The following is a 131,309-nucleotide window of genomic DNA, read 5'->3' on the forward strand; positions in this document are numbered from 1 at the left end:
ACATCCTCCGCACACCGTCATTAACAAAATTTTATAGGTTCGTTTTGGCTGTGGGGAATTTTATGCAAGGATTTCTTTTGGTACTCGAGCCTTTCAGCTCAGCCTTCTATTTATTAAGAATAAACTAACTGCATGCATGAAAATAAAACGTGAACAGTATTTCCCGGTCAGATTATAACAGAGTAGGGAGCATATGCTCGGCCCAAACAGTACGAGCTTTTTCTAAAAGAGGCTTAAAGAGGTTCCTTCTATATGTGACCTCCACAACTGCGAAGTGGTGGGGCCAGGACACTAAAAAATGGCGTATGCTTTTCCTACAAACGTGCATCTGTGTCTACACTTGTGTAAAATATGTGTGGTGATCCAAAAGTGCCACTGGCACTCAAATATGAGGCCTCAGTGCTTGGTGGAGGGTCTTCTTGAGAGACCAAGGACACTTGACCTCCAGTAGGCCCACACCATGGCAACTGCAGTGCCACAGACCATCAGGGGTTGCACCAAGGAAGGGAGCCTGAGGAAAAATATAGCGGAGGTAAATTCATGCACCACATAAAATGAATTAAGTTCCTTACAAAGCCACCAACTGAATGTGAAGTGAACAGCAACATACATCTGGATCAATCACAAAGCCGATTTCATGGAGCTCGAAGTTGTGATGACGGGCTTTCATGAACTCCGCGTACTGCTCGTCGGCCACCTTCTCTTTATCTGCACTCCATCTGACAGCCTCAATGTTGAGGGGGGGCCGACGCTGCAGGACGCTCTCCAAAAGGCCCTGGACATTTTTGCCTGCCTTCAGTGTCGGGATCTGAAAAAAAAAGACGCAGCCCTTTTGCTTCACTCGCTCGTATGCTGGCACAATAAGCAAGTAGTTACAAGTACAAAAATGAATTCTCACCCAGTGCATGGTAGTGGCAGTGAACCTTCCATACCTGGCTTCATACCACAACGGAGACTCGGTCGTTAGCCTCGTGGCTTTCTCTATTCTTTCAATTTCACTCAATGGAAGAAACATGTCTTAAAAGAATTATTCCTTTGTGCACCGTGTGTTTTAGCATTCCTGGGTGAAAAGTCAGTTAAGCATAATTTTTTGCCACTCAAAACATGCTGACTATATTCTAAAGTTGGACATTTCATTTTGACTCAAAGAAATATTGTGCAAAATATATCACAGTTGCAGCGCTCATTGCCCATGTTGATGGAATGTTCAGTGACATATATGCCAACTAGCTTTCATGCGCCAGCTGATTAACTCAGAGCTAGACGTGCAGGCCTAAAAAAGTGCCTACTCTGCCTTGGCAAGAAAATGGCAGCGCCCTTTTTTTCACTATTTTCTTTTAAGTGCATATGCACACATTTCACTTGTTTGAGCTATCCGCCTTATAGCATTTCAGTGAGTTCTGCTATTATTACTGCTTCTATTGATAACCCTATTCATTTTTGCTTCTTTTTTACATCTTGCGCTGCAATTGAATTCGCTTTAGTTTGAGATCCAGGGTCATGTACTCACTTTTCGCAATGACCACAAAAGACACTTGAAATTATAGGATACACTGTTTTTCCGAAAGAGTAGGTACAGGGTCTTCCATTGCTAGCTTGAACTTGCAAGGGGTGCGGCAGCACTCTTTGGACGGCCAGTGCGTCCGGCATGGCCATGCATCAAAGCAAAGTGGCACAGATGTAAAAGGACCTTGAGCTGGTGCTTCTTGTCGCATGCCACTTTGCTTTTATGCACATGTGAAATGGACTTACTGGCGCTCTTAAGAGCGGAGCCATGCCGTTCGCATGCTCAATATAGAAGTGGACGCCCCAGTACGTTGATTTAAAACTTAGCCGCTAGTAGTAGCTACCCTATGCAGTATAGAAACTCGCATATCAAGAAAGAAATGTATAAACGCAAGCAATAGCAGAACATGTACTATCGCGCTCAATATGAGTTGCAACGCGTGGTCATCGACCGGGGCTCGTTCCGTGGTGTGCCTCCTCCAAACAGTCGCTGGGAATTCTGGGAGAAACTGCTGTTCCAGGAAACAACAGCACCCCCGCTCTGGAAAAAGTTTCTCCCAGAATTCCGAGCGACTGTTTGGAGGAGGCACACCACGGAACGAGCCCCGGTCGATGACCGCGCGTTGCAACTCATATTGAGCAAGATAGTACATCCTGGGTTGATCCTGTACTGTTACTGAAGTATGCATGACAGTGGCAACAAGAATTTTCCATTCAGCAAACACGTAACAAAACATACTAATGCATGCAAACTCCGGATTTGTGCAAATGTGCTCTCATGAAGACAGATCATGGCACTCAAACATGAGAAATGTATGAAGATGGCTGTTCATTTACCTTAAAAACGTGTACATTTCTTCATCCGCTGAAGCTGAGTGTGTGTCCTCTGAATTTACCTTCGGAATGTTTCTCAGAACTACAGCGCTTGAGCTTGCCTTCCTCAGGCGCTGAAATATTTGAATGTCCTTTGTGTCCTAGGTCCGAGAGGTGTGTCTGGCTTCCGACGCTAGCTTTTGAGCCTTCTTGCTTGGCTTGCTCAAGTTGAGCTGGTCAACTGGGACTATGGTGGCCTAAAATATAACACAATTATGCACAATAATAATTTAGTGCAGGTGTTACGTGCTCCAAGAAACCTTTCTCATGCAAGCATTAAATTTACCTTTTTGGACACAGCTGCACCCCAAGCACATGGCTGCGAGGTGCACGCCACATCGGCATTGCCACGATCCGCTGCCTCTAGTACAAACACTAGTGCAGCAACGTGGCTTCACACCTCACCTAGCCTGCATGACAATGCACTTGATGATCACTCTGACATAAGAAGGATTTAGAGGAAGACGTCAGCTTACCCAGGCCTGCCAGTATTGGTCATGATGTGTCGTTCACACACACCCAAGTATCATGGCCTTTCGCAGCAACGGTTTGCGAAGGCATGACCCTGGCGCGCACAAAACTGATTTTCACATCAGCTGGCCTCCACAGCCGACACTTTCGGACCAGTTCTGCACACGAAGGATAGTGAATAACACCAGAAAATTCACAAATATGCTTTTAATCTCAATGTTCTCATCCAAAGGCACAGCGAGGGCAAAAAATGAAATACGTGAAATATCCATCGTTTAAGGCGAACGGTACTTTTTGACCTAAACCGTTATATCAACATGAGATATGAACTTCTCTGATAACAGCCTGGTCTCCGGAGTTTAGCGTGTAGAATGTGACCTGCAGTGCGAAAGCTACCAAGGAAGGTTCCAGATTAAATTAGAACACGCGCAATTTTCAACGTGTCCACGTACAGCGCAGCACGCGATGCGTGCGTTGCCACCGCTGCTCTGAGGCTGAAGACATGCCGCTACTGCGCTACCGCAGCGATTCAACTAGAAGAAATTGTTGAAAGGTACCATTGCGGGAATACGGAAGTGTTCTTTTTATTTTATGATATGCGGCAGTTAAAACCGACAGCGATGCACAAAGGTACAGAATGGATACAAACGCCAGACAACGTGGCGATTTAAACCGTCTAAAACAAGGGACTACACAGCCATGCTGTCGCTACGGCAAGTTGGCGTTGCTACCTTTGCCGTGCTAACCTACACTTATTTGCCGTGCGGACTTAAGTACCATGCGATGGTGCTATTAAAGTACTGTGCGGAATGCTTCGTGCGCGGCATGTTGGGCGGTCTGCGCGCTCTGTTAGTTTACGCGCGGCGCGAGAAGACACATGGGCCACTTACCTGACTCAAAGTAGTTGTAAGCTTCCAGGGCTTTGTAATTTTGAACGCTTTCTGCAGTGAATTTGCTTGGTGGAAGAACCTAAGGTTATCTATATTAATAGGAAGCGCACTACTGCACCGCCTATTTCTCTATTAGTGGTTGAACAATAAAAACGCGAAAAAAAAACTCTGCGTTAAATTTCTCCCTTGCTACTTTCACTCCCTCTTTCAACCTTTCTCTCAAAACGGGATTCTATGTGTACCTTGAGCTACAGTTAATTGGCCTTTGATTCGCTCTTAAGTAACTAATTTTCATAATGCCTGTCTGGAAGTCTACAGCGCCGCTTGGTCTGTCACCTGCTCGCCTTCTCCTTGTATGTGTCTGCTGTGTGAAACGCTGTCCACTTGTTATTCATATCTCGGGCTCGTTGTGCGCAGAAGTCCAAAGAAATCCTGATCCACAAGACCCTAGATCACAAGCCTATCGTAGGGTTCTACTGGTACTTGGAGGATGAAAACAACGTATGCATCGTCCTTGACATGTGCTGCAAGCGGGTATGAAGAGCTTCATTTGTTCGGCGTTCAGTCCACTATTGTCGAGAGTGTTTAGACCTTTCGGCTGGGTGGGTTTCTATCTTAAATGTAGTGGCGCAAGTACACATGCCGAAAGAAAAATTGGAAGTGGCAGTTAAGCTCTGCCTTAAATATAAGATGCGATAGCGTTAATGGGTACTTCCCATATAAGCATAATGGGTCATTCTCGACTTACATTCACGAATCACTGGGAGTCTTCAGACCACTCCTGGCACTGGGGTGCAGCGGTTAAGCGGCGCGCCACTGCTCTGCGATGACAGGTGCTGCTGCGTGTGGGCCTTGTGCGAACTAGGTTACTCTTCTCGAGTAACCTCTCGAGAGCAGTCAGAAATTAAGTCACCGTCTACGGTGGTCACTTTGCTCACTGTCTAGCAGGCAGGTTGTAATGGCGTTACCGGGTCAAATGACCTAGGTGGCCCACCTAAGCTCCATCTCCGGAGATTTCTCGCTCACAATTCCGACAGTGACAACGCGGGATCTTCTGCAGAAGGGGGCCTTATGGCTCTGGCGTTAGAAAGTACACACGCACGTGTGTGTTGTTGCTGCAATTTAGTGGAGCAAATAATTGATTGCAGCGAAAAAATTCTATTGCTTACTTCAGTACCATGTGCTAACTCGTTAACTTGGTTGTTGCAGTAAGCAGTCATTCATAGCCGAATGTCTCCACTGCAGGGCTTCGCGGGTCTAGTTAGGCTGCTTTGCGTGATTCTTTTTCCAGTCACTCATGGAAATGCTTAGGCGCCGGAACAAGCTCACAGAGGCCGAAGCGCGATACGTCCTGCGTCAGATTCTGCTCGCCTGCCGATACCTCGAGGAGCCGCAGATCATCCACAGGGACCTCAGCTGGGAAACGTGCTGCTCAACAAACGGGTGGAGCTCAAGGTAGCAGACTTCCGTCTAGCCGTCGGCATAAACTTTGAGGGCGAGGCCAAGAAGACCCTTTGCGGAACGCCCAACTACATCGCTCCGGAGGTCCTCTCGAAAAAGCGGCACAATTTCAAGGTCGCCATCTAGTCGTTCGGGTGCATCCTGTATGTTTTCTACATCACCGCGCCTGCCCAGTGCTTCATAAATACTGCGTAGTACCAGTGAAGCAATTTCCAGACGAAAATTTTAAAACTAGATGCACTTCTAGCGGATAATTTTTTAGTTGACCCTATGCGCAAGTTGTATTGCATTGTAAATGCCTTAGCATATGTCTTAAGTACTTTCGTACTATGCTGAGCATAGACTATTTATTTATTTATTTGAGAATACTGCAGGCCACTGCTTGGCCCAAGCAGGAGTGAACCTACATTGTTACATAACCAAAAGAATGAAATTATACAATATTAGCAGCACACGGATACCAAAAGAATACACTTATACAATATTAGCAGCACACGGGAGCATTTTCATGACATATATTTGAACAGTTGTTTTGGGTTCTCACAGGCACTACCACACGAAATTTCGGGAGCCAACTTAACCATTTGACGGAATTTTCTCATAATACTCTTTCATATTTTCAGCCGGTTTACACAAGGGAAAATTCTACTTTAGCAGAAGAAATGCTTCAAGTACACAAGGACCTATGAAGGCTTACATGTGGGCGTGAAGTATAAGGAGCTTAGCTAAAGCGGATATCTTTCGAAGACTAGAAATATGTCACGGATATCTAAACTGCGCCGACTACGAAAGGAAAAAGAAGTCTAGTGTAGACTTCGTAGGATAATGAGCGGTGATAGAGTGCGTTATCCACATAACGCGGATTCTATATCCAAAGCAAGCTGAACACATCGCTAGAGTTCACTGCACAAAGCCTTAAATACAGAAAGCATGGACGCGGCGGCACCGTCGTGACTATGTCACCCAACGTACTGTTGTATGTGCAGGTGTTCTTCGCGAGCATCAACGTCGTTTTCTGAGGAACAACCGCTATATGGGACGATGGTCGCTCTCAGCTTCGCAGCAGCGGCAACGCTTCTCCGGGCTTCCGCACGGACAGCGATTACACCGGCCATTCATGGAAAACCGCACCACGCTGCCGCCGCCGCCGCCGCCACACGTGGATACCGCCTACTGCGCGCACATCTCGAGCACGATGAAAACGGGAACCGCCCACAGCAGGGCTCGGCTGCTGCCTATAAATGAGAGCTCGACGACGACCTGCTTCAGTGGACACGGCGGCACCGTGGTGACTATGTCACCCAACGTACCGTTGTATGTGCAGGTTAGTCATTCGAAATATGGCTTCTATAGCGACGATCTCTGTCTGATAGCCACACCTTGTGCTACGCTGCTTCTTGGAGTGTTTCTCGTTGGTGGGCTAGTTACTGAAATTATCCGGCGATGTAGAGAAAAATCCCGGTCCAGTGACAGAAGAATTGTTCACAGAACTAATCCAGAATCAAAAGGAGATCCTGTCAAAACTCACTGAGGTCCAGGTTAATCAGGCTTTCTCTGAAACAAGAACGCTTGAAATGCAAGGTCGCCTTCTTGCAATTGAAAGGAAACTAGAAACCTTGGATGGTACTCAGAGCAGGCTCGCAAACATTGAAACGGTTGTTGACAAGTGGAATGATGGTATGTCCCGCCTTGCTAAACAGGTTGATGAACTAGATAATCGTTCTCGAAGAAATAATTTGATTATTAGAGGTGTAATTGAAGACGAAAATGAAAACGAAGTGACATTGATGAAGAAAGTGACAGAAGAAATTTGTAGCGATATCCTTAAGGTGAGTGTATGTTCCATTGAAAGAATCCACAGGCTTGGCAGGTATTCACCCGAAGGAAATCGCCCGATTATCTTGAGTTGGGGACAATAGGGACAAAGTAAAAATTTTGAGTAATTGTTCTAAACTTAAAGATTCAGGAATATGCATTAGTGAAGATTACTTCAAACGAGTAGTGGAAATTAGGAAAAAGCTTTGGGATTCAAGTGCAGAAGAAAAAAAAAGATAGCCGTAAGGGCAAACTTGTTTTCGATAAACTAAAACTGAACAACGTGCTTTATGGCTGGAACGAAGTTAAGAATGAGATATACAGAATTGCCAGCACCACCGGAAGTGGCAACAAGTGACACGAACAAAGCAAGAAGAATGAGTTTAAGATAGTGAATATAAATGCACGGAGCATATTAAACAAATCCGACTCACTGGAAGTAATAGCTATGGAACATGAACCTGACGTTATTGTTATAACGGAGACATGACTGCAAAAGAATATAAAGGACGCCGAGTTCGTGCCAGCTGGATATAAAGCATTCAGAAAGGACCGAGAAGGAAGAGGTGGTTGCGTAGCCATACTGGTCAAGCAAAATGTTTTGTGTACAGTCCTGCATCAATCGGGCGATAATGAAGCGGTATGGATCAAAACTGAGCTTACCGATCGAACCGCTTATATTGGAGGGGTATATAGACCACCAAATTCCTCACTTGACGTATTTACCAATATAAGGGAATTTATGGAAATAAATATTAGAAGAGGGGACGGAGTAATTCTCCTAGGCGATTTTAATTTACCGGGAATTAATTGGAGCTCCTACCCACCCGGGGAGATGGATGTGGCAAGCTCTGAACAACTTTTGGACTTGGTATTATGTTATGATTTAGTGCAAATAGTAACCGAATTCACAAGACTGCGTGATACAACATCATCTATTCTTGATTTAATTTTTGTGTCTCATGGCTTAATAAGGTTCTTGACAGATTGTCATGTTGACGGATTACCAGATCATAAAATGGCAATAGCTTGATTTAATGTCACCATCTATCTCATCATCTGAACCAATAAGAGAGGTTTTGAATTTTCAGTTCGCAGATGATGTCAGTGTGCTAGATTATCTAGAATAATCTATTTTGATGAATTCACGTACCTCTATCGCTCAGAACTGGGCACTGATGCTTTGTGGAGTTTCTTTTCCAAGGCCGTAACCCATTGTATCGAGCACTTTATACCAAAGAATAAAAAGAAGAGGAGGCACAGCCATCCATGGAGTAACAGAGATTATCCATTCGAAAAGGAAAATTCAGCGGAAACGAAAAGCATGTTCCCAAAATTGCAATGTGGGCGACACAGCTTGTATTCACCGCATGAGAAATGACTTGAAACGCCAAATTAGAGAGTCAAAAAACCGTTTTTTTTTAATGTTGAACTGAGGAAGTTTCTTTGCGAGGCACCGGCGAAATTTTGGAGGTATGTTAATCCATCAACCAAGCAACACTGTTCAAATGCTGAGGTTAACACTCAAGAAAGCACTGAACAATTCAACCTTCAGTTTTTCTCTGTTTTTACGAAGGATGATGGCACGTTGCTAGGCCATTATGACTTCTCTACCCGTCCTCCCATTTCAGATACTGTGATAACCAAAGAAGGTGTTCTGAACCTGTTACTCAATATTAACACAAAAAAAGCTCCGGACCAGATGGTATACCTAATGAATTTTTAGTCAGGTATGCTGAGTGGGTGTCCAAGTTCCTTACGAAAGCATTTATTTCCTCTGTTAGCAATGGTTACTTCCCTTCCGCATGGAAACTAGCCAGATTAGTGCCAATCCATAAAACCGGCAACACTCAGACTTTAGCAGTTACAGACCAATTTCTCTCACGAGTACGTGTTCTAAGCTACTAGAACACATCATGACCAAACACTTATCGAACTATTTAGAAACGTATAACTTATCACCACTACAGCATGGTTTCCGTAAAGGTTTGTCTACGATTACAGAGTTAGTTGAGCTAGTTCATGATATTTCACAAACGATTAATTCCCGCGGACAGATGGACTTAATTTACCTAGATTTCGCCAAAGCTTTTGATAGTTTCCCACCCTAAACTTCTGCTTAAAATCAATACTATGTTTAAAAATCCCAAACTAACGACAGGGTTTACTTCGTATTTAGAGTGCCGCCACCAGTACGTTGAAATAGAGGGACATACGTCCAGCTTATTACCGGTTTTATCTGGTGTACCACAGGGCAGTGTACTTGGACCGCTTTTATTTCTTATTTTTATTAATGACTTGCCAAGCCTTCTTTCTGCCCCTGTAAGATTATTCGCCGACGACTGTGTCATTTACAACAGAATAAATTCTCCCAGTGATCAAATTAACATACAACACAGCCTAGATAACATTACTAAATGGTGCGATGACTGGCAAATGATCATTAACCCCTCGAAATCTGTTTGCATGTCTACCACTATGAAGAAAACTACCTTAGAGTTTCGTTACCGTATTCTTGATAATGTGCTCGGAAGGGTAGGTGAACAGAAGTATTTGGGACTAATATTTACAAGCGACTTTAGATGGAATAGGGACGTAGAGGAAACATGCAATAAGGCTAATAAAGTGCTGTGGAGTCTGAGGCGCAACTTACATAGTACAACTCCTGAAATTAAAAACTTGGTTTATAGAACAGTAGTTAGACCTATAATTGAATACCCTGAAATTGTCTGGCATCCTCACACGCAAAAAAACTAACAAACTAGAAAGGATTTAGAGGTTAGCCGCTCGATTCATATTTAATAAATATCGCCGAGTTCACTCCGCCTCAGTGCTGTGCCACCTTGCAGACCTTCCCAAGTTAGAATTAAGGACCAAATTCGACAGGCTCAAGTTTCTGTTCCTTATTATAAGTAACGGAATTAAAATCAATAGGACCGATTATTTCGACATTCGTTGTAATGAATCATCTAGACATCGCCATAGCATGTATATTCCCCCGCCAGTAACTCGTAACGATGAATTTAAATATAGTTTCTTCCCCAGAGCAATAAAAGAATGGAACATGCTTCCCGATTCCGTAGTTCAGTCTTCTTCGCTCAGTGCATTTTTGGTTAATTTAGACTTTCATTTATTCCGGGAGCGCGGTGTGCTAACATGACTGGGTTAAGTCCGTGTATTGTGTTTCGTGTCTTTATATAGTGTTTTACTGTGTAGCTGCTCTTGAGTGTGCGTGATTATGTTTTTTGTTGCTCTCTTCTACAATGTAATAGGGCGCTGTGTACACTTCTCTCGTCCTCTTTAATGACTTGTTACGTGTACAATGTGCTTTATGACAGATTTGTTGGTATTTTCGCTTTCTTTTTTTTCCCACTACTCCTGTAATAACCCTTCAGTAGGGTTAACAGTGTCAATAAATAAACAAACAAACAAGAAAAAACCCAACACACTAGTGATATCATTATCTAGTGTCTAAGAAAGCTGCTTCTTTGATTAATAAGTGAAGAGACGGTTCGCTCAAGCATCCACCTCCTATGCGGTTGATGATAAAAGGTTCATACATCTGTCTTCCTTTGTATCTGGCTGCTATACGTGCGCAGCACTCTGCACTGCCCGAAATGATGAATGCAACCACATGCAGTCACGTGTTTGGGACTAGCAACAGCTTTGCTATTCTTCAAGTCATTTGCATGCTCTCTTCATCTATCGTTAATCCAACGACCGGTCTGCCCGACGTAACTGGCAGCGCACGAAGAGGGATTTCATAGATCAGTTTTCTTTTCCATTCCACATGATGTGTCACGGGCTTTGTGTTACATTCAACCCGTTTTTTTTCTGACGGCCGTTTAGTTTTTTACACAACGAGCTCAGTTTGCTGGGAGCTGAGAAGACGAGACGTACTCCGCCACGACCCACTATCTTTTTTAGCCGATGGCTAGCACCATGCGGATATGAAATGCAAGCTATATTTACGCAACTATGTTCGAAAGGTTTGGAGGGATCTCGTCGACGCTTCTCTTTGGAAGGCTGGTAGCACCCGCTGCTGATGGTGTCCGTAGGGTAGCCCACAGCACTAAGCCTTTTAGCTTGCGTCTGAACACTTTCAAAAATGTGGTGGTGGCACGACCTCTCGAGCGCATTCCTGAAGGTACTAACAGCTTCTCCTCATTTTACCACCTTGTAGTGGGCAGAGGAAATGGCAAAAACCCTTCGGTGATCGTGGGGTATATAACCAGCATCGGTACGACTCCTCGAAGGAGAGCTTAGTGTTTAGTAGCTGAAGTTCGTTTTCGTCGGGCACTTCTCTGGTGACCTCAGACTCTTCCAAAGTGCCTGAAAACAGGGACTAAAGGGCCTCGACGTGTTGTAAGAAGCCAGCGATTGACACCTTGCAAACTATCAAATAGTCACCAGCATAGCGATGAACTCGCACAACATAGCTCACTTGAAGGGCATATTCAAGTCTTCTGTCAGCTCCTGCTAACACCAGGTCACTCAGCACAGGCGCAATGCAGGATCCAATACATACACCTTTTTGCTGCACGTACAGGCGCGGAGAAAAGTAAACGGAGCACGCAACTGTCTTGGAATATTTTTCACGCGTCACCTAATTGAAATTTACAGCAGTGGTACGAGCATGCTGGTAGCGGAGGTTGGTGGGCTTTGTTGTAAACCAACAACGCTTCTTCATTACCAATGGAGAAAGCGTGATTGCACTTCGAACGGAATAGCGTGCTCCGTTTACTTATGGCCGCGCCTGTACAACTCTCCCTCAAACTCAACGAAGGTGGAGCGCAACTAAAAGGGTAACAGCTCCAAAAAGGTCCCTGTGTTGACGCTGCATGCTTTCTGGAACCGAATAGCTCTTTGTTCGTCAGTGCATTCTCTGACGATGTCACACAAGGTGTCATGCGGCAAGGAATAATACATGCCCTTAAGGTCTATTGGAAAGGCGCTTACTCCTTCTGGAGCATTTCTTCCGAGAAAATCTGTGACCTCACGTGCACTATGAACTAGAAAAGGATCGTCCACCTTAAGTCAGCTAATGATCGTTGCAAAATTAGGTCGACAGAATGCTTGCAGGTGCCGCGCTCGGCAACTATTACCCTGATGGGGCAGAGTGTTTTGTGTGTTTTAGCGGAGCAGAAAGCCGCCAAGCTTATCGCATCAGAATTTTTCACAGATCCAGCCAGCGTGTATAACTGAAGTGCGCCGCATCGCTTCTTGGCCTCGCTCTTGACCTTTTTAACGTTCAAATTTTTCAAAACACGAAAGTTTCCCACAATAGCATCACGTGCTTTTTGATTTTAGGTGTCAGGCTCCATCACAACAAAACCGACTTCCTTGTCCGACAAAACTGGCCTGAGATCCAGTTGAACTAACTTGAGGCTTCATTTCCGTGCCGCGTTCAGACATGAAGCGTTTATCATCCGCTGCAGAGGAGGTGGATGCTTGAGCGAACTGTCTGTTCACTTAAGAATGAAAGCAGTTTTCTTAGATACTAGCAAATGATATCACTAGTGTGTTGCGTATTTTATTGTACATGCTTTCTTTATTTAATGTTTCTAGAAACGAAACGCACACAGTTGCAAGTCAGCGCTGTGTCTGTGTTCTCACTTTCTGTAGTCCCGTGTTTTCGCGCTGTTTCGTTCCAGCATCATTGGTCACTGCGGTACTGTCCTATGCAGGTACACAATGCTTTTAGGAAACCCTCCGTTCGCGGCTTGCATTGTGGAGGAAACTTGCGCCTGCATGAAAAAAAAAAAACAGATACAGCGCATCCCCACGATGAGCTCCGAAGCACGTGCCCTCATCCGGAGCATCCTCCAAACAGAGCCAAAAAGAGACCTAGCTTCAAGGTGATCCTGAGGGATGGTTCCATTACATCCCGTAGGTATTTCAATGTGCATTGTGATTGCAGGGATAGTTTCCGCTGGACTGAGCATCACTTCGGCCATAAATGTAGAACTACTAAATATTAGGGCGCTTTAGTGCTTAATAGGTGGTAGGTGCATTCTGGCAGCCCGGTTCCCAATATTAAGTCAACCGAGAATTAGTTCTTGAAGGGGTATAGAGAACTTTTACTGCCAATGGAAGAGAGCAATGTCAGTATATTAGGAGCATCTGGAGGAGCATAGAAATATACTAAAACACTTCGATTAAGCATACGCCACACCGTATGAGGAACGATATACAGCAAACTATAACGAATGAGTGGGAGAAGTCGAAAAAGTCAAGGTTGTATAAGTACAAACGCCGGATGATGCCCGCAGCCTATTCCATGCTACGGGCGTGGGCAGTTTGGAGCATCGTTGATCGTATTGTTGTCTGGCCCCGACGCGTCGATTGCCACAATAACACCAGAGCGGAAATCGGAAGGCGACTTTGTGCTGTACCTTCATACAATGTATTAGTTTATGACTTCATCTGTCTGAAAGATATTACCTCTAACATGAAGCTCTGTGTTCAAGAAAGAAGATTACACGCAGGAGTTCATAATCGAGCTTGTACTGCGTGTTATTACGTAAGAGCCAGGTTCGAACAGACTGAAGAAAAAACCCAATTCTAAAAATTCAGCACAGGGCGGCTAACGAAACTGAGGGTGCCGCTCCCATCAGAACTGAATGGCTCGATATTATGGCCATGACTATGTCAACAGTGAAAGTAGAAAAACTATGACGGGCCCGTATCCGGGGAAAGAGGGCAGCGTTAGCAACGTGACGAAAACGAGAGGCGTCTTTTTGTCCGATAGTGAAGATACATGGTAGCAATAGCTAAGTAATCTCGGCACACAGGTTATTTCGGCAGAGAGACAGACTCTGTTTTCTTGTTAGCGAAGGCAGAGTCTTAGTCCTCCACCAAAGCCTGAATTTCGACGTCCGCGCTAGGAAGATGGAGCTCATCGTTGCATTGTTCTTATTATTTACAGGGCTTCCTACCTCCCAACTTCCTGCCTGGTGACACCACCATGTTTTGACGCCTTTGATGCCACCAGGACCATTAACGGCCGTCGCACTCTTTCTTCTCTTTGCTCGTTCGTCGATTTTACGCCCGTATGGTATAGCAATGTCTGTCCTGCATAGGCCAGTATGCTGGCTTGCAGTGTTACTAAACAGATATCTCTATTTGGTTTAGATTTTCCGAAGATCCTTTAATATCCTTCGCAGTCGATGAAATGGTAGCCCTGGGGAAGCTTACATAGCAGGCTCTTACGAGCGCATTTGGCTTATTGTTTTCCGTGCATGAGGAATATCTGCCTGATTTCTATAGTGACACGAGCTCCCTGACACTATCGCTTTGAGGCACTAAGGAGCAGAAAGGTATTTTATGGACACCTGCCCACTTATGGACCCCTGCAACATTTCCAGACGACGACGAAGACTGCGGAAGCTTTCGAGACACCAGCCACGTATGAGCAGTCCATAAGCTTGTGGAAGCTGAAACGCAGAGTTTACGGACCCCCACACAAAGAACACAGCCGACAGCTAGGCACCAGATTTAGGCTTACAAACCAATACATACCCAAACAAAGTGCTGTACACTAAAATACGGCCCTCACAATAAAATAACAAACGTGCGCTGGGCGTAGCCATAGCTTCCCTATACCACTCAACCTGGGAGAGCTCTTTAATGACTATCACTCTCATCCATTTTATTACAATAGTGGGAGGTCGTCTCAACAAGCCCAGACCTGTTAGCATAACATCGTCAGTTGGAACGGGTTAGGGTTGCAGCGGAGGCCAACAGACTCCAGAACCAAGGAACGCAGCCAACGTGCTGAAGAGCCTCATTTCACTAACCAATCCTTTTGATATAAACAAAGTTATTAATTCATAAACTTGCAAGCTAAAAAAAACTCCACAGCCGAATGACACATCTATGCAGCCGTTTTGGATGCCAGTGCTAAACAGCTACTTCAATAGGAAGGCAGGAGTAGCTGAGCTTACCACTAATCGAAAGTGGCATTTCTTCTGCAGCAATGCTGAATCTCCGGTAGCGAAATGCAGTCCTGGGTTCAAATCAGTACCGTATTAAAGGAAGAAGCGTGATTTGGGAACAACTGCGTCTGTGCACCATCTCTTACCAAGAAAAGAGCTTGTGTTCCTTAGTACGTCCTACTAATCTGTGGCTTCTTGCTGATGCTGCCATTCTGGTATTGAGGACGTGCATGAAAGATGTGCAGGCTTCACTGAATAGAAGAGTTGGAATCGGTGCTCGTCCCTTCCTGTCTCCTTGTGTTCGTGTCATATTGCAGCGCCTCTGAAAGGACTTATATACCACAACTAGACCTATCCGCCACCGTACAGAAAGTGGCTTCAGTAAAAGCAAACAAGAGGAGGAGGTTCACTGATTTGCTTCAAGGAATTTGAAGCACACGCTGCGGCGAAAGTACGTGAAAACATGGTGGCAAATGCTCGCGGGCCATGTTTACTAAGGAAGACGAAGAAAAAGAACGCTTGGATAATCCCCCCGCGTGGGTATGTGCCATGTTTACTGAGGAGAAGAAGGCGAATGCGCCATGTTTTAAGAGGAACGCAAAGAAGAAGGCGGTGAAACAGTGTTCCAAAAGCGTTGGGCGGAGGTAACTTTTGTCGATGTCGAACCCCTTTGCTTTACGGAGTCAGCCTGAGACAGCTGGTGCTTCGAACAGCTAGAAGCGGTTCACTTGCGCACGGTCGATCCGCCGTCCTGGAAAGGTCTTCTGGCGCCAACAAGGGTGTCCCGGAAGCAATCATGGACACCCGAGCAAAGGAAGAATATCTCCGCGGCAAATTCCTGGGCACGGTAAGCATTCTGACCATCCGCAGAAAATCGATCGCGGCACCCCAGAATGAAAGCGTCCAACTTCCAGTGCCATGCCGCGTTTGTAGGTGTAACTCGGTTGTGTGATGTCATAGTGCTTCCTGGTGTCTTTTTCTAGTAAGCCGATTTTCTTGGCTGATTTCTCTGGTTGAGGGCTCGGCGGTATACTTCCTCGCACTGCACTGCACCACATCCCGTTTTGCTTCGGTGCTACTATGATCCAGCGGAAGGATTACCACTTGATTTTATTTCTTTCGACGCGTGTTGCCTGAGCGCTTCAGCAAAGTTTTAATATTTTCCCCTTGTGCAGCTTGCTGTTGGTACAAAGCGACAACAGTTTCTTTTATACCGGTTTCCAAACAATTTGTCGGAGCTCAATAGCCGTGGAATTGTCCGGTTTAGCCCAACTTTGTTTTCTAGGTTAAGAGGTGCCGAATGGTATGGTGTTACAACAGAGATAGGATGCATATTATGTACGGTACACTTACATCCACCATGATTACTATTCAAATGGTCTACTCATGATTGTCTCTGTTCGGACATGGAAATACTTACCTAAACGTGATTGCAAGCGCAACCTTCAACTTTTTCTTGCCTTCGATGTTCCCGCTAAATGTAAGCATTCCAGGATATCCTTCAGAAGTCGGTTTTTATTTCTAGCGAGGCGCTGGAAAATGCTACGAGTTCCTGGGCAAAGAGACCAATGAAGTTCTCGCAGGCAAGGTAGTTTCCAAGGCCCTACTCGTGAAACCTGGGTATAAAGCGCAGGTACGTATTTTATGTACGTGTATTTTCTGCCGCTGCGGTCATTTCGATGAAGGCAAAATGAGGTCCGTGCACTAGTTGATGTAAGTGCGACCCCAAGTGGTCGAAACTATCCGAGCCGCCGCGGTGGCTCAGTTGCTATAGTGCTCGGCTGCTGGTCCGAAAGACGCGGGTTCGATCCCGGTCGCGGCGGCTGAATTTCTTTGGAGGAGAAATTCGAGGCCCGTGTACTGTGCGATGTCAGTGCACGTTAAAGAACCCCAGGTGGTCGAAATTTCCGGAGCCCTCCACTACGGCGTCTCTCATAGCCTCAGTCGCTTTGGGACGTTAAATCCCATAAACCAAACCAAACCGAAACTATCCGGAGGTCTCCTCTAAGACGTCCCTCACAGCTGAGTCGCTTAAACACGATAATTAAACCGAACCAACCAAGCGTTACATTGCTTCTTTACAATCCTTTAATTGAAGTGTCATATGACCCACATAACAAGGATCACGTAGAGCTAAGGGACCGAAACTATCCGGAGGTCTCCTCTAAGACGTCCCTCACAGCTGAGTCGCTTAAACACGATAATTAAACCGAACCAACCAAGCGTTACATTGCTTCTTTACAATCCTTTAATTGAAGTGTCATATGACCCACATAACAAGGATCACGTAGAGCTAAGGGATATATGCCCATAGCAGTAAAGAGCTGTAAATGCTGCATTTTGGAGCAGATTGCTGACAGCCACATCGATGTGCTTTGCTTAGTACATACTGACTGTAGCACATCAGTCACTACCCCTGCGTAGCTCAAGGCGCGAATGAGGTGTCTGACCCAGTGAATCAGTTATGCGCGCTTCCTTTCCTCTCTCGACATTTGCTCACAGATGGAAAATGAGACAGGGATAAAACTTCGGTACTGGAAGCGATGAGCCCTCAGTCGGTGCCGAAGGCGGCCTTTTGGGCTCATGCTGTGACCCGGACGTGTACTTCCGGATTAAAGCCGGCCAACAGGGCCTCCAAGTTTTGCAAGCCTACAGGGTTCTGGAGTGTTCGGGTGGCTGGTCTGCGGGGCTGTCCCAAAATATGTGTTTAGATCGTGGCTCTCTGGCCAGATTTTGTGCAGTCGAGAATGAATTCGTCTAAGTTGATGTGGTTCATTCTTGCCTGATTTGGAAGAGTTGCTGTGGTTTGCAGTTGTCTCCATTTAAACTCGAGCTTTTTTGAGACCTTTTTTTGAACTCTTGTATCCCCTGGTGGGGCTCGACGAGCTCGTCCAAGGTGTGTTGTGAATTTCTCGGTGGACGCGTTGATGTGAAGCCCTTAGTCTACTTTATACGCTTGCCTGATGAGGCCATCAATCTTTTCTGTTTACCTCTTCGTTAATGGAAGATATGGGACAGCATATGGAGACAACGGTCTGCAATGCACAGCGTGAGAGTGCGTTTCAGTTTAACACAATGCTTGAACGGCTATGGCGATAGCCTAGGCCTCTCTTGGAGCGGCCAGCGAAGCTAATGTTTTCGCGCTGCTGCGGGTTCGAAAGGAAGTCACGGCATTATTTATTTCTGCAGGTATCTTATATGATTTAGATTTCGGCTTTTCAGGATTGATAGTGTAGTTGTGTTCTTGCACTAAAATCGTCTTTCCGCAGGTCGAATGGGCTGACCAATATAATACGCTAATCTTGAGGTAGTTATCTGGATTGTTTTACTTTTCTTCGCTAGACCACACCAGAGACACCTTTTTGGAGCGAGAGCTCTATCTACTATTCGGGGTAAAACTTCTAATACCGATGCGTAAGAGACGATGACCTTCTATTCCTTAACAATGTAAAGTCGAACTTAACTGCGTGCTGGTATATCCAAAGCTATGGTAGCATGACCATGAGAACATAAGACTATGGTCATTGGTGACCTGACCTTTGGCTTGACATTGACCTTGACATTTGATTTCAGATTGTGGAGACCACGCTTAAGAGAGCTTTCGCTTGAATAACTTAATTCATGCCACTTTGAAGCCCAGCCATTTTTTTCTTCTTCGGATGGCGGTTTAGTGCCCGTCGTAACGGCTTGCTTTCCTTGTGCCTTAGATAGCACCCCCGTGCACGCACACACGAACCATACACACATTTATTCGCCGCGGTTCCTCAGCGGTTACGCCGCTCGGTTGTGGAGCGCTCAGACGAGAGATTAATAGTCGACTGCAGTGGCGGCGTTTAGATGGGGGGCGAACCTCGTCTCCCGTGTGCTCAGTGATATCAGCGCACAATAAAGAACCTAAGGTTATCGCAATTAATACGAAGCGCACTACTACACCGCCTCGTTCTCTTTTAGTGGTTGAGTAAAACAAACACGAAAATAATTCTAAGTTTAATTTCTCTCTTCCTACTTTCACTCCCTCCGTCAACCCTTCTCTCATAATGGGATTCTAATTGTCCACCTTGAGCTACAGTTAGCTGGCCTTTGATTCGCTCTCAAGTAATTAATTTTCATGATGCCCGTCTGCAAGTCTTCAGTGCCGCTTAGTGTATCGCCTGCTTGCCTTTGCGCTGAACTTCTGTAATGTGTAAAACCGTGTCCACTTGTTATTCATATTTTGGGCTCGTTGTGCGCAGATATCCAAAGAAATCCTGGTCCACAAGAACCTAGATCACAAGCCTATAGAAGGGTTCTACTTCTACTTCGAGGATGAAAACAACGTATGCATCGTCCTTGACGTGTGCTGCAGGCGGGTGTGAAGAGCTTCATTTGTTTGGCATTCAGTCCATTATTGTCTAGTGTTTAGACCTTTCGGCTGGGTGGGTTTCTATCTTAAATGTAGTGGCGCAAGTACACAGGCCATACGAAGAATTGTAGGCCTCATTTTAGCTCTGCCGTACCCACAAAATGCGATAGCCTTAATGGGTAATGCCCATATATACGGAATTGGTCATTCTCCACTTATATTTACGTATCATTTGTAGTCTTCAGACCACTCCTGGCGCTGGGGTGCAGCGGTTAAGCGGCGCGCCACTGCTCTGCGATGGAAGGTGCTGCCACGTGTAGGGCTTGTACAAACTAGGTTACTCTTCCTGAGGAGCCTGTCTCGACCAGTCATTAATTTACAGCCAGCATCCACGGTGGTCAGTTTGCTCACTATCTGGCGGGCAGGTTGTAATGACGTCACCGGGTCACATGACCTAGGTGGCCCACTGAGGCTGCATCTCTGGAGATTTCTCGCTCACAATGCCGACAGTGATGATGCCGCCGAAACTTATGCAGAACGGGACCTTAAGGCTCTCGCGTTAAAAAGAACACATGCACGTGTGTGTTGTCACTGCAATGCAGTGCAGCAAATAATTGACACTAGCGAGAAAATTCCATTGCTTATTTCAGTTTCATGGGTTAACTCGTTTGCTTGGGTGTTGCAGTGAGCAGTCATTTAGAGCCAAATGTTTAAACTGCAGGGCTTCGCGGGACAAGTTACTGTTTTACTGGATTCTTTTTCCAGTCGCTCATGGAAACTTATATATTTCTGCGCAAGAAGACTCTTTGCGGAACGCCCAATTACATCGTCCGAGAAGTTCTGACGATAAAGAGACCATTTCGAGGTGAACATCTGGTCGTTCGGATGCATCCTGTAAATTTTCTACGCCACCGGGCCACTCCACTGCTTTATATTTACTGCTCAGTACTGCTCAGACGCAAATTTTCATACTAGATCTACTCTGCATAGATAATTTTAGTTGACCGTTTTGCTCAACTTATATTGGATTGTAAACGCAGCTGGAGGTGTCTCGCGTACTTTTAGAATATGTCGAGCATAGAGACTGTTGGAGCATTATCATGACATATTTTTTAACAGTTGTTCTGGGTTGTCAAGGGCACTCCCTATTGAAAAAACTCTGCGTGAGTTTGCACGAGAACAGTGATTTTTGTACGATCACGTTCATTTTGCACACGAATGCGCAGAAATTGTGCGTTACCTGTACGCATTCTGTGCGTCCTGTGTGTACATGATCGCGTACTGTGTGCTGAAAGACGTACACGCACACTCTTTGTGTGTAAAAAATCGTGGACTCTCGTGGACAACTCTCTGTGCGTGGACATCTGCGTGCTGAGAGGGGGCTTGCCGAAGCTGTGCGTGCTTATGTGCACACTGAGCAAGCTCAGTGAGGCTGCGTGTGGCCATGTGTGCGTTTGCTTGCTTAGTAGCAACTTGTCGAGACTGTAAAGGCCCATTTAGGGTGAAAGCAAACAAAGTTCGAGCATTCAGTTAATGATTACTTCTCAATAATGAGCAATAAGCTCACGTTTTGCTGTTTTATAATTTTCGTCTTGGCGTAAGTACCCATTAATCATTTTCAACTTCAGCAAACAAATAACCAAAAAATTATCTTTTAGTGCAAAATGGTTCCCTTCGAAACTGCAGGGACCTGTACATGACAACATGCACACTGAGCAAGAACTTGTCAACATTGCAAGTTCATTATAAAATAATGTAAAAAACAAGCTTCTAACGACTCTTACAGCATCCTTCAGTTCTTCCTTTAACCAATTCTGAAAGTTACAGATATCTTATAGATGCATGATGAAAGCCATCCAGAGCATTTATGTTGTCGCCCGTCATGCAGACAGCCATATTTCGAAATCAGAAGCAACACAACCATTTGTTGCTTGCACTCGAAAGGAGTCAATCAATGGAATAACTCTGAAAGGGCAACAGTGTCTGTTAGGTGCAACAAACAAGCTTGGGGATATAATCAGGTTCAATCAAACATGACGTGCAGAAAGCGAATTGTGAGCTGTAACAGGAATGTTACGAGGCAATTTCTAAAACCATTTCCAAAGTCATTAGCATAAATTTACATACACGTAAAAAAGCCATGTAAGCCTACATGAAAAGACAGTTTTGAATTCACAGTTGGTGTCAAAAGTTCAGAAATTAGTGCCCTCTCTCAATTTCAGTGACAAATCACAGATCGATTAATTAATTCCCAGTATGGCTCCAGAACAAATCCAATGAATCTCAAATGTGCGAAGTATATATACCACACATGTTGCCTGATTAGCACCAGCATTGCATGATGCATGACGAAGTATCACACTCTTCATTCTTCTTCAATCTGTTTTGAAATTTGCACTACCACAAAGACCATCTGGATGGACTATGATTCCATCATATTGCTGAGAGTCACATTTGGAGACCAAGAGCAACACAACAGTGTGCTGCACATGAGTGGATATAATGCACTGGGACAACTGTGCACAGTAAGGAACGCTTGTAAGGCGTCAGGTATTTGCTTGGGGAATGTAATCAAGTTCAGTCATGTTTCATGTGTAGAAAGGAAGATAAAAGTTGTAGCAGAACTATGAAATCCAACATCCAATACTGAACTTCCCCACGTGATCTACACACACATAAAAAGCACGAAAGGATAAGCTCAGCGGTACTGTTAAGTTTGATGCCCTTTGAGGTTTGACTTGCGCGTCTGTATGCAGCCATCAAATACCATCTTGAAGTTACCAGAATGCCCAAAACAACTTTGTTGAACTGTTCTACTCTAAACTGAAATACTTTTCCTGAAAACATTTTTTTTGCAACATGCTGTGTAGCTAATTATAAAATAAAGAAAAGAAGCTGATAAAATTTTCTCATCTCAAACGTACTGATAAGTACACAAATCTGAGTGCTTTCAAGAGAGGTGACGCACCCGGTATTCAGTGTCCAGAAGCATACATAATGCTGCAGAATCCTATAGCAAGAAAATTTCTTTTAGTTGACAAATGGCTATGTCTGGTCACAAAGTCAATACCAAGTAAGGCGCATATCCTAACCTGCAGTTACATGAAGCTGCACGTGCTTCATAGGCTGTAACTCCGCCAATAACTGCTACATATTTCCCACCTCTAGCACGAGTGCGGAATCAATATACAGCATGGAAACAGCAGTTTTGTTGCTTTAGCTTCTTTACTATGCTGTTTAGGCAAGAGACGAGTTGAAATATTTGCATGGGCAGTTCTAGATTGAAGTAACGTAAAAAACATCCGCACTCCTTTCTGCTGAAGCGACTGGTGGACCACTTTTGCATGTCGCATCTCGTATGACTTGCTAAGGGTCCAGACTGACACACGCACTTCGTCAAACCTTCACAGAAAACACTCTTCGCTTTTGCTATAAGCTCCGGCCACAGGCAGTAAGTGTCCCGTCACCGTTCACATCGCAAAAGAAGGCAGCGCTCGCAGGCGGTCAGTTTGAGCTGACAGCGACAGGCGTTGCAGGCACACCGCCGACTAAGTTTCCAAGGAAGCCACACTGTAGAAGGGCGCCGTCTTGTAATCGAAACACACCACAGAAACAATGGCCACTGTCGCTGCTTATGAGCCAGGCATTTTTGCAACGAAGTTAGCAGAGCAATAGGCCGAAAGGTTCGACTCATCAAACGACACACCGCACTGCTGACCTCATTATCGTTGTCGACCAGACAACCATAACACATATGCCCCGACGGATCGCTTAATTGGGAGCTGCTACTACTCTTGGATGAGAGCGCGCCCACCGGCAGCACACACCGGTAATCCTTCTTCTTTTGCGATTCCAGCACAGTAACAGCGGCGCACAAGACCGCCCAGCAGCAGCACGAGAAAACAAGCGAAGCTCACGGCGGTGATCTCAGAAACCATGCAGCATGTCGGATAGGCTTTGGATTTGACGCGCTAGACCATGCCCACTCACGCACGCACGCACGCACGCACGCACGCATGTACCGACACGCATATTCATGCGTCCACGCGTCACAAATTTCTCAAGTTTTTAATGCTAATATGTGCACAAGAACTTAATTATTTTTGTAACGAAAGTTTCATTTGGTTTTAATCCTTTGCTATCGCACTGCCCAAAAGCATAGAGCCCGAAAGAGACGACCTGGAGGAATGCCTGGAGGCGATGCCTTTCTAAACGGGCCGAAGGAAGCCGGAACTGGCCGAAGCGCTAGCCAACGAACGCAGCGTCTGGGAAGGGACAGCATGGCGGACAGCGTTGCTACGTTTGTCGTGGTCGGTCGTGGTCCTCCTTTGTGGTGCCGAGGACGTGAACCATCGCTGGAATGAGCATTTGTCACTCTTCCGATATGTGATGTGCCGACAGCAGTGAAATTCGCTAAACCTGTGTTTATAGCGTGCGTCAGCGGGCTCGACGGATAGCGCGTCGTCCTTTGCGCGCCTTCACTGGAAACGCTATGCTGACGGCGGGGCTCATTTCCTCCATGGCGGAGCAGCTGGTGGGAGACCACTACCCGGGTGACATCTCGCATCTTGGGGGTAAGTTAATTTTCTTCGAACCTGTTCATTATTTCAAAGCCTTTGCGCACAACTGGCCACGTCAACACAGCTAGTACAGAGACGCGAAGACGCAGTGCCTATCGCGGCAGCACGCAGCGCTGAAAGGTTGTTTGCTGGCGGCACACGGGCATGAATGCGCGTGTAGTGTCAGTGGTCACACGGTCATGGTCAGTATGCCATGCAAATATGCACAGCTGATCCGATCGCGGGGTGCACGATATCGGCGCCGTACTGCCGCCGTACTGCCATTCATCTCTCGCCGAGAATGGAATATGTGCCCGCGAATAGATCTTCGGCCCGGGCTTTGCATTCTCGCCGCATGTTACGCTGTAATTGAAGTAACAGCGCTCGAGCAGTATAACTACGTAGACTGCGATTCAGCTGTATGCCTTAGGATTGAGCTTCCTCCTCTTTCACTTGTATTTCACTTGTACTTTTATAAATTGTGTATTTAAGGTACGAAGCTCCGTATGATCCAGCTGCGATCGTACTTATAGCCGAGCCAGTGTAGTCGAGCCTTGAATAGCAGAACGGTGAGATAAAAACAAATTGCTCTGAAGTTTCTCGCCTCTATTTTGGCATTCGCTTTTTCATACTTTGGCTCGGAGCTGAAATGGTACAAACAACTGCAAAATGCACACAGGTGCCCTAGCTCCATTTGGCCTAAATCCCGAAGTTGCAGTGAAATTTAAGGGTAATTGAGCCTTTAATATGTACGAAGAATAAACTTAATTGTTTCATGATTATAACCAATGGCGCAAATAAATCTGACTTTGACTTAAATATGCTGAGGTACCTCTCCAATACCTTATTTGATGTTAAAGGAAAAAGTGTGGTTTTTCTGCAATTGGCACTATTAATTCATCATACCTGTGAGAATGTGAAATCAGTGCTAATCATGCCAGATTTCAAATTGAGGGACGCATGCAGAATTTGAAGCAAACCAGCCTTCTACTGAAAATATTGTTCTGCTGTGGTCTGTTCTTTTGAATGGTGGCATGTATTGTAGAAACGATGCTGGATATCGATATGCAAGTGATGTCTCGTCTGAGGCTAGCTTGTGAATGACTGCCGTGGTTATGAATTTCTTGTTGCCTGGCCCACTTCGAAATGTGGTTAAACAGTCGTGTTCCATTCTGCGACCGGCTCCTTTTTGTGCCTTGCATTTTGCCTTACATGCTTGATTCTAGTCCATTTTTTGCACTGTGCTGCTGTTAAATGTGTCTTTTTACCTTGCAGCAAGCTCCACATAGCTTTACCAGCAATGCCTCTTCCAAGCTCTCCAGTATAGCTGTGCCAGCCTTTCACTTGGTGCTAGGATGCCCAGCAAGCAAGCAGGCTTTTGAGGTAAGCACTGAAGACATCTTCCGACACAAGTAGCTTTTATTTTCCTAGTCCACTGCTACTTGTGTGACCCCTCGTTATGTTGATTTTTGCAAGTTAGGTTGCCTATTAAGGGCTCTCTTTTGTTTTTCACCTGCTGCTGTGGCCTACTGCATTGGTGTTCGGCTACTGAGCCCAAAGACGCGGGATTGAATTGTGGTGGCTTCGTTGCGACAAGGCGAAATGCATATTTGCTCGTGTGTTATGCAATGTCAGTGCATGTTAAAGAATCTTTGGTGGTCGAAATTTATGCACAGCCCTCCTCTATGAATGGAGCTATTGTTCAACTTTGAGGCATTAAAAGGACACTGATGGCAAGCTGAAGTTGACCTGTGATGATGAAGTTCCGCATCCTAACCACAAAGACGACACTTTTTCTGAAAGTGGAGCTTTATAAGCCAGAGAAAGCAAAATATACAATTGTCATCAGCACTGGCTGATATCGGAAATAAATTGCGATGCGCTGACTCCGTTTTTTTTGGCACAGATTCCAGAGGCTAGGCTGAACTGCCATTCACCTCAGAACGGTTATCATGGAGTCCTTTGTGTAGACTTCATGAGTTCAAATCGAGTGTCGGGAAAATTTTTAAATGTAATTTTTGCGCCAATCATTGTGTTGATGGCCTTTGCGCTGCTGTTAAAACCCGGGATAGCAGTATGGTATCCCATAAAACTAGGTTCAGGACTTGCAGGAAGTGGTTTATCACATTCCGCTAGCTTGTGCAAGAAACTACTTCAGGGATATGTGCAGGTGTCTTTAATGTGTTCCTGAGTGAGCACTAACTCGTTAGGGGGAAGGCAGCTTCTAATCTGGCACTACAGTGCCAATGTCGTGAGTGTAAATCATAAGATGACCCATCAGTGTGTACGCCTGATTTCTGTGACACTTCAGTGGTGTATAGAAGTGGTAAACAAATCTGTAAGGTATTTGATGCATATCTCCAAGGCAATGGCTGTATGAGTAGCGAAGCCATTAGTCAATCTTCAACGGAAAGAATTTTCTCTTTTAGATGACGTGCTTGTATATCAGTGACAGTTATTTGTTGTCCTGCCTTTCGCTGGTGTGGGTCATGTGTGGCGCATCTTCATGCGAGCCTTCTTTTCCTTCACAAAAAATTCAATTGATAGTACAACCTGTTTTCTTCTCTTTTCCTGTGTTGCATCTTTTGGCTGGTTTTAAATCTGTAACTGAGCTCAGACCGTGATAATTACAGCCGGAAAACAGGGCTACTGAATGTGAGCTTGGCATACATGCGTACTGTATGTGTGAAAGTGCAGTTTACAATATTCAGAAATGCTTGATAGCCTTACAAGAATCTAAAATTTTGTTGGTATTCCTATTTGTTCTCTGTTCAAGTGTCGAGAGTTTTTCCGCTTCATCGTGTGATTAGAGCCACTTTGGTACTTAAGCTGAAATCTTTTCTTTAGCCTGCATGTTTCTCACTTTTGGGACAGAAATGTGGAGGCTAATTAAAAGAGTTCAGCTTAAAAGAGTATAGACACCTAATCTTGGTGGCATGTTTTCTTCTCTATAATGCTGCGGAAGACACTACTATGCATGAATCACCATCTGGTATTCGCGTGAGACCGCTGAATAATTTATAATCAACTTTTTCTGCCATCCTGTTTCGGTGAACAATTTGACTATGGCTATGACATCAAAGAGAGGTTATAGGTCACGTGAGGCGTGGTAAAACTGCACTTATAATCGCTGCTTCATCATTTTAATTCGCTACAGCGCTGACACCAGCATTCCTTAAGAGCCAGAAGTACCAAATGTATTGCAGTTTTTCATGCCTCACGTGACCAATAACCTCGCTTTGACGTCACAGCCATCATTCAGCTGTCGAAACCAAAACAAATACAGCAGGAGAAAGAAATTTGATTATAAATTATTTAGCGGTCATAGGAGGATGCCATGTGGTAATTCATGTATAATACTTTATGCCTTATTACAAAGAAAAAAACACGTGCCAAACAATAAGGACAGCAAAGTGTGCTATGGAAAGAAAAATGATAAGTCTAACATTACGAGACCAAAAGGGGGCGGAGTGGGTGAGGGAACAAACGCGGGTTAATGACATGCTACTTGAAATTAAGAGGAAGAAATGGGCCTGGGCGGGGCTTGTAATGGGAAGACAACATAACCGCTGGTCCTTAAGGGTAATGGAGTGGATTCCAAAAGAATGCAAGCATAGCAGGGGGCGGCAGAAACTTAGATGGGCGGATGAGGTTAAGAAGTGTACGGGGATATGGTGGCCACACCTAGCAAAGGACAGGGTTAATGTGGAGACATGGGTGAGTCCTTTGCCCTGCAGTGGGCCTAGTCAGGCTGACGATGATGGTATGTGTCGCACCTGCTGCTTTGTGCTATCAGCTGGCCCATGCTTGGCCGACCAGACTAGCCAAATTTGTGATGTGGGTTTTCTATTGCACCTGCATTTGTGTACACAGGACTTGAATGGTAGCAGGCGATCCTGTGCATGTGTTCACGCCACAGCACACATGACCCACACTGAAAGCTTCTCTGCCTTTAGTAAGACAGCTGCATCAGTCTGGGGCATAACGTATCCCAGTGCTAGAGTATGAGTAAATTGCTCTCGAATCTTAATCTGGTATCAGGTAGCATAGCGCAAAAGAAGGCTAGCGCGGCTGCCTAATATTCTCTTGGGCAGCTGTGTTGGATTTTCAGTGCCTGTTAGTGTAATCCGTGAAAGTTCACTGTAAACCATTCGTTTCGATGTAAATTAGGAAGTCCTTAGAGCCCTGTACTTTTTAATGATAACAAGGTAATGCAGTAATTCAATTGTACCTGTTCTCTTTCAACACAGTAAAGTGCTGCTGGGTCGAGTTCACAGTTTTACTTTGTAGGTGTGCTCAGGCTGTCATCATCATCATCATGAGCAGCAGCAGCAGCCTGACTACACGCACTGCAGGGCAAAACCTCTCCCATGTCTCTCCAATTAACCCTGTCCTCTGCCAATTGTGGCCACCGTATCCCCGCAAACTTCTTAATCTCATCCGCCCACCTAATTTTCTGCCGCCCCCTGCTACATTTACCTTCTCATGGAATCCACTCTGTTACCCTCAAGGACCAGCGGTTGTCTTGCCTTCGCCTTACATTCCCTGCCCGAGCCCATTTCTTCCTTTTGATTTCAAATAGGATTTCATTAACCCGCGTTTTTTCCCTCACCCACTCCGCCCGCTTCCGATCTCTTAACGTTACACCTATCATTTTTCTTTCCATAGCTCGCTGCGTTGTCCTTGAAATAAGCTGAACCCTCATTGTTAGCCTCCACATTTCTGCCCCATAGGTGAGTACCAGTAAGATACAGCTGTGTTAGACTTTTCTCTTGGGGGATATTGGCAACTGGCTTTCACGATCTGAGAGAACCTGCCATATGCGCTCCACCCCGTTCTTATTCTTCTAGTTATTTCCCTCTCATGATCCGGATCAGCGGTCACTACCTGCACTAAGTATACATATCCTCTTACTACTTCTAGCACCTCGCTACCAATTGTGAACTGCTGTTCCCTTGCTAGGCTGTTGAGCATTACTTTGGTTTTCTATGTGTTCATTTCTAGCCCCACAATTCTGCTCTGCCTGTCTAACTCATTCATCATGCTTTGCAGTTCATATCCTGAGTGGCTTAGCCAGGCAATGCCATCAGGGAATCTCAAATTACTTAGGTATTCTCCAGTAACTCTTCTCCCCAACTGTTCCCATTTCAGGCCCCGGAATACCTCCTGTAAACAGGCAGTGAATAGCATTGGTGAAATCGTGTCTCCCTGCCTGACACCTTGCCTTATTGGAATTTTATTGCTGACCTTATGGAGAACTATGGTAGCTGTGCAGTCGTTATAAATAGCTTCCAATATTTTCACATAACACTCTTCTACACCCTGATTCCACAATGCCTGCATGACAGCTGTGGTTCCACCGAGTCAATTGCTGTCTGGTAGTCAATGAAGGCTATATATTGGGGTTGGTTGTATTCTGCCCATTTCTCTATCACCTGATTGATTGCATGAATGTGGTCTCTTGTTGAGTATCCTTTATGAAAGCCTGCCTGATCATTTGATTGATTGAATTCGAAGGTTGTCCTGAGTCTATTAGTGATTACCTTAGTAAATACCTTGTAGACAATGGATAGTAAGCTGATCGGTCTGTAAATCTTCAAGTCCTTGACATCTTCTTTCTTATGAATTAAAATAATGTTCGCATTCTTTCAAGCTCCTGATACGCTCGTGGTCACGAGGCAAGCGTATGCAGGGTGGCTAGTTTCTCTAGCATAATCTCTCCTCCATCCTTCAACAAATCTGCTGTTACCTGATCCTCACCAGCTGCTTTACCCCTTTGCATTGCTCCTGAGGCTTTCTTTACTTCCTCCCTCGTTACTGGCTGGTGTCTCATTGCTGTGCTCTACTGCCTCTCTCTGTAACCTTCTGATTACATTCACTACTGTAGAGATTTGTGTAGAACTCTTCGGCTACTTTAACTATCTTATCCATATTGCTTATGACATTGCCCTCTTTGTCTTTCAGCGCATACATCTGGTTTTTACCAGTGATTAGTTTTCTCTTCACTGATTTTAGGCTACCTCCATGCTTTAGAGCATGCTAGGTTTTCTCCATGTTAAACTTTCTTATGTTGGCTACCTTGCACTTATAATTAACTTCGATAGCTCTCCTAGTCCTATTCTATCTCTGAAGTTAGACGTCCTGATGCTTTGGCGTTTCTTCATCAGATCTTTCGTCTCCTGAGATAGCTTGCAGGTATCCTCTCGAATGATCTGACCACATACTTCTGCAGCATGCTGCAATGAATTTAAATATGTATTTAAAGATAACAGTTAAGGTGGGAGATTGAGCTTTGAGATTTGCACTTCAACTCGGGAGTTATGCCGCTGCTACACAGAATACTTGATCGCCGTAGAGATATTTCATCATCTCGCACCAAACTGCTGTGGAGCCACTGTCACAGTTGATAATTTTGCTGGGAAGCTGTTGTAGCACTCACGCAGTTTTGAAAAGGTGGTATTCATTGTTTTTGTGCTATTGGCAACAGTGATAATACGCTTGCTGCAGTGTTTTGTGGCCAGCCTTCTTTTTTTTCAGTGAAATAAGTTGTACATTTCATGTTGAGTATTCTTTCAGCGATTAAATTGCTTTGATTTTATTCCTTAGTGTACGTTGTGAGTGCTCCATGTCTGAGTGCAAATTTCTACCACTGAAAAGCCTTCAAAATCTTGATATATGTCCACACTGTTCTAGGGACTCTGTGGCTATTGGAAATGCCCATTTAGCTGCATTCAAGTGCCACTGAGTTGATGGCCATTTGAAAGCCTTCAAAATGCCTGTGTGACACGGTTATTAGATTTTGTGCAGGTTTGATGCTGAGCAGCCTGCGTGCTTGAGTCGGGTTTTTCAATGTCTGTATTTCAAACCTGATACTTTTCGAAATCATCATTAGTTCATTAATGGAAGAACTACTTGTGCCCTTTTCTGGAATTTCGAGAAAACAAATTAACTGAATTTTTTTGCATATACTGCTACCTTTTTGCAGGTGCTGCATAGTGAGAACCTGGATCAAGACGCCAACCTGCTGGACTTGGAGAAGCTGAAGAAATTGTTTAGCCACTGTGTGGCACCCGTCATGAGGGATGTGGCATTAATAAAGCCAGTTAAGGTGACCTTATCTATGTCCTTTTGCAAGCATGCTACACACATGAGAGTCATCCCACGAAGCACCATTGCTGCAAAGCTTGTTATCTCACAACATGCATGCTGAATGAGGCAGTGACAGACAGGTGAGGAGGCCTTTAGGTAGGGCATTGGCGTAACGTGTTGAGCAGTGATGTAGGAGCCTTGCAGCCATGCAAGGTATTATCGGTATCATGATGGTAACTCCATTTGACACTGTCTAGTGCTCTGTGAGCCAGACAAGGCTCTTGAACATTCTGGGACTCACCCTTGGCTCTCGGACATTCTGGAAGCCCCACCCGGCTTGCGCATATCACGCGAGGATGTCTCCTGCTGTACGAGCCTTACGCGGCTTGCGCACTTTATGTGACAGATGTGTCGCATTTGCGAGCTTGCTCGGCTTGCGCAAATTGTGTGAAATATGTCTCGCGTTCTGCGACCTCGCTCAATCGTCACAATGTGCGTGGCAATAAACACGCAAAGATAGGCACGCAGAATCCACGTTCAGTATTTTCAATAGGGCTGTCACACGAAATTTCGGGAGGTTTGGTTTGGTTTATGGGGTTTAACGTCCCAAAGCGACTAAGGCTATGAGAGACGCCGTAGTGGAGGGCTCCGGAAATTTCGACCACCTGGGGTTCTTTAACGTGCACTGACATCGCACAGTACACGGGCCTCTAGAATTTCTCCTCCAAAGAAATTCCAGCCGCCGCGGCCGGGATCGAACCCGCGTCTTTCGGGCCAGCAGCCGAGCACCATAGCCACTGAGCCACCGCGGCGGCGAAATTTCGGGAGGAGACTTGAACATTCGACTTAAGTTTCTTATAATACTCTCACATTTTCAGGACGTTCACAAAAGCAAAAGACTAATGGAGTCTTTTGGAGCATTATGCAGCGTTATGGTTAGAACATTAATGGTAGTCTGCTTAGATTACAGCTTCGCGCAGCTACTACAAAGGTCAAGAAAAATGCTGAACAGTGTTAAATGTTTGAAAATTATAGTTGATGCACACAATGAGTTTGGTAAAAGCGTAAAGTCTGCGCACGACTAAGCATTTTATTCCATGTGCAGAGGTTTGCCACATTACCGATCTGGCGTAGTGCATCCCCAGCACAAGTCAACAATCCGGCAACTGAACTGGTTGTGAATTCTCCCCGAGGCTAACACTTTCTATTGAATTATCGGATTTCCATGTAAATTTGCGCGGCAACAATTATCTTTTCGATTGTATGTATTTTATAGGTCTGATTCAGTGAAAGCCGCTTCAGACAAATACGCATAATCTAGGAAATGAAACTTGTCTCTTCCTGCGCACAGTGTTTTGTCCATACAATCACGCGAAACTTTCTCCTGTCTTCTCATGGATTTATTTCTGCTTTTAATTTTCATGGAAACGGGTCAGGACAGCACAAGCATCAGAGTTCGATTCGGTAACAAGATGCGAAAGGGTGCAATCTATGGCACCTCACAGCTCGTTCGGTTAAATTTGTATTACTGAGTGCAAAGTGTTTATTCTTTTTATTACTGTGTCTTAGAGATAACAACCTGTGAATGTTTGGGGCTACTTTATGTCTCACAAATATCTCTTTCAAAGATAGTTTTTATGCTCTAAAGCAGAACATCCGTTTCACACTGAATTGTTTCTTTCCAGGTATTTTTTCCAGGACCATACAAAGCTCATTCTGTGCCCTCGCATGGCCGCGGCAACACACGTCAGACCCGCCGGCACGTTTCACACTTACAGGCTCAAAGCACTTCAGCATGGCTGCCCACCGAAACTGCTCTCGCGCCTTCAGTACGCCCGCACTATCCGCGACAAAATGGGCACCCAGTCATGCTAGCTGAAACGGGCCCGTCTTTTGCGCTACTGACGGGATGCAATGGGCCGACATTAGGCTTGGTTTCACGCTTTATAATTATTTACCGTGAGGATGTGTTCTCAGCTAGATTTACGAACACTCAGAATAGCTTAACTTCTGTGCCCTTTTACAAGTTTTGCTAAGCAAAGCTTGTCAGAGCTACCAGGTCGCATTCGGAGTGTACGTTGTGGTGCAAATCAGCATAAAATTAAAAGCTTAGATTTTTACCGTATTTGTTACAGGTGGTCCCCAGGTGGTCGAAATTTCCGGAGCCCTTCACTACGGCGTCTCTCATAGCCTCAGTCGCTTTGGGACGTTAAACCCCATAAACCAAACCGTATTTGTTACAATTCGTTTAACATTTCCTTTTCATTCACCGGGCTTTTTTTCACGTGCTGTCGTATATACATTTAAAATATGCAGATTTTAATTTAAGCGTATCAATTTTGAGTTTCATTAGCGTTATATTTAGCGGATTCTACGAGTATTTCCTTTTTATATACGTCTAAGCACTGTTCTGTTTGAGGATACTTTTGGTTATTATGAAAATAAATGTGAAAATATTGTCATTTTGTGGGTTTTGTATCTGCTTTTGCGACGGTATTTTGATCGCGCTATGGGAGATTTCTTCGCCGCCGAGATTTACAGCATCGCTGTGTGCAGCATAGTCTGCAGGGCGTAGCTGTTGAACCATTACAAATGAAATGAAATAACTAAAAGCAACGAAAGTTGCAGAAGTTCGGAAGAGGCCTTTGGCCTGCAGTAGGCGTAGTCAGGCTGGTGATGCTGATGATGCCGAAAGAGGGAGTAAATACTGGTTAGCATTCACTCAAGTGCAGCGATGCGGCTATAAAGTTAAGCTATAAAGCTTCCATAGAAACTTCGCTGCTCAAGAAAAATTCGTCTTATCCCGGGGTATAGCTGTACAGCTTTCCTGTGTAGCCGTACGGCTTCTGTTGAATGGATACTAATCACTAAATAACCCTTATTACAAAGAAACTTGCGGATTCCTGTAAACGTTGGGCAAATAAAGCAACAATAAGTTTCATTTTTTTCTCTGACCGCATTAGATATTTTGTTTGATGGGATGCACGCAAAATCAATGCGTAATTCGAACTTGAGTGTGAATTACGCTGTTTACAGTGAAAACAATCATCCGAATGAAATAACTTTATTACAGCCGTTTGTCTTCCACTTTATGCTTAAACTTACTATCGCTCCCTCTTCATAAAAGACAACATGGTTTTCGAGGAAATGAAATGGGGAGTAATAAATAGTCTCTAATCTCGGTTGCCACCCGAACCACCCGTTAAGGGAAGGGAGGATGTTGGAGTGAAAGAAAACAAAGAGGTGCCGTAGCGGAGGGCTCTGGAATAATTTCGTGCACCTGGTAATTTTAAACGTGCACTGACATCGCACAGTGCACGGGCGCCTTTTGCTTTTGGCTTTCATCGAAGCGCCACGGTGGCTCAGCGGTTAAGGCGCTCCGCTTCTGAGCCGAGAGACGCGGTTTCGATCCCGGTCGCGGCGGTAGAGTTGCTAGAGGCTCGTTTACTGCGCTGTGTCAGCGCACGTTAAAGAACCCCAGGTGGTCGAACTTTCCGGAGCTCTTCACTGCGGCGTCCTTCATAGCCTGAGTCGCTTTGAGACGTTAAATGCTCATAAACCCGAAGACCCGAAACGCGGTAATTCATATAAGAATCGTATATAACTGTCATTTCTGGTGGCATCTCTCTCACAAACAGCGTGACGAGTGCGGCACCGAGCACTCTAACGAATATTGAACTGTTATGTAACCGGATAGTATTCGTTTTGTGTTTCAGCAAGAGTAACTTCTGTTGCACGCAACTTAGCTAACATTAACTTCAGAGGGTATGCCTTGAATGTGTCATGGGTGAGCGAAGCGGTGTCGAGATGCAGTGAACCTCTGCGCTGTCGCGCCCTTGCATTTACTCTTCTTTGAAAGTGGTGCAGGCCCGGCTCGCAGAGGCCCAAGTTTTTCAGTCACTGAAATTATCTGGGCCGTCAAAGGAGGCCGGAAGGGTTGAATCAGTATAAAGTTGAGCAAAGAAGCAATTAAAGTTAATTTCAACGCGAACTACACCACTGGCGAGCCCATAGACAGCACCGATAACCCTACAGATAGACAAGTGTGGCGAAGGGAAGGATATGCTTTGTCCTTCAGTCGCCTGCATTTGCTTCCTGCTGCACGGCTCTGTGATAATATTCGTGAACAGCGATATGAAATGTCGTTACACCTCGTAAGGTTAGGTGCTGGAAAAACCATTTCCTCCTTATGCAATACACGCTGGGAAGCCGGGGGCCGAATTAATAAAGCTGAGAATCTGAAAAAGTTAAAACCCCTCTCAAGCCCGCACTTCTATTAATAGCTCCTGGTCATGGTCAGGGGCTGTCAATACTAGCGCGGGTTTGAGACTGTTTTGAGACTATCTGCAGTCTGACACCGTTCCTTTAATCGCCGCCTGGCGTAACGCTCATTTGGCAGACGAAGTTTCTCACGTAACAAACGTAGAAAGAAGAATGCTCGAACTATACATGTAATGCTTCAAAGTCGGAACTTGGACACTTTCTTAGCGCTTCAGTCTTTTCTTATTTTATGCTAGGGTGTAAACTGCATAGGGTGATTTTTAGTATTAGCCGCTGGTCAGGTACCTTGTGAAATGCCTTCGCTAAATCTGAAAATACAGCACCGTTCTGCAGGATACGGTCAAGGTTAGCATGCAAGTCGTCAGTGTAGACTGCCAGTTGGGTTTCGCAGGAGATACCCCTACGAAACCCGTGTTTATGATATGGGAAAAGATGACAGGTTCCATGATTTTCCGAGGCACGCTGGTTAAGTAGATGGGACGGTAATTTAGCGGAGAATTCTCACAAAGGTGCTCACGATGACTCAGTGGTTATGGCGCTCGGCTGCTGGCCCGGCCCGACAGACTCGCGTTGGATCCCAGCCGCGGCGGTCCCATTTCATGGAGCCAAATTGCTAGCGGTTCATGCACTGTGCGATGTCAGTGCACGTTAAAGAACCTCAGATGGTCTAAATTTCCAGAGCCCTTCACTACGGCGCTCCTCGTAGCCCGAGTCGGTTTTGCAACTCGAGTCCATGCGTGCAGAGTGTTTCCGAAGAGTGCCGATATTTTCCAGCCGAATTCAATCCTGCAGAAAAAAAAGTGGTAGGTTAACCGAATAGGCGTGCGATGGCATGTTTTAATTCTTGACCTCTTATTTTTGGCATGCGCATGTGCTCGCAACCACGCTTCACACCCTTCATCTTCACACCACGCGGCAAATGCGGGACGCCCTCCTCCCTTTGGCTACAGCTCGCGCGACGATCCTCAGAACTTACCGTAGCTTCCTCCCGTTGCCTAGAGCTTGCGCTACGCTCCTCCAAACTAACCCGAGTTACTTCGAGGCCTCACGCAGGGTGCTTGGCTGGGTTCGACCCCGTTAAGTAGCATTTTCGCACCTAAGCTTCAACCCCTCACCCGTCGCCTCATGCCGCACACGATGATCGGATTTAGGCCGCACCTTTCCACGCAGGACGTGATGTTGTAACTCACTCGAGAAACTCACTCGGGGCCGCAACATAGAGACTTTGGAGGAAGTTGCTATAGCCCTTGCCTGCAAAATTCCTCGTAAATGACGGTAAGACTGCCTTTCAAAACTTTGGAAGAGGCAGCGTCCCGCCGGAAGCGGCCGATATCCTTGACCAGCAGCCGCTGGATAGGAAAATTCAGATAAATTGGACACCAGCACACGCCGCCGTCCCTCGTAACGAGGCGGCTTACAAGGTAGTCCGAGTTCGCTACTTTTATGTAGCCGTAAAGCCCCACGAACACTGGGGGAAAGACGAGTGTTTGCAAAATTACGGGCAAATTATGGACGATTACAAATTAGGATGTAGGCTGGTACTCCCACCAGACCAAAAAATAAATAATTGAAAGCTGTGGCGTGTAGGTGGCTACAAACAAACCAAATTATGAATCCCATCTGGGCCTACCACGTGTACCCAGAGCTGAGGTCGCATGAAAGATGCACACACTGTGGAGCGAGAAGGACCCTCGACTCCACAATTTGGGACTGCCCAAATTCTCCCGGGGCGGGCAAAACTATTGACGGTAGAGAAGCCTTGGAGACCCTGTTAAGAAGCCCGGACCCTGAGCTCCAGCGCACCACCATCCATCTAGCGGATGAGGCCGCTACCAGGCAAGGACCGACAGCCAGCCTCCAATAGCGGACGCTTAACTCCCGTTCTACCAGGTCTGCGTGCAGGGGGTGGGGAGCAAATTTTTTCCGATGAAAATAAAAGTTGCTCAACCAATTAATAAATCAATTATACAATCAATCAATCAATCAATCAATTGCGGGATGCACTTGAAGTGCCCACCAAGAAGTGACAGAGGTACTGCGTCATTCCTTTCCTTAGAAACCACTAAGCACCCTGCCGCTGTAAAAGGCGCCAGTAGGAAAGCAGCTACGAAATACACCTGATAGGTTAGCCCCAATACAGAAGGACGATTAAAAAATTGGAAGGCAATGCATGTTGACGAACTCGAAAGTGCATGAAATGGGAAGCAATCTGCCACACATCAAGAGACTAAACGAAGCCTACCAGCACCGACAGGATTGAAACCACTCTGTAAAAGCGCTTTATCAGGGGCGATAAAACACTCGTTGCCACAGTAGTTAGGCTAATTAACGAAATACAAGAATTAAGCAGAGAGAGAGAAGGAGAGAGGGTTTATCGACAAGATAGGCAGAAAAGTTGGCCTCAAAAATTAGGCAGTGGCTTAGCTCTGGCTAAGCCTGGATATACGAGCGAAAAGCTGAAATTGTGCTCGGTTCGACGTCATGGCTGTCGCAGTTGGCGCACAATGCACTCGGAGCACCACGATAACGGTGTAGGCGTTCGACCGTCCACACACTGCCTGTACGGAGGCGGAAGAGGAGACGCCCGTGTAGTAAATACAGTGCTGTCTTAGAAGGTTGCTTTAGAGACATGTACTGTGGGGTCCCTTCCGTTCGTGTGTACACCAAGATATGAGAAACAGGCATTTCCTTTCCTTAAAACCAATTTTCATTTCATTTCATTTTCCTTAAGGCCCTTACGGCGCGGTTAGGGTGTCCACCGAGATATGAGAGAGACAGGCGTCGTTTCCTTTCCTTAAAACCAATTTTCTCTTCATTTTACTTCCCTTACGGCGCGGTTCGGGTGTCCGCCGAGATATGAGAGTTTCCTGGCGCACTGTTCGTGTTTATTTATTTTTTTTTATTTGTGCCGCGTGTGACGTCACTCGGTTTCGCGCATGCGCAGCTGTGGCAATATTTGCTCCGACGGCTCACTCGAAGCGCGGCTGGGGTGCGGGTAGTGAAGCTTTTCGCTTCAAAAATGTATATCTGTCCTGCTACTCTGCACTGGGGAACGGGAAGGGGAAAAAAAAAGAGAGCCACGATGGAGGATGATGATGATGGGAGAAGGCAGATGAAAAAAAGCAAGGAATACTTGTTAACATTACAAACGGTAGTCAAGGCCCGTATCGTTTAAGAAGCGTGTGGGCGCTCGCGTTGCCTGTAGACTTTTCGAACTACCTGGCCAAGCGCCGAAAAACTAGTCCTCCGAGAGAGGCCTGGCGTCAAAAGACTGCAAAATAGATGTCGGCATGGGTCTTTGTCGTGCATATGCTGGGTAAGTCACTAAAACATGCTCTACAATCTCTAACACGCCACTTGTGGAACAGTCCGGGGAGTCTGCTTGTCCAATTAAATGCATGTACTTGCGCGTGAAGGCGACGTTTAAACGCAACCTATGTATCAGGCATGCAATAGGGCGTGGTATTCTGCGAGGAACAGGATATGCCGTAACCGGATCTAGCTGTTTAAGGGGGATGTGTCGAGTGTCTTGCAGGGCCCAGTATCTATCCATCGCACTCCTCATAGGTCCAGAAAGGAGGCGAGTGGTTTTCGGTCTAAAGAACGGCATAGCTGTCCGCAGACCACTGCTGAAGCGCTCCTGGCATCAGCGTCGGCGTTCTCATTTCCGTCCAGTCCACAGTGACAGGGGATCAACTGGACCACTATATGGTTGCCTTTTTGCTGAGCTGATGAAAGGAGTCTAGTCACATCAAGAGCCAGAGCCCTGTAGGCGGTGTTGCGTAAGAAGCATCCTAAAATTTTAGCGCAGCTTTAGAGTCTGTGAAAATGCACCACTCGCGAGGCGATTCTCCGCAGATGTGGCGGATCGCTTCCCCAAGGCAGCGGTTGAAGTAGAGTTGTGTCCTAAAATGAATCCCCGAGTCGTCTGCTGAGCGGGGACTACCAAAGCTGCTGTCGATGCCTTTGGTTTCGCAGATCCATCAGTGCGTACGTGCACACAGTTTAGGTATTCTGACAGGATGTAGGCAAGAGCAAGTTGCTCCAGTGAGCTTAGAGGCATCACAGATTTCTTTAATATGCCAGGGCCATGCAGACATACTGAAGGCTGTGCCATCCCCCATGGTGGCTGCAAGGGATGATATGGCAGGGCATAGTCTGAAGGCGTTACGGATTGCTGGCAGCGCCGTGCACGTGCAAAACTGCTGCCCGTTCGCTTATCAAAAATTTTCCTCTGCGGGTCACAGCGGTGCCTTGTAAGAGCGCATAAATATGCACGAAGTGATTCATGTGACATGCAAATTGATATTGGGCGCTGTGCAAATTTCTGTGACCCTCTATAACAGCAATTACTTCTAGCTTTCTGCGAAGACAACGCCTATTGTATGTACTATGACAAAACAACTATAATTTGTGAAAGTTAAATTTTTATGTTCAATTACAGATCAGGCCTTGCCCAAGCGGGTAAGCCCTCCCAAAAATTGCCTAAAGGCTTATTAGGAGGCCCCTCCCCATCGCAATCGTTGGCAAATTACGAAACAAGATCATACTCTCTCACTATGCCATGGCGTAATGAAAACGGCCCTCAAAGACCGCATCAGATATAAAGCTGATAAGAACAGATACATGGACATGACCTTAGCCAAAGGGCCTAGAAATGAAAAGCCGAAAGATTGATAGGTGAGTGACGAGAGACTACAGCATACCTAATCAATGGGAGCTACCGCGGCCCCAATCTGGGCATGGTACCAACCTAAGTTAGTTACTTAGGCGACTGGGACAAATATAGTGAATGAAAAATGAGCCGCCTTACTGAATTTCTTGAGAGACATGAGACGGTTATTGGAATTTCAAACTTGTTCAGGTTGTTAATACTTGATTTGAACGTTCTCTGCCTTGTAAAGAAGATCAGGTCACTGTGTTCCTAAGTAGCTTCCATTTCAAATTTGACGTCATCATGTTCTCGGAAACCTGGTATCAAAATAGCAGCCCTGTACTGATCTTAGATGACTACACACATTAAAACCTCAACAGAACAGGCATGCGTGGAGGGGGTGTTGCACTACATGTTAAATGATGCTTATCAACAGAGGTGTTCAAGGAATTTACACGTGCCACAACTGATTACGAAAGCTTGTGTGTGATATGCGGCCTTGAAATGTTTCTTGTCATCTACCGCCCTCCATCTGGCAATCGCAACGAGTTCATAAATTTTCTAGAAGAAATACTTGAATATGCCTCGGTTCACCATTATCGGTTGCTACTTGGCGGTGACATGAATATTGACATGCTGACTGATAGTCAACATTCTTGTGAATTAGGAAACAAGTTTCTTGCTTCTGGGTTCCACAACGTCATAACGACGCCAACTCGTGTAACGTGGACAAGTCAGACACTTCTCGATCTTTTCGTTATTAATACAGACACACCTGTTCTAGCGGCTGGTACAATCAGTACTGACATCAGTGACTATTGTCCTATATATATAAGTTATTCCACCAATTTAGTCCGACAAAAACAGTGCTCAAACAGGCTAAAGTACAGATGCTTGTCAAGTGAGAACCTTGAAACATTTCGCAGACGAATAATTCATGCGGACTGGTCATCCATTTTTTACAAGGTGTCGAGCAGTGACGCCTACGCTGACTTTCTGTCAATATTCCGTCAGCTGTATGAGTTGTTGTTTCCATATCAGAATGTTAAACTTTAGAAAAAAATAAGGAAACCTTGGCTAGGACCAGAACAGATAAAAATGATAACTGAAAAAAACCTTCTTTTTCAGCCCCGCCGCGGTGGCTCACTGGTTACGGCGCTCGGCTGCTGACCCGAATGACGCGGGTTCGATCCCGGCTGCGGCGGCTGAATTTCGATGAAGGCGAAATTTTAGAGGCCCGTGTGCTGTGCGATGTCAGTGCACGTTAAAGAACCCCGGGTGGTCGAAATTTCCGGAGCCTTTCACTACGGCGTCTCTCATAGCCTCAGTTGCTTTGGGACGTTAAACCCCAATAAACCAAACCAAACCTTCTTTTTCAAGCCTTCCTCAGGACAAAAGACCTAGCTAAACTTGAAATATTTAAGAAGTATCGGAACAAACTAAACGCGGAATTGCGAAGAGCAAAGAAATACTACTACAACCACCTTTTCAGTACTGCAAGAAAAGAGCGTCCGGACAAAGTTTGGAAAATATTCAACGAAGCCCTAAATAGACAAACAACACGAGAAAACACTTCTGAATTGACAATTGATGGTAAAAAATTATCCGGAATGCCTCTAGCCGAGTATTTCAATGAACACTTCGTCAATGTGGCAAAGCCAGCAGTCGACAACTCGACTAGCGCTTTGCTTCACTACCAGTGTAAGGAGACACTATTTCTTTACCCAACGGATGAAACAGAAATCTATCGCACATTTATAAATTTGAAAAACACCAATGCCAGCGATATTGACGGCTTTCAAATAAAGGCAGTGAAATACGTTATCGATATTATTGCGCCGCATCTAGTATACATATTCAATCTGGCTCTTACATCTGGATGTTTCCCGGACAGGATGAAAATAGCTAAAGTTTCAGTTCTTTTTAAGGGGGCGCTAAAAACGATGTTAACAACTATAGACCCGTCTAAGTGCTTCCTGTATTTTTTAAGGGTTTAGAGAAGATTATTCTTTTGCGCATGAACAGCTTTTTCGTTAAACATAACCTGCTTTCAGATGCTCAACATGGCTTTCGGAAAGGCAGGTCAAAGGAAACAGCACTATTAACTCAGAAGGAATTAATAATCTCTAATATTGATGAAGGCAGACTTACCCTCGGAATTTTCATTGACTACAGCAAAGCATTTGATCGCCTAAACCACGAAATATTACTAGACAAACTGTTCAGTTATGGTGTCCGAGGAGTTGGTTTCGCTTTACTTAAATCCTTTCTTTTGAATCATCAGCAGCGCGTCTCTATCGCTGAAAGTGACTCATCACACAGATTACTAACTTCCGGCGTGCCACAAGGAAGTATTTTAGGGCCGTTTCTTTTCAACATCTATGTGAGCGATATCGTGCAAAATGAAAGCAATGCAATATACGTGCTCTACGCAGATGACACGAGCATCTTTTTCACCGGTAAAAATGTAGACGAACTATTAATAGAAGCCAAAAAAGAGCTTGCAATAATTTGGGATTGGTCAAGTAAGAACTGTTTAAAAATAAATGGCAATAAATCTAAGGCCATATTATTCATGGCTAGAGGGAAGCAAGCACAGATAGAAGAAAGGTTGGTCCTTGGGGGTGCACCCATAGAAATTGTTAAGAAACATAAAATTCTTGGCGTGACCTTTGCTGCTGACATGTCGTGGAATCATCACATTCAATCATTATCAAGGACACTATCTACGTCAGTCGGCGCACTAGCACGGTGCCGTAATTTTCTTCCAGATAGAGCAAAACTTCAAATTTATCACGCACTGTTTTCCTCTCACATAAATTACTGTACACTGGTTTGGGCCACAACCACACAAACAAATATTCAAACACTGCTCCTTCTTCAAAAGAAAGCACTTCGTTGCATTGCAAATGTGTCCTATTTACATTCATCTGCACCATTTTTCACACGGTATAACATAATAAGCGTCGAAAAAATTTACGAGTTCCGTCTACTGTACTCATACTTATTTTCCGATGAAAAGTTTAAGAGCCTCATAAAATTCCTTTCGCATTTGCAGAAACAGAAAAGTGATTGTCGCACCCGTGGATCTGAGACATGGCTGATACCACGCAGACGTACAAATTATATGCTACAGTCGCTCACGCACAACTTGCCGTGCTTGCTTAACAAATTACTCTCAGCAAATTTTGACTTAAGCGCATGTAATAGAAAACAGACACGTGAGATTTTTTTCTCATCCCAGTTTTTGTGCAGCTAATCGTATTCAATGTATTTTCATTGCCTTTATGTTTTTCGTACTGTATACTTTCTTGTGCTGTATTTTGATGTGTTTGGAATGTGTTTCGATGAGTCAATTTATGTGAAAGTGTTCAGAATTTTGTGTTGGCTATATGCTGCTGCCTTGTACGGGCATCAGGCACCCTCAAGCTTCCAATGGCAGCTTTTTTGCCTCATGACCCCCAACGAGTCGTTGGAAATAAAGTTTGAATTGAATTGAATTTTGTTTATGCAATGCCACTACGGTTGGCTGAGTTCTGTGTCGTGCGTAACTGAAAGATTCTATTGTCGAAAGCGGGAGACAAGTTCTGGCCGCCATCGCTGGACCTGGCTCAGCGCCGCAGACCTGTGCAGTCCTGATGGGCTGTGGTAGAAATTATTATTGCGAATGCACTACTACTCCCGCTACGAAAAAAATTACAGTGGGCGGTGTGCACGCACTCGCAGATGGTACAGAAAATCCCCGCGATGGCGAGAAAAATTTTGTGACTTCATCAAGCGGCCGCATGGCGCACACAGCAAGCTGAGCACTGCCACTTCAGGCAGTAAAAGGTTATAGCATAATAGGCTCCGCGATCAGCTACCGTGATCCGCCTCAGCGAGGCGCCACTCAAGCAGCGACCTGCTGCAGCGAACAAGCAGCGACCTGCTGCGATTTCATATTCCCATTAGTGCACTGGCTTTAAACAAACATTTAAAGTTCAGGCAGGGTCAGAATGGCTTCATGATACTGTAGACAAAGCACGCGCTATATACTTAGGACGCACATGCCTTAGGGGATTCTTGCGTGAATCTTCGTTGGAAAGTGCCTGTGCATTTACCATGCATTGCAATCGAGGGCCACCCTCTCCTGCGTAATATGTATATGGCGCGTCGACCACCACCGAAAAAAAAGCCTCCTCGCCAAGAACGAAAAGTTGCGCGCCGAGGAAGCACCACATTAATACTTCTAGCTCAAACGAACTCACATTTTCTAAATAAACGATCTCACATCTAAATATTCATATTGCAGAGCAAGCAACACCACTGTTTCCAACCAATTGCTGCACACTTGCTTGCTTGAGGGTTCATCCATTAATATTCTTCAGACCTCTGGCGACTTCCCGCGTCGCCTCGTAGAAAGGATATGTGGCATTATGGCGGCACAACGACAACATTAGCTTGAAGGCAGAGTAGTAGTGCCATTTCCATAGTTACTCTCATTTTCTGCAAAACATGAAAGCTCAGCCAGAAATTGTGGTTCATCCTTCGTAAGCACCTGAGTTGAAACGTACAGTCTTTGCCAAAAGTAACCCGGCACAGGTGGTTTGTTTCTTAGCCGCGTAGCGAAGCACTCATGGCAGCCCTTAAGCCCTGATTCTGTGTAAAGAAAGGTGAGACCTTGTCCTTACATTATGGCACCATTCGGTGTTTAGGGCTGCTGTAAATGCTCCCTTATACGTTTGAGAAGCAAGAACCTGTTGCTCGGTTACTTTTGGCGAAGGGGGTACACAACTTCTGACACTCCTCTTTCGTTTAAGACTGAATACATAAAAACGCGTCACAGAGGATCCCAGCCGTTAACTCTGCAGGGCTGGCTCCCTCCGTGAAACCCAAGCTCAAGCTTGTAGAGCGACATCAGCACCACGCAGCTCCCCTGCATTCGCTCCAAATTATGAAGTGGAGAGACATAAGTAATCACAACGGCGTAATCATAGCGCGGGAAACAACACAGGTCGAAGACGAGACGGGACAAGCGCTAACTTTCAACACAGCAGATTTATTGCGGATGAAGAGCATATATACACTACTGATACAGCAGAAAAAAAAGAAGAAACATGAAGGAACATAACAAAATGCCACATGCCGTCATGCTATGAACTCGACCTCTTTCTTCGATAACGCCACAGACGGTCTGCTGACGCATTGATCTTCTGCCCGTGCTATCTCACTAGCTTCCTTGATTTCTCTAGTTAGTTCGTTATGGTGCCGATGCAAAATGACTGCCTCGTCGAACAGGGGGTGGCAAGGTGGTACTGTGTCACATTTTTTTGCAATGGGCCGCCAGATGGCCGTGCCGACTTCGGTCATCCAATTAGTACCAAGAGGAGAAGGTTCTTTCGCAAGGCGTTGCGAGAACGCGTGAGCGGCGGCGGCGGCCATAGAAGAGGCGGCTATCTTCGCCACCCTTTGACCTTTCGCCGCAACCGTGCGCAGTGCACATTTGAAAGGAGGGGTATATAAGGCGCGCTTGCCCATAGAACAGGCCCAGACACTCGCCATGGAAGGAGAAGAAGAAGCAACAGTCGGTGTGTGCAGAAACGCCGATCCAGAAGTGGCAGCTTGGGAGTTGGCTGAAAAGCAGCGAGACATATTCGCTTCGAGATATCCAGGCTTAACCTTAGCTAAGCCACAGCCAATTTTTGGCTTCCTTTTTTTTCCCTCCGTTTCACGAAACATGTGAGCCTAAATTGTTTCAGAAAAGCGCACTGCAGCACGGCGTCCTGATTTCTGGGCTGTTTATTGCTTCGCGTTCTGTCTCTTCAAAAGCGTTAGGCGCCGAAACCTTACTCTAACTTAGAGGTTTTCACGTGTTAGAGGTAGCGTGCGTTATTGGAGGCAACCAATGGCTAGTATTCTGCATGGATAAGGTTTTCGTTTGTCAGCGTTGACGAGTTGCCCGATTTTTCTAAAAAAAAACTGCGTGAAATTCGAATTGCTGAAGTTCGGGCGTAACGGTGTCATGTTTGCTTTTTTAAGATATCAGGATTGTCTTTCTTTGTTTCTGTTGGAAATTAGGCAGGTTACCTTAAAGTATGCTATTCTTTTGTTGTAAAGTTTTTTTTTTGCATATGTGATTTGCTGTCTTGTCACCTCTGTCCTGATGTGTTTGCCGGGGTGTTGGCCTCGTCAGGAGGCATGCTTTGTCTGCCTCCTTTTGCCTCTCCCCGGGAGCATATTGTAAATATGGCCGAATAAACATTTCATTTCATTTTCAATTCTGTTCTATTGAAGTTATAGATATGAGGTGGGCTAAAAACAGGCAGTCGCTCACCAAATACCAAACTTAATCTATTTTTTTGCGCTATGTTTACTTGCTGGAAGGTTTTCCTGTTTTCACCGTTGCTCATAGAGAAGAATTTTATCAGGAAAAGGAAATCGAAGGAGCCCGATGCACTTTTTGAAGCGAAAGCTTCACTGCGGACCTCCGGCTTCAATCGCGGACCGTGAAAATTTGGCATTCAGCTGAATTAAAGGTCAAACCACGAAAACGAAAAAGAAATTTAATCAAAATTTCAGGAGGGCGCTTTGTTGACCTAAAGTGCGGTGAGGCGAAAGCCTTAAGCATGGTGTTACTGCTTATGTCACTGATGTGTGGTTAAGATGTTAAGCCGCGCCTCTAAGAGTGGAACGCGACAGCGTCTTGCAACGCTCCACAGAACGCCATCGTCTGTTTCGGCTCTAAGCCTTGTTCGTCCGTAAATTGGTTTTTGATGAAAGGAAATGTATCTGTCTCGCATATCTCGGTAGACACCTGAACCTTGCCTTAAGGGAAGGGAGGGAGATGGGAGTGAAAGAGGACACCGTAGTCACTAGACGCGCCTTTGTTCATTCCAAACCATCGAGCTGGCATGGCGGATTGGTTAGCGTGCTCGTCTCGCACTCCGGAGACCCTTGTCCGATTCCCCAACTCGACGAATTTCCCACTTGATTTTATTTATTTATTTATTTTACTTGGAGCGTCACTATACCATACCTTTAATTGGTTGCATGGTTACTAGCCAAAGCACAATTGGCCCCGTTTGAAATTCGCGCCTTGTGACGTCACGGCCATTTGGACGAATTGAAAACCGTGGAATTTCTGTCGACAACTCCTGCTTACAAAGATGAGGCATTAAAGGCTTCCGCTTTACTATTCATGACTGGGAGTCGAACCTGCGGCTGCGCGAACAGATCTCCTTTAAGGGACGCTCAGCGAGACCACTAGATTATCGCAGTTTTTTTTTCAACATGATATTTATTACAATGAAGCGATGTTTATGTAGATGAGCTATCTACAAACCGTGGCACATCAGCACATAAGCATGAGAAAAGCTTGGTTTATTGGGGTTTAACGTCCCAAAGCGACTCAGGCTATCAGGCACGCCGTAGTGAAGGGCTCCGGAAATTTCGACCATCTGGGGTTTTCTAACGTGCAGACATCCCACAGTACACGGGCCTCTAGAATTGTTGCCTCCATCGGAATTCGTCCGCCGCGGCCGGGATCGAATCGGCGTCTTTCGTGTCAACAGCCGAGCGCCATAAGCACTGAGCCATCGCGGCGGGGCGCACGAGAAAAGAGTCGGTTTGGAGCACATAGAGAATACATCATAACACGACACGTCTAAGCAACATAGAAACTAGAAAAAAAGGCAATGAACAACCCAGCACTAAGAGTGAGTACCACTCCGGTTCATACTCGGCCTGGGCATACAATTCTTTTAGGTGGTGGTGGTGAAAAACGTTTATTTGCTCTATTTTACAATAAATCTTTTTGTGGCTACAGATGGAGTCTTCCATCTTATCATCAGGGTCGGTTCCCCTAGTACAGGGCTCCTCTGAGGGTAGCTGCCCTGCGTGCACGCCCTACTAGTCCGTGTTGGACTTTCAGGATGTCGCTGGATAGCATCCTCTCCCACTGTTCCGCACTCGGGTTTTCAATTATGCGTAGCTTGTCTATTTTCTGGCATGCCCATGTGGTAAGGCGTACAATCATTCTACCGAAATGCTCTTTGGCGGGAACAACTGATTCACAATGTCGGTTCATCATGCGTGTTTTCCACAGGCTGTGCAATCTAATTAAACATAACGTGTCTAAGGGCTCGTCAGCAAATGGTAGTGCAATGAGAAATTGTACAGAATGCGGTGTGAAATTAAGCCTTTTCTTCAATGTCACTAGGCTATCGCCGCAGCCAACACTCCTCGTGTTGTTGCATTAGTGGCATGGCACGTGTTAAAATGCGTCACATTCTCGCCCTGTGCATTGGAGAGCGTCGTCTTCATGAACTCCGAACTCCTCTGTCCCGCGGCGCTGCCTCCTCTCCGTCGTCTTCTACGTTGCACAAAACCGTGCTTTCGCTCCGATTCGAATGTAGTTAACATTCTCTGTAGTTTTTTTTTTTCTGTGTAACGTTTTACTATCTTCTGCATTTATGCCATCTGAAGATTACATATTCACTCGTAGAACGCAGTCGCAGTTTGGTGGAAAGCGACCGATGATTGTCGATCCCTGCAGATAAATAATGTCAAAGTAAGCAAGGCTTTTCATATAGAAATACGTATAATTGTACCGTTTCGATCGAAAGAAACGCGAACAACGCGGCGGCTGCGTGCTCCACTGCTCGAATTTGTTTGCATCGCGCTTGTACTTCCGCTATGGAAGAAAGACGCTAGAGACGTCCGTGGTGTATTCCAGGAAGGATCTGTCTTTTTCGTAACACCCAGGCAAAACCGCGATAAAAACAGCTGAGCGTGCAGGAGCCGCGCTGTTCGCGTTTCTTTCGATCGCAATAGTATATAGCTAGCAATTCTAACAAAGACTTCCTTTAAATGCCGTTTAAATATGTTCGTAATAGAATAACCGCTTCCAACTCCTAAGCGTAATAGAGGTTTTCCGTCGTTACAAATCATTTCTTTTGATTCGCAAGAAACTTGTCAAACAAGTGTCTAATCCATTCATTAGAACTGGCTGTTAACTGCATACTCAGCTGGGTGCCCAAAAATTTCTATGGTGCAGCTAAAAAGGAGACATTAAGTGTTGATACTTCGCCACTTTGGCACCTTTTAGTCGCACATGTTGTGTGGGATATGAAATTTAACGATGGAAAACCTCTCAAGCAAAGGAAATAAGTTTTCTTTTAGGATCGAAATACAACAAGCGTTGTAATATCAGAATACTGTTCATTTAATTTATCTTTTGCGAATAAATGGCAAAGTTTCATTAAAATGGTCCATTTTTTATGTTTATTTTTAGACGCCATGTACGCATTCTGCTTTGCATCGCTATCGCCAAGAAGTGCATGGTATAAGGAGTTTCCGCCAATTAAACTTTTGAATTTTCTATTTATAGCGTTCGACAGTCCTGGTACGCCGCGGACGATGTATGATGATCGAAACTAGCTCACACCAAAACATCCCATTGGGTCATGCTTCCTGCAATACGAGACATACACGCACCCATTGCAAGTGCTACGACCACCTGTCGGCTGGCGACTTCCCACTGCCAACTCCGGCCTCATGCAACCGATAAGATCAAGTGAACGTTATCCAGTCTGGCGCCTCCTCCGCATCCGGTTTTGTTCGCCCGGAGACCCTTACCTAGTAGTTGTTTACTGTTCATCCAGGTCGCTTCCCTTACTCTTCGCGGAGATATTGATGGCGTAGATTTCTCACCACTCGGCGCATGCTAGTAGGCCTAGCTGCGGCTCTGCCGGGCCTTGAGGAAATACCAGCGCTGCTAACGATTGCATCGCTTCTCTTGTTTCTATGTTTTGTGCTTCAATTTTTTTTATCGATGAAGAGATGTTCTGCGTTGGTAAATTTGATGCCGGCGAGTTAAACAGTGCAAAATGAGCACTGAATTTCTACTGGATATTGCGAAGCGCGTAAAACTGCACTGCAGCTGGGGAAAAAACGAATTATGGTTCTCAATTATGATTTTATCATGTTATGGGTACAGGACAAAGCTAGAATTTTCGCGCAAAAAAAGAAATGTTATGCACCTATCTTTTCTCAGCCGAAGGAAGTGAGAGAATAGCCCTCATTCTTTTCTGCGTTTGCTGTGTCCTTTGACGTACAACCTAAATATCGCCACCGGATAATACATTATCGCATGGTTGCACCTTTCGTTCCCATAGCTTTTTAAAAATAAACAGTAATGAATGCACACGGCATCACAGCAAAATTTGACTTTGTTGCGGTTTCTGTTTTTGCCTTCTATGGAAAAAAACAATCTGGCTTATCTGGAATCTCTATAGCACTGCGCAGCTACTTCCACATCATTAGAGACTGTTGTAGGTTCTTGTAGCTCCGTGTGATGAAATTTATCGTTACCTTAATTTCGAATTGAGTGCGGCCAAGAGCGATGACGCTTTCTTCGAAGACCGCCAAGCACGCTTGTTGCTATTGCCGCCGCCGAGTTCAGTTATTTCTGGGCACAAAGCAGCCCAATGGGGAGTTTATTTTGGAAGCATTTCGATTCATTACTGACTGCCGGACTTCCCCCACCACAACGCGATATGTCCATTCCCATTCTCATACGGATCAGGCTGTCAGGCATACAACCGGCAAGCATCGCCGGTCACCATTAAAGTGTGGCTCCTTCTCAACTAAAATGAAAGTTTTAGCCCAAGATATTCAAAACGTGTTCGCACTAGATGCAGCAAACTTCGTACGCAAGCGGCCAGCATTTCACACAGGAGACAAGATTAGGCGGTTCTGATTGAAAACATCTCCGTAAGCGAGTGTACTAACGCCGAGTGTCAGTTTAACCCCGTATTCATGTCATATTGCAGTCAGTGCGACGAACATAGAACAATATTGATTTTCCTCACAGTTCATCCATACGCACTTGTACACTATTTATCGTCAATGTATTTTCAGATCTACTTGCCCTTGAGCCAGAGATCCTATTCTACGCCGTCTGCCCTTCAGGAAGCACATATTTGGGCGCCGTTTAGCGATCAGACTCCCATCGCACCAATGCAGATTGAATGTTCAGACTGTAGAGATGCTAGCAGGGAGCAATTTCTGCCATCTTTACTGCAATTTACCGAAGAGAAAAAAGTAGGCAATCCATCGCCCAATCAACTTATACCGTGAAGGCAAGGGTGGATAATAGACATACAATAGAGACCTGGTGACATGTGGCTTTCATCCGTCCATATCAGCTTCTTCTCCTTGTAGTCCAGGGTAAAATCGCTGGTTAAGAGTGGGCATAGAGTCAGAGGCGGCAAACAACCACGATAAGAACTTCGGTAAATACAGGGACGGGTCGATTGCAAGTAGATAGTTTATTCACGACATGCGTCAAGACTAAAAAACACGTGGGCTGGTACTTTCCCACATGTCTGTAAGGGCAGCAACATAATACGACTCACTCGTGCACAGCATGAGAAAACTGAAATGTAGAACAAGTTCATGCCCATGCTAAAAAGGAAAGACAGAGGAGTCGGTGTAACGTAATACAGCTCTCTCTGGGCAACTGCTAATAAGCAGCCGCGGATTGCTGCACGAAGGCGCAGTGTAGAATGAAGGCGAGAGTATACGTCCCATGAACGTGAGGTTAGAATGAACGGGTTAAGTTAGATGAATGAAGTGAGTGACTCTTTATGTGCAATAAATGAAAAAACCTAAAAGATGAGTATGATGTCCGTAGTGTTGTCAAAATACCAAGTTCCATACTTAAATTAAGGAAAAATTAATCCTTAATCATACTAAAGAATGCTAAAAACAATTAAAATTGCCAGCCGCATATATAGCACTATATGTGCACAGGCAGTAGAAATTTGTGTACTTTCACATCTCCTCGGCAGCCCCGCTGCAGTTTTTAGGTGTACAGAGACTATGCTGAGCTGGGATCATGGCTGAGTTAAAAACGCACATAATAAATGAAAGCAACTCATGAAATTGCCATTATCTGCAAAGAAAAGAGGTGAAATGCCTTTTTTCCGAATTCATGTGAAAGTACAGAATATCTTTAGATATAAGTCTATATCTGTGCTGCTAACATTTCGTTGCCATTTCGACGTAGGGGAAAGAATTTCTAGGAGGCGGCTGAGCATGGAAACAGTGCCCATTCCCGGGGAAGAATTGCTTTAGACCACGTATTATGATAAGCGAAGAGAGAAGAACGAAATATGCGGCGGAGTTAAAGCATTCGCTTGGTCTCCACCGACAAAACTCCAAAGATTTTCAGCGACTTCCGTGTATGCAGACAATAAATTATGACTTTCTTCCGCGTTTAAAAGAGAAAGAGCGAAATGTGAATACGAAAATTTAGAACTAGGAGTGTACAAGCTCACTTTAGCACTTTTTCGAATAAGTGACACGCTGGAGGCCCCGCTTAATCACGTGTCATGTTCTGGTTTCTTTCAGCGCAACCTTTCAGAGAGGAGTTTACCTATACTGTCGCGGATCAATATTATAACTGCAATCACTATGGCCTTTAATGGCAGGCGAATAAAGGCAGGATCCTGTCGTTGTAGCCAGGTGCGAAGACGAGAGCCAACTGGCGTTCCTGTGATACCTAATAAGGAAAAAAAACGCTGTCAAAAGCCCGCACTAATAAGAATATTCTATGGAAGTATTTTTGCCTTGTGGCAGCACACCGTTTTTTTGGCCACGTGCATGGAAGAATATCCACGACAGCCGGCCATTGTGGTTAGCCTGCGCAGAACGAAATCGAATATCGCTCTCCAGCTTTTCCTACAACCGGGCTTGAAAGGCTGAAGCAGCTGCGGCGGTGGTTATCCGGGCACGGTGCGGCTCTTAAGCGTCTCCTTGTGCAGCGCACTCAGCTCCAGCAGGACAGCGCCCACGCTGGGGCGCTCGTGGCTTTCGTGGCTCCAGCATCGCTTCACCAGCTCCCGCAACTCCGTGACGCCGTCGTTTTCGCCGAACTGGGGTCTTGCTTGTAGACGCACCACCTGTGTTTCAAATTATAAAAACCATGACTATCACATTTTATGGCGTAAGGGCATCTGCAGGTAGTAGATTGCCATGGTCCAAGGGCTCTTTTCTCGACTGTTCAAGGTTGGGTCAAAGACCCATTTCCCAAGCGTTTCACTCCAAAGAAGCCGAGCACCAGGCCAGGAGAAATCTTGTACCCACTCTATCACTGGTTGGGATCAAACCCCGTATATCCGGCCTGTGTTTGAAATCAGTGTCCAAGCTTGCCAATCCGCAGCAGCAATGTACGCTACGCTTGTAAGGAGCAGCGTACAAATCCAATTTCCGTATTTTTACTTGGCAGTGCTCTTAGGACTAGAATTATCGTCAGGCTGTGAACTTTGGCTCCTCTCCTGGTAATGGAAGTTTTAAGGACATTAAAGACAAAACAACAAGACAAAACAGCATGCGTCAAAACAGCGCAGCGAAAAAAACAGCACACGTCAAAACAGCATGCCGGACAAAACAGCACAGTGAGAAAACCGCACGACTGTAGAAGAGCGCTGGAAAAAAAGAGCACGGCGACCAAACAGCAAAGCGGAGTACGGTACAGCGCTGCTGATGCGGTGAACAACTATCATAGCCATAACGCAAACGGTAACTCACTGCACATACGGCAGCGACCTTTGGAGTTGAACAGCGTTGCTTGAACGGCGCACATGGCAGAACTAGTGGTTCTGTATACCATAGTCCTTGACTGCGTTCCTTCAATTACCCAGTTTTTTTTGGTATTTATGTAGACAGGATCTGGGCAACTGAGATAAAATTTTTTTGGGCTTCTCCTTTACGGTCAATAGTCCCGGGTAGTTTGTCTGGTCTTATTTGCTAGGTATTTTTGCTTTTCTTGACTGTTTTTATGCCTTACATGCTGTCGTATGCAGCCGCTTCCTTTTTCAACTGCTAGGCAGCATGCATGGCGTCTCAAGCTTGATTTTGCTGTTTGAATTATTTTGCTCGCCTGCTCTTCAGAGGCCTTGGCTAGCTTTCACGGTGATGGCGACTTCCACATCATAGCGAGAGAGGCTAGCAGCTAAAACACGGGGAGCGAGAGGCTGCTACGATGGCTGAGTGCTCCATGGCATCGGGAAGCTTAGCTGCTTTGCGCCGCTGTGGATTGAAGTGACATGTGTTTTTTTTTCCTTTCTCCAACAGATCTGAGGAAAAGTTCTGAAATTCTAAACCTGTGTATTGTGTTGTGTTGGCTTTAATGGCACATAGGCAGCTAAGGCCATCATGCGCCAAGCCCAAGGTATGAAATTCTGAAGCATCCAAATGGCACCTAACAGCGGCAACAAAGACAACAAAAGTGCGTAAAGGATAACAGAAATCTAGTTTTAGTTTCATGCCATCGAATTCGGACATCGAACCGAATTTCCTCTCAAACGGCTGCAGACAGCCCAAGTTATGATTATTGAAACCTATGGCTCTTTGCACGCGAAATAAAAAAAAAATGAAAAACTAACTGAAGTTAGACTCAAATTAGTTAGAGAGGAGCAGGAATCGAGCTAGCTTGCATGCTGCTTCACTCGCCCACGATATCAGTACATATGAGGGCTGCGTTATTTGCTTTACAACCACAAGGCCTGTATGGCAGCGCCGCTAAATTGCATTCATGAATGCAGCAAGTATCTAACTGATTTAGGAAGAGCAGCTGCTGTTGCCGCGGGGTTTCACGGCGCTAATCGAATATATTGCTTAAGCAGGCTACTTTAAGAAGCAACACAGAGGTGTTTGCACAAGCACTGAAATTAGTCTCAATTGTGCATTTTTAATTAAACTAAAACGATGAGACATATAATCTGCTCTTTAATGAAAGCGATTGGAGTGAACCGTTATGAAAACCTAGCACTCTCATAACTACGCATTCTTAAGCGCTTGTCATTCCATTACCCGCCAGATAAAAGTGAAAATTTAGTACCGCGAATATTTGCATACCCTGTTCCGAGTCTGTTACACGAGCGCTCGCTAACTCTAAGTGTCGTTGCCGTATGTGTTGCGATTTACCTTTCGCGCTCATGGCTATGAAATTTCCCCTTACAGCAGTGGTATTGTTTTCTCCGGCGTGCTGTTTTTCCTGTGGTGTTTGGTCGCTGTGCCGTTTTTCCTGTGGTGTTTGGTCGCTGTGCCGTTTTTCCTGCGGTGTTTGGTCGCCGTGCCGTTTTTCCTGCGGTGTTTGGTCGCCGTGCCGTTTTTCCTGCGGTGTTTGGTCGCCGTGCCGTTTTTCCTGCGGTGTTTGGTCGCCGTGCCGTTTTTCCTGCGGTGTTTGGTCGCCGTGCCGTTTTTCCTGCGGTGTTTGGTCGCCGTGCCGTTTTTCCTGCGGTGTTTGGTCGCCGTGCCGTTTTTCCTGCGGTGTTTGGTCGCCGTGCCGTTTTTCCTGCGGTGTTTGGTCGCCGTGCCGTTTTTCCTGCGGTGTTTGGTCGCCGTGCCGTTTTTCCTGCGGTGTTTGGTCGCCGTGCCGTTTTTCCTGCGGTGTTTGGTCGCCGTGCCGTTTTTCCTGCGGTGTTTGGTCGCCGTGCCGTTTTTCCTGCGGTGTTTGGTCGCCGTGCCGTTTTTCCTGCGGTGTTTGGTCGCCGTGCCGTTTTTCCCCGAGCTGGTTGGTCCGCCGTGCCGTTTTCCCCGAGCTGGTTGGTCCGCCGTGCCGTTTTTCCCCGAGCTGGTTGGTCCGCCGTGCCGTTTTTCCCCGAGCTGGTTGGTCCGCCGTGCCGTTTTTCCCCGAGCTGGTTGGTCCGCCGTGCCGTTTTTCCCCGAGCTGGTTGGTCCGCCGTGCCGTTTTTCCCCGAGCTGGTTGGTCCGGCGTGCCGTTCAGTCCGGCGTGCCGTTCAGTCCGGCGTGCCGTTCAGTCCGGCGTGCCGTTCAGTCCGGCGTGCCGTTCAGTCCGGCGCGCCGTTCAGTCCGGCGCGCCGTTTTCTCCAGAGCGCCGTTTTGTTCGGAGCGCCGTTTTGTTCGGAGCGTTGTTTTCTTCGGAGCGCTGTTTTATTCGGAGTGCTTTTTTTGTCGCTGTGCTGTTTTTTTGCGCTCCATTGATTCATGCTGTATTCTCGTGTGCTGTTCTTTTAGTGTGCCGAAGTTATCACGATGTGTATAAAAATGGAAAAAAGTTTTCACCACGTGGGGCTACTGTCCACCTTTTGGGAACGCTTGCAAAGCGTTATATGCAAAAAACATTTTGCTTCGATAGCACAAAGATGGGACGTAGACGGAAACATAAAGACTTATTACTTAGAAACTAGCTCGCCCAAATTTCAGAGTTAATGAACGAAACATTCCAAGCAATTAGCTGTTTTTGAAATTTCTGAGTGCGCATTACCGGCGGTGGGCTGTAAAAAAGCACGAGTTTATAGGCAAATCTCGTAGAAACTCATGCGAAGTTTCTTCCTTCCTCCGCCGCGCGTATTGTTGAGGTTGACACTTTTTTTATTGCAGCTGCTAGATTGTCAAACAGTTCATAAAAGAGGCACAATATGAATTCAGTAAAGGAGAAGCTGTTTTCTGTGGCTCCAGTAAGACGTGCTAAAGAAATAGCTGGTCTAAATGGCACTTGTTCTAAAGGGCACATGCAGACCTCTTGCACGAGCAAAAGCTTTTTAGGACCCTCGACCGACGTGAATTTACGTACGTAAGGTACTACAAGAACAAAGATAATTTCATGAAAAGAAAGTGTAGGAAATCTATCTACATCCAAATTAGTACTATACAATGCAAGAGCTGCTTTCCTTCAATTTAAGCTGGCTGCAGGTGAGGACCAATGACCTGTTTTCAAAGTTGTACGAAAATTATTTTAGATTCCAAGAGCTTTCCAAGGCGAGCAAGTCACAAATCTCATGGTAGCCCGAAGTGAACAGTGAAAATACCTACCTACTCTCACTGTCATATCAGTAAGAGACATTTATTCTTCAGGTCAGTAGGGCTGTACCGAATTAAAGTGTGCCGGGGAGCTAGCGCCGATTTTGCCCGTCTTCTTACCACTACTCGCTCCCTCTTCGCGCTGTGAACGTCCGCAGCTGAGAAGTTAGGAAGAGCCGGTATCGCATAGAGTCAGGGACCGCTGCTAACGCAGACGTTCTCGACAATCGAGTTGCCAGTTCGCGGCAGTTGTGGTTAGACGAGTGGCGGGTCACGTGCGCCAGTCACAGAGAAAATGTCCTGCTCTGCCAGCTGCCTTCGCAATAGTTGTGACCAAACATTCCGTTCCATCAAGCACACTGCTCGGACTTATGATTCGGCCAGCGGATTCGCCGCGTAGCTAGGCTCACTTAGCGCGAGCTACCACGAAGTCGTTCCTGTTACCTCCATTAGGCGCATGCACAAACGGCAGAAACGAATGTCCGCGCGACGAGCGGGTGCACTGTGCCGAGGTTGTAACAGAGCCTACGGTGGTTTCGTGAGGCAAGGAGTAGAACAAGCGTACCTACAGCCCATCGATGAGTGCCATTAGAGACGCGCACCTGAAACATGACAGCGTGCTGGTGGAGGTCGTCGAATGGTCTGGAGCCGGTTTGCAACTGCCAGAGGACAACGCCTAGAGAGTAGATGTCGGCGCTGAACTCTGGAGGCTGCCCTATCAGGACTTCGGGGGCCATGTACTGCACCGTGCCGCAAACCTGGTAGGAGCAAGGACACAACCAGGTGAGACCGAGGTACTCAGTAAGCAAGCCGCACGCTTCCCATTCCAAGCCAGCCCGCCAGGGGCGTATTTTGTTAGCTCTGTGCCCTTTCTTTCACCACTACCACTGTTAGATGCCGCCTATGACATCAGAAATTATAACAAGCAAGCAACACTCCTTGCTCATAATGGCATCAAAGGCATGTTTTACCAACGGCGGAGAGGCGCAGAAGGATCAAGAGAAAATTTCTGCAAAACAAGCTTTGCATTCCGATAATTATTTGTATGCTCCTGCATTAATATCTCTTGCTCATTAGCACAGATTTCGAGCGGCTGTTTTACAGCAACAAACGGCAAATAGAGAAATGCCAATGCCAGGGAGGTTACGGAAGCAGAATAGCCCGGATAGTAACTGCGCTGCAGTCTGGTAAGGCTTCAGGATATAACGTTTTAACTGATGACACACTGAAAGCTCACGGTGACGACTCCATGCTTGCAGCTCAGCCAGACTCTGCACGGAGAACGAAAAATGAAGAGAAAACTTCATTTCACCGTCGTCTAGGGAAAAGCAGAGACATTGTTATCTCTGCCGTACTCCGCCCATATGACCACACACTCTTAGGATGTCGCGAATTGCATGAGTAGATATAAAACGTTTTAAATAGCACATACTCCCTCACCGTTAAGGCTCAGGCCCGCCTTCATACCACTCTTCCTTGGCAACTGCGAACGCGGGAGCTTTCCGCCTCGATATGGTATGGTAAGAAAAGGCACGAACGGAGGCCACGAATTTTGGATAAATCACTGATATAGATATCTTTTTCGAATGTTTCAAAACGGAAGCAAGGACGCTGACCCTAGTCCACAATAGCGCTGAAGATTTCCAATAAGGTCCTGCGTCTGTCAAGTCCATTGGACATAAGCAAGAATACGATATTGATGAGCGCTCGCCTCCTCATAGAAAAGTGTTCCAAACACGTTCTAGATCACTCCAAATTTATCTCGGAATACACCGGAAGTTGCTGAAAGTTCCTTTTATCGCTTTTGTCCTTCATAAGGGAACACACTTTAATGTCTATTCAAAAGGGGGAAAGGCACTGGAGTGGTATGCTCTTTATTCATTTGTCCCCTTTTTAGGGGCTAAGAGGCTTTTACCCTTTCAAAGGCTAGGCCTTCCTACTGCCTGCTCTACATTTAAGCACTCTTTAGTGCCCATTTAAGAGTGTACCAACTACTGCAGGACTAACTGTCAATGGGACAAACCACACCTCTGATGCGCTCGATGATGGGAAGGTACAGAAAATCTGTCCCGTCTAAATTATTCTCGTAGGCTATTCTCTTTTCCCGTTTAAGCAGTAGCTTTGCAAATGAATAGTGAGGTAAATGGTGCCGCCATGAACACTGTACGTCGCACGCCAACTCCCGCATTTGCTTCCCGGTCACACAGCGGTGGTGTGGTGGTCCACGTAAGCCACGCAGAGCGTGCTCTATCTGGACTCGGCTTAAGTAAGACAGCGAGAGGGCACTTTGAAAAGAAAAGACCACACGTGTCGGATATCAGGGTGACTTATTCTCGGGACTTGTGCGAATAGTTTGAGTATGGGTCATTCCAATTTTTTCTTCTCTGGTTAATTTGTTCTATGGACAACTCTGCCCTCGATTTTTTTTCCAACACCTTTCCTGCGCATTATGATTTATGAGCTGTCGAAACTTCATTCGATGTAAAAATGAATTCTCTGATTGTTTTTGGATATGTTGACGTTTATTTGGCAGCGAAAGACATTCACTTGAGAAAATGAAATTTAAAAATGGAACACTTTTTTCCAGCCACACAACTTAAACTTATGAAGACAAGAGTGAGAATGGCTCCGTGTTCCCCGTTTGCAAGTGAATGGAGGAGGAGTAGCCGGGATTCACAGATACGCGTTAAAAAAAAGAAAACATGGTACTGACGTCGCCGCAGTTTCCTTGCCAAAACGACCAGAGGTGGGGATACTTGTATGCATTTTCCCCGTCTTCTTACCGTATGGAATTTCCTTTTTAAAACGAAAGCACCCTGCTTGTCAGTACAAGGAGCTAATCTAACCTTACAGCTCAACGCCAGTTTGCCCTTAGTACCCCTTTGAGGTCTGGATAATTTGCCACGCCCTTTCTGCCACACCTTCCCCAGCTTCTTTTCATCGTTACTGAATTTTTATGCCGTTCTGGTCACTGCATTTAAGATATTCATCCCGGCGTTCACATATAGACAGAGATGTTCGAAAAAGCCAGACGGCCACGAAGTGAGGCCAGCAATCAGCCGACCTTGGGTTTGGAACCACGGATAGCACTGCTTCCAAAGTCGGCCAGCTTGCAGTCCCCGTTGTGGACTAGCACGTTGCTTGGCTTGACGTCTAGGTGCAGCACGTTGTTTCGATGGCAGTAGTGAAGTGCCGAAGCCATCTGCCGGCCAAACCTGTCAGCAGGGAAAAGTAAAACGCCGGATTGCTGAAGATATGCGCTTGCCGATAGTTGTTAGAGAGCGACGGGAGGCGACAAATGGTGGACACGTTAACCAGAAGGAGGTCTCATTGATATCGCCTAAAAATGTTCATGCAGCAAGAGCATACCAGTTTCCAGCATTTTAAAGAACATGTCTCTTTAAGAGTGAGAGCTGTATGCGATAAACCACGAAGATTACGGCGCTTCAGGCGTATGGCCATCAAGAAACTGATTTGTCGTTGTGGGACCTCACGTAAGGTGCGCAGGAACTGAGTTTGGCCGACGTGCTAGATATTCGGTGCACGAAAGCGGAATCTATCACAAACGAACAGCCACTCATTGCGCAGCAAGTGCAAACGTAACAGTGATGTAAGGAGGATCCCCGTTTCCCGGTTCCTCTCTCAGAGATCCAGAAGGGCCTTGTAGATTTGGTGAAAATATGCGGAAAGCAAGAGGAAGGACTGAATTTCGCGCGTGCATATGTGGTGCTTTTTAAACCAGGGTGATTGCGTCACGCACTTTGATGCTCTCTACAAATAAGGCATGGTGGTACTTAGGTGTAAATAATTTTGGGGTATGCAAGAAACACCAAAGAATAGAAAGAAACAAAGACAGCGAAGAGAAACGTAGCTGCCATGAAGTACAGGGCCATGTTGGGGTATTAGAAATATGAAGCGACTTGCGGAATGTGGAAAGCGGTAATGGGTTGGCCTTGATGATTGCCAATGGTTTTGGGCGGCTGGAATCTGGCACATCCTTTTCTTGAGATAAAGCAGATGCCAGTAAGCAGGCTTCTTTTTGACGCGCCCAGCAGTACGACTAACGAAACCGTTCAAGGCGATAGGAGTGGTCCACGTTTGAAGCACGGGAGCGAGGACCAAACGTTCAGTGACAGATACCAGTCAAGGCAGAGGGAGAAGAAGCTGGTTGGTTGGTTTATGGGGTTTAACGTCCCAAAGCGACTAAGGCTATGAGAGACGCCGGGGGGGGGGGGGGAAGCGATGGATGCCGAAAGTTTTCAGGGACATGTTGTGCAGCTGTGGTGTCGACGCTTTCTCGAGGACAGCTCCGTAGCTGGCGATGTCAATGAGAAGGAAGTTGTAGTTTATTTATGTATTTACTTACACTACACTTCAGGCTAAGTGCCCAAGCAGAAACCACTTAGATATATAAAATATAGAAAGGCAGGGAAAAACACAAGTGTACAAAATACACCAACCATATGATACACGGGAAGAGAAATGTCAGAACACCTCATTAATAAGAGCATGAATCAAACCACCACTCAAAAAACAACAAAACACACACACACAGGGGAAACGAATTCTTCATTATCTGTATGTTTGATTTCAGCGTCTACAAAGGCAGGAGAGAACAAGCAGCAAGACAACTGCAATCTGTAGCTGTGTTAGGAGAGAATGAAAATTTGCGCGTCTTTGGTACAGTAAATACCTGCCGTTAAAGTGTAAAATTTAGGAAATATTCGCTCACAGAACATAATTCCAGACAAGGCGATGCTAGAGCAATGTAGGGCCGGTAGAAATAAAATTGAAAGGGAAATCCTTTTTCGACAATTCCAGGGGAGCCGTTTTAGTTTTCATGACTCCATGGGTAGTGTATGAGGCTGACATGTTGCAAAGAAATATTTGAAAAAGTAGGCCATATTTGCTGATTCATACCACACAGGGAAAAGATATAGGCCATTTCTACCCGTTTAATAATCTCCACCTCAGCACATGAAACTACCACGGACACCTCACGTGCTTTGTTACTGAGAACAATGCGGCGGTGCAAACCATGTTCTGGAACTTGGGAATTAGTATAATATATATTAACCGCCGGGAGAGAACGAGAGCAATTACGTTAGGGTAGAATAAAACTGGCATAACAGACCCGAAGGTAAGGCTTTAGATCTCCTGCACTGTTTAGCTAGGTGGCATTAACTGTCTTCACCCCGACAGTACGTAATTGCTTCTGAAGTGTCTTGCCGGACAGCGTCACAGCCTCTGGCACCATGAAAACAAGCGTACTTCGTTTTTGACGAGGATAATGAAACTTCAAAAATTACATTATGGTCGAACGAGCAGACAAGGAAATGGAAATCAGGTGCTCGTTATGATATACATGACGGAAGCCAGCAGCCACCGAAAGTAAGGAGAATAGGGGTTTGTTTAATTTGTTATCTTCATCAATGGCAGACCAATATACGGTGACTATTTTTGAAGGTAACTGATTAGCAAGCAGAAGAAAAAACCACATGTTGCTGACGGAATCCGAAACTACAACCTCCGAATTCCGCGTCCCGTGCTCTACCAACTGTGCTACGGGGACGGCTGTCCAATCTTCGACTTTACTGGGTATTTTTGTGCAGTGTAACCGAACCATGACAGTGTTGACGAGCGACACCATTGTCCATAGCGGCGGACGTAGTACGTCCTGTATTACAGCAAGTGCCACATAGGAACGAGGTCGAACGGTGAGGGCGGAAGCTGGGCGAAAGCTGGTTTATGCTGCGTGCGGTATCAGGACAGCCAGAATCGAGGCCCTCGTTCGACCGCGTTCATACGTGGCACATGCGGTATTACGGGACTTACACCGCCCGCCGCTATGGATGAGGGTGGCGCTGGTGAACACGCTTATGGCGCAAATGTGTCCTTTTTATCGACCTCTAGACGGGAAAGAGCAGCTACAAGGCTTGCATGGTTTCGGTGGACAGGTTTTCTCATCAAATCTGCGGATCCATTCCCATGGTGCTACTGCAGGGGTTATTGAAATTCTGCAGAAGCAGTTTGATGCTCCGTAGATGCCGTACGTTCGAACCGGCAGGACAAGAAAGGTGGTGGAATGCACGCGTGAAGGCTAAGGTCGTGTTAAAAACCACGACGTAGCTGTAAATATTCCAGATATGTTGGGTTGGGTTTAGTGGCGCATAAGCGTCTAAGGCTATCACGTCAAATACAAGTTAAAGTTTTTTGTGCAGGGTTTTATTAAAACATCTTTAAAACAACGCTGGTGTAAGGGGATCATAAAGATATTTTGTACAACCAAGCGATAATCAAGGAGAAAAAAAATTATAAATGGCTTATGGTAAAAGCTTTAAAGAAGGTCAGGTAGCCTCAGCAGCCATCCTTGGCTGGCCGGGATCTCGAGGCTCCCAACCAATGAAATAGGCACCTCAGCCTTCTCAGGAATGTTGTTGTGTTGTGTTGGGTTTAGTGGCGCATAAGCATCTAAGGCTATCATGCGCCAAGCTCAAGGGGTAGGAAAATTGATTTCTGTAAAATTTTACTAAAAGCGAGAAAGATCAGTGGTGTAAAGAGCCTAAAAATTTCGTTGCTGCTACACTGTAATGCTGTGAAAGAAATTTTGGAAATGATAGTATTAAAAACTTTAAAGAAGGTCGAGTAACCTCAGTGGTAATCCTTAGCTGGGCAAGGATCCCAAGGCTCCCAACCATTAAAATAAAAACCTCAGCATTCTTCTCAGGAATGAGAAGACGGCTGAGGTGTATGAAAAGTAGAGCAAAGCTGTGGATCAGAATTTATAGTCTGTCGAGAAAACCTGCTTATCTTAAAAAGCTAAAAACACGATATGTCAACAACTGCGCTCTCGCTTAAGACAAGTGTCGGGTGAAAAGCAATGTGTTCATTGTAAAATTGAGTGAAGTATTTTTTTCTTATTTTTTTAAGTTTCAAGCATGAGAATAAAATGTTATTAACTGTAAGTTCATCTCCACATTTTTCGCAGGCTGGTTTCTCTTGTTTTGCAAGCAGGAAGCTGTGTGTAATGTGTGCGTGTCCAACGCGCACGCGACATAAAATTACTTCCATAAAACGTTCCTAGTGTCCATAGGTCTTCCATTCACCAAGTACAAGCTTTACTAAATGTAGCTTGTTGTTAACTTCGTTGTCCTATGAAGCCTGCCATTTTGCTCTAAGTTTATTTTTTACAAGCTTCATGCAGTCTTTATGAGGTATACCTACTTGTTTTATTAGTACATTACGGGCACGTGCAGCACATGCGTCCGCGCTTTCGGTTTGGTTTGGTTTATTGGGGTTTAACGTCCCAAAGCGACTCAGGCTATGAGGGACGCCGTAGTGAAGTGCTCCGGAAATTTCGACCACCTGGGGTTCTTTAACATGCACTGACATCGCACAGTACACGGACCTCTAGAATTTCGCCTTCATCGAAATTGAGCCGCCGCGGCCGGGATTGAACCCGCATCTTTCGGGCCAGCAGCCGAGCGCCGTAACCACTGAGCCACCGCAGCGGGGCTGCCAGCGCTTTCGTTCCCCCTGATTCCCACGTTACTAGGGACCCAGCAAAATTTTATTGTTAGTCTTTTTGTTTCAGCTTTCATTATATTATGTATTATGTCTCCTATTACGGGTTGAACTGCATTTCTGAACTTTAGTACTGTAATTACACTTAGGGATTGGATATAGATGACACATTTTTATATATTTTTCTTGATTATTTCTTGAACCATGACAGCAATGCCTTAACTTTATGCCGTGAAAACTGATGCGCACTCAGGCAGCCTGACTATTTTGTAGCGTGAGCTACATTAGCCACAGTCTCGCCGTTTCGCATGCTCCCTCCGTCGACCATACTGCGCATGCGCGAGGAGCGAGTGACGTCACTGAGCACAGCTGGCGCGCCTCGCCGCGCGCGCTCACCGCTGCGAAAGTCGCTAAGGTGTATCAAAGACAAGTCAGGCGCTGGGTTAGAACTGACAGTTTATCAAGAAAACCACCATCCATTAAAAACAATTTATGTCAACCATTGCACTATCTTCTGCGAGCAACAATGGACGAAAAGGGATGTGTTCATTATCAAAAAAGCAAGGTACTGTTTCCTCACTTGAAATTTCGAGTTTTCAGCATGACATTAAAATATCGTTTAGTGTGAGGTCGTCTCCACATCTTTCACAAAGATTTTTGCGTCTCGTGTTATGCGTCCTATATGGAGACGACAAAATTACTTCTATAAAATGTTCCTGGAGAGTTGAGGTCTTCCATTCCCTCGAGGACAGGCTTTAGAAAATGCAGCTTGTTTATTTCATTATCCCAAGTTGTCTGCATTTATCTTTCAAAATATATGCATTACTTTCATGCAGTCCGTACAGGCACGCTGACTTTCTCGAATTCATGACTGCGGGCTTGTGCAGCAAAGTCAGCTCTTTCATTTCAGTCTATTCTAGTATGGCTCAGCACCCCGCAGAATTTTTTCATATGCCCCTGTCTGATGACTTTTCTATGTTATGGGTTATGTTTCCTACTAATGGTTCGACTGCAATTCTGGAATGTCATGTCCTCAGCAGGCTAGCCGAATCTCTGTAGATTATGCTGTTTTCGATACTGTTGTTTATTATCCTGCTTGTAGCTACAGATGCAGAATAACATTCGGCAGAAAAATTGGATGCACACTTAGGCACCCTTACTAAATTTTGTCAGTTATAATAATAATAATAATAATAACAATAACAATAACAATAACAATAATAATAATAATAATAATAATAATAATAATGTTATTATTAATAACAATAATAATAATCTGATTATTTTTCCTCTTTTACAAGGAAAGCAGCAGCCGCGAAAAAGATGCTTCGGAGAGCAGCTTGACGGGGCGACTGCCCGCTTACTAACGGGATTTGGCAGCAAAGGATTAATCAACCGATTGAATTATTGACATCAATTAAAAGTGAATTCAATTTCAATTAAAGCACAAAGAAAATCAAAGTACATCATGTAGAAAAACACTAATGAGGGCATAGACAAACTGTTCATAAAAACATACGAAATTGCTGTACTGGAGCAACTATAAAATCTTTTCCACTACTGCGTGAGTGATGATTAAGTAGATTAAGATTCCTTGTACAACAGCGCTTCCGACATATTCTACTGCTTTTGAGTCATCGGTGTAAAATTCTGTATAGTTCACATATTTTGCTCGTAGTGCCAGGTATTTCTGCAGTATGTCTTCGTGTGCTGCTTTTTTTCGGAAGTGTGTTAATGTAAAATCACATACATTGGGAAGGCTGTACCATAGGGGCAGTGGGTCGTGCCTTGAGGCACGACATACTGCCCCTTGAACAGTGCTCTGTGGTGCACTTGGTAACTATGGAATAACAGAGGTATTTCGTCACTGAACGCACTTTAAGGACATATGTGCATGTGAGCATAGTTCTGTCTCTATGGGAGGGTTCATTTAATTCGACGTAGAGACTGGTTTATCATGAATGTTCGGTATGCGCCAGTTGAGAGACGCAAACCAAGGTTATGCACTGGGTCCATTCGATCTAGACATGATGGCCTCGCAGGCCCATACACAACGCATTCATAATCTAGAGTAGGGCGTACTACAGGCTGGCAGGTTTATAAAAGACATGCTCATTTAGATTTCCAACGTTTTCTTGACAGTACTTTGAGTATATTGAGGGATAGGGTTGCTTTCTTGTTTGGTGTGCTTATGTGCGGTAGGAGCATGAGTCTTTTGTCGAATGTTATGCCAGAAAAATTTATGTTCTTTTATAACTCGAAGTATAATTTCATTTAAGTGCAGGGAGTACAAAATCTGTAAACCCCTTTTGAGCGAGAAAACAACAGCAACTTTTTTTGTGTGGGGAGAACTTAAACCAATATCTGTGTGCCCCAACCGCAAGTCTGTTTAACGTCAGTTGTACTGTCACTCATAGGCTGATAGGCTGGAGGATGTACACGTTATTTTAAAGTCATCGACATATTGTCACGCGTTACGCATGGAGCCTGAGGAACAACGAAGTGCGCACGCAGAAAGAAAAAGGAAGCTCAGTACCCTGCCGCTGATGCACCAGGCTCGGGTCGATCGGCCTATGTAAATAGCTTTCTGAATAGTACTTGTAACAATATAATGGACTTTGGAATTACCTTAGCCATAATTCATTTTGACATAACAGGCCAGTACTTAAAACGCACCCTTGCGGTACATGAAATGAATAGTCAGTCTTAGTCCTTCAGCACCCTTCCACGGACACCTAAGTCTGCTAGGTAGCGGAGAATCCGAAACCTAGAGGTGGTATCATAAGCCTTCTCCATATAAAAAAAAATTGCAACAGATTGTTGTTTATGGGCAAATACTTCTCTGTATTTTCAAGGTGGACGAGATGGTCGGTTGTTGAACAAGGTCTTTCAAATCCACACTGGTGGATGTCAACAAGTTCAACAGATTTAACGAGACAGCTTCTAAGGGCTATTGACCTATAGCTACTAGGGGACGCTGGAGGTTTTCCAGATTTCAGGAATGGTACTATAATGACTTTTTCTACTCATTCAGCATTTTTCAGATGAGGCAGCATTTCATAGTGTATTTGGTCGTGTCCTGGAAGAGTTTTCTTGCCGGAAAACAGTGCAGTATTGATTTCTTGGAGTGCAATAAGACTACTGTATTTTTCATTCGCAGCTTCACTTGTCGAGAGTCTTTGTTTTTCGGCCATGTTTTAGTATTTTAAAAATCACCCGCTATAGAATGAACGTGAAACCGCAGCGAAATAGTCCCTTCACATTTCAGCCTTTTCCCCTCTACTTTTTTGTGTACCAGGTATTGTTAAAAGAAGAACTGGGAAAGGTGAGTAGTCATCATTTATTTTCTGAACTTGCTCCCACATTTTTTTTTTGTGGTTGAGCTGTTTATAGAAGACACATAAGCTTTTTCGTGATGTTTTCTCGTCATCGCATCGAATATAACACGCTTGTGCCCTCGCCTTCTTGAAAAGGATAAGGTTGTCGTGTGTTGCCTATTTGCGAAAGACTCCCCAGGTTTCACTTTGTCCTTTTTTTGCCTCCTTGCATTCCTGTGTGTACCTCACTTTGCAGTTATGGCGGACCGCTTCTGTGGATTTTGGAATTGATAAGTGTGCGGCATTAGGAATGCAGGTTGTGAATTTTTCATTTGTTTTGTCTATGTTGAGATTTTCTAAATCAATATTCTCTAAACTGGCTTCTCCAAACAATGGCCAGTCAGCTAAATGTAGCTTCCAACGCTGTGGTTTTGTGCAATGACTGTCGGCGAGGATGACAGTGTTATTATGACGGGGAGATGATCGCTTTTGAATGGATCGTCTAAAATGCCCCATTTAAAATCGCTAAAAAGAAACAGTGAACTAAAAGAGAAATCTAAATAGCTAATTTTTCTTGAGGTTTAGGAGCAGTAAGTGGGTTTACAAGAGTTCAGCAAACAAATATTACTACTTAGATTAAAATTCTCTATTCTTTGACCTTTGGCATCTGTTTCCTCACTTCCCCAAAACGAGGAATGTGCATTGAAATCTCCAACTACCAGATATGGCTCTGGCAGTTCCTGTACAAAATTTTTTTAACTCCCTATTAGTTACTTTCAGGTGTGGCTCGAGGTGTACGGAGCAGACTGTTGAGATTTAATATGTCAGCAGCATGGCTGCTACGGCCTCTAATCTAGTTTTATTTTGTACTTCACAAGCTGCGATTCCACTTTGTACTATATTGGCAACTCCGACCGAATGTCTGCTCGCCCGCTCACGATAGCGGCGAAAATCATATTTCTTAGGCACATTTATGTGTTGGGGACATAGGGTCATTTCTCCTGTGCAAACGGCGACAGGAGACAGTGAAGCAAGAATTTATTTTTATGTCAGTTAACTTTCTTAAAAGTTCCTTGCAGTTTCAATGTACTATGAAAGCCATTTTAGTTTATGTGTGTTCGGTTTGGTTTTATGCGTTTTACCGTCCCAAAGCGACTCAGGCTATGAGGAAAGCCGTAGTGGAGTGCTCTGAATAATTTGTACCACCTGGGGTTCTTTAACGTGCACTGACATCGCACAGTACACAGTCCTCAGCATTTCGCCTCCACCGAAATGCGACTGCAGCGGCCGGGATCGAACCCTAGTCATTTGGGTCAGCAGCCGAGCACCATAACCACCGTGCGACCGCGGCGGCAGTTTATATGTGTAAACTGGAAAGACTAGACTAGGTTTCTGTTGGCCCCGTGACTCGAGGCTTGTATTTTTTTACCGATCCAGGGAGCCCCGCCGTCTATCCGACGTGTACCGCGCAGGGCTGCCTTTGGTCGTGTCTATCGCCTCCGCCGAGGCGCTGGACGACTGTGCAGCAGGCACGTGGACGTTTGAGTAAGACGTTGACCGTTGGTAAGAGGTCTTGAGGTCTGCCGACCAGGGGGTCTGCGCAACCTGCTTTGAGGTTGGCTGAGTAGTGTTGGCTACTCCAACTATGGGCGCGGATGGTCGTGCCACAGGCTCACTGTGTGTGGCCCGGACAGGTGCCGAAGCCTGGTGCGGTTTGCCTTGCCCACGGGCCACATTGCCGAAGGTTGATTTTGCAGTAAAAGAGAATGTTCCAATGGTGTGTGAACGTCACATGCGTTCTTCATTGTAGATGTTTTCTTTTTAAGTCTCCAATGTTGGGCAAGGCCTTGAGCAGGCGGGGTGTCCGCATTCATAGTTTGCGCAGCGCTGTGGATCTTGACAGTTTTCGGTAGGATGTTCTTTTGACGCACATTTGGCACATGTTTCACGGCCACGGCAACTTTGTGAGCCATGTCCAAACCTCTGACAGTTGTACATCGACGCGTGTTTTGAATGTAAGGGCGGACGTTTATCTGCAGTCATCCCGCTTGTATTGAATCTGGAAGTGTCTGCAGTTAAACGTGAGGAGTCCTGTGTTGGGTTTTGTAGCACATAGCCAACTAAGCCCATCATGCGCCAAACACAAGCTTTAATATGTTTAGCAGGCGGGAGTTCAAAAATTTTAAAATACTATCGATGAGTGAATTTCTCCTAAGAGTAATCAGGAATGGAAGGGGATGTGTTTATCGAAAAATTGTGGGAAATGTTTTTTCCTTAGTCAGCCGAGCTATGTACAGGGTGGTCCACTCTAAGTGCGAACACGGCTCCGCGTGGCCGCGCTCCGCGGAGCGCCAGCGGAGCACCAGCGGATGCGGCGCGTTCGCGCATCGAAGCAAAGCCGCGCAGGTTCACATGGGGCCCGGGGGTGGAGCTTCGTGTCGTCTGCTACCAGCAATGCAAGCGAGGTGCGCGCCAGCGCTGTAGCAGACGACACGAAGCTCCTGCCCCGGGCCCCTGTGCGCCTGCGCGGCTTTGCTTCGATGCGCGAACGCGCCGCATCCGCTGGCGCTCCGCGGAGCGCGGCCACCCGGAGCCGTGTTCGCACTAAGAGTGGACTGCCCTGTACATTAAAATGTGGGTTATGGTGATTTCCCCGCACAGCGCACATGCAGGTCTTTTTTCTTGTTTTGTAAAGATAAAACTGCGAGTAAGATGTGTGTGTTCAATACTGAGGCGACAAAATAGCTTCAAAGTAACGTTTTTCGTGTGAACACGACTTTCATTCATATGTGAAGGGCTTTACTAGGTGTAGTTTGTTACTTTCGTCAGTAATCCATTTGGCCTGCCATTTATTTTTCCCCTTAGATCGTACCAACTATACACCATCTCTGTAGGGGATGCTCGCGCTCTAGATTTATTTGTACCAGGCTTGTGCCGCACATGCACCTGCTTGCTCAGTTCCACTGATTTCGGAACTGGGAAAAATTTTATACCTTGTACTTTGTGGCTCTTGTTATGTTGTGTATAATATCGCCGATTATTGGCGTAACTGCATTCCTAGGGTGAAGTGCAGTGAGTATGCTCAAAGAATCTCTGTAAATTACGCTGTTCACAATGTTCTCATTTATTATTTTTTCTACAGCCACATACACTGCGTAACACTCGGCTGTGAAAATGGATGCACACTGTGGCAGCCTTAATTTGTTCTCTCATTTGTTTTATGTCACTGCGCTGCCGACGTAGCGGCCTGATTTTGAACCGTCCGTATAAAATGCAGTGTATTCCCTGTACTTTTCCTTGAAGAAAAACATTCTTGTCATATATATTCATGCGGCATTTTTTTTTGAAAGGGTCTTAATGTGAAGTCGCATATAGAGGGCGGACAGTACCAAGGCGGGAATGGATCAGGGTTCAGGGTAATATTAGGAAATGCGTCAATGTCGTGTACTTCTTCGCATTTCTGTTTAAAGCGGAGAAGAAGTGGTCTGATTGTTTGGGGCTTGTTGGTGAACAGTGTTCGTGATTGCAGCTTCTAACTAGGAAATTAACCTGCAGTTCTCTACTTCAGCGACTCTTTCTGCCTCTCTCCCTTCAACCCCTTCTTCGCTCCTACCGTCATGGCGCGGTTCAGGCGTTCATCGCGAGTTAATAGGCCTTTCTGGCCGACTAACTTCCCCCTACGGAATGCAACCGGTATGTACCCGAGCTCGACAACGGCGCTCTCGGTTGCAGCTGCATGCATGCACTTGCTGCTCACCGGCAGACGTCCAGCGTACCCAGCGGGCCTCGCTCGTCGAGCAGGTGCTGCAAGGTATGCGGGCCTCCGTATTCCATCACCACGAGGAAGCGACGCGGTTCCAGGGGCGCCACGCAGAGGGTGCGTACCACGTGCCGGTGCACCAGCTGGGAGGCGTGCTGCTCTCTGGGCGCGTCCACGTTGCGAACGTCCTTGACAGCCACCAGGCGCCCTGCGAGCACGCCACGAGGTTCGCTGAGCGTCAGGCTAGGATCAGCCAGTTGCGCTTTGTTTTTTGGCGCAAGAATTGGCCGTCTTTATGCGTGCCACGTGCTGTGCGATAGGATTTTAAGTAACAGCGCAGTCAATGGTGAAATGCGACCGGTATGGTAAGGCTCATCACGTCGCATGGTATGGTGCTCTAAGTGGGCTTAATGCCCAAAAGCTGGACGTGGCCTGTGAGAGATTCAGTAGTTGAGGACGTCTCTCATAGCCCATATGGAGCTTCGAGTATGTAAAATTTATTTTTTCAATGGGTTATTTGAAAAGTGCTGCGCGCGAGCTCCGAGCAGCGAGATAGCAGTGGCTATGTTTCTATCATGCACCGAAATCACAGTGCACCAGGGTCATGCATTTTGTCTCCATCCTCCATCGGAATACTGTGACTGGGGATCGAACCACGCACTCGCGACGGTCGAGGTGGGTTCGTAAAATGGGCCATTGGCCCACAGGCTAGGCGTCACGTGACGTGCGACTTCAGGTATGCGAGGTTCGTGCCTCGCCCGCCAAGCTGCTGAACGTAGCACGGGGAATGACCATGCGCATCATCGATGCGCTTAACGGCACCTGCAGAGGCGAATGTCATAGGGTTGGGAATAAACGGATTAGAAATGAACGCTGCCATTCTCCGTAAGCGGGCCAAGCGCGAATCTCACAGAGCGGAAGTGGGACGCGGCGTGACGCATGGTGCACAAGTGATTTGTAGTTATTTCAGAAGTAATGCCAGCCTTCGCGGAACGCTTTTGGTAGGAGTGAGCCTACATCGTGAAGAAAGTACAACAAAACAGACAAAAGCGCAATAAGCCTTTATAACGACCACAGTGGTGTCATCCGCCTGCTCGAGCAGATAAACATTAAGGAAAAAAATCCTTCGTATAAGCTGATCAACAAGGGACCAACAGCTTACAAGTGATAAACAGTTTACCTTCACAAACAGTCTATCAACAAGAAAATAGTAAAAAAAAAGATTATGCTGCCCAATCCTCGCTGTAGATTTCCATCACTAAACATACGCAATACTTAAGGTTGGCAACGGAAACAAAGTTCTTCTTGAAAACATGCCAAGTTCTTGCAGTTAAGAAGATTTTAACCGGGGTTTCAATCTCCTCCATTTGAGCCGTTGCGGTGGCTGAGTGGTTATTGCGCATGGCTGCCGACCCAAAAGAAGCGGGTTCGATCCCGGTCGCAGCGGTCGAATTTCTATCCAGGCGAAATTCTATAGGAATTTCAGGGAAACTCTAGAGATAACATCAGTGCATGGTAAAGGACCCCGGGGGGTCGAAATTATCTGGGGCCCTTCAATACAGCGTCCCCCTTAGCCGAAGTGGCTTTCGGACATTAAGGCGGATTCACACTGGCGAGTCGCAAATGTAGCACGACCGATTTCAGGCAAATAATTACCGTCTGCGAAGCTCTGGAAGCGGGAAGGGAGTGTAGCAAATCGATTTAAACCTGTCTCGTGACCTCTGTGTGAATCTGGCTTTAAACACCCATAAAACAAAATCAATCTCCTCTATTTTCTAACCTCAAATTCTCCTGTGTCGTTCTTGAAAGCCTCCTCCGATTGATAACTGCATCAAGTTATAAGCTTTGCAGCCGGAATATACACACATTGCCAAGAGTAAGCGTTTCGTATTGGACATTTTCACGAACAATAGGCGGCGCCCAGTCCAGCCAAGGTGGCAACCGTAAAGAGGCACCCTTCTGTGTCCAGCCTTGGCGCATAAAAATGTTTCCTTGATTGTACGGTTGATTAAGTCAGGCTGTTTCATTGAAGTCTACCCTAGCTTTAGTTAAACGTTTTGTATTATTCGAAGTAAAGCACAGATCCGATGATGACAAACTGGAGCACGTCGACCTGTTCTGCAAATATCCACTTTGCACGCTGAACAGCACACGATCGTCGCCCGCCTCCAGGATGTTTTTAGTGATATAGAGACTGCCAGCGCTGAGTTGCTATACGGCGGGAAGAGAAAAATGTAAGCACGTCTCGGGTTTACTCCTGCATTGTTACAGGTAAGCAAGGATTGGCGAAATCATTGCATATCGGTGAAAGCTATAACGGTTTGCGATGGTAGCACTTTCGACCGTTGTGTGCATGGATTTCAAGTCATCTCGCCCAACACCAGTAACATTCACGTGTGGCCATCACTTCAGTCCCATCACTTCAGTCGAACAAAGCAACGTCCTTGTATGTAGTACATTCGTGAGCAGACTTGTTCAGAGCGCTCGAGCTGTCTGCTGAGGAAGAAACCATAGAACGTAAATGCTGTGCGCTCGTTCCCTGCTACATGCTCTTATTTTACCTAAAAGTATTTGCTTTTAGTTGAAAATTACCGTATTCGTCTCCGAACCTAATCTTAAATAACCTGTACTGAATGAGAAACCAATTCTTACTATTCCTGTTTCCTTCACATCCAAAAATGTGATATTCGCTGACCTCTGCTTATGAGCAATGCCAAGGCGCGGTTGCTCTATGCCGTGCAGTGATGAAAAGATTAAAATGAGGGAGAGAGAGAAAAAGAGGCGCTTTAATGGAGGGCTCCGGACCAATTTAGATCACCGGGGCGTTGTTTAATGTGAACTGACATCGGACAGCGGACGGAAGCCCTTTCTAGCATTTTGATTTGATTTTGTGGGTTTAACGTCCCAAAGGGACTCAGGCTAGGAGGGACGCCACAGTGAAGGGCTCCGGAAATTTCGAACACCCGGGGCTCTTTAACGTTCACTAACATCGCTCAGTACACGGGCCTCTAGAATTTCGCCTGCATCGAAATTCGGCCACCGCGGCCGGGATCGAACCCGCGTCTTTCGGGTCAGCAGCCGAACAGCGTAACCACTGAGCCACCGTGGCGGTAATTTTGGTATTTTGTCTCGATTGAAATGCGGCTTGGATTGGACTCCAAGACATTGTGCTCGGCAGAAGAAGAAAACGCGGAACTTTAGCCGGCCTCAAGCCCCTGAATGCCGAGCTTTCAGACGCTATCGCACGCATTGACACTCTCTCATTCCTAATTGGAACAGCGGCATCGCGAACAGCGGCATCGGCGAAGGCGCCATCGCCTTCTTTAAGCTTGTTCCGAGAGCGCGCAGTTTACTGGACTGCTTGTTTGCCTGGTGCGTGCAGTCTGAGAGACTTTCTGGACGCGTGAATACAACTCAAGAACGCAGAGGCAAATTCCTCTCAAGGGGGGCCTTCAAGCCAGTGGCTTCGACAGACTATCACGACAACACGACGAATTGCCTTGCACCTGCCATCTACCATCTAGACTGTCACGCTGGCAGGCTTAAACAGGTAACCACCACCTCTAGATAATCGATCGATTTGAGGGGAATTTTCTGCTGCGTTCCTGATATGTAAACACCTGCAAAGAAGAAATTGAGCATTTTTTACTGTAAACCTGGAGACATTTGCATCACAAAGAATAAGCGGACATTTGCTGATCGTGGAAGGGCACACGATGCCGATTTGCACGCTGTAAAGTTTTGGATTCAAGGCTGCAGTTCCTGCTTATCTGGTGAGACCGCGGAATTCGACACTGTCAGTGCCGCGCAGCCTCGCCGCTTTTAAACCCTTTTCACTCGCAGCGTATTTAATGGAGTGGTCAGTTACTTTTTATTCGCGTTCGCTTATTCAGCCTAGTCATGATAGCTTCGAGACGCACAGGATGGTGAATAGGGGTGTTTCAGAGCAAAGTGAACGTCTTCTGCCCTCTTCTAGTCCTTTCCAAATAGCAGAAATCATTTCAGCTTTGATTACTCCAGGGTCACCCTTGTTTACTCCCCAGTGGCCGAGAACCGTAATTCATTAGTTCTTTCCTTTTTGTCCTTCGGTTTTGGTGCTCTTTTCTCGCTCTGGCTTTTCTTTTACTGGATTGATGCTGGCTTGATGTACTCCTCTTCGAAGTCTGCCAAGCCACACACAGTCCACACACCTTACGTGGACTGGCTTGTGCGTACAGTTGTAGCACTCAATTTTGAATAAAACTACTCAGCTTGCCTACCGTCGATGTCTGGTCACCCCTGATTTCGCCTGTAGTTATTCTTCCTTGAGAAGGACCGAGATAACCTGTATACGATAGAAAAAAAACTGAAAAAAAAGAAAAGATAAAAGATTTGAATTTTTTTGCTTTGATTTTTGGGGCCTGCTTTTTCTTGCCTCAGATCTAACCTTCTCCTTCTTGCCTTTCCGGCTACTGCCCGTAGGAGATAAAGTTGCTATTAAGGCCGTGCGGCAATGTGAGACAATTCAAAAGTTTCACAGAAATAGTTTCACGGTGCTGGCTTGCATGGAGGCCGCAAACAGGGTTTAATTCCTTCTATGACGCGTCGGCATGTCAGCGTAGTCAGACCTCCGCACTGTGTTGGGGCAAAGAGGCACGTCATCCATTCGTTACCTGCAGTTCCATTCGCGCAAAACATGACTAAGGTGTTTAAGAGCTGTTTCTGCGACATTTCTTCTAGTTTACCGAGTCCCACCACTCCCGAAAGCATGTCATGATCAAAGCCCTAAACATGAAGACTAAACAACCGCATTAAACATGCGCTTCCCGTGCATACGGACTGACCAATAGTGCTGACACTAGTGTTGAAGGACAGATGACAAGCTGGTCAAAGTGAACGTGAACTAGTTACGCAACGCCAACGGAATGAAGCCATTGAAGTTCTACTACAAAACAAACGTCACGTAAAAATTCGCTCCGGAGCGCACGTATGAACTTTTTTTCAAAACCTGACATCGCTGTCGCAGTTATTTTGCGCAAGAAAAAAAAAACGATGTGTCCAGCAGCTAGTGCGTGCCAAAACCTACGATGCGCGGAATCTGATAAAAAACTGCGCACAAGCATGCCTGCAAGGTTTTCGGGGCGCCTAGAAGAGCACAGCTTCAAAGATCGCCATGTTTGCGCTCAAAAACATGAGACAGAAACGGAGCATATCTGATAAAATTTGCACGAATAAAATGGGAAAAGTTCAATTTTGCGTTTTCTGTCCACATAAAATCCGGAAGCCTTCGTGTTGAATGTTTAGTGCCGCACTTGCTCTTCCGCGCATTAAAGCGACACGGAAGCACTTTTTTTTTGAAAATCATGCTGGCAGCGGCGTCCTATAGTTTTTTATGCTGTGTATTGGAATATCGCATCCAAATAAGGCAAAACCAACGCGAATTGCATTTTTTAGCACAAATATGCGGCCTGAGCCGTGGTGACGACTCATTGAGGACTGGAGGAGCTGCCGATGTGGATCCGGCGCTGCGTTGAGTGCAGATCGCAGCTTTCCGTGGTGTTATAAAAGCGAATATGGCGACTATTTTTTCACTGACCTCCAAAGAAAAGGATACTACAGTTTGCTCGTTCCACGTATAACCTGAAACCAAACAAGTCAAAAACAGAATTTCTACGCCTAGCACAAGCATACTCCAGCGTGGAAGACAGGCATGCAGTCCATGTGCAAAGAGTGCCAGCACAACCTCGGCTCGTATTCTCGGAAAGGAAGGGGTGGGAACAATACTGAAGTAGATTACCATCATCGGACGCTTCCTGGCTCGAACGAAAGAGCGTCATCCTAAAGAAAACGCCCAAAGCGTTGTGTAGAAAAAAATCCTGTACTCAGTAACCGGCGTTGTAGGTTCGGGCAACAAAGTATTTCAAGGAAATGATGAAGCAGCACAAAGTTGATGTCAAAATGAGCGAAGCGCACTGGCCTAGCACTGCGAGGCATGTGACCACAGGTTAATGGCGTAATCATTCTGCGCTGGAAACCAAGCCAGATACGCGCACAAGGCTGCTGCTTCCCTAGTGGCGAGTTCAGCAGACGCCAGGAATTAATAATCGCTGCCTAGGAAACATTTGCCCTTGATAAATCTGCCGTTTAGGCTCAGTGACCTGGTGGTCAAATATATGTGTGTTTAGAAGCCAAGCTAGCTGCAACTGGCCCGCTGCCACAACTTGAAGGAACCGAGCAAGGTTGCAGCACATGGTATTATTTTTTTTGCAAAAACTTGGTTGCCGTTCATTTCTCTCTTAAATTTTCATTCGAATTCAGAAAGACATCAGTAGAACGCTTTCATTTTAATCGCTTAGCTACGATTAAACGAGATGCCGCATATGAAGTGCTTCGATTATTTGCTTTGCTTTGCTTGCTTGGGCGCGTCAAACCGAGCCCAAAGTCACTAACCGAGCCTTGCTCAGCAGCCTCAGGTGGTCTGGCCTCGCCTAAGCTGGGGAGAGCGACACATGCTTGAGCCTCAATAAAGGTTCTGCAGGGGCTAAGTGAACATGTTTCTACTTTTAAAAGAGGCGCTTCTTGGCAGTGGCGACACGCACCTCATACGCGAGAAAATCGAAGGAACTGTGCAGCGGTTCAGCCGTGCCTTTCTGACAGAAATCTCTAGAGACCACACTGAGGACAAGCTCTGCATGCAGCCGCTCTGATTAAAGTGCTTCAAGCAGAGTACTCTTGCGGTGGTCCGCTTGAATTCGCCCTCGTCACAACAGCGAGCGCCTGCGCTGGGAGCTTGTGATCTTGTGGAAAACAGTGGAATACGACACAGTCACGGCCATAGTTGCTCGTGGACACGAATGCAGAGCAGTACCTCGTGTTGAACCTGATTCTCAAGGTCGGCTGACATGCTTTGTACATCACAACGGACGCAGCACGATAAACAACGCTCGCTGAAAGCTCGCTCGGGTGCGTCGAAGTATCCCCGGCTCCTCAACGTGACGTCACGTTGGCCGACATGGACGAGGTTTCCCTCTGCATTGTTCTCCCGTACTGCGCTAGCGCGGGACGCGAGAAATTTAAACATTGCGCTTTGAATTGGTGATTGCGCCACTGTTTTAGCCAAAATCGAAAAAGTAACTTCGCACACATTATCAGAAATTACCCTAATTCAATGCCCTCGAAGGTTAGCTGATTCGAAAACCGCCTCAGTATCCCTTTTAATAGAAGCAAAACAGCTTAGTTTCCGATGCCACTGGGAAGCGTGCACGCAAGATTTCTTTGGAGCTCGCCATCAGTCCGGCTACAGTCCATGCTGCCAACCTCGTTTGGGGACAAACACTTGTAGATGTCGCCCCGGGTCGCTCTAGCGGCTCTGTCAGCTAAGCCGTTGCCAGCAATGACGCTGTGTCGTTGTAGCCACTGGAAAATGACGTCCTGACTTTCTTGCAAAGTCTGGGACACTGCACAACCTCGACCCTTTCCTGCCGCTGAAGTATTTATACGGTCTCCCCTACCTCGGTAATGCAAAGATGCTGTGCCGCCTGTGGCTGGCGGGGACGTTTAAAAAAAAGCTTTCTTCCACCTCGTCGGAATGGGAGATTCTTCATGTGAGCACTGCGAGTGCGAAGCGACAACGATTGCAACTGGTTTCTCGGGCGTGCGATAGGCTGATTATCGCAAAGTGTGGTCTTTTCAGTATCATCCACGCTATATGCAACGGCTAAAAAAATGGTTGCCTTTTACCATTGCTAAACACTAAATATTGTGCAAAAGCATAATTTTTTGCAGGTGGACACCACCGCCATGCGTCTAAATCGAGATTGAGGTGCCCATTGGCCCAAGGAGCAAGTTATGAGCCTTTCGTTTCGTCAAAATCAACGGAGTCAAACTGTCCGCTGGTTTCGAGAAAACGACAGGCGCAAAACTGCCTGAATTTGTAGGTGGAGGACACTGCCTACTCACAGCGCGGTTGAGATGTCCAGCGAGCCAGTTGCACTTGCTACTCAGAGGCTTCACACACATGCACAGACACACATCACTGAAATCCCAGGAGTATGGCTAGAAGTGCTTTCGCATTAAAACAATTAATCGCAGCTTCTTGAAGCTCCGATGCATAAGAGCCGATGGTAGGCAGAGATTGTTTCGGGCTAGTCGGACCAGTCTAGCTGACGGCACTTCAACGATATCATTTGTTGGCATGCCCTGGCGCTCACATGTTTGCTCCTCTCGTTCTTCCCGCGCAGCAGCGCCGGGCAGTCGACGCTCGCGTGAAATTAAAACAATTTAGTGTGTATACCCAATACTACACGCGACAAAAGCAGCTCTTGTCAGAATCAGTTCGGGGGCAGCCAGTACGCTAAGACTATGATGGGACAAGTAAAATCATGAATGCACCGCTTTGAAAATGAGATTTTCACTTACAACGAGACAACGCTATGCACCGTGCTGCTCGCTCTCATCAGCGCCGCCTACCTTTGATCTGGACTCCAAACACTCTTCCGAAGGCTCCTCTCCCAAGACGCTGCAAAGGTAGTCCTTTGCTGGCAGCACAGGATGTTGCTCCTTGGCGCCAGGCACTGGCACCGGGCAATGCAGAGCGTTGGTCTTTGCTAGCCGCCATACAGAACTCAGCCTGGTTCGACGCCTCGAAGGCGTCCAGAAACAGCCGCTCGAGGGCCAGGATGGAGCTGCCGCTCTTGCTGATGCGGAAGGAAGACTTGAATAAGTCACCTTCACCAGAAGATCCTGAGCTGACCGCGGAAGCGCGCAGCTGTTCAATGTCTGGCGGCCACTCTGACGAATTCTTCGACTGAACTGTGCCTCTGGAACCAGTTTCACTGTTTCGGCTCTTCGATCGTCCTAGCGCAAATCGCGCCGCTGAAACTGCAGGATTCCCCTGTGGTGGTTCATATGGCGACGGTGGTTTCCTTTCTCGGCTGCCCCCGTCTTCTTCGATGATGTCGAGCTTCTTGAGTGGCGTGAATGGGGACGACTGGAATACAGATCTCGAAGACGACTTAGTGGAGTGGTCAGGTGTAAAACACGTCGCCTGATGAGGGTCCGAAATGCTGTGTGAGAGGTCCGTGAATAGCTGCGAGGCCTTAGCTTCTCTCGAGTCGTCGGCACGGACGCTTACCTGCAGCGCGGTCGGTAGCTCTGCCTGCTCTTGCAAGTTGGAAGGCGGCAGATCAGCCGCACCGTCATTGTGGCCAGGAGGTAGCGTAGTACCGACGTTCTCGAGAATTGCGTGGTCAGCGTGCCACACAGGGTACTGTTGACAAGGCCTCTCTGCGCGTAGTAGTTCTTCAATGTGTTCATCATCGTCGCCTACTTGTCGCAGTCTTTCTACGTACGAGGGCCACTCTTCAGACTCCAAGATGCTTTTCGCGATGTCGTCCGACAAAGACAGATTGTCCGCGTCGTCGTCGTCAGCGTGAAGCTCGTCATCTTTGTTGCATAAATGCTGGGATGACTCTCGTTCCGTAAACTGGAATGCTTCAGCCATGACGAACTGCAACTCGCTGCTTGCTACGGTTACGAGGTTCAATATCTCTGCTCCCGCATTTCATCAATGAAGAACGGGACACAAAACGAGCCTACTTGCTTTTCATAAAACGGCAGTTACGGCGCTCAAGATGGGTCTTCTGCAGCATGCGTGAGCTTGCTGCATCCGCGGGCGGTGAACTTCATTCTTGACCACGCCCCCGACGAGACAGGCTGGTAAGGTTCCTGTGGTTAACCCACACATTTTTCGATGCTAATGGCTTCTCTAGCGTTGACGGAAGGATGCATGCTTCTCAGGCATCCCCGTTTTTGCTTCTTAGGGGCAGTTGCTTACTCAGGCTCCGGTCAAGCAATAAAAGCTGTAGCGGCAGCGATATAGCTATAAACGCCGTTCATCCGAAACCTACCTTCCGCCTTTCATGCGGTGTGGCGCGTACAGTCATGCGCAGTTTGTAGCTGTCACCAGTGCGAGTTCCCACGGAAAAAAGTTTCTCGTTTTATCGACCGAAGACGTCGTAGCTTTGAACCGATAACCTGAAGGGCTCGAAGAAAATAAAACAAAAGTTATTGATTCCAGTGCGGTCAGTGAGATGTAAGCCCTCTCAAGATAAATTTGCAGGCGTTGCAAGAAGGCTTCGATGGCGAAGCCAGGGCACAGTGCAAATAATTTCAGCCCGTTTTCGTTTCCTGTTTGTTTTCATGCTTTTCCGTGTTCTTAAACGCATCATAGCAGTCACTGGGGACTCACGAAAGAGCACCATCATATTTTCCAAAAACTTTTATAACCTGAAAGTAATTGGAAAACTGAAATTTGGTTTTTGAGCAAAGCAAATGGTGCGGCAACTATCTGACATCTCGGTGGACACCTCAAACGCGTCATGAGGGAAGGAATAATGTGGAGAGTGAAAGATAAAAAGAAGAAAGACGTGCCGCCGTGGAGGGCTCCGGATTAATTTTGACCACCTGGGGATCTTTATCTTTGACTGGCATCGTACAGCAGACGGGCGCCTTTTGCGTTTTACCTACCCGGGAACTCCGGCTTAGTAGCCGAGCGCCCTAACCGCTGAGCCATTGCGGAGGGTCAGTCTAAAAGTACTGGACTTAATTTATGCTCAACAGTCTGATAAGACTGCGCAGAGAAAAGTCATGCGATATTTAAACACCTCGGCAATAAGCATAACCTGTGCCAAAAAAACAAGGTTTAGGTTTTATGTTTTATGGGGTTTAACGTCCCAAAGCGACTAAGGCTATGAGAGACGCCGTAGTGGAGGGCTCCGGAAATTTCGACCACCTGGGGTTCTTTAACGTGCACTGACATCGCACAGTACACGGGCCTCGAATTTCTCCTCCAAAGAAATTCAACCGCCGCGGCCGGGATCGAACCCGCGTCTTTCGAGACAGCAGCCGAGCACCATAGCCACTGAGCCACCGCGGCGGCAAAAAAAAAAAACAAAGCAAGCAGGTTGAACGCCGTGGTTTCAGTCGAGATAGCTACTGCGTCGAAGAGCATCATGTTGTTATCGGTCATTAATCAGCAGCGTTAGCTTTAGGTGCGTGTACCTCAAAAAAAAAATAGAAAGGTAAAGTTTGCCCCATTAAGTAGTACTTTGCAAGGAACAAGTGGTAGTACTGAAGCAATACGAAATCACTGAAGTGCACTACGTGAGCTGTGGTGTGATTTTGTAGCTTCTTTTAAAGTTTAGTTGTTCAGCATTGTTTTGGACGAGGCATTGTCTGCATCTGTCTAGAATTTTAAAAGCAGCCCTGGAGACAAAGGGAAGATATATAGGCACCAGGGCTGAACATCAATTAGTAATTTAATAATCCTTACTATTTCAGCAGTTATAAAATTTCAGTTAAGCATTTCGTAGCTATGCTGGCTTAGCATCTAAAAGGTGCAAAAACTACACAGTTTGCATTTCAGATTTTTTTGTGTTTTTCCGATTTTTCAGGTTTTTCAGTGTAAGGCAGATTTGCGTACCCCAGTTGGAGGCACAACGAATAAGTTTTCCATTAAAGAACCAACTCGGCCATACAGCCTCGTGACAGAGCGTGTGCTAAATCTACTAAGAGGAAAAAGGTACATCTTCCATCACCACTTAGGAGAAAAGCTGGCAACTTGTGAGCGTGAAATAAAAGGAAGGTGTTGCCAAGCATTACTTAGTTATTGTCATCACTTACCGAACTGCATTCAAACGCCAAAGGGATTACGAAGTGAACAATGGAGGGGAAAGCCTCGGGGGGATTCGCAACGTTTCGACAGCAGGACCTGTCTTCGTCTGGACAAAGCGTTCATCATTGGTGAGGTTTAAAAAGGGCCTTCGCTCCGAGAAGGAAGGCTTGGTGAGGGGGAGGAAGGTGTGAAGTGGGAAGAGATTTAGGATGGCGAGGGTGGATGTTGTACAGACTTGATGGCTGACAAAAAGGATTACCCGAAACTGCGAAAAGGAAAAGGACAGGCCAGCAGAAACGAATCCGGGAGTGTGCAGTGTGCAGAGATAGTCAGCGTGGTCTTAAAATACTGTGTATCCAGCTGCGACACACGACTTGGTATGCCTGGCTGTGTTGACCTGAAAAACGCAGATAAAGAATTAAGCAGCATCGTGGAAGGCAGTCATCACCATTAGCACCATCAGCCTGACTGCGACCACTGCAGGGCAAATGTCTCTCATGTCTCTCCAATGAACCCTGTCATTTGCCAACTGCGGCCACCCTATCCCCGCAAAACTCATCCGCCCACCTAACTTTCTGCCGCCCCTGCTACGCTGGCCTTCTCTTGGAATGCACTCCGTTACCCTTAAGGACCAGCGGTTATCTTGCTTTCGCATTACATGTCCTGCCCATGATTTCTTCCTCTTCATTTCGACTAGGATGTCATTAACCCGCCATTGTTCTTTCACCCACTCAACCCGCTTCCGATCTCTTAATGTTACACCTATCATTTTTCTTTCCATAGCTCGCTGCGTTGTCCTTAACTTAAGCTGAATCCTCTTGGTGAGCCTCTACGTTTCTGCCCATAGGTGAGTACCGGTACGATACAGCTCTTGCATATTTTTCTTATGAAGTGTATTGGTAACCTGCCATTCATGACCTGAGAGAACCTGCCTTATGCGCTCCACCCCGTTCTTATCCTTCCAGTTATTTTCAACTCATGATCGGGACCAGCGGTCACTCCCTGCCCTAAGTAGACATAATGTTTAGCACTTCCAGCTCCTCTTTGTGATCTGCTGTTCCCTAGCTAGACTGGTGAACGTTACGGTGGAACGAAACACCGAATGGAAAAACGAAGCAAAATTAGGTTTAGGTTTATGGGGTTTAACGTCCCAAAGCGACTCAGGCTATGAGAGACGCCGTAGTGGAGGGCTCCGGAAATTTCGACCACCTAGTGTTCTTTAACGTGCACTGACATCGCACAGTACACGGGCCTCTACAATTTCTCCTCCAAAGAAATTCAGCCGCCGCGGCCGGGATCGGACCCGCGTCTTTTGGGTCAGCAGCCGAGCACCGTAAACACTGAGCCACCATGGCGGCTCAAAGCAAAATTCAAGGAAAAAGAAAATGGAAGCGTGTTCACAGATTTTGTGAAAGACAAGGGAGGGGTAAATAAATGCGAAAGCCAAGGATTCCTGAGAAATGGCATCAGGAGGTGCAGGGCATAAGTTAAAAGTAAAAGGATAAATTGAACAAAGATAAAAAAAGGTGGCTGAGGCGGGAAGGAAAGGACAAGTCGGGGCCGACGGTTGAAGTGAAAGAAACGATTGAGCGGCGTTATGAGCTAATGGGAAATGCTCTAATCATGAGGAAGGTCTTTTCAAAGAATTACACCAATGCCTGAATGCACCTGAGATATTTCAATTTTCTTCTGCATATATTCATCCCTGCTGGCTGTGATGTTTTAAATTTGTTAATTAGGAATGCCTCTCTCAACTTTTGAAGCGAACGTTTCACTACGCTAAGTGAAGCCACTTTCGCGGTGGACCCAAGTTTCTCCTTCAAATGACCTTAAACTTCGAAAGCAAACGAAAGGCGCATGACTGGCCCCCTGGTACAGTGAACACCTTAGTTGCGCTTTAAGCTACTAAACCGATGAAGAGCGGCAGCTTCGAAAGCAGAGGAGAGGCGCATAACTGGCCCCCTGGTACAGTGGACACCTTAATCGTGCTTTAGGCTACATGGCGGTAGTGATAGACGTGCGCTGCATGCGTTGACATTGAAGGTGTTGTGGCAGACAAGCGGCACTGCAGCAATAGGCCACATTGTTCGTAGAGCGAGAAAACTCTCGCGATCAGCCATTAACTATCACCTGCCAGGTTGGCAGGGTGGGCGCGCTGCCTATGCAGTGTCCGGGACGCACTCCACGTTGCAGACGCCAAGCCGCGTGTTGTTGCCCGCCAAGCCACAGCTTTCGCTCTCTAACCGGGTTCAACAGTAATTGAACCGCAGCTAATTTTTTATCGCTTGGAGATTTGAAGCCTGTCTGAAGAAAGAACAATTCAAGTTCATTGTAGTTAAGACCGCGTCATCAAGCTGACACAGCAAGGAACGTAATGAAGGCAGTGTCAGAACATTTTAATCAACGTGGTCACAACTTCAATGAACTTAAACTGTTCATTCTTCAACCACGCTTCAAATCTGTTAGAGATAGAAAATACACAGATGCATCTCTAATCCACAAATTGAAAGCCTTACAACTAGCACGGATCAACATATACAAAGCAATCTTAGAAGCTCTCAGGTAGTACATTCCAACACTGGCGCAATTCTTTAAAAAGTTCTTTCTCAAAAGCAATTCCCGGTAGTTCATAACGCCGCACAATCGTTTTTTCATCTTACCCACCTCTCCGGACTCGTCCTTTTCCACCTGAATCGCCCTTCCCCGCCCCCCTCTCTTTTTTCTCTTTGTTCAATTTATCCTCTACTTTTAACTTGTGCCCTGTACCTCCTGCTCAGGAACCCTTGGCTCCCGCATTTCTTTCCCCTCTCCTGCTTTTAGAGCGTTTTCTGAACTGGCCTTCATTTTCTTTTTCCTTCAGTTCCCTTTTTGCCCCTCAATATTTTGTTCCGCCAAGCTGCTTAATTCCTTTATCTCAGTTTCTCGGATCAACGCAGCTAGTCATACCAAGCCACCAGTCGCCGCTGGGCACACAGCCTTTCAAGCCCACGTTCGCTATCTCTCAACGCTCCACACCACCGGATTCCTTTCTGATGAGCCGGGCTTTTTTTTCCCTCCACACTTTTGCACGTCAACGGGTTGATCGCCTTTAGCAGCCATCATGCCTGGACAAAATTCACCCTCAATGTGTAACACTCTTCCCACTTCACCCCCTTCCTCCTAGGAGTAAAGACCCTGTTTAAACCCCTGCAATGATGGACGCTTTGCCCAGACGAAGACAAGCCCTCTTGTAAAAATGTTCGCAAGCACTCTGAGGCTTACCCTCCCTTGTTCACTTCGTGATTATCAAGAGCCATCTGCCCACCCTCTCTGTGCCATGTAAAAGGAATTAGCCAGTTGTTTAATGAGATTGGTTGTTTTCAGATTGGGAAGTTTTTATTGCGGCAGGTTTTTCTTCTAGACTGGACGGAAGTCTAAAAGACTTTTTTCAAGATGTCGTTCAACATCTTCCTATAAGAGAAATGATTTTTATTGTCATCGACACTGCGCCTATGACTGAACCTACATTGCCAAGTGCAACATTTGTTCTAATTTTCTGTGGATTATTATGCAACTGTCTCTCATCTGCATAGGTATAAAATTACTTACAATTACAAATTACTTACAATTACGAATCACAACTGAACTGGCAATGAGGCATCTATTGATGGAGCAATCGTGAGTGCAGTAGCTGCACGAGTAGCGTGAATGTGAACTTTTATTCTGAGGAAATGAAAATTCAGACTACTCTGCTCAGCTGCTGTATTTTTTGCAGAGCTACAGCAATCAAGTCTCCGTGTTTAAGTATACAAATGATGATCAGCCGCCGCGGTGGCTCAGCGGCTATGGTGCTCGGCTGCTGACCCAAAAGACGCGGGTTCGATCCCGGCCGCGGCGGCTAGAATTTCTTTGGAGGAGAAATTCTAGAGGCCCGTGTACTGTGCGATGTCAGTGCACGTTAAAGAACCCCAGGTGGTCGAAATTTCCGGAGCCCTCCACTACGGCGTCTCTCATAGCCTTAGTCGCTTTGGGACGTTAAACCCCATAAACCAACCAACAAATGATGATCATGATGTAAAAATAGCGCATAAGGAACACAAGGGACGGATAGGAAACGACGCAGACAAGCGCTCCGTCTGCGTCGTTTCCTATCCATCCCTCGTGTTCCTTGTGCGCTATTTTTACATCATGAACGTTATCCAACTTGCCCAACTTTCGGCTTTACAAATGATGATTTCCTGTTCATGGAGTGTTGTCTTGTAGCAAGTTTCAGTAGCCACTGTTGCTTACGATATTTTCCCACGCAATACCCGCTCCAACTATGCATGATGGCTGTAACAATGCAAAGTAGGTTTGCAGTGTTGCCGAAAAAAGCTGAGATGCCAATGGGTAACTGCAGTGGTACCTAAATTCTAGTGTATTTAGCTACTGGTAGCAGAGCAGGTTTCGTTTAGCGTGATTCTGCGTTTCTAGTGTCACTATGCTGAGTCAACAGCAATAGTCTTGCTGTTCCATACACTGAAAATTGCCTTGTGCTGAAGTTTGCACTCCCAGTCACCAGGTGGATGCATGGCATGAGTTAACTTTATTGTTTTTTGTGATGTTAAACTATTTTAGTTACGTGATTTGTGAGTCAAGAGGTCTAATTCAGAGTGGAAAGTAATCTTGAACATGAATATTTTGTCGAATTTGCACATTTACCTGATAAACAATGGACACATTCACCACATTGTGCCATAGCTACCATGCTGGCTCTTTCGAGGGTAGAGAGTGAGGCCATGGGCTCAAGTCATTAAATTATCTTCTTGCAGTGCGTGAATATATTCGCTGCAGGAGTTGACCACGCATGACAAGTTTAGCCAGATCAACGGAGACCACAAAAAAATGTGGGACATGATTAACCACCTTATGGACAGAAAGCATAATTGTGATGCTGTGCAAGAAATAATAAAAGACAACGAGCATGTAAAAGGGCAGAAACTGGCAGATGAAATGAATTGTCACTTTGTTAACATTGGTCAGTATGCTGGGCAAAATACGTGCACGGATAATTGTCCACAAGAACACAGGCTGCCGCAATCTGTTATGCTTTGGCCATCTACTCCTGCTGAAATTGAGACAATAATAGCGCAACTAAAGAATGATGCAGCAGCTGGAGACGATGGAATAAGAGCATTGCCACTTAAATACACTGCGCCTATTATTTAAGTAGAACAGAGAACTGGGAGAGTTGGTGAAGGTTCAACATTTTGTACAGCGCGAAAAACTAAGACTGGGGAAGAAACACGCAAACAAACAAGCGCTGAGTATCAACTGAAAATTTTATTAGGAAACTCGTGGTTATAAAGGCTTCAACCCATCACGCGCAGGCGCACAAAGCCTGAAACAACAAAACAGCAAAAACAGCAAAACCGAAACAGCAATGAGGCTAATGCACACGTGTGGTTTGGTTTGCTGTTTCGGTTTTGCTATTTTTGTTGTTTTGTTGTTTCAGGCTTTGTGCGCCTGCGCGTGCTGGGTTGAAGCCTTTATAACCACGAGTTTCCTAATAAAATTTTCAGTTGATAGTCAGCCCTTGTTTGTTTGCGTGTTTCTTCCCCAGTCTTAGTTTTTCGCGCTGTACATAATGTTGAGCCTATTATTAGCCCAATACTGGCATATATTGCCACCTGGTGTTCTCAGGTGGAGCTGAAGTGTCTTCGAAGACGTTGAAGTGTCTCGCGCTGGCTGGCTGGCTGCTTGCTGTATTCTGCCGGTTAGCGACCTGTCGCCCTATTTTCCGTTCCATATTTTGGTGGAGGTGCTGGGTTAAGATCCCCGTATATGTCTCATACTCCTCCGGATACCCTGGGCTCCAGTCCTTCGCTAGTGGAGACCCCCGTGCACCGTGCTAGCCGGAGAAACCAAGGCCTACCTCCCGAACACGGGCTTTTGGAGTCTGCGAGAGCACCCACCCATCGACCTGCCATGCCAGCTGCAGCCTACTACACCTTGCAGAATCCGCGACTGCCCAAACCATTCCACGGCAGTCAGCTCGAAGACGTAGAAGACTGGCTTCTCGAGTTTAAACGCGTGGCCTCATTCAACCAGTGGGACGACGCCGCCAAGCTTCGAAACGTCTTCTTTAGTCTCGAGGATGGTGCGCGTACCTGGTACGAAAACCGAGAAGACGCCCTAACATCATGGCACGAGTGCCGCCGACGCCTGCTGGAGACCTACACCAGCACGGATCGTCGAGAACGGGCTGAACGGGCTTTGCAGTCTCGCATTCAGATGCCGAATGAGACTGTAAGCATGTACGTGGAGGATATGACTCGGCTCTTCCGGCGAGCTAACCCGGCCATGCCCGAAGATAAAAAGGTGCGCCAACTCATGCGCGGCGTTAAGGAGCAACTTTTCGCTGGCCTCGTGCGCAGTCCTCCTGGGACTGTTGCTGAGTTTCTCACGGAAGCGGTCACGATGGAGAAGATGCTCTTGCGGCGGTCTACCACCTACGACCGGCCGGTACTCGCCGCTTCACTTACAGAGCCGCTTCCTGCCTTCGGGGCTAACCCTGGTCTTCTCCGCGACCTGATCCGCTCCGTTGTGCGCGAAGAGCTCCAGGCGCTTTTCGGTGCTCCCCTGCCGACGGCCGGCTCTCTCTCTAGCCTCGTCCGCGAAGAGGTTCAAGCCTTGAGACCTTCGTTCCCGTCCGTTGACCCGCCGCCTTTACCCACGGAGTGCCGTCGTCCAACGTATGCTGAAGCCCTGCAACGTCCTGCGCCCTCTTTGGCGCCATTTCTTCCGTCTAATCAAGGCTCGCTGTTTTCCGCACACCCCGACACGTACTACATCGACAATCGACGATCACCCCAGCAGAAGACGGGCCTGTGGCGTGCTCCAGATCGGCGGCGTCTCTGCTTTCACTGCGGGGAACCCGGTCATCTGTATCGCCAGTGCCCGTATCGACAGGTTGGGCTGCAGGGGTTCCCTATCGACATGCCCCGTCCACCACCGTCGACCCCGGGAGATCGAGGACTACGTAGCCCAGCAGCGCATGGCGACAATTCCCCAGCGGCAGTCTCGGTCTCCATCACCACGCCGACCTTCGCCACAGCCCCAAAGCTCCTCCTGAATGGCGCAGAGACGGTCGCCAAGTCCCCGCCGGGAAAACTAAAGAGAGCGACCTCAGGGGGCGAGGCCGCTGGCTATCGATGCGAACAAGACCCCCCGACAACGCGAACAGCGACCGACCGCGATTTAAAGGCACCGACTGCAGTACCTGAACTCGGAGATCGATTCTCGTTGGATATACCCGTGCTTCTCGATGGCTATAAGGTTAGTGCTTTGGTGGACACTGGCGCTGATTTCTCTCTTTTAAGCGGAAAGCTAGCGGCGCTTCTGAAAAAAGTAATGACGCCATGGTCCGGCACGCAGATTCGCACGGCTGGCGGACATGTCGTAACTCCGCTTGGCCTATGCACAGCAAGAGTCCAAATTCGCAGCTCCACATTTGTTGTTAGCTGCCTAGTTCTACCTGACTGCTCCCGTGACTGTATCCTTGGCGTTGATTATCTCCGAGAGTATGGAGCTATTATTGACCTCCGAAAGCGCACTGTCAAATTTTCTACCGAGAAAGCTGATGTTTACTCCGAGGACTGTCCACGCCCTTCGAATATCCGCCGAGAGCGTTTGGATTCCGCCACGCGCCGGTGTTTTTGTGAATGTTCACTGCGACGGACTACGTGAAGGGACAGCGGTCGCAGAGGGCAACCTGTCCCTTTGCTCACCCACGGCATCTGCTCAGCGTGAAGTCTCATCCATCTCCACGACGGCTGCTCTGAGCTCCTGGTGACTAACTTCTCTAACGAGCCCCGGCACCTTTTTCGTTCTACTGCCATCGCATTCGCCGACCCCTTAGCGGAGGTTTCTGAATGTTTCGCGTTCGAAGCTGTTAGACCTGTGCGCCCATCCCTTGACATCAGCCCGGACCTTTCGGTGACTCAACAGCGAGAACTACGTGCCCTCCTACTCGAATACGCTACCTGTTTCGCTTCTTCGTCGAAAGTCAGGCAAACGGCTCTTCTCAAGCACCGCATCATTACGCCCGACGATGCCCGCCCCATCCATCAGCAGCCGTACCGTATCTCACCGAAGGAGCGTGAGGCGATCCAAACGCAGGTGAAGGAGATGCTTTCAGATGGAATCATTCAACCTTCCAGCAGCCCCTGGTCTTCACTTGTCGTGCTGGTGAAGAAAAAGGATGGGACACTCCGCTTCTGCGTGGATTATCGAAAACTGAACAACATCACTAAAAAAGACGTCTACCCGCTGCCTCGTATTGACGACTCGCTCGACAGACTTCGTCGCGCCCAGTACTTCTCCTCCATTGATTTAAAGAGTGGGTACTGGCAGATAGAGGTCGACGAGCGGGACCGCGAAAAAACGGCGTTCGTGACACCCGACGGTCTGTACGAATTTAAAGTGCTACCTTTTGGGCTATGTTCAGCGCCGGCAACTTTCCAGCGGATGATGGATACCGTTCTCGCTGGACTAAATTGGCAAACTTGTTTGGTTTATCTCGATGATGTCGTCGTATTTTCCGAAACTTTTGCCGAACACCTTGAACGCCGGAGGACAGTATTAGATGCCCTCCGATCGGCCGACTTAACACTAAAGCCAGAGAAGTGCCACTTTGGGTACAAAGAGTTGAAGTTTCTCGGTCACCTCGTGAGTGCCGATGGCGTTAAGCCCGACCCCGACAAAACTGCTGCCGTCGCCAACTTTCCTGTTCCTGCAACAAAGAAAAGTGTGCAACGTTTTTTGGGTCTGTGCGCATATTACCGCCGCTTCATCGCCGACTTTTCAAAGATTGCCGCACTCCTGTACCACCTCACGCGTAATGATACACAGTTCGTGTGGGCTGCCGAGCAGCAGGAGGCTTTTTCCGAGCTGCGCAGACGACTGCTAACAACCCCTGCTCTTGCGCACTTTGATAAAGAGGCTGAAACCGAAGTCCACACCGACGCGAGCAACGTCGGCCTCGGCGCCGTACTCGTCCAACACCAAGTTGGCGTGGAAAGGGTCATCGCGTATGCAAGCCGCACTTTTTCTCGCGCTGAAACAAACTATTCGACCACAGAAAAAGAATACCTTGCGGTTGTGTGGGCAACCATGAAATTTTCCGTACCTCTACGGCCGCCCGTTCAAAGCAGTTACCGACCACCATTCGTTGTGCTGGCTTGCCAATCTTCGCGACCCATCGGGGCGCCTAGCCCGATGGAGCCTCCGCCTCCAAGAATTCGACTACACCATTGTGCACAAATCTGGCCAGACGCACGAAGACGCTGACGCACTCTCTCGCGCACCCGTCGGGTTAGCGGATGATAGCATAGAGGACGAGAGTGGTTTTATTGGAGTTGTCAGCGACTTAGACCTAATGACCCGACAGCGAGCTGACCCAGACCTGCGACCTATCACTGATTATCTGGAAGGCCGAGGTTCTGTCGTACCCCGACGATTTTCTAGAAACCTGCCGGCCTTCTGTCTCCGGAACGGCATTTTGTTTAAGAAAAACTCCAGCACTGTTGACCGAGCGCACCTCCTCGTCGTTCCGGCAGATCTCCGCGCCGATATCCTTCTTGCTTGTCACGATGAGCCGACCTCCGGCCACTTGGGCTTTGCCCGCACACTTGCACGCGTGCGCCAGGCGTATTATTGGCCCAAACTTTCTCACGCCGTCCAGCGTTACGTTAGAGGCTGCCGCGATTGCCAACGTCGTAAGGCGCCTCCTCTCAAGCCAGCGGGCTTGCTCCAACCTATTGAACCGCCTCGGACGCCTTTTGATCAAGTCGGCATCGATCTTCTGGGCCCATTCCCTGTGTCATCAGCCGGTCATAAATGGATCATAGTCGCGACCGACTATTTAACAAGGTATGCGGAAACCAAGGCGGTGCAGCGCGGTACGTCATCTGAGATCGCCCAGTTTTTTATGCAACAAATCGTGCTGCGTCATGGCGCACCGTCCCACGTAATCACTGAACGAGGTACGGCGTTTACGGCTCAGCTCATGCGCGACGTGTTCGAGCTCAGTCACACGAACCATCGCAAAACCACTGCCTATCACCCACAGACGAACGGGCTCACAAAGAGACTCAACAGAACGATCGCCGACATGATCGCGATGTACATAGACTCGCAGCACAAAACCTGGAACGAGATTCTCCCGTACGTCACATACGCTTACAACACGGCCACCCAGGAGACGACCCGATTTACACCATTTTGTCTGGTCTACGGACGTGACGTTCAGACGATGCTGGATGCAATGCTTCCATGCTGCACAAGATGACCACCCACTTACGCCAGACGCCGAGCAGTTCGCTCAGCGCGCCGAGGAAGCACGTCAACTTGCTCGTATTCACATTCAGCGGCAGCAGAGCACGGATGCGCGCCGCTACAACCTCCGTCATCGGCACGTCGAATACCATCCGGGTGACCAAGTTTGGGTGTGGACCCCGGTACGCCGCCCAGGCTTGTCTGAAAAACTGATGTGCCGTTACTTTGGACCGTACCGAGTTTTGCGCCGCGTCACCGAAGTGACCTACGAAGTTCTTCCTTACGGGACTGTGCAGCCTCAGCGTCGTCCACCCCGCTCTGAGGTTGTGCACGTTGTCCGCATGAAACCCTACTTCACGCGGTAATGGATAGTACGCTCAGTGTTCCGCTAGTTTTCGCGTGGGACACCTTCGCCCACCTCCCTTGTACATTTTTATGTGCTTGTTGCTACTTTTTTTCTCTTTCCACTGCCCGTACTGCAACCCCGCTTTTATGTTTTTCTTTTTTTTGGGAGGGGTAGTAATGTCACCTGGTGTTCTCAGGTGGCGCTGAAGTGTCTTCGAAGACGTTGAAGTGTCTCGCGCTGGCTGGCTGGCTGCTTGCTGTATTCTGCCGGTTAGCGACCTGTCGCCCTATTTTCCGTTACAATATCATTAATGCGATGCTTCAGTCTGGAGATTATCCTGAAGAATTAAAAGTTGCTAAAGTCACGCCCGTGTATAAAGGTGGATGTGCATTAGATATCAATAACTATCGGCCAATTTCTGTCCTCCCAGATTTTCGAAGATATTTGAAAGAGCTATAAGTGATCGGCTTGTGTCCTTTTTTGAAAAGAATCAGATTATTACCTCTGCCCAGTACGGGTTCCAAAAGAGAAAAACAATGGAAATGGCTTTGATTCATATTAAAGAAAAGATAGTGGAAAACATTGAACACAAACTTTTGAACGTAGGGTTATTTTTGGACCTAAAGAAAGCATTTGCACTGTACAGCATGACATTCTGATAAAAAAGCTGGATATGTATGGTGTACAAGAAATAGCACTCAATTTAATTAAAAGTTATTTATGTGATCGCTACCATTATGTTGACATTAATGGTATAGCATCCAGTAAAATGCGAATTCTGTATGGTGTGCCCCAGGGATCCATTCTAGGACCTTTTTTTATTCCTGGTGTACATCAATGATATTACATCAGTCACTGGCTTTAAAGACATAATTTTATATGCGGATGACACCAATGTCTTCTTCACTGGAGCAAACAAAGCAAGTTTGGAAAAAGCTGCTAAGGAATACTTGCTTAAATTATCAGGATGGCTTTTAAATAACGAGTTGAGTCTAAATACAAGTAAGACAATGTACATTATATTCAAGCCTATAAATAGGAGAGACTATTCAACCATAAATGCAACCTTTGATGGAACTCTGATAGAACAGGTAAAAGAACAAAAATTTTTGGATGTTTGGTTGAGTGAAGAGCTTTCCTGGACTACGCATGTTAATAAATTAAAAGCTGATTTGGCGCTAATAACTGGGAGCATCTACACGATCAGGAATCTGTTACCCGCGTCCTTAAAACAGGTGTTATATTATTCTCTTTTTTACTCAAGATTAAGTTATGGAATATTGGTCTGGGGGACGACGACAGCCTATAATTATAATAAATTAATTGTTGCACAAAAGAAGGTACTACGCTTGTGTGAGAACTATAAAGGCTGTAGGCGCAACTTACGGACCGGGCCGCTTTTTGTTAAGTACAACATGCTAAAAGCAAACCAGGTCTATTACTTTAAACTGCTGCAGTGGGTCCATCGAAACAAACTACATATCCATCTAGGACAATATAGCAGTACATACACGATCCGCGAGCCTAAACGAAGAGTGCCTATGATACGAACTAATTATGGTAGCCAAACGCTAACTTTTCAGTCTACTATACTGTTAAACAGCTTTGGGTTGTACATGGATTTCAACAAACCTTTTACTTTTTTAAATGTGAATGCAGACACTTCTTGGTTAATTCAGCAATCTCATACACAATTTAATGATATGTGTTTCTACTAGAGCCCCGTCAAATCGATTTAATCGTCAATACGTGTTCCGCGGTTTGCACATGGAATATGGTACCTAACGCTTGCCATTGGATACAAAAATTGTTTTGGTGTTCTATTTTTCTTTTCTTTTGTTCATGATGGGGAGATGGCGTGGTGGGGAGCACGAGGAACGGAAAGGGAACGGCACGTGTTCCTTCTGCGGTATCTTTTAATCATGAACGTTATCTAATTCTCCCAACTTTCGGCTTTGCTTTTCTTGTGTATTGGTTTTGATGTTTGTAGCGCCGGTTTTGAACTTGATGTTTCCTATTGCCTGTGCCCTTTCTATGCAAACCTGGATATGTTTACAGAATCCGCGTTTTCTTACAACTTTGGATCGTTTAGGACTGATGTACAGGACGGTGAAATTTTGCCTTTTAAAGAATTGTTTACATTTTTTCCCTGCTACTGGCCGAAGTATTATGCCTGAGTTCTGTTCGTTGCTGCAAAAATTTGTACAAGGGGCCAAGGCCTCGTCAGGCTCTTAGCCTTTAGCCTTGGCGTCCTCCTAGACACTGTCTGAGGAACAAATGAAGAAAAAAAATCGAATCATTCTAATGGCTTCAGTGCCCATTGCCATCTACACGCAAGTCCCGTCATATGAATTACTCCACTCAAATTACTATGCAACGGCACCAGACAGGCTCTTTACGCTTGCACCACATATACATGTATAACAATAAATTGCCAGGAAGTATGAGAATGCCTGACTGCTGCTGAAGAACCCAATGAGACAGGAGGGCAAGTCTTACACAATAATCAGAGCAAACTCTCTTTTGAGGTCTAAGTACCTTGTCTTAAATGCAGAACAAAGTGGTGAACCAGTAAGCGTTTAAATCTAACGGTAAATGTAGGTGTTATACTATTTCAATCTGAATGAATGGCTCCAAATCAGAATATAAGTTTGTGAATTTTTATGTCTACTCTTAACCGGCATTACTAGGCTATTCATTCTGCTGGATTGTTTGGTTGCTTATAGCCATTGTACTATGTTATGCCTAATTCGTGCTGAAAATTTATTGTTGTTTATTATTTATGTTGAAAATTTATTGTGATGCCAAATACTTTTTTCAATTACAGGTCCCTCAGGCAAATAAAGTGAGTAGTTCAAACCCTGGAGGGGAGACTGGTGCACTTCATGTTTATTTCACCTTTAATCTTGACAGCGGCAGCTGTCCTGAAAATATGCTAGCCTGCCTGAGACCAGGCGGTCCACTTCTTCGCCCAAAATAAAGGAGGGGCGTTGTACAATGTATTGTTGGGTAAACGATGTCAAAATGCTCACGGCTCAAGAGAGAATTCATCCGAAGCGTGGGTGGGATTTTTGTAGAAGAATTACCCATACTAAAGGACAGGGGTGTGGACGAGCTAGGCCGTGGATATAATTCGATGTTCTAGCAAATAAAAAACAGGGTGTAGAATGTCACCCGTGGCAAATGGCAACCGTCCCAAGCACCGCACTGAGCTCTAAAGTAGAATGCTAATGTTTCAGTTGCATGCCTAAATTGGCAACCAATATTGGATTTCAGGGGTGACACCATTGAAGACAAAATATTTTTGAGGCAGGAGGTCTTCGCGAGTACCAGAGAAATAAACTTACCTTTGGCACTAAAATACACGCAAGAAAGACCAGGTGAGCAGAGCGCCTAAATTAATTCGGACGATCAAGTGCAGCAGGCGAGTGAAAACAAAGCACAGTGGCCTCTGCTTTTCCATGCCCAGTTTTTCTATGAACCTGCAGACCAGCTGCTAGAAAAAGATGTAAAGGTGGAGGTTGCTACTGCTGTTTTGATCAATGTTTTTAAGTATCCTGGAGCTTATAACATGACAGGATTATTGAAAGGAATTTTAATTTATTCAGGGTAGAGTGCCTTTTCACATAATGGCACAGTCATTGCTCCAAATCACCTTGGCCTCAATGCTTTAGAGAACAGTAATTTTCTTTGGCGCGAAATTTTGCGACCTCTTCATTGTGGGCAGGCACATGTTGGAGAAAGGAAGAATAGGCATGACTTAGTCTCTTAAAGGAACCAATGCTACGCATTTCCTTCAGTTTTCTCTTATGATTGCGGCAGCAGCCTGTGTAAAAACAAACAAGTTTTCATTGAAGCGAAGAAAACTTGTGCTGAACTCTTGTAAACTCTTCGGATGGCCTGCATTATGCAGTACTTCTATACACATATGCAAAATGACTGTGGTAAAGATATCCGACAATCACGCCAGCCATTTATGAAGCTTTGGAGTCATTTGCTGTCCTGGTGCTTGTCACGATCCAGAGCCTTCATGTAGGCTGTGCTTCTATCCATAGCGGGCGTTTCAGCGAACACTTCCAGAATTCCTAAATATAGGCTATTCGATAAAAAAAGGAAACTCTTCACACAGAAGCTCTTTGTTCCAACGGACGTCATTAAGTCTGAGCGACGTGCTTATTGTTGATAATTAGCATTTACTAATTTTTTATCTAGCGAAGTTTAGCGCATTTTGTCGATGGCGAGATTGTTTATTAGTTTCTAAAGCTAAGAAAAAGTCGTTTTCTGAATACTTGCAGCGCAAGAAAGTCTGGTGTTTTTTCTCGCACCAAACTGAAATTCAGCGCGCGAGGAGCGCTGGGAGCCTAGTGCAAACGCAACATTCGATGGTGACGTGTTACAATGACGGCATGTGCCAATTCGAAATGTACTGTCGCTTTCAGTATGAGCTGCACCGCTCGAGCGTGTGGCCGAGTGATCTGCAAGGTTGTAGAGTGGCGCCGATCCTGCCGCGTTTCCGAGTTATCTGGAGAGAGTGTAGCTGTTCTTGCCAGCGCGCATCACCTCCACTTGCATTGCTTTCGCCTTCACCCTAGCTTAGTCTTGTTGCGATATCAGATTCGAAAATGATAACGGTAGCCGTCGATTGACGCCCCAACTTCGTGCTCGGGCCCGTCTCGATTCAGATAAAGAACAATACGTTCGTGAGCTCGCACAGCAGCTCCTTTATTTATACCACGGAGGGGAAAAATTAAAAAAAACAACTAGGAGGGAGCGTGACGCCACGCGCTGAGCTTCTGGAAGCCATCCTCCTGTGACGCCGCTGCCGAGGGCCCTTTTGCGCAATGACTCTTGGGAAACAGGCCCTGCACAGTTACCACACTGCCAACAACTTGGATCGCGGTGCTTTTTAGTGAACGTCCCTGCTCCGATGTATCGCAGAAACCATGCAGGAAAAAAAAACTAGGAGGGAGCGTGACGTCAGAATCTTGAAGCCTAGGGCCCGATTCTCGGTATTCGCCAATCCACCCAGTGTGGGGCGTACCCGTGACGTGTGAATCGGGGCGGTGCGAAAGTGCGTAAAAGCACAATAGAATGACGAAATTGAAAAATAAAGAACAAAGTATGGAAAAAATAAGCAGTGTCGTCTGCTACTTGGCGCCAAGTACAAAAAACACCGCCGAACTGCGGCGCGTATGTGCGTACGCGTCGCACAGGAGCGCCGTATAGATGGGCGGTGAAATGCGTTGCGGCGGCGATCTCGGCGTACGCGCCACACACATTAGCTGAGTGATGGTGCTGAATGCGACGCGAAAGACCCTCTGGGCCGGTCGTCACAGAAATAAGAGTTTAGCGGTGATTATACTGCATGAAGCGACAGTTTATCGCCTGAAGCCATCGCGCAGCGTGTCGCGTCACTGCACTTGTGAGATACGATCAGCGCCACGGAGAGAGGAATTGGCGGAGAAACGGCTGGCTCTCGATCGTAACCTCAACGCGTCAGTGACGTTGGAAAGCTTTACCTCAACGTGTCGTTTTCAGCGGTGTAGCGCGCGGGGCCTTACACAGCGAGTGTTAGCTGCGAAAAAAACCATGCCTAGCTCGGCAATCCGTTAAACATTTTAGGAATCGGTGTGCATCGAACTTGACGCTATCCTTGGCTACGTTGGCAAGCGGCTGCGCACGAAACACGACTGCGAATCGCGTCAAGCGCAACGCTATGTACGCGTACAATGTCTTATTATCAAAAATGACAAATGCGAAAGCAAAATAGGGAGATATTGTTTCCCGCCAGTACTTAAAAAAAAACACAGCTAAATGTCCACTGACAACAGAAGCATACATTTCACAGTGTCGGCAGTTCACTTAATCTGAACAGGACATATACTTCATTATCATGCTCTGAGGCACTCATCGTTTGCTTCGTGAACATGAAATATAAAGTGTGCCTGCAAGCAGACTTGACGTACTTTATATAAAAGCACCTCACGAATGCACAGTGTAGAGTGGCAGGTACATTATTTCATTCAAATAAAAAAGGCTCTTAATAATGCTATTTAATTTCAGTGTTTGAAAAGGCCCTCAATCTCGTTAATTCTGTCTAACAATGAGCACATAGCACTTACCAAGGGCATACAGGCAGCTGCACCACTCGTGTAACGCAAGTACGCACCAAAATGTGAGAGGTGAAACAAAACTTGTCATGCCCATCCCTGGAAGTTCATTGCTGTTGGACAACAGTAATGCATCTACAGCAGAACCAGGCAGCTTCTTTCAATGCAGCAAGATTCCTTGCAAGAGGGCAAGGTGTGATGTCAAGAGGGGTGAAGTCGGCTGGAAAAAAATGTGTTCCCATATGCTACTCACCACTGGGGAACGGGACGAATATAGAGGTGGATAGTGAAGGTGGAGAGTAATGCCACATTACAAACAGCTAATGCAGTGTGCGAGACGCTTTATTCGCTTCGTGCAAGTTATTATCGTAGCGTGCACATACACCTGTATTATCTAGTGCAGATCTCATATTAAGCATGAACATGTCCAGGGTGAGGTAAAGGAGCTGAAGGAGAATAAAAACAAGAACAGCAACAGAACAAGAAAAGCACAAGCATGCACAGCAGCAAGATGACACACAAAGGAGGCAAGAAATGCAAGGCTAACATGGTCAGAGTATTTGAGGGAGGCAGCATCACAGACAAGCAGTGGTATTCTGGCAAAAGGTTCATTAATACAGCATAACACTGGATGATGTGGATTGGTTTAGGCAAGCCCTGTGCACTCCACGAGCAATCTACAAGAGGCCTCAGTAATGTTTCTAGCCTGATGTGCAAGTGCATGACCTTCTTTCTGTGTACACTCCTGACCACATACATATCAGCGCCATTGTTGGTTCTCTTTGAGCGCTAGATCACAGTGTCGTTAGGCAACATTTACACCATACACTGATGCAATAAATACCCTGTGATGCCACTATTGTGCACTGCAGAAGAGTAATCAAGGGCATCCGCAGAACATTTTCCAGGGGGCGGCACCCAATCTCCGAGGATGGGGGCGGCGGTACGTTAGCACGAAAAAGGAACTAGTGCATAAATAATAGCCGTAATTACAGCCCCCCCCTCCCCCTTCCAGACGTCCATGAGAGTAATGCTCAATGACATGCGTTCACTTTCAAAGTAGTTTCCTTTACTGTGCACTAAAATAGACAACCCCCTAAGTACACTCAAAATATGACATCTACAGTTCAGTGAAGGGCACCGTACCAGATGTAGGTACTGAAATGTCGGCAAATGTCTGAAAGGACACTGAGGACCAATCAAAGTTGCTCTGCAACAGTACATTAGTACCACATTCCAATAATAAAGCGCCTGCCTGTACTGAGATGAAAGCTTGTGTGCAGCTCAGAGATTATTTCTTCATAGAAGCAGTTCAAAATTACCGTGGTGAACTGCGCTGGCAAGAAGGCTATTACAGTCCCTGGTTGGTTATAACTTTATTAGTCCCACTTCAGTTGATCAGGTGAGGGTGAGTGAAGGGGTGCTGAACAGGTCGGCGACGAGCCCTCAGGCCACTCTAGATGGCCAGGCACCGTTTGGCTGCGGCGACCTTCAAGGCCAAGGCCATGATGCGAAGCTGCAGCTCTGCCTGTGAGCTGAGCAGAGCAGCCTCCGATCGCTCCTCTGATCCCATCCCTTGGAGAGGAGGTTTCGGTTTGTCTGGGCAAGTTTGATATGTGCATTTACAATCCGCTCTGGTGCTAGAGCATAAGTGACAGGTTGGAGATTTCTCCCCTCTATGTATGTACTACACTCCTTCACTGCATGAAAAAAAATACAACACTTAAAATGTCTAGTGGTGTGTGCACATGGAGGCTAAATTGGTTTTTCGAGCATGATTAAGGAAGCTTGAAAAATGGTAAGCAAGTCTGATACAAAGTTTCCACGAGGACAGTGTTAAATTAATGAATAGGAACTATTCATCACCTATATATATATATAGAACAGGTTGCAAAATGCTGATGAAATTGAAGTCATTGCAAGTGCCTCTGCATAAAATTTAAGCCTCCTGAAAAATTACCACCTTGTACAGCTTTGCTACCTATTTTCTATTCAAGTTCAAGCAGAAGTATGAAACCAAACCAAGTCAGGTGGAAACAGGCTGCTATTCTTTTTTCACACTATACGAATAATTTTTTTATGATTACCACCAAGTAATATTGTTAGTGCTGTATAGTACGTGATGGAATTGTAATTAGTGCTAAAAGTTATTTGGTACCATTTGCAACCAGAAAAGAAAGGTATGGAAGGCCTGCACACGCCACTGTCAAGGAGAGAGGCTGCCATTCAGCAGAAAACCCAGTGTTATACAGCCGGCATTGTGTCAAAAAACAAGCTTCACGCGTGTATGTCCGCAGTGAAGGTCACTGAAAAGAGGATTTGTAATCAGAATCAAACGTCAGCACATGTCTGAAACTACTTCACTTTATAAAGCAATACATTTTGCATGCAAAAAATTAATAAATTTCTGTCTGCCTTGAAACCCATGACCCCTGGATCGCCAGCCAGGCACGCTACCAACTAGGCCGTGTAGGCACATTGACTTTCCTCAGGTACAAAGGGGCGGGGAGGGGGAGTGATGTGTGAGTTCTGTTGGCTTAATTTGAAGCTTACTAATGTAATTACTGCACTGAACTAGAGATGTGCCAGTTAGTCAGAAAGTAATTAGTCACATTATGCAGGTGAACTGCAGTGTGGAAGAGTTCAAAGACAAAAATGTAGAACCTGTGTCTACAAAGATAAGTTTTTTTACGGGACAGACCCGTCCTTCATAAACTTTTGACAGTGGTGTACATGCACATTAGTGTTGCCTAGTTTGTAAATTTCAGTAGCCAGCAGTCACGTTTGCTAAACGCAAAAATGGCAGCACGGACACTGATGGTCCAGTCACACTAGGGGTGCAGAGGATAAACAGGTTGTCTAAGATTTTTCTTAAAATGACCAAACAGGATTCCCAATTTATATGAAGCAAAGTGCAAGGGGACGAGTCAATGAAAATGGGATCTAACAGAGTTTCACTGGGAGAACAGGCAGGAAGTGACCTTCCAATGCATGCATTCAAGGTTGATTGCCCAGCACAGAAAAAGATCCCGGACCACAAATCCTGGAAAGAGAAAAACCTCCCGGACCTGGGAAGACCACCTGAGTAGCCCAGAAAGATCAATAACGTTCACCACCACCACCACCACAACCACCACCACCACCACCACTACTACTACTACTACTACTACTACTACTACTACTACTACTACTACTGCTACTACTACTACTACTACTACTACTACTACTACTACCACCACCACCACCACCACCACCACCACCACCACCACCACCACCACCACTACCACTACTACCACCACCACCACCACCACCACCACCACCGCCACCGCCACCGCCACCACCGCCACCACCACCACCACCACTACCACTACTACTACTACTACCACTACTACCACTACTACCACTACTACCACTACTACCACTACCACCACTACCACCACCACCACCACCACCACCACTACTACCACTACTAACACTACTACCACTACTACTACTACTACTACTACTAACTACTACTACTACTACTACTACTACTACTATTATGATTCATTTCCAGCTGACTTATTGAATCAGATCATGCCCTTCCAGCTACAAAATGTCATTTGGAGCTTTATTATTGAAACACAAATTATGCCCAGCTGCATAATTTACACTCCATTTACCTTCAACTGAATTAATGTACAATTTGAGCCGTCGCGTTGGCTCAGCGGCTATGGTGCTCGGCTGCTGACCCGAAAGACGCGGATTCGATCCCGGCCGCGGCGGCTAGAATTTCTTTGGGGGAGAAATTCTAGAGGCCCGTGTATGTGCGATGTCAGTGCACGTTAAAGAACCCCAGGTGGTCGAAATTTCCGGAGCCCTTCACTACGGCGTCTCTCATAGCCTTAGTCGCTTTGGGACGTTAAACCCCATAAACCAAACCAAACCTAATGTACAATTTGTAGGTTTTCGTCACAGGTACAAATTTCAGCTACAAGATGGGCATGGGTACACGGGTCAAAACGCTGGCCAGGCCTTGCAATTTCATCTGGGAAAATGGCCATGCAACAATTACGTGACTTTTCTTTCAGGAGGAATAGCTCATTGCTCTATAACTACAAGCAGCATGTGAAAGAAGCAGTCGAAAGCAAGCGCACAGGGGCAACCAACTCCCATGAGGCAATGCATGCTGCGATCTTATCACACAAACAGTGCCACACAAGACGTGTTCCAACCTGAAGAAGAGGTGTTGTAAATAACTACAGACACAGCGACGATGCTGTATATTGAGGATGTTGTGGACTGCTGGCTCTCAACAAATGCCAAAGCAAACAGAAAAGCACTGGTGAAAGCATCTCCAGTCAACACCCTGGTGATAGAAGGAAAACATTTTGGTGTCTTCCTGTCCTTCACTGAACTTAAGCACCAAATAAAATGTGCGTTCTGTACAAGCAGAACACATAGGGAGGCACCACACGAAGGGACGGCACTTCTTCACAATAACCAAAGCATGTGTTGAAGCACACACTCAGCAAGTTGGCAGACGGTAGACTGAAAACACTTGGGGCACTTCCTGACTCACACAAAACTGCAGCACCAGACAAAACTAATTTCTACTGTCATGGATACCAACAATATGGTCCTATTTAAAGAACAGCACCAAAATGAAGACCACTAGCTTTCTAGCAGTATGCTATCAAACTTGAAGCTCAGCAAATGTACTTACGCTGATTACTTGTGACATAGCTACATGTCACAATCACGGCAGTCAGTGCAATTCCCGCACGCAGCTGCCGATCATGCACTTCCGGTCTGTCAGGTAGAATCCAAATGGTGCTGTGTACTCCTTGTTGTAGATGTTGGTGCTCCTGCTATAATCACCACTTGCCAGTGGTGTCATGGTCCTGCAGCTGAATGTGGATGAATATGTTGTGTTGCACAGTGCAAGCTGTGCTGACTTTCGCAGAGAACTCTTGACCATGCCGTACCATGACCATGAAACCTGTGCAGACACCTCATGTATTCGTTCAGGAGTCCGATATGACCACACAGCTAGGCAGCCAGTCCAGCCATGGGGTGAGCGAAGATGAATCTGGCATCATGGCTCCCGAGCACAAAAGACCCCATGGTGAGAGTGGTCCGCCACATCTGCATAAGATGGACACCTTCATCTGCACGTTATTGAATGCTGTGCACTTAAAACTCCCGGAAAGTTAGACATTGCGTTTCCAAATATGTGAAATTGTTGAAGCCGCAAGTTCAACTATAGTCTAGTTTTACGTACAAGTGTAAAATACGCTCCCTGCAAAATTAATCATTAGTATCAAAACGAACTGTTGCCATATAACTAGAGGTACTTGATGGCAGATTTTCCAAACTCATGGACACAAATAATTATATAGCTAGAGGTACTTGATGGCAGATTTCCCAAACTGATGGACACAAATAATTATTAGGGTCTTTTTATACTCAAGAAAACCGCTACAGAATGCGCTGCAAGGAAGGGCACAAGTTTAACTGTTTATGATTACCTTGAGTTTTTTAGTATATGCATGCTTTTGCATTTTGCACCAATCGAAATGAGGCTACTTTCACATTGTAGTCACTAAGAGAAATCCAAAGCCACAGAACAACGCTGTGTGTCACCGACACCTATCCCCGCGGTCACCTGAAAAGCACAGACATAATTAATTTACATTACTTTCATATGTGGTTCTATTTACACTGTTCTGCCTTGCCAAATAAACTATATATAAATGCAGACAGATATCATTAGCCGCATGCAATTTTACTGCAGGCAAACACGCTATCGCTTCATGCCTGCAACAATACACTAAGCACGTGCTCACCAGTTTGACGATTTCCATGCAGGCAGCACATGGAGAGAGATTGCACATAAATGGGTCGTGGATGGATCCCGCACAGACTTCTTTTGAGCTGGAACCTTCACCCGTAGGAACACCACAGCTTTAAATAAAATGTATAAGACACATATATATTTTTTTCCGTGTGCCCTTAGAGAAATAATTTTTTTCACCCTCCTACTGTAATTTCCCCGTGACTGCTGTGTAACTGATGACGTAACACTTTTATGGAAATTTCAGCTTGAATAGCGAAATCACTTTTGTGTGCTTCATTAGTAATGCTTAAGCCAGGTTATAGTATTCTTTTAGGGTTTCACGCAATTTTTTTTCGCACTTAAGGAAACGATGCCTTCCAGCTGATTTCACCGATGCTGACTTTCACAGTCATCAACACCAAAAACAAAGATATCGACCTACGTACTAGCATGCTGGGCTTTGTTTTCTCAACTTGGCGCTGTGTGCAAAAACTGAAACACAGTATGAAAAAGCAACGCGAAATTCCGAATACAAATTGCGCATTCGCAGCATGCATCCTGCACATACTCCTGTGCTTGTTTTGAAATCATTTCCAGCATGCATGCAAAAGGAATGAGAATGATGCTACACACAAAAGGATGTCTCGTCGAGAAGCCGGCCACATTCCTGGAGTTTGTTGCTCCGCCGCGCGAACATCTGTCGTGTGATCCACTCATCACGCGCGCAAAGCCCATCCGTTCAGCGACGCTTCACATCTGGTGATGTACCCTCAGAGCTCGACAGTTCGGCACTGCTTCTCGCCGCAATGCATCCTTGCATAGCCACCACACCATATGCCTCGTCAGGTGATTGCACAGACGAGCTGTCTAATCAGAGACAACTCGAAAGCATCGCGGTGACCTCGAACGTCGCTCACCTTTCCGACTTCTAGGTTTTAACACACGACGAATAAATGCAACCAGCAGCAAATCGCAGCGCCGGCACCGCCATTCGAGCAATTCTGGCGCTACACTAACCGCACGGACCGATGATTTCTCACTGCGAGCGAAGGGTTTGCAACGGGAGAGTAGTTAGCGCGCCGATGCGGCTGTACACTTAAGCCTTCACTATTAACGCTCTCACGAGTTGCTTATATCAAATGTGCCCTTATAACGCCATATCGTTGCATTGTGCAATCAAAGCAAGACTTTCGTAAGCTTAGTTTTGTCTTGAAATAAATACCCATTAAAATGCGGCTACCTAACGCCGTATAAATCAGAATTTCACTAACTCATTTGCATGATTCGCGCGCCTTTCGCCGGGCGAAATGATGGCGGCGAATTTCAGCCATTTTTTGCAATGGCGGCACAATGTACGAGGTCTGTTAGAAAAGTATCCGACCTTTTGCCGAAGAAAAAAAACTGGCATAACTGGAGCGTTGGAAACCTAATCACCTTCAAAGTAGTCTCCTTGGGACTCCACATACTTCTCCCAGTGGTGCTGCCATTGTTGGCAGTATTCTGAAAAGGACCCTTTCGGAATGGAGTTTAGCTCAGCTGTCGTTGCAGCCATAATGTCCTCTCTTGTCTGAAATCGCGCTCCTTTCAATTGCCTCTTGATTTTGGGAAAAAGCCAGGAGTCACAGTAGGCCATATCAGGAGAGTAAGGAGTCTGTGGAACTACAGCAGTCTGGTTTTTCGCGAAAAAAGTGTGAATTTAGTGCGAGGAATGTGCAGGAGCATTGTCATGATGGAAGCGCCAATTTCGTGTTGACCTCAACTTCGGCCTCTTGCGCCGCAAGCACCACGCAGGCTACGGAGGACATCCCTGTAGTATTCTTTTGGTCAATGTTTACTTTGTGTGGTGCGTACGCGTAGTGTGCCACACAGAGGGAGTCAAAGAAAGCAGTCAGCATCACTCTGACATTGCTGCGCAATTGGCGGGCCTTCTTTGGTCTTGGTGACGTGGAATGCTGCCATTGTGAAGACTGGTATTTGGTTTCCGGGTGGTACCTGTACACCCAAGACTCGTCACCAGCGATTATGGTGTTGATGAAGTCGGGGTCACTATTTTTGGAATCCAGCATATCCTGTGAGACTTCAACACGAGGCTGCTTTTGCTCCACCGTTAGCAGCTTCGGCGCGAATTTCGCCGCATCTTTCTCCATGGCCAAATTTTCGGTGATAATGGAATGTTCAGAAAAATTGGTGATGTCCACCTCTTCCACAATTTCTCGGATAGTCACAGGATGGTCGCGCGTCACCACAGCGTTCACTTCGGCAATGACCTGGTCATTTCGGCATGTTGATGGTCGACCGGAGCGTGGCTCTCTCTGCACCGATGTGCGGCCGTCTTTAAACCAATTGCATCACTGCTTAATCTGTGTGCTGCTCAGAGCAATGTCACCAAAAGCCGTCTGAATATTCCGAATGGTTTCCACTTGGCTGTCTCCCAGTTTCTGGCAACATTTGATGCAGTAGCGCTGCTCCTGTCACTCCGCCATTTTCCTTGCAATAAGAAACCGACGAGAGCACTGCGCATTGCCTCACTCAAACGCTGCGTGCCAGTGACTGACGCTATCGGCAGGCGGGAAAAAAATTGTTCATGCGCACGGAGGTTTAGGGTAGGCTGGTGCAAGCGTGCTTGTTTCAAATCCATCAGGTGTTCGTGAAAAAAAATAAAGTCGGATACTTTTCTAACAGACCTCGTAAACGTCATGAAACGTCTATCTGACATCACTCCAAAATGTGTGCGTATCACGTGCTTTACGTGACATTGTTCCAACCAATCAGATTTTAGGAAGTTGCCATTTCAGGTGTGCAGCTATTTTCTCCAAATTGCCAAGTCGAGCGCAAGTACTCTCGCACGGGCCACTTGTAGCTTCTTTTCCCTTCACAATCACATGTATGTACCAGCCGGGCACCAAGAATAGCGCTGCGAAAAATACATTCTCCATGCCTCGTCAAATCGACGTCAACGCGAAAAGTGCTCCTGTAACCGACCCTGACTGACACGACCATTGACTGCGATTGGCACTTCTGACAGCCAATCAGAGAGGCAATATGGCGCCGACAGGCGAATGTGAATATCGAGAATCGGGCCCCTAGTCACAAAAAATATAATGGAAAGCAACATGGGAATAGGCGCTCACATGACAAGGCAGTGGTAGCTGTTAGCGGGATTTCGGTTTCGCTCTCTCGCTGTGTTGTGTCAGACGACCAACACGGCTGCGCTCGAAATTTGGGTAGCGCACACAGGCCATGGAGCTTAGATATTTGTATGCGCCGAGAGGCCAGTGCCTCAGTGCGCCCGTGTGTTTCGCGAAGTGAGGTTGCGTCGTCCGAGCTGCGCAATGAAATGCTGCGTGCCGGGATGCAGGATCCGTACGGAAGAACGCCGTCCGGGGGGCCCCATCACAATCACAAATAGAAAACTCTTGCTACTGTCACTGATGGCAGCGCCTGTCAGGTCGCAGTAACGAAAGCTGCATTATTCTGTAGGACGGTATCTGCCGTCGTCTTCCGACAATGGCAGCCAGTTCTCGAGCAACGGCGTGAGCCCACAGCACCGCGTCAACTCCGAGCATCGGCTCCGAAACCGAAAAACAAGCTAATGCCGAGGGCCGGGAGACCCCGCACAGGGGCAGACGTAAAGACGCCGGCACTCTCTCTCGACAGCGAGAGAAAGAAATACTTTACTGCTGCATTTCACGTCGGAACCGCGTATGTGCGCGAGCGTATTCGGCGCGATTTGTGCCTCGAGAATAGCGGAGAACGGCGGGCCCATGGTCGGGTCGAAGTCTGCCTGCCCGAGAAATAGAATCTTCAGCAGCGCGCCGGAGTGCTCATTAAACACGTCCGTCCGCCGTGAGCGCTCTGGAAACCACTGCTCTCTTTTTAGAGGCTCTTTTTCTTCGCCTATTCTCGAGTTCTCCGCTTATAGCATGCGCTGAAATAAACGCTCCGTATGTGTGTATAACGACGAATGGAATTACTTTCCATTCTCTTTTTGAACCACAGTTGAACATTGACGAGTTCGCGGCCGCACGCCGCTGGAAAATATTCTGAATTCTAGCGACAGTCAAAGCGGGCATGAGCAATTTGTATTTCTAGCAAGACCATGAAAACGCCACTTCACGTCGGTACTGGAGTACTGTACACGTATAGCGTACAACGACGTTAGTTCAAATGCGCGGTGCCCACCGACGAATCCTTTGAAGAAAAGTTTACCTGCAGTTTTCTACAGTGCACCCAAAAAATCTCTGCCTCTCCCGTAACCGAGAGTAGAGTAAGAATGAAATGTTTACGGGCATAACACATTGGTTGTAGATGCTACTAGTCAAAATCTTGAAATGGGTCTAGTGTTCAACGCACCACAGCACACTCTTGTTGCGTCGAAGCGATCGCCTGCTATAGTGCGGGCTTAGGTAGGCAGCCGCGAACCGTGGCGGCCGTGTCGCTCTCGGGAGCGGCCGCATAATCATAGCGTTGTCGGCAGGGGCGAGCAGTCTTCTGCTGCAGCGTATCACTCGCAAAGCGATCACTTTCCGCAAGACGCTTACTATCTCTCCTTTCATCAGGCTCCATTGCTCGGCTTAAGCAGCTGTGACGGTGGCGGCAATGAAATGCAGGACGATGCAGAAGCGTACGCGGACACGACGAGACGCAGGCCTGACAAGAATGTATCTGCAGCGCGTTCGAATACTCCGCGAGCTGCTTGCCAAAGGGGGAACCTTCATGAGCTGAAGGCCCAGCGGCCGGTATTTTACATGCGTGAGTGTGGGACCGCAGCGCCATCCTTGGGGACGGCGCGGAAGCGCGGCCCTCTCCCTTAGAGAGTCTCGTTAAATCTCGTACGGTGCCCGGATGCTCACGTTTCAATGACCGGATCAGTGGAATTCAGTGCCCGGATGTTGGCTCTCGGTCTCGGCGTGACGTCAGCGCACTGCCGACAACGGGAGCTAAAAGCATTTCATGCTTAAAACGCAAGAGTGTAATCAGCAGAAGTGTTGAGACGCGGAGCCTTCAGACAACCTCGGTACGCATTCCACCAAAGATGCAAGACAGGCGCTGCGCTTCTGCGCTACATCGGAACACGGCCGTTCACTAAAAACCACCGCGATCCAATCTGGCTGGCAGTCTGGTAACTGTGGAGGAGGGTTTATTTCCCAAGACTCAGTGCGCAAAAGGGCCCTCGGCAGCGGCGTCAGAGGGGGATGGCTTGCAGAAGCGCATAGTTTTTTTTTTCCTCCATGGCAGAAACGCAGCGCCACACAACGAGAGAGCGAAACCGCAACCGAAATCCAGCTAAGAGTTACCGCTGCCTTATCACGTGAGGGTCTGTTTCCCATGATGCTTCCAATTACATTTTTTATGACTAGACTTCAAGATTATGACGTCATGCTCTCTCCTAGTTTTTTTTTTCCTTCATGATTTTTACAATGCCAGCCGCGTCACCCGCTTCGTAATGGGAGGCGTCGGTACGCCTGATTTCAGTAGTTGCCGTGCTGCTGCGCTACTCAGCCGGTAGGACTAAAGTCCCTTGTCGGACTGCTTGCGTCATGCTTGCGCATGGTCGCGCGGTGCTGGCGTTCTCGTCATAGCTCTGTCCTGCTCCTACAGCATGCGTCTGTCAGATTCTTTCTTCCAACCTCTTCTTGTGTAGCTCTCGCTTTATCCACGACATGGCGCTTTTTCCAACGACAATCGGCTCGAGCGGCAGCTTCGCTCGCCGTTTGCAGAGGTGGGCGGAGGCATTCGATCCGCCCATCACTTCAGGGTGGTGGCCGGCATACTTGAGGCGCTGTTTGAGGTGTTTGTGCTGCTTATTGCTGTTCCTTTCCAGACGAATAGTTGTAACGTTCGTTTGTTTCGTGGCACCATGGTTGAAGAAAATGGCACCGGTTAAAGGGATGCTGAAAGGTTTCCCAAAAAAATTGAGTGAAGAGATACACTTTACAGTTTTCCACCCTCGGAATTCGAATTTCTCATCGAAATTAGGCAAAAGAAAGCGCAAACCTATTTTATTTTGGCGAGAAGTGCCGCAGCAGCCTCGAGCCAGCTCGCGCGCCTCGTTGCCGCCTGTGATTGGCTGGGCGCCTCGTGACGTAAACACTGGCGTTGGCTCGGTGAGCCCGGCTCGGTCGCCGCCGATGTAGTACATGAAGCGCGGCGCGCGGTGTTCCGGTTGTTGGTTTGATGCTTATATCACGATGGAACACATCGAAGATTACCAGGAGGATCTTGGCGTCATCCCCTACATGTACGAACCAATCGCAAAGAGCAAACCGCTCCAAGGAAGCAACGATGCTGGCGCAAGCGGTGCTTTTGGCTTGAACGAAAGCGAAGCGTCAGCATCTCCACGTGTTGGAAATGTCCATTGGTAAGCATACTTTTCTAGCCAAACTTCATTCAGAGATACAATAAATTAATTTTGAAGCGAGCAAATGTAGTATAGCACTGCTCCACGAAATTTTCCTAATGCAATGTAAGCGGGATGCGATCGTCGGCATTGTTGTCTTGCCGCTTGTCGGTGCTGCCGCAAATCTGCTTGTAATCCACACAGACCATTAACAAGCGCAAGAAGTTATCAGGCTCTTTTTGCACGCAAATTTTATGCTGGCATCGCTTCATGGTCGCTGCGTGCCGGCTCGGTTCATAACACACGCGAAAGACAGAAGTTCGCGGCGCTTTGCGGCAGAACTCGTCGAGGTGACAAACGTGCGCCTTCCGTTCTGCGTGCCAAGATGGGATCTGGCAGTAAATTGAAATCCTTGTTTAGGTGAGTTGCTTCATACTGCAAGCCCTTGTAGGAATATCTCCATCCGTTTGCGGCCGCCTTTATCGCGCTGTTCTCGATGGCCTCGTGCTGCAACCAAGCAGGCCGAATCGCAAGGCTGGCTGTAGCACACGTGGCGCACAATTATATAATATTATTATTAATGTATGAAGCCATGCTGCACTCGGCAATTTTTTACGACTACATGTGTTATTATAAACGTATTCCTGGCAGAACACTTTACTGGTATTGGCTGCATTAGAACTTGAACAGACTTGTCAGCCTTGTCATCACTTTTAGAAAAGTTCGATGGCAGGGTCCTCAGCAGCATCTGCCAGTGGCATTCGACTTGTTGCACAGTCCTGATTTGTATTGCCATTTGGTGTGGATTCTTGACTGCCTGGTGGTGTGCAGCCTCCAGGTGTGATGTCATTTTCCATGCACTCTTCATTTGCACTCTCGTCTGGTGCGCAGTCTTGATCTTGCAGCAGTTCAGCAAGAAACTGAAAGGCATAAGCCACATGATGTTATTGTTCCAAACAGAACAAAAGTGGGCTTCAGTATGAGTAAAATCTTGAGAAAAAACAGCGCTTGCAGACAAAGGACCAGAACAAGAAGGACACACAACTGCGCTGTTGTGTGTCCTTCTTGTTCTGGTCCTTTGTCTGCAAGCGCTGTTTTTTTCTCAAGATGAATCCCAACCAACTCGCCCAGCAACACACCTTGCTCGAGTAAAATCTGCTGGTTTATTTCATAAACCATTTTGTTGATTGGCGAGCTCCGTGCAAAGTGAGATCATTTATTATATACCACGTGTTCCTTTAGAAGGTCCAAAATTTATTTTAAAAAATGGGTAACTAACCTTGTATTAATTTTATACCTGGGGCTATATTGGGGGATACGGCAGACACCAGTAATAGGCAGAAGGCTTCCATTAGCTCACTAAAATGCATATCTTAATTAAATTTTTATTTTCATATTATGTTGTATTTCATATTATGCTGTATTTGCAGATTTGGAGCACCTCCTGCAAATACTATAGCCAAGCAAAAAAGATCACTTTAAAAACCCTGACAGGCAACTTCAAGCGCTAACACAGAATCAGCGGCCGCGTCCGACGTAGATCGCTCAAAAAAAAAGTGTGCGCTTTGGGGCCGGACTGCAAGCGCCATGACTGCGCACATTGGGCGCTGACGAGGCTGCTATCAGCCAGGCCCCAGGCGAAACCAAATTCAAAACGAAAAGCCGCGCGCCCGTATACGAGAAACATGTGCAAACAGTTTTCTCGGCGCTCCGACCACGAAGAAAAATGTGCCGCGTTCTACTCCCTATGTTCTCGCCACTGAGGGCTACGCATGAATCCTAGAATATCTGAGCTCCAACATAATTGAGTAAAGAGTCTGCATATAACGTCTTTTCACGTGCTCGCTTACCGAACGAAGTTCTCTGCTCACGCGCGGCGCGCAGTCTCTGGTTGTGAGGCGCACTTCGCGTCGCTCCACCTCTTGCAGTATTAATAGCAGTTCAACGATTTTTACTCAGCCAAAAAATTTAGGGCCGAGTTCTGATATGAGTAATGCTGTACGAGATGCATGATGCATACCTGCAAGCATAACAGCTAAGCACTTATTTTGTAAGCTGCAGTTTGCTGCCGTCCTGACATTCTCATTCCAGCGCCGTTCATCTCACTACTACCGGAAGTCTTGCATCCACGAAATTACGCGCCATACACTACACAGAACACCGGTTCGCGCAGTCAAATTCTCATAGAGTTAATACACAAATTCTTACCTCGAGCTTCCTCCTTTTCGCGAAAGCTGGCCTCGGTGGCGGTGACGAGTGCGCGAAGACAGACGGTATTGCGCCGGGTTTCAGTCCAGCTGACTTTGTTGACAGGCCCAATGAACGCATTATCGACAGCCTATGGTTATAGTCTTCATCACGAAAGTGGTCAGAGCATAGCACTGTAGTCTTTGAGGGCTTGAAATCCCTTCGCTTCACAGCAGCGACCCACCTCGCGGAAAGCTTCTTATTTTGCGGGAAATTATGAAAGACTACATCGTCGCGGCCGCTGGTGTTAGTGCAGCCGAAGGCTGCGCAGAACGCCGGCATGATGGTCCACCGCTTCACTCGATGCTGCCCACGTTTCTGTACGTCACCAGAAACATAAAAAAGCACAAATACAGGAACACACGGCAGATCGAAGCAGCTTACGATGGCACGCACGCCGAAACAAGCACGGTCGCGGAGGCTGCGTGGCGACGGAACACCAATGTTTACGTCACCACCCCACGGTTTCCGGTTTCGGCTCGCATCGTCAGGGTCATCAGCAGCGCTCGGCGGACAGCGGGGGGGGGGGGGGGGGGGGGCGGAGCTACCGCGCAATTTTAAACGGCGATTACGTCGCTTCTAAGTGATTAATCTGCAAAAAAATTTCACCCGCATGATTTTTAAGGTTCCCACATCCATACGTGAGCATCTTAATGAATTCGAAAATATCTTCAGCTTCCCTTTAACTATGTCCAGTACGGCTGGTGCTTTCAGTTTTCTGTGAACTGTGGGATATTTTAAGCTCATTTATGTGGAGCTGAGGAACCTCAACAATGCAAGAGCGGGGGCTATGTGGTGCTTCATACTAAAGTACGCGCTTCGTCCTTCTGTGTTTTCGTCTTTCTGTGCCTTTTAGCGCGATTTGATCACTATGAGAAACCTCACTGCACAGACAGTAGAAAAGAAGCGGACGTTTGCGTGGATTCATTTACACATAATTATTCCTATTTACAGGATTAGCATACGCAACACTTTGCATGTATTTGCTGCAGTATACATAACCCATCTTTGTATTTATTGCCTTTTACATTTATAGAATTTTGTCCATTTGCTTGTATTTAGATGTATTTACACACATACGAAAATTGCATTGTAGCGCAACCACCTTTCACGCGCGAGGAGGACAAAGCATCTCGCGCGCGAGCGAAACACAAAAACAGCGAACGAAAAAAAACACACCTAACGCCCAGTTCGCGTGTCCTGATGTGTTCGATCGCCCTCTCCTGCGGCGCCGAGAGACAACGGCGGTAGAAGAGACGCTGCCTTGTGGTTCGGCCTTTACGATGACTGCGCTTGAACACGTGCTGAAGCGGACTTTTTTTATTATTCGAGCTGTTTGCCATTAGGCATAATGAAAAAGGGAAATAAAGTTATAAAAAGGAGTGTAAACAAGCCTCGCTTAAAAAGCGGCAAAAGTTCGCGATAAAGCGATTATGCTGGTCAATTCGCGCTACAAGGAACATACACACGGAAACACAAACGGACGAAGCGCATACTTTCAACTTTATAGTTGAAAGTATGCGCTTCGTCCGTTTGTGTTTCCGTGTGTATGTTCCTTGTAGCGCGAATTGACCAGTATGAAGCATCAACTAGCCCCCACTCTTGCATTGTTAAAAGCGATTATCTTGAGTCCACTTGCGATAGTTGTCTGCAACGTCCCACCGCAGGCCAACCTTTCTTAGGAAGCGTCGTCTCACGGAAGCTGTAGACGGGCAAGTCCACAGCAAGTGTTTTTCGTCACGCTTGTCGGGCGCAGCACTACAATGGGGATACACGTCAGTCGCTTCGTAACGTTTTTCACGCCACCGATGACGAACAGATGGAGTCAGAGCCGCTCCTGGCCGAATCCGGCGCAGAGATACCTCCTCCACCCGAGTGAGACTCCGGGGGAGAGGGTACCAACACGGAGGAATTAGAGCGCGTGTTCCCTGACGCAAAGCCTGTTTCTCGGAAACATGGGACAGGAACGGATCTGAGGGAAGAGGGGAAGTTGGCGGGATATCGGATGTGTCAAGGTGTGTCATTGCATCCACATGAATATTATGCGGGTCCTAACGAGAAATACCAACGTTTACGATACCCGGCATAACGAAACATGGTACATTCCAAAAACACGAAGTAACTACGGAACCCAGGCACTAAGTTACAGACTGCCACATTACTCAACTCACTCGGCAATATTCCATGATCATTTGTGTCCAGCGATAAATGTCTGTGTGGTAAACTTTTTCATACTGTTTGATTTGAACTGTGATAATTTGTGATAGTTTTGTATTTTCCAAATTCTCTTTTGCATCTTTGATTGCTACTTGATATTGCTATGTTGAATTGTATAGTAAACTATTAATAAGCATTATTATTGTAACATATCTTAATCACTTGTATTTCAAATTAACTTTCTTAATAACCCTCATTGCTACTTCATACTCCTATGTCGAATTGAATACTAAACTATGTTTTTAAGGTGATCTTTGTACCATTTAATAATCGTTGCTGTTGTCAAATTGTGTTTGTTACCAGAATTCATATGTAGCCTTTATTAATAGGGAACATGGGCCCTGTCAAGTCGCGCTTTTTCCGGCTTTTTGCCCACGTTGCCGACATTGTGCACACATGATGTCAAATACATCTGTCTGTCTGTCTGTCTGTCTGTCTGTCTGTCTGTCTGTCTGTCTGTCTGTCTGTCTGTCTGTCTGTCTGTCTCTCTGTCTGTCTGTCTGTCCGTCCGTCCGTCCGTCCGTCCGTCCGTCCGACCGTCGGTTCGCCCGTCCGCCCACCCGCCCGCCCGCCCGCCTGCCCGCCCGTCCGTCCGTCCGTCCGTCCGTCCATCCGCCTGTCTGTCTGTCTGTCTGTCTGTCTGTCTGTCTGTCTGTCTGTCTGTCTGTCTGTCTGTCTGTCTGTCTGTCTGTCTGTCTGTCTGTCAAGGGAAGCAATGGCATTGTGTATCGCCTGGAGCTCGAAGGCAAGGGAGGAGCAAGTATCCGCGCTATATGTAGCGCGGGAGTTAAGATGAGGAAGGGAGGGACTGTAAACTGCAGTAACTCCCTGCAGTGCTGTGTGTGATGCATCGGTGTATATTATGCACCCTGAAGGAAGATGGGCGGCTGATATCGGCGTCGAAGCAGAGGGGCGATTGTCTGTGAGTTGACAGTATGACTCAAACCGCGCTTTTTCTGGCTTTTTGCCCACGTTCCCGATATTGTACACACATGATGTCAAACAAACCTGCCTGCCTGCCTGCCTGCCTGCCTGCCTGCCTGCCTGCCTGCCTGCCTGCCTGCCTGCCGGCCCGCCCGCCCGTCCGTCCGTCCGTCTGTCTGTTTGTCTGTCTACCTGTCTGTCAAGGGAAGCAATGGCATTGTGTATCGCCTGGAGCTCCAAGGCAAGGGGGGAGCAAGTATCCGTGCTATATGTAGCGCGGGAGTTAAGATGAGGAAGGGAGGGACTATAAACTGCAATAACTCCCAGCAGTGCTGTGTGTGATGCATCGGTGTATATTATGCACCCTGAAGGAAGATGGGCGGCTGATATCGGGGTCGAAGCAGAGGGGCGGTTGTCTGTGAGTTGACAGTATGACTCAAGCCGCGCTTTTTCCGGCTTTTTGCCCACGTTCCCGACATTGTGCACACATGATGTCAAATAAACCTGCCTGCCTGCCTGCCTGCCTGCCTGCCTGCCTGCCTGCCTGCCTGCCTGCCTGCCTGTCTGTCTGTCTGTCTGTCTGTCTGTCTGTCTGTCTGTCTGTCTGTCTGTCTGTCTGTCTGTCTGTCTGTCTGTCTGTCTGTCTGTCTGTCTGTCTGTCTGTCTGTCTGTCTGTCTGTCTGTCGGTCGGTCGGTCGGTCGGTCGGTCGGTCGGTCGGTCGGTCGGTCGGTCGGTCGGTCGGTCGGTCGGTCGGTCGGTCGGTCGGTCGGTCGGTCGGTCGGTCGGTCGGTCGGTCGGTCGGTCGGTCGGTCGGTCGGTCGGTCGGTCGGTCGGTCGGTCGGTCGGTCGGTCGGTCGGTCGGTCGGTCGGTCGGTCGGTCGGTCGGTCGGTCGGTCGGTCGGTCGGTCGGTCGGTCGGTCGGTCGGTCGGTCGGTCGGTCGGTCGGTCGGTCGGTCGGTCGGTCGGTCGGTCGGTCGGTCGGTCGGTCGGTCGGTCGGTCGGTCGGTCGGTCGGTCGGTCGGTCGGTCGGTCGGTCGGTCGGTCGGTCGGTCGGTCGGTCGGTCGGTCGGTCGGTCGGTCGGTCGGTCGGTCGGTCGGTCGGTCGGTCGGTCGGTCGGTCGGTCGGTCGGTCGGTCGGTCGGTCGGTCGGTCGGTCGGTCGGTCGGTCGGTCGGTCGGTCGGTCGGTCGGTCGGTCGGTCGGTCGGTCGGTCGGTCGGTCGGTCGGTCGGTCGGTCGGTCGGTCGGTCGGTCGGTCGGTCGGTCGGTCGGTCGGTCGGTCGGTCGGTCGGTCGGTCGGTCGGTCGGTCGGTCGGTCGGTCGGTCGGTCGGTCGGTCGGTCGGTCGGTCGGTCGGTCGGTCGGTCGGTCGGTCGGTCGGTCGGTCGGTCGGTCGGTCGGTCGGTCGGTCGGTCGGTCGGTCGGTCGGTCGGTCGGTCGGTCGGTCGGTCGGTCGGTCGGTCGGTCGGTCGGTCGGTCGGTCGGTCGGTCGGTCGGTCGGTCGGTCGGTCGGTCGGTCGGTCGGTCGGTCGGTCGGTCGGTCGGTCGGTCGGTCGGTCGGTCGGTCGGTCGGTCGGTCGGTCGGTCGGTCGGTCGGTCGGTCGGTCGGTCGGTCGGTCGGTCGGTCGGTCGGTCGGTCGGTCGGTCGGTCGGTCGGTCGGTCGGTCGGTCGGTCGGTCGGTCGGTCGGTCGGTCGGTCGGTCGGTCGGTCGGTCGGTCGGTCGGTCGGTCGGTCGGTCGGTCGGTCGGTCGGTCGGTCGGTCGGTCGGTCGGTCGGTCGGTCGGTCGGTCGGTCGGTCGGTCGGTCGGTCGGTCGGTCGGTCGGTCGGTCGGTCGGTCGGTCGGTCGGTCGGTCGGTCGGTCGGTCGGTCGGTCGGTCGGTCGGTCGGTCGGTCGGTCGTCGGTCGTCCGTCCGTCCGTCCGTCCGTCCGTCCGTCCGTCCGTCCGTCCGTCCGTCCGTCCGTCCGTCCGTCCGTCCGTCCGTCCGTCCGTCCGTCCGTCCGTCCGTCCGTCCGTCCGTCCGTCCGTCCGTCCGTCCGTCCGTCCGTCCGTCCGTCCGTCCGTCCGTCCGTCCGTCCGTCCGTCCGTCCGTCCGTCCGTCCGTCCGTCCGTCCGTCCGTCCGTCCGTCCGTCCGTCCGTCCGTCCGTCCGTCCGTCCGTCCGTCCGTCCGTCCGTCCGTCCGTCCGTCCGTCCGTCCGTCCGTCCGTCCGTCCGTCCGTCCGTCCGTCCGTCCGTCCGTCCGTCCGTCCGTCCGTCCGTCCGTCCGTCCGTCCGTCCGTCCGTCCGTCCGTCCGTCCGTCCGTCCGTCCGTCCGTCCGTCCGTCCGTCCGTCCGTCCGTCCGTCCGTCCGTCCGTCCGTCCGTCCGTCCGTCCGTCCGTCCGTCTGTCTGTCTGTCTGTCAAGGGAAGCAATGGCATTGTGTATCGCCTGGAGCTCCAAGGCAAGGGGGGAGCAAGTATCAGCGCTATATGTAGCGCGGGAGTTAAGATGAGGAAGGGAGGGACTGTAAACTGCAGTAACTCCCTGCAGTGCTGTGTGTGATGCATCGGTGTATATTGCCACGTATCATTGCAGTGTTTGTTCGTTCACGCTCAAGGCAGCAGGAAAGGGTCGTTATCACTTTTGCTCGTGACGCGAGAAGCGACCAGACTAATCTCGATTGTTCGCAGCCATGAAAGGCTGCATCTAGGTTTTTCCGGATTACCGTAGATGATCTTGACCTGTTATCTTGAAGTTTCCTTGCCGGCTTTAAATTGAGTGATGCCGCGAGCGGCGGGCATTCGTAGTTCGACGACCGCCGACCACGCCTGTTGCTGCCCGAGCTCGTCCAGAACCAGCGAAGTTTTTTCGGCGCTGGCTTCCTGAGAAGTTTCAACGAGAAGTGCAGGCGGGCCCCGGATCCACTGCGACCCGGAGGTACCGCAACCAGCCTCCCTGCCCAGGCGCCGTGCCTTTGCCGGTGCTCGGGCAAACTGCGTGAAGTTCGTGCAAGCAGCAGCCCAGCCGGCCACCCGTGACGTCATGGGAGGCCCGGGACCTGCTGCCCCCCCGGTGTTTCGTGCGCCGCCCCCAAAGGTGCACTGTTTCCAGTTCGAAGTTACTTCCGACGCGACTGCTGACGCATCGTCGACGGCATCGAGTTGGTTGTCGGCCCGAAAGGGCTAGAGAGCCTCCAGCACCATGGAGGCATGAAGTTCTGCGTCGCCATGGCCTCGGCTGCGGCGGCAGAGAAGATGCTAGTGGAAGGCGCCTTCAACGTGAATGGCACTTCCGTCCCAGTAGCCTGCGTGGGTCCTGCCGTGGTCCACGTGACGGCTTTTCGTGTGCCACTGTTCGTGGGAGACGCGGCGCTGGCGGCGGCACTGAGCTCCTACGGCAAGGTGCTTGACATCACCCACCCCGTCCTCAAGGGCCGTCGTCACGTCGGCAACGGGACGCGCGTGGTCCGGATCGAGATGAAGCAGGCGGTGCCGAACTTCTTGACCGTCCAGGGCCACCGCGTCATGTTTGACTACCGAGGCGTCCGGAAGGTGTGTTCCCGCTGCGGGCAGGACGGCCACATCGGCGCGGCGTGTCGAACGCCGCGGTGCGCTCGCTGCGAGGTATTCGGCCACGACACGGCAGGATGCGGAGCGGCTTGCAGGCGCTGCGGTGGAAGCCACGCCACAGCGGACTGCCTGCGGCCACGGTCGTATGCGGCGGCCGCCGCCTCGAGGAAGGCCCCGAGCAAAGACAACGTGGCCGCGGAAACACGGAGCACACCAACCCTCCGGACACCTGTTGCCGACGTGGTCCCTACGACCAGCAGCCCGAGGGAGCCCGAGCCCGAGCCCGCCCCCGCGACGGAGGTGCCCGTGAAGGAGCAGCTCGAGGGGACGCCTTCAAACGAGGTGGAGCCGTTCGGTGCTGTTTTCGCGGAACCCTTGCCGCCGCTACCCCGCACAGCTTCCTTCAACACCGAGAGCAGCAGCGGCGATGAGTCGAGCGTGGCGTCGGGCGACCTGGTGGACACCGGACAAAGTCACGCCGCGTCGCCTGACAGGCGACTTGACGTGCGGCCAGGTGTCAGGACCGACGACTCCTGGAGGTGCGGACGACGTGCGCTTCCCGTCACCAGCCAGCCACACCCTCCCATCGGCGACCCTGGCGTCGGCATCGGCTTCAGCTGCGAGCGTCGCCAAGACCACGCAGCAACCGGTGAGCGAGGCCACAAGCGCCGACGGCCCCGAAAACATGGACTTTTCCCGACCAGACTTCAAACGTGCCCACCCCCAATCATCGGAGACCGAAGGGACTGTTCACGAACGTTCTAGCAAAAAAGTGCCGCGCGCACCAAGCGCCGCCCATGGCAGCGCTCTTTAGGTTGTATGCTATGCCGTCGGTGCTCTTGGCAGTCATGGCGGTTGTGCATCTCCTCTCCCTGAATGTTCGGGGATTTCAATCCGTAGACAGACAGAGAGAGGTGATGCACTTTGCCAGGGCTAGGGGCGTCGACATCCTGTTTTTACAGGAATGCAACTTCCGTACTTCACTTGATGTGCTGAATTTCACCACCCGGTTTTCTGTTTTTGCTTATTTTTCGTTGACTGATTTTCATATGTGCGGTGTTGGTGTCGTTTTTGTAAACCCCAGCCTGCGCGCGGGTGCTCATTGCACTTTCGGGCTGGACGGCCGCACTCTTGCGGTCGACTTCACACTAAACCAGCGGCGGGTACGTGCGTTGGTTGTATATGCGCCAGCACGGCGGACTAGTAGTTCTGATTTTTTTGAGCGCCTCGACTCATTCCTCCTTGATCCCTACCCCACTTTCATCGTCGGTGACTTCAATTGTGTACTTAACATCGACCGTGGCGTCCGCGGACAGGGTCACGGTCGCCGTTATTGCGGTGCCCCCGCGCTCCGCGATCTCGTGACTCAGTTCCGCTTGTCTGACGCGTGGGTGCAGCTTCACGGGGATGCCTTTGGAGCGACGTTTGAGAGAGCACAGTCAGCGAGTCGGATAGACAAATTCTATTTTCCACCAGAGCTCGCTTCTTTTGTCGTTAGCTGCGAAGTTCTCGCGTTCCCTGCAGGCACGCCGGTGATTTCCGATCACCACCCCTTGTCAGTCAGGCTCGACTTTGGTGAGGACACCCCACGTACTGTTACGTGGCGCATGGACACGAGCCTACTGGCGGACCCGGAAAGCGTGGCGTCGCTGCGTACGGCGTTGGCAGCATCGTGCAAGAGCTTCGTTGCGACTGATTCATGGGACACACTCAAGGCTCGTTGGCAGGCAACTCTGGTGGCGGCCGGTCAAGACCGCAGACGCCGGGTAACTCATGCACTGAATGACACCCTCAAGCGCATCCGTATAGTGCAAAGGGGAGCACCCTTAACCTTTGCCATGAGCGATTACCTGAGTCTACTTAAAGCACGTTACCACGTGTTGCTCTGCCAGTCATCACGGGCAGCTAGTCGTGCACACCAGCTCGGGCGGCCGATATCAGACCCGGCTGTGCTACGACACGTACGCGCAGGCACGGCAGAGGAATTCGCTCCCGCTACTGTGCCTTTCGTGACACTCCCAGACGGCACCCAAAGCAAAACCACGGCCGATATCTGCACGATCTTCGCAAGCCACTTTTCGAACCTGTTCTCTACGGACAGTTGGCTACATCTTCAAGATGGTTATGACGGGCTTCTACAAAGCTTTTTTGGAAACTTGCCACGAGTAGCTGAAGAGCTGCATGAAAACCTTTGCGCACCAGCCACAAGCCAAGAGCTGCACGCCATCCTGCAGAGTATGAATGCAGCCTCTGTCCCCGGTCCAGACGGCATTCCAACAAGCTTTTATTCAAACTTTTTTTACGAGATCCAAGGAGCGCTCCTGAAGATGGTTAACGGCTTCCTCGCGGATGGGTTACGTCCAAACTCTTTCCGCGAATGTCGCATCATACTCATTCCGAAAGCGGGCGGTGACCCCTCCGACCCGCAAGCATGGCGGCCCATAAGCCTCTTAAACGCAGATTACAAAATAGTCACATCTTTACTGAACACAAGAATGCGGACGATCCTACCTCACCTAATCCACCGGGCTCAAACCAGCAGCGTCCCTGACCGCTCTGTGTTTGATGCATTGGCACTCACTAGAGACCTGTTCACATTTGCCAGCAGGACGGGCTTCAGCGGGTGCTTTGTTTCACTAGACCAGGCGAAAGCATTCGATCGGGTGGAACACTCGTATCTGTTCGGAGTCCTTGAAGCCTTCGGATTCCCTCCGCAAATTGTCAGCAGGCTGCGCTTACTTTACGCAGACCTGAATGCTCGTCTCTCCGTAAACGGCCACCAGAGCGCTCCCTTCTCAGTCACCAGGGGCATAAGGCAAGGATGCCCTCTCTCCCCAACATTCTTCGTGTTGTGCCTGGATCCACTCATCCGGCGCATTAACGACAGCCCATCCATACGCGGCTTCCCTCTGCCTGGCCAGGGCCAAATCAAGGTATCGGCCTACGCCGATGACGTGTCGCTTTTCCTCAAGGACGAGGATAGCTACGCCGCTTTTTCGCGGCTGTTTCTCGAGTACAGCGAGATATCGGGGGCCCTATTGAACAGGAGAAAAAGCAAGGCACTAAGGTTTGGCACCTTCACACCGAACCTTGCGGGCGAGGTGGAGTGGGTGCAGGGAGTGAAAGTCGTGGGAGTAGTATTCCTCGCCAGCGGAGAAGTAGCCCGCGAAACCTGGACTAACCTCCGCACGAACGCTGAGAAACGCCTCTCGGTGGCGTCAACTTTCCGCCTTTCAATGGCAGAGCGCTGCTATATAGTTAAGTCCACAATCCTAGCCGCATGTTTTTTTGTCGCCCGCGTCGCAAACCCACCGCGCACGTTTACGCGCAGGCTAACCTCAGCCTGTGGCTCTTTCGTTTGGGCGGGCAAAACCGAACTTGTGTCACGAATGTTCATGCGCCTTCCATCGTACATGGGTGGGTTTGGTATACCTTGTATCCGCACCATGTGCAATGTGCTCGCCTTGCGAGGAGTACGAGATCCTGTACGCAACCGAGACTATCCCGGGAGAACACTCCTCACATATTTTCTGGGTACACCCGATCAAAACGCACGACAGAATTTTTTGTCGCGTATCTGTCGCGCGACAAAATTTTGTGTCGCGCGACAAGCTCTCTTGTAGTGCATTGTGTCGTGCGACAGGGGCTCGTGTCGTGGGTTCTTTCTCGCGACAAAAGTGTTTGTAGTGGGTTCTGTCGCACGACAGTCATCATTCCTGTATTTTGTAGTGTGCAGAAAGTGCCTGTCGCAGGATTTGTCGCGCGACAGGTTTCTGTCGTAGGTGCTGTCGTGCTTCAGGGAGGGTCGTGCCGCGCGACAGGGCCTGCGTGCCTCGACAGAGTTGCCTGTCGCGGGTTCAGTCGCGCGACACTACAGCCTGTCGAGGTATCTGTCTTGCGACAGATACCTGTCGTGGGTCTGTCTTGCGACAGATACCTGTCGTGGGTTCTGTCTTGGGACAAATATCTGTCGTGGGTTCTGTCTTGGGACAAATATCTGTGGAGGCAAGTGTCGTGTTAGAGGTTGCAGTCGATGGTAATTGTGGTTTTCTACAGAAATCTCGAATTTCTGTAGCGCCATCGTGGGATAGTGATAGGCGGACATTCACCAATTTCGTGTTAAATCGCTTGCACTTTGGCGAGCCACGAAGACGATGCGACTTGCTTTGATCGATTGGCGACGATCATCGAGGGAATTAAATGAAGTGTTAATTCACAAACGCGACTCGAGTTTGCAACTCGCTTCCCTACCTAGCTACCGGCCGCACGAAAATTGGCGGGGATGAGAGGCGCCGCTCGCAATCAATCTTCCCTTCAGTTCGCACATGACAGTGTGAGCGAAAGAAGACCATGCTCAAGAGAAAGCATATGCACCAGCGAGAATGCTAGCGGTGCCTGTGAATGAGGCAGTGCTTGCGGTAGTGGCATGCTGCGAGCCACGCGAGCGTCTTCATTCCATCCGGCGCGAGCATGACGAATAGCGCTACTGAAGGTCAGTGTACTCGTGGCTGCTGTGACCTGTGCGTCTCGCAACATACTGTACCCACTACCACATGCGGAGAAAAGGCTAAGGTCACATATACGCGTCGCTTAACGTCACGTAATGAGAGTAACCTGATGGCGAAAAAGCTGGAAGATTACTCGCAGTAATCGTCCTGCTATCACAAAGGCAGCATGTATGTTACGCACGCATGACCTGTTGCCTGTATAAATGATCAAGGCGACTCCCATATCAAGTTTCCACGTTTCAGTTTTTAGCCGCGCATGCTGCAAGATCATCATAAAATATGAAAAAATATATATATATTCTTACGTACGACTTCGTTCATTGCTTCCATTGAAAATTTCATGACAGTGACACAACCATCTCGCTAAATATAGAGAACAGCGTACGAATCCTAAGGCCTAGTACAGCCTTGAGCGTGTTTGAACACGGACGCCTAGAAAGGGCGCGCGCGTGGACCGTTGCGTCGCGCCTGCGCTGTAATTTCCCGGAGGAGCAAGAACCCGAATATTTGCCAGTCGACGTGGCGTTACCCCGCGACGCCAAGGATTGGGTGGCGAGTTCTGCGACATGAAGTCGCGCCGCAAGAATTCGGTCAGTGAGTGACTTCCCCATGAGGATGTATTAGTTCGGGGCTCCCCCTCCGTGACCAAGGGGCTTAATTAACTCGCGCGAACTCTGTGACTCCCTACTGTAAACGTGCGTTTAATGTCCATTCACACTCGCAATAGCAAAGGCCATGCGGCCAGCAGTCGCTTGCGATCGGGCAGCAGCTCCACGACACTTCCTCACACCTACAAGAGTGACCTGCAGCTCGCCTGCTCGTTTGATTCTCACGTGAAATGAGAAGTCTTGGGACTGACGTCAGTCGATCGCGCGCTTTGGTTCAGTCTCCTGCGCCCTCGCGCCTCGTCCTCTAGAGTGTTCTGGTCCCTCACGCTCGGTCCACTAAAGTGTTCTGGTCCCTCGCTATTAACAGTGTGCTACGACAACCTGAGCGAAGAGTAGAATGTCGGGGCGGTTTTGACGTGCGCCACTGCCATGCAAGCGTAAGGGCGCTCTTCTCGGGACCGGCCTGCCAGCCTGGAAGCCGGCGTCAGAAAAATTCACTGGTATTGTTTGTTCACGTCCATTTACTAAGCTCTGGGATAGAGTATCGTTAGCCAATATCGAGTTGTTGGTAGAAGCGGTAACAGCAAAACAAATTTTCTCCCACAGCCGCTTCTGCTGCCCATTGCAGCTCGCCTGGCTTCTGCTAGCTCTGCTCCTGAAGGGGTCGCGGAAACCGAGCTTATTTCACTATGACGCGGGGCTCACAGTAAAATGGTGGCGAGGGTAGCACCTCAGTGCTAGCCAGTTCCGAATCGCACTCAGCTTAGGCGTCGATGTGCAATCGGCTAAGCTTAGCGACGACAAGGGTAGCTAGAGAGCAGCGCGCAGTTCGTCGGCCGGCGCGCCCGCGGGCGGCGTCGTTGCCGAAAGCTCGGCTCGCTCAATGATTGGCTCAGTAGCTCGCGAACTGAGCAGACAAGGCTGGAAAATCGAGCAGCGAGCGTCTGTCCTGCGACTGAGCGAGACTTTATTCTCACGTTTGCATGCAGCATAGGTGAACAAATTTAGCACACATATATGCATCGAATATCTGCTGCCTTACAGCGTATATTAAACTCGTCCTCGACGTCACCGTTAGCGCGGAAACCGCGCATATCTTTATTTCACTACGAGACATGGTTCACAGTACAACGTACAGTGAAGAGAGTAGCACCTCAGCGCTAGCCAGTTCGAAAGCACTCTCAGCTCTGGCATCGATATGAAACCTGCCAGGCTTAGCGACGAATACGACATCCAGGGAGCAGTGCAAACTTGTCGCCCGGCGCGCTCGCGGGCAGTGTCATTTCTGAAAGCTCAGCTCCCGCAATGCTCAGCAGCCAGCGACTTGGGCTCGCAAGGCTGGAAAACTGAGCAGCTAGCGGCTGGACTGCGACTGAGCCCACGTTTGCAGCACAGGTAAACAACTTTTAGCTCACATACAGTAAAAGCTCGTTAATTCGACACTGATGGGACCGCGAAAAATTGTCGAATTATCCGAATGTCGAATTATCGAATGAACAACAAAAAACAATGTTTGCCGCAACAGGACGTATACCTTTATTTGGCAAGGAAATCTGTAATCACCGTCTGCTTTTTCGAGCGAATTTGAGCGACTACGATAGCTCTAACAGCTGCCAGGTGCTCCGCGGCACACGCGCCGTCAGGGATTTGTTCACAGAAGTCCTCCCGCACAGAGAAGGCTTCTGCGGCTTCTTTCACCGTGCACTTCGGCATTTGGGACAACTGCTCACAATCGTAAATCGTCGTCGTTGTCAGCGCCTGTCACTTTAATTATTTCATCCTCGGTCAGCTGACAGGACACAAAGGCGAGGCGCGCAGGCCCTGCGCGCTACCCACCCGAAAGCAGCGCGGGGAGGAGGTGGGGAGGAGGTGAAGGGAGCGCGGCTCCCCGCTTATCTGTTTTTTCAGCCAGCGTTCGCGGGGACGGCGTTGTTGCTGGGACGCGCGTCTTATCTTTTCTCTTTATCTTTCCTCTGATCTTTTAACTCTCCTCTATCTGCACATGGCAGCGGTGGTGGCTCGGCTGAGCCAGTAGGCAATCCCTTGCAATTTCCTTTCACCCTTCTCTCAGTCGCAACAAAACAGCAACAACAAGCAGCGCAGTAAACACGCTGACAAAGCGCGCATTTACCAAAAAAGGCGCCGTAAATAACCGCGATCGTAGCGACTGCTGCGACACAACAAAGCACAAAAAAAAAGACGCCTGCCGCTTCGGCCGCCGCTAACTCGCTTCCTCGGATGGATGGATGGATGATAATATGACCATACGGATGGCCTATCAGCCGTACAGTAGCGCCGCTCATGGCAGTTTTTTTTTTCTTTTTGCTCTCGGCAAACCGGCTTGGCGGGCTGCGGAGTGAAGTCGAATTAACCGACGCACGGCAAAATTTGTTCGAATTAACGAGAGTTTCGCCCCATAGACTCCTATGTATAATTGTAGGGACCTCGCGCGCGCGTCGAATTATCCGATTTTCCGAATTAACGGGGGTCGAATTAACGAGCTTTCACTGTATACGCTTGGGATACCGGCTTCGTTGCGGCCACCTTAAGGTGATTCTTACGCTCGTCATCGAGGCCATCGTCACCGCTCGTGACGCACTGGCTGAGAACTACAATTCGAGTGCGTGCTAAAACAAGCTGCTCGTATTTCGCGGAACAATCTGAACTCGAAAACACAGTTGCTTCTATCGGCTTCCATGTGGGCTCTTGCTCAATTGTGAAAGTACACGCGAGCAAGATGCGGCGAGTGCGAGCCGCTGTTACATATCAGCTAAAGTGTGACGCAACTATCGGCGTAGTTTCGCAAAGCAGTTGATATCAAAGTTATCCGCTTGTACGGGTCACAGTTAAGCCCTCAGTTTCGTGTAAATCTCCGTCGAGCATGCCCGCGTCAGTCAAAGTAATGCATCGCAGCTGCTCTCAGTCCTACCGCTCACGTCCAACATATCCTTGATATGCACCAGCTTGAGGTACGGTGCATTTCTTTGCCCGTTTTGTCGCAATTAAGAGATTTTAGCTGGCAGCAAACGAAATTTCATTCCGTCAACAGCGTCGTCTGCGCCGTCGTCTGCTCCATCGTCTGCTAGAACATCCGGGGCACCCTGGGTGATGGGATCACAGGATCGCAGCTTCTACAAAAGTATTTAAAAGCGCTTTAGTGTTCGCACTTAATAAAAAAATAAATTTAAAACAATTGAAATATTTTTCTTCTGAACATAATTCAAATATTAGTAGTAAAAAAGCGCATTTGAGTTGCAGTTTTTCAACGACGCAAAAACAAGGGCAAAGCCGCTGGCGCCGGCAAGGTGGATGTAGAATGGTGGCGAAGGCTGGGCCCAAAAACGGTTTAGCGCGACTGCAGCACAGCCACTTTGGGCGGCCGAAACACTTATATAATGAAATTCAAAAGTACAAATAAAAATGCTATAAAACAACAAAAAGAAACAAATATTTTAATCCCACGTTTTATAAGTTAGGTGAACTATTTCAGCTAATCATTACGCCGAATTTTGTGATTTTTTTCAACGCTCTTGTTGCGCCCTCTGTTGATGAGTGTGCGGTGCATTTGCAGCGCGACTTTGCAGGCCTTCTTTCGGTACCCGGCCACCATGCCGGCCACTGTGGCTGCGGGAGCTTACGAAGCGATTTTTTATCTCCAGCTGCCTGCTAAGGCGCGCCTTGGAAAACGTGCAAATTAAGCTCGCCGGTCTCGAAATGGCACTTTAAAAACTTTTTGTCGTCCTTGCACGTCGCCTCTCTGTCACCGTTTGCCAAGACCTGCACCCCGCTGCACCGCTGCAGCGTTTCCTTCGGTGTACGGCCAGTGCGAAACCTTTTCCCGAGGATTCGCGCTCATCGCTTCAAGCGCTTAGCTCTGCATTTCAAGATGAACTTGCGGCATGTGAAGAAACCTTGCTCCGTGGCACATTGTGACAGCGTGGGTTGTACCGTGGGTGTCTTACCAAGACTACACCGCTTCCCTCTGGACTTTCGCAGGTGAGCTCTGGCCGTTGTCGTCTGCTCTAGATATGTTTTTGTCGGGCTTTCCGCGCATATCGTAGCTGTAACCGTTTCATACGCACTTGGCTGCATGTTATCGGGATATTTTAGTAAATTGCAGGGCACGCACTTGCAGTTTTAAGATGTGCAAAAGACACAAATAATTTGTCTTATTTGTAGCTAGTTTCGTGCAGCCGACTGTCACCAGCGTGAAATTGATACCGGGCTCTCATGAGCAACCACGTGCCCTCTACTTGCCGCATGGTCAATTTAAAACCAACTGCGCTGCCTAACAGTCTGAGCATGACATTAATGGGTTTTGCAGCACCGTGAAGCCAATTTGAGGATCCCCTCGCAACTGACAGCATCGAAACTTAACCATATGTGTATGTGCGCCGCATTGAATTTGCCTTAACTGAATTCGGCCAGTAGTAGTTATTGCCGTTCTACGTGACCGTCAATGTAGTTTTAAACTCATTTTGCCTCATCACTCTCGTCACTCTTTGAGCATAGAAAAGCAGCTAGCCGCGTGGTATCAGGCGAGCGTAACCGCACTCTGAGGCTTGGCGCGAGCATTTTCTACCATAGTTATAACGTACTGCATTTAGGTGAAAGGAGTCTTGGCGTATTGACGTTTGGAGTATATGGTATTCATTTGGGTGCCGGTGTATAACGTTGATGCTGCATCATGTACAGGTGCAAAACGTGGGTGCAGTTCTACCGCAACATCAGCCTGGAGAAGACGCCGTGCCAGCTGCGAGACCTGAGGGCTTCTTCCAAGCACTTCGAACTATTTGTGTATCTGCGGCCAGGATGGCTGCGTCTCGATGCTGTGCCTACTCGAGGAAGGAGTGGCTGTATTGAATGTCCTTGCACTTCAAACTGCACTTCATGTATATTTTAGTTTGAATAGAATTGCTTCAAATTACTTTGGTTAGCGACAAGAATGAGGTCTCGAGGTTGTGCGCAGGCCCTCTGTATGGTGTAATCCTCTAGCGATGAGCAGATTTGTTGATGCTAAAACTTGTTTTTAATATTCTCATGCTGGTGTAAACATAGCTGCTATATTCTTTCAGTTGAAGAAACGAAATGTGAAGAGTAATCCCTGTGTGCTGCATGGTCTATGTGTTGATGCGCCTACTTATGTCTGTCATGTTTGCCTCAATGGAAGCTGTCGTAGCATTGTTTTCTATACTTTTCAATTTCCTACTTGGCAACGTTCGTGGAACTTCAGGGCTTTTTCCTATCCGCACTGTGACCATTGAGATGAATAGCCTGCTTAAAAAAACTACTGCTTGAGCTGCCTGTGACGCGCATTTTTTGTTGGCGTGCTTTATCACTGTATTTGTTTGGTTGCTGTAATAAACCATAAATATGAAAACCATACTTGCCGTACACTGTATTGCAA

The 131,309-nt window shown here is 47.5% G+C and overlaps 1 protein-coding gene, 1 long non-coding RNA gene and 3 pseudogenes across 2 annotated transcripts; 2 read left to right on the forward strand and 3 right to left on the reverse strand.

Moving 5' to 3' along the window:
• Nucleotides 1–172: 172 nt before the first annotated feature.
• Nucleotides 173–4,745, reverse strand: LOC149356365 (uncharacterized; annotated as a pseudogene).
• Nucleotides 4,746–23,017: 18,272 nt separating this feature from the next.
• Nucleotides 23,018–30,966, forward strand: LOC149356366 (uncharacterized). The gene is made up of 3 exons (XR_016291634.1): nucleotides 23,018–23,869; nucleotides 25,130–25,237; nucleotides 30,840–30,966. It is a non-coding gene; the product is annotated as an uncharacterized LOC149356366 (long non-coding RNA).
• Nucleotides 30,967–39,788: 8,822 nt separating this feature from the next.
• LOC149356367 (U2 spliceosomal RNA) lies at nucleotides 39,789–39,886 on the reverse strand (annotated as a pseudogene).
• A 12,756-nt stretch (nucleotides 39,887–52,642) lies between these two features.
• Mos (proto-oncogene serine/threonine-protein kinase mos) lies at nucleotides 52,643–80,769 on the reverse strand. The gene is made up of 5 exons (XM_089576328.1): nucleotides 79,737–80,769; nucleotides 71,286–71,496; nucleotides 59,752–59,902; nucleotides 57,290–57,445; nucleotides 52,643–52,822 (listed from the first exon to the last, which is right to left on the reverse strand). Exons 1-5 carry the CDS (start codon nucleotides 80,767–80,769, stop codon nucleotides 52,643–52,645), a joined length of 1,731 nt encoding a protein of 576 aa, XP_089432454.1.
• A 130-nt stretch (nucleotides 80,770–80,899) lies between these two features.
• On the forward strand, nucleotides 80,900–98,493 carry LOC149356369 (uncharacterized; annotated as a pseudogene).
• Nucleotides 98,494–131,309: the final 32,816 nt, after the last annotated feature.

The sequence above is a fragment of the Amblyomma mixtum genome, chromosome 3 (genome assembly GCF_055824585.1).
Source record: "Amblyomma mixtum isolate Tamu chromosome 3, ASM5582458v1, whole genome shotgun sequence".
Taxonomy (NCBI): domain Eukaryota; kingdom Metazoa; phylum Arthropoda; class Arachnida; order Ixodida; family Ixodidae; genus Amblyomma; species Amblyomma mixtum.

Bases quoted from the DNA above. Each gene is read 5' to 3' on its own strand.
- Mos (XM_089576328.1), bottom strand. From the start codon at position 80,769: ATGGCTGAAGCATTCCAGTTTACGGAACGAGAGTCATCCCAGCATTTA. The intron at 71,497-79,736 runs GTAGGCGGCGCT...GCGTGCTCGCAG, and splicing joins GTTTGGAGTCCAGATCAAAG to GGCGCCTGGTGGCTGTCAAG. The intron at 59,903-71,285 runs GTGAGCAGCAAG...CCCTGCTGACAG, and splicing joins GGTACGCTGGACGTCTGCCG to GTTTGGCCGGCAGATGGCTT.